General features: G+C 41.2%; 3 protein-coding genes and 2 long non-coding RNA genes across 7 annotated transcripts; 3 read left to right on the top strand and 2 right to left on the bottom strand.

The window, feature by feature from the left end:
• The first annotated feature begins 6065 nt into the window (after positions 1–6065).
• Positions 6066–14201, top strand: LOC128853514 (uncharacterized). The gene is made up of 3 exons (XR_008452093.1): positions 6066–6440; positions 8095–8176; positions 14030–14201. It is a non-coding gene; the product is annotated as an uncharacterized LOC128853514 (long non-coding RNA).
• A 1187-nt stretch (positions 14202–15388) lies between these two features.
• On the top strand, positions 15389–60959 carry LOC104059393 (hepatocyte nuclear factor 4-beta). 3 transcript variants are annotated; one of them, XM_054079034.1, is made up of 17 exons: positions 15389–15485; positions 20948–21041; positions 22390–22516; positions 28148–28586; positions 32224–32481; positions 33667–33833; positions 34734–34975; positions 35508–37709; positions 44031–44202; positions 46070–46164; positions 53429–53535; positions 54636–54791; positions 55317–55404; positions 56215–56367; positions 58102–58338; positions 58991–59104; positions 60081–60959. In XM_054079034.1, exons 8-17 carry the CDS (start codon positions 37595–37597, stop codon positions 60215–60217), a joined length of 1374 nt encoding a protein of 457 aa, XP_053935009.1. In that variant the 5' UTR covers positions 15389–15485; positions 20948–21041; positions 22390–22516; positions 28148–28586; positions 32224–32481; positions 33667–33833; positions 34734–34975; positions 35508–37594; the 3' UTR covers positions 60218–60959. The 3 variants fall into 3 exon arrangements, with proteins under 3 accessions (XP_053935009.1, XP_053935010.1, XP_053935008.1); XM_054079035.1 differs by lacking the exons at positions 15389–15485; positions 20948–21041; positions 22390–22516; positions 28148–28586 and having other exon boundaries at positions 30233–32481; positions 60293–60959; XM_054079033.1 differs by lacking the exons at positions 15389–15485; positions 20948–21041; positions 22390–22516; positions 28148–28586 and having other exon boundaries at positions 30238–32481.
• Positions 60960–64844: 3885 nt separating this feature from the next.
• On the bottom strand, positions 64845–85888 carry ZDHHC7 (zinc finger DHHC-type palmitoyltransferase 7). The gene is made up of 8 exons (XM_054078551.1): positions 85712–85888; positions 80125–80210; positions 77282–77604; positions 74422–74546; positions 69804–69900; positions 69268–69349; positions 67927–68057; positions 64845–67053 (listed from the first exon to the last, which is right to left on the bottom strand). The coding sequence occupies exons 3-8, from the start codon at positions 77585–77587 to the stop codon at positions 66877–66879; spliced, it is 918 nt and encodes a 305-aa protein (XP_053934526.1). The 5' UTR covers positions 77588–77604; positions 80125–80210; positions 85712–85888; the 3' UTR covers positions 64845–66876.
• Positions 85889–87167: 1279 nt separating this feature from the next.
• On the bottom strand, positions 87168–91789 carry LOC128853469 (uncharacterized). Its single transcript, XR_008452007.1, has 3 exons — positions 91652–91789; positions 89781–89864; positions 87168–88579 (listed from the first exon to the last, which is right to left on the bottom strand). It is a non-coding gene; the product is annotated as an uncharacterized LOC128853469 (long non-coding RNA).
• Positions 91018–101940, top strand: LOC104059409 (uncharacterized). Its single transcript, XM_054078550.1, has 11 exons — positions 91018–91895; positions 94094–94228; positions 95227–95351; positions 95669–95737; positions 96224–96337; positions 97144–97259; positions 97533–97588; positions 98867–98919; positions 99548–99675; positions 100201–100357; positions 101463–101940. The coding sequence occupies exons 1-11, from the start codon at positions 91680–91682 to the stop codon at positions 101533–101535; spliced, it is 1242 nt and encodes a 413-aa protein (XP_053934525.1). The 5' UTR covers positions 91018–91679; the 3' UTR covers positions 101536–101940.
• The last annotated feature ends 19956 nt before the right edge of the window (positions 101941–121896 follow it).

Here is a 121896-nt window from a genome sequence, read left to right as displayed (position 1 = left end):
TTAACTCAAACATGGGTATTTATTTTCGGCCACGGGGTTAGCTTGCTTACAAAGTTTTTATGCTCCTTGGAAGAGGCTTCTGTATTACTCGTTGGCTTGCAAACCTGACTTTGGTGTGATGATTAGATGACAGAGAGAGTTTTTGTTTGCTTGGAAGATGCTACCACGTGATCGTAATGGGACCTTAAACTCATGGCTAGCATAACATCAGGCAAGCTGCAAATTAGCTGTCGATGTAAAGAAATACTCATACTTGACCAAAACCAGACTTCACTCTTGGTCTTCTGGAGCAGAGGCAAACAGAAGGTAACCCCTGCAAAGAAATACACAGCGAGACTCTCCCAGGAAGAACAGATGAAGGAAGGTGTCAGCAGCCTGCTTTGGTGCACTAAAATCTAGGGCACATCAGCTCTTTCTAGCAGTGAATGCTGAGCCTTAGCAAAACCCTAAAATTGATTTTTAAGAGTGTGTTTGGTGCCTAGCCAAGGAACTTTTCCTTGCTAAAACTTTTCCACTATAACTGGCAGAAATATAACTACGCATGAAAGATTGCATAACGCTGTCTCCCAGTGAGCCAAACAACAGAGGAAAGGCAAAGAACATCTCAGATACGTTACATCTAGTGTTTAGATGAAAGGGTTTCATAACTATATGCATACCTGCTACGAACCTTTCAATGTATTGGGTGCAAGGACTGTGATTCATTTCTTAATCTGCCAAGAATTATCAGACAAATATGAAAAAGTCCAGCTACAAAAGATAGCAGCAGAAAAAGATGTGCCTTTGGTTTATTTTAGAAGTACTCTTATAATGTATTTCTTCTATGGGTGGAAGAATCTTTCCCTTATTGCTCTCTGTAGCCTTTTCTTGACAAATCATTGCAGACTAAAAAAGTTCCTGTATATTTGTGCTGGGCAATGTGTTGGCTGGCTTGTTGTGCAGAGAGTTTTAGACGATACAGAGCTCTGGTCCCATGTAATTTGGAGGGATCAAAACTCCCACTCCCTTGGCACAATATTGAAACGAAAAGAAAGATTTCTATTAGGTTTTAGAGAGTAATTTAATTTAGATAATGCTTACCCATACTCACCAGGCACAGCAAAATTCAGGTAGACAGCCCAAATCTCACCATCTCCTCGCTCTCCTCCCCATCTGGTTTTCATCTTTTCACAAAAAGACGATAGTAGTTTTTTGGGAGAGGAAGAGAGAGAGACTAACACCCACAAAATAATTGTAGTGGGGGTACAGAGTTCAGAAGAACATTTTAAAGCAATAAGAAAAACAGAGAGATGCATTAGTTGAGTCAACAAAATCTTTGCAGGAGAGGACAAATTCTCTTTTACATTATTGAATGACCTTTTCCTCCAAAGTTTAAATCAGTGGTGCTTTCTACAATAACTCACTTTCTGTGGCAGGTTTGTATTGTCTTTCAGATTTTATAGAATTTATAGAAAATAGCATGTTTTTTTTTGTAATGCTTAGACTTGTTTTAAGTAAAGGGAAATAAGAGAAAAGAGTTTTATACAAAAACTTCCAGGATATATACAGCTGAAGATCATTTGCTTCAAAGTTCAGATATGTAATGCTCTCAATAATTCACCTACCATAAATTTTAAACTGATGTTATAGCTTTGATTTCATACTTTTCATGATGCATTTCACGCCTCATATCCAGGTAGATTTATAGCACTGACACAATGATAGATGAGGGACTCCATGTGCTTCATGTCAACAAGTCCTTTTTCTTTTTTTTTCTTGAAACTTCTGCTGATTCAAATTAAGCTGTCTTGCAGTGGAAGTGCATTTGCCCTTATAATTTCTGTACTGTTTCTTGGTCATCCTGGAAAATGTGGTAAAAATGCCCAAGAGGGTTTTGGCTCTACAGATGGACAACAGTTAACAAGGACTGGTACTCCTAGATACTCCAAAACTGAAACTGGGTCTTTTGCATATGTGTTGTGCTGTCCACCTGAGTTTTGACTTGATTAAAGGTCAAGGTGAAGCCTATTTAACTTAGCAGGTGTCCTTTCCAAAACAATCTCACATACAGAAACAGAGAGGAGAGAACAATGTCGCTCTTTACAAGCTAACAGATGTGAAAATATCCACAAATACATAGTAGCCAACAATAACCTAGCACAAATCATGAGCTTTTGGAAAGAAAAATACCTCTGCACTGGGCTTTGAATAAATGCTGTGGCTTGGAAACAAGTACAGATCTTGCCCAAATGTTCTGGCTGATGCTTTGCCTTTGGGTCCCGTAGGATGCTCCCATTACCATCCATGCATTGTGCTGTACAACCCAAAGCCTTATACATGTCAAAGCCAGAAAAACTAAGTACAACACCATGTTCATTTGTATTTATTTCTGAAGAAAGGCAAGTTTATTTATATTCATTTCTAAAACCCCCAGCAGCTGACAAGGTCTGACTAAGGCTGCTGAGACAGGGTTACTCTTTGGCATATTCATAAACACAATACACGTAGAAGCAGAATGAATCTGCCCAGAGTATCACATCATAGCTTGATGTAACCACAAAGCCAATGTATGTTTTATGTGTACCGTTGCACCTAACACAGGATGTGGGTTTTTGCCAGCTTGCCCTTGAGTGTGGAAATGCAGGCTATTAATCCTTCAAAGGGAATAAGCGTCACCATGGGGTGTTGCAAGGATGGTGGCTGTACCCACAGCACGAGGAAATGTGTGGCTCAACCAGAGGGAGGAAGGGATGATGCCTTGATCATCCTGGCAAGGCATCCGGTGAGGATATATTACATCCAGGTAGCAGAATAATTCATGTCCCGAACTTCATGCAAGCAGGTAATGCTGGGGTAATCAAACCACTGATGGGGTCATCACCTCTACAGAAGATGGTGGCTGGAGGGAGATTGCTTAGATTCCAACAAAATTTTACCTGATATGGTCAGTGAGGCAAAAAAATGTTCCTGTCATGGGAAAGTGCCTAATTTGTCCTGAAGGCTGTTTTTGTTTTCCAAGCCAAGAGCATGCTTGGAGGTAGCAGCAGTGGTGCGACATTGTAAATGGGTTGGCAGATGCATCAAGTGCCCAACACACCTGAAGCCATCAGCCCTGCTCTGCAGTGGTGATGCTTACTGCTCCCATGGAGCCACTCAGCAGCTTGCCTTGCTCCACAGCACAACAGGCAGGGGTGGGAATGGCCAGTTTTCAAGGAGCTTTTGCAGGAGCGGAGATTTACGCCGTGTTTGACATGAAGGAAATGTGTTTCAGCAGCTCCTGTACGCAGCTGACTCTCCGCAGGGAGGCGGCAGCCATTCATTCGCTTGTTTTCCTGTTCCACACACTTCAGTTTGGCTCTGGGAATCAGGTGCCCATGGACACAGGGAATAGACCCTGTTCTAGGACAGAACACCTTGTTAAATTATTTTCTTTCTATAAAAATGACAGTGACTTCTTTAAGACTTCTGTTCGTGAAACAGAGCTAAGAACAAATTCCTCTTTTATTTCTTTAAACCTGCCCCTTCCAAAGCACTCTTTATAGCAGCCAAAATGCTGCTTTTTCTTCCTCTCACCACTTTGCATCAAACTGATGAATGAGAGTCACTGCAATTAGGACCAGTTATCGTCTCCTGTGACCCTCACATCGCTTTGGTGATGGGGTTGTCAGTGGCAAAGAGAAACCGTGTTGGCTTCTCCCAAAGCTGGGGTTTAGACCTTCACGTCTCCATGTCACTACAAACCAAGCACTTAGCTATGCTTTTTCTGATCCTTGTTTTCCTGTGGCATATTGGATTTTTGTGTGTGAGAGTTTGAAAAGTTGTATTGATTGCTTTATTTTCTATATAAGCTGTTGGAGTGGCTGGAAGGGATGCTGTGGGGACCCTCCTTCCACTCAGCTATTAAAATGCAAAAGAAGTAGAAAATTTCAGATGATTTCCACACTCCAAAGGAAAAAAAAATCTTTGGGAAAACCAGGCTATGGGTCACATATATCATTGACCTCATTGCTAACTCCTCCTGGTGTTGTTCCTTTACAATTTCTGGCTGTTGCCCACTGTCAATGGCTTTGTCATTCCCCAGCACCTCTGCTATCCTCTGCCCTCTCATCCCTCTTCATAAGATTGAACATGGGATTTGTCGAAACCTCTCCCTCCAAAGGTTGTCAAAACCAGTGAAAGTACTTTTGACACAGCTTGAAAACAAAAGGCTCTTTGTTTTCATTTCTGTGCTTTTCAACAAAGGTCCAACCTTTTCCACAGCAGGAAGAAATGTTTTCAGTTCATTTCCCTAACAGCTGTAATACCTTTTATGTTCTCCTTTCCTTCAAATCCTCTCTTAATTCCATCTCTAGAAATCCTCCTTCTTATGTTCTCCCCAGGAATTGTTGCATACCTTATCTGTCTTGTTAGTTTTCTTGTATTCATTGCCTAATCTAATTTAATGTAAATTCTTCAGGGTGACGCAGAGGGCCACATTTTGACAGTCTTTCTTTGGTGTCATTGACTTAATCTGGGTTAGATCGCCAAGAATGAAAGTAACAGACAATACTTTCTGTTGAACACAAGGTCACATTTAGAGAAACTGTGCTTTTTAATACTTCCTATTTTGAAGAACAGAATGGCTTAAGGATGGAAGAATCTGATGTTCCTCAGCCCTCTGCTATGAAGCTGTCCATTGCTGTCAGATGGTTTCTTGATATTAGTCCTTTGTAATAAATAATGGTCACCTCCCTAATCATCTAGATCCAAATATATGGCTGAATGTATTGAGACTCCTGTTGAATTAGTGGTGGTGTGCACTGGACAAGGATGACATCTTCATAACCTTCCTCTTTTCCAGCTGGTTTTACTGAGTCTGTCACAGCTTGCTAGCCGAAAGCAGAGGCTCTAGAGTGAGAGCTGTTATGACTGCAGCCTCTGAGGTATGCAGAATACATAGTAAAATATGTATGCAAAATGTATGCAAGTGGAAGCAAATCAAGAAGTATGGAAATCGGGAGGTATTTATAAAATAATGGTCTTTGCAATGTCTACTTCCCTGTAGAGATGGAGTTTTGGTCACTTTTTTGTCATAGCAATAGTGACTCTGTGCCGGTTTATTGAGGTCCAAGGTCTTACATGATCCAAAATGTTTAGAATTTGTTAAAATCTTTAAATTTTTTATCCTTCCTGTTAGCTATATTTTATAGAAAACCCTTTACTCGAGTACTGCAGTAGTGGATGCAAAGATGAAGTTGGCACCTGGTCTAGCTAAGATAAATATGGATTTGTTTCTTCTGAGGTGTTCCAGGAAAAGTGGCAGAAATGACAGATGTAAAGGTGATCTTGCCTATTATTATTATGTGATGAAAGTCCTATTTCTTTCTTAAATCATCACTAATATTTGAAGACTGCTTTTCCACAGAACGCTAGCGATATTTGATTATTTCCAACTGCAGGAATATATAAAATAACAAGGACAGTTGTTACACTTGATAGTGCTTCATGGCTGGTGGTCTGGCGTCTGTTCAGATGATACATACGAACACTCGGAGGAAAGCATCTTGGAGAGTTTTAAAAGCTGTTCATAGAAATGGATATATGTGTGATTCAGTTCACTTCTTTTCCCAAGCCATGACAAACAAATGTTACCAGTGTCAGGAAGAATAGTCCTGGTGAAGGGCAACAGCTTGTTCAAAGAGGGATTACAGCTGAAACCTGGAAGGAGAGAAACGTGTCAGCTCTGCCCTTGGAAAAGGGGAAATGTTCTCAGAGGGAGGGATGTGACATAAAAAAGAAAACCCAGAGTGTTTCCTGCCCTCCTCATGCCAAGTTTTTTTTTCTTCCCTGGTGTAACATTGCCTCCTTTCCTTGGGGAGAGCTGTTCAACCCCATGAAGAAACAATAGACCCCTCAGAAGTGTCAGACAAGATTCTGTAAACATTGCTTTGTATATGGGAATTTTGTCTAGGATCAGGGTAATTAATGACTGATAGAATTAATCTCATGTTTGAATTTTTCAAACCAGGCAGTGAAGGTTGTAAGTAATGATTGCATGAGTAACTGCAGAAGGAAAGATGTATATTGTGGTGTCTGCTGCAGGATCTATTTTTCTGGAAACAATGACTAATACAGCTTTTTCTGTGGAGGATTTGATGTACATCCAGGCTGCCTGCATGAATCAGTGCTGAGAATCAACGAACTGCGAGTATTTCCTTTTCACTCCTGGAGCTCTCTGTTTTAGCTTCTGGTCTGGAATAACCCAATTTGCTACCTCTTGTATCCTTTACATAACTGCAGCTGCTGAGAAACGATCAGGGGAGACGACACCATAGGTCTTCTGATGTTTGCACGGATTTCACCTTCACCTGTCACCACCGAAAGACCTCGCAGGTGTCACCTGAACTCAGTTTTCAGTCTGATTCAAGGGTTGCTTGTCTAGTGGGGTTGCACTGTGTAACATCGTGAGCACCAAATCAAAAGTGAGTATTGCTACCGTCACGTGTCGCACATATTGTCCTTCTCAGTCAACAAGACCTAATGCTAATCACACTCCGATTTCTGAACACAGAAAATTATGTTGCAATTCAAGGAAAATCACCTCTTATGTCTGTAATCCAAATAGTGGATTTAAAAAGAAGCATAAGGCTGTAGCAGCAGTGAGGCTCATGTAATAGCAATCCCGTCTTGTAAGGAGATATTTCTTGTAAGGAGCTGCTTTTGAAAGACACTTGCAAACAAAGCCAGAGATTTTCACCATTACTGATGTCAATTCAAGTTTCTTCCTGTTTGCCTAAATTCTATATTTCAGTGTGGTCCAAAAGTCTATCAAGGACTGTGGCTTAATTTTCCAGTGGTTTGTCAGTATAAAAAAACACTATTTCCACATGGTCTGTTGTTCCCAGTGTAAATATGTTTTTAGGCACAGAGTGACATAATCCTACAGATTTGTAGAGAAGCTGAAAACCCTTCTGGCAGTGTCTAAAGCAACATAAATGCTCTGTTTCCATCACATCTATTTATGGAAAACCAAAAGCTATCTCCTAGATTCCTATGAGATTTTCTATAGCTTAGTCAAGAACCGTGAATTACTGCTTGGTTGGAGTTATTTCAGGAAAACTGTGGACGATGGGAAGAGGCTGTGCCTCAGCAAACAGCCGTAGTGTCTCCAGTCTAGCTTCCAAAAGGGATCATAGTGATGCCCTGTCCTGTTCCCTAACAAATTTAAATTTATCCGGCTGCGGAAGTGAGATGTTCATTTAAAACTCCTTTGGATAAAAGTGATCTTAAACTTTGCGCTGCTGATCTCTGTCTCTGGAAGGAACGGGGTCCATACACCTCTAAACCTGCTGTCTCTGGACAGTGACAGTTGCCATAGGCAATTCCAGCTCGGGGGAAAGGAATTACATTTGTCCTGTTGGCAGTAGAAGGGAACGCAAATGGGACTATACAGAGCCATAGGAGACTGAGAAGACACAGAAATCCTCACAACCATGGTAGCTTGAGAACTGAGAATCCTGGCAGGGACAGGCACGACTTTTTTTGCCATAGACATTCTGTCATTGCAAAGTTTTTATTGAGAAATTCCAGACCAAAAATAAAAAAAAAAAAGGAACATTTGAGTTCTTGCTGGACCAAGAGAAATTCCTTGTGGTTTAAATGGGTAGACTTCAACTATGTGCTGGCAAAAGGCCCTGTTTGAGAAGTGTTGGGGGATGCATCGATTGCACTGAGAGCTTTCATAGCCTTCTGTAAGGGCTGCCTGGGTGTCCTTCAAAACGCTTGTGCTGCAACTCAAGGATGCACCATGCAATACGACACTGGTCATGACTTCAGGCCCTTATATTATGCCATGCTGAGTGCTATACATCAGAAGATCGATGGTGCTGCTGTCATGAGAATTGCCCATCACTAATGACACCTTGGCAACTACCGACTCGCTGTTTGATTTATGTTTATGATGTAATAAACACAGTTCTATTTATTTGTGCCATTAGCACCTCATCTGGGTTTGTAGGAAGCCTTAAATTTCTGAAGTACTTTGGCAAAAGTAGAGGGTAAAGTGGAGCTATTTCTGGTTTTGTTTAAAAATAACCCTGAAAAAGAGATTATTTATTTATTTTCTTGTCTTTCTAGAAGAAGGCGCGAAAGGACATGTGAACCACTCTCGTAATATCATCTCAAGATGACTAAAGGAAGTAAAGAAGCCAGAAATTAGGTATATAAAATTCTTCCCTTAATTTTTTTTAAGGTAATTATTTGGAGAACAATAGCCTTTTAGATAAAATGCTGTTGTTTTTTATGAGGATGTCACACTTTAAAAATTAAGAATAATAGGAAAATCAATTCCTTTGATTGTTCTAAAGAACAGGAAATAAAAGGAACTTCCTGATCTATTTCTTACGAAAGATTTTCCCCTACTCAGTATCCAAAAAGATGTTTTAAATTACATGATATAACTTTGGAAATCTGGTAATTTTTGCTGGGAGTTTGCTAATTCCTAGATTTTCTGTCAAGATGAGCTTGCTTGTTTCCTTGGAGTTCCTCTTATTGGGCTGTGATTTTACAAGGAAGTACTTTAGATACTCAAGTTTTTCTACTCTGTCAGATTATTTAATGTTACATCAGTGCAGCAGCGGCTGCATTGCGGAAGCCTGGGCTTTTTTTTTTGGGTTGTTGCTATGCAGGTTTGTCCCCACAGCAAGTTTAATTGGCATCCTAAAGAAATCATGGGGCCAGACTCATCTTTTTCTTATCTGATCTTTTCCCAACCCGGTAACTCAGTGAATTGTTTCAGTATAGGGAAATATGAAGTCTTTATTACAATTGCTTTATAAAACATGGTCTCAGTGAAGAAACAGTGAAATTATTTGGGCCAATTCACACTTCCCATGGCAGCATTAAGCTTGTAGGGGATTCACAGAGAGTAAAAGTGTGCTGATAACAGGCTAGCTGATATTTGGCTGGCCAGATACCACGTAATTTCTTATGGAAAGGCACAGATGTGGATGGTTCTCTGGGCAAATTGCATGAGTCAATAGGATGTCTGTTGCATCCTTGAAGTTCTTGCCATTTTAGAGATGTTTGTAACTGAAAGCAGATGAATTGCAGTCTACTTTTCGAGTCCATCATAACAAGAAGCAGAAATAATCTCCCTCCCTAAAATTACTCACGTAATTATGATAGTTATTAATGTCATTATGTCGCACTAGCTTGTTATTTTTTCACTAGATCAGAGCCTTTATCTTCTAGCTTTCCATTACATGGTATTTCTCAGATTCATTAAACTAATTCCACGTCTTACAGGAGAATAACTGAGATTTGAAAACTTATCTTGGGCAGTTGGTTTCTGCACAGACCTTCTTTGGTGTCTCTTGCTGTTACCGTCTGTCATTGCTGGGCTCGTGCCCTTGTGAGGTGAAGAGCACTGAGTGCCCGGTTAATCAGCTCTAACTGGAATGAAAACCAAAACCTGTTGATTTAAAAAGAAAAAGAGGATATAAGTTACTGGTCTGGTAAGGAAAGTACTGGAAGCGAGTTGTTTACTTGAATGTTGGCTCGAGAAAGATGAAGTAGAGAGAAAGAGATATGTGTCTGGGTTTAAATTCTCTGCACTGAGGCAGAAAAATAAGACTTCCATGCTGTGATAAAATCCCATACAAATCGTAAATGTGCACAATTCCATTCTAACATGAAACTCTGCCAGTTTTGGTCTAAAGAGCTGCAAGGAGGTTTTTGCTGTTGCTCTGAGCGGTGGTAACAGTCTGCTTTGGAGTCTCAACCCGAGACACCAGAAATCCTGGCAGTAAAAATGCTTCCTCCAATAACACCTTCAAACCTGGCATTGCTTAATGGGCTGTGAGATCACATGAAAGCAGCTGCTTCTCACCGTTACAGAGCACACATTACTCCTCTCAGTCAGTTTTAGCACATGGAAACCACAGAATAAGAAGAAAGCAAATCAGGACTAAAATACAACATTTCCACCTCCACATGCAGGAAACAATAATAGTTCAGTAGTGCTGGCATGAAAGGGACTGATCTCAGCTTTATCGTATTGGTAAAGTAATAAACATCCTTATTAGGAGAGCTGTGGGTTACTTTGTTCTTCCTGCACACCCACTGTAGTCCTCCTATTCCTGTCTCCTGCCATCCCACAAAGGAAGATAAATAATGTGAAGTAATGAATGCAACATCTTGCAAGCCCATAGTGACTAGAAGATTGCTGGGATTCATTTTGACCATGGCACAGTAAGAAGAGGTAGTCTATGCTCCAATAAGCTGCTTAACCTAAAGAAGCATCTCTACTAAGTTGTTATTTCTTGTGTAGAAATGCTCAGACCAGAAGATGTCCCTGCTGGTAACTCCATGCCTTGTCATGAGGTGGAGACCCACCAGACAGAGGACATGGATTAACCAAGGAGAGCACATCCACTATGCAGCATGCAAGGCATGAAACTGCGATGACACCAACTCCAACAGTCCTCTACATCACCCGAAGCAGAACAACCTTCAGACACGCCCTAGGAGATGCACAACAACTGCATAGCAGACAATTCCAGGATAAGGGAAGGGAGGTGATCCATTAGACAGTCTTCAAGCACAGTTAGGATAAGGGAAGCTTTTCAGGAAGACTTCTTTTTTTTCCTACACCTGAAAGAGGAAAGGCTACCTACAGAGCAAGGCCAGCATTTCGGTTCAAATTTCAAATTTTTGTATTTCATATACATATTTGAAAAAAAAAAAAATAAGCTGAGTTTTTATCCTGGCATTGAAGCTGACAGGGATGTGAGACCTCAGACTTGAGCCTTCAATTTCATTGCTTAAAGGAAATAGTCAGGCTATGCTACTAGGATAATACTGACTTGTGTTGTGCTGAACTTTTCAGAAGGCACCTCATCTACTGGAAATGCTCATTCCTTTCCAACTCTCCTTCTTCTTTTTGCCATCTCTGGAAGAAAATCTGGAATAAATCTGATTTTATGTTTGCATTCCTGGAAGACAGAAGTCTTGGAGAAAGATCTTCCTTTTAGGAAAAGGACTGTGGTAGAGGACAAGAATTAAGGCTTATCCGGTGGCTGGCGAGATAATGTCAGAAGTGGGCACCTCTCAGGAGTCAGAAATCACAGGTTTCCTTCTTCTTTCAGCTGAAGCCAGAAGTGTATGTCATGTGACCACGGTTTTGTTGTTCAAGGGTCTGCTAAATTCAGATTTCAGGAAAGGCAAGGCAAAAAATTCCTTCTCCTTATTGTTTGTTTTTCAGGATGGAAGTAAGGGAGTGTTATGCTGACCTTTATGGGTAACATATTTCCCTAGAAGAGTTGATGTTTCCCTAGAAGCATTGAAACAGATGATCTGGAATAGCCAGAGCTTGGCTTCTGCTTCCTGCAGCTGGGAGGGACAGGAATTTTGCTCTTCCATTGATATTTGTTGGAATTCACACTCCTCTTCTGAATCAGTGCCTCCAGGTCAGGAAGTCCAGGTCTAGGTTATTTTACTGGTCATGACTTAAGGAACAAAAATGCCTCTCAAATGCAGAAATCTGATTTTGAAATTGGGCAACTTCGGTGAGATTTATCCTGCCCTAAAGTTACCATTGGATGAGTACACGTTTTTCATATTTGTTCTTCAGCTGAAAATTGGTCATTTGTAATTTACGGGTCTTGGTTATGGTCATTTGTAATTTATGGGTCTTGGTTAATGCTGGAAAAGAATGAGTGGGATTAAAGATATTCAGATTTTTTTTTCGAAGTTTCAGTGAAAGAGGTCAAGAGGCAGATGCAGAAAATCCATCAACCATGTTCGTTGTCCACAACATGTTTGGAAATCCAACGTGAAAAAAAAGAAATTCCACAAGTTTATTTGGGTGGGTCATTTTTTTGTTGCTGTTTCTAAACACGGTGTTCTGGAATCTAACACTTCCAGCCAGTCTTTCTTGTTTATATCATTATAGTAAAAGTTAACACAAACAAAAGACTGCTGGTATCTTTGCGACTGAGAGCATGAAAATTGATTTTTTACTTAGAGCTTAGGGTGTCTGTTGCTTTTACATAGTGAAATGAATAGAATCTTGATCTTGCAAATAACAGTGGTGTTCTCACCCTGTTGCCACCCTGTCAAGCCCTGGTTACCTGAGTTTTGGATTGGCCAAAGACCTGATGGGACCTGCAGGAATACTCTTGTCTGATGTTCCTTCATTGAGAGGAGCAATGGTACCGTCAATCTCTGTTGGTCTCATCTAAGGGCAGTTTACTTCAGGTCTTATCTTCAGCGTGGCAGGTCTCATCCACATCATCTTCCTGCCCAACCCAGCCTCCGATCTTGCTGGAAAACCTCTTTGCTTCACAGCTTTTTGATGGCAGGCAGGATGCCTCTGTCAGTAGCGACCTTTCAGGAGTCGTGCCTGAATAATCCTAAAAGGTATCACTGAGTGGAGAGGTGTAGATTATATATTCCTCACTGGAATGAACTGGATGAACTGGGGGTGGGGTTTGGCTAGATGACTTACCCTCTTTTCCACCACTTCATCCATATCTGCCTATCTTGGACCATACCTGATGACATACGTACCATAAACAGTTAAAACCAGCATGTCACATGTCTTGATTATAGTTTGATGTGAGATTATTTTATGTCTATCCATCTGAAGACGGCTGCATAGAGACATCAAAAGCATAATATTGCTTAATGTTTATTGAATAATTTGGTCTTGGCTTCTTGCCCATAGTGCAGCAATTAAAAGTAAAAAATAGCATGCACTTAGCTTACACTTTCTCCTCATTCTAACTCTCCCTTCTGTCTTATTTCAGGTTCAGGGCCATCTCTAGAAAGGGTGAATAAAATATAATATGAAAGCTTATATGGTAGTCTAATTTTTCAGGGTCCAGCAATGGTGTAATTTATTTAGTTGTCAAGTAATTACCAATTTGAAACTACAGTTACACTCCCAAGTTTTAGGGCAGTCAAAAAGGAAAAATCATCCTCTCAAAGGGAGGCAAATCTGTACTTTTCTGAGAGACTTTAATGCTCTTTTTCATGACGTGGAGAGGGCACAGAATCAGTGAGGTCAGTGGGGAGTTTGTCTTTCCTTGCACCGAAGTCTGCAGCCAAGTGTGGGAGATAAGTCGAGCTCCCTGTTTTTTCTGTCTGTTGCCGAGGTGATGTCAGCTAAGTTACTGTAAGCTGGGGAAGAAGAATTATTCTTATCTCAGCACTCCTAAAATGGCTTAATTAAACTCTACAGCTTCAAAACTCATGCTCATCTGCCAAAGAAGTCTAATTTTTCATTAGAAGATATTCTTAAACAGCTACATACCTGTGCCTGGGACCTTAAAATTGCTTAAAATACTGCTGTGTTGAGGAGTTGGAAGTTTTAAACTAAGTAATGGGATCATAAGAGAAAGCTGTCTCACCTTCAGGGGTTACTTGATAGACAACCTCAGAGCAGCCCCAAAGGGTGACACAGAGAAAGTGGGAATACAGAGGTAAGGGCACTCATTTGGGAAGAGAACCCATCTGATTCTTTGCTCAAATGAGCACTCACATGCTTTGTATGAAGCCTTTATTGGCAGACAGACAAACCCTACACCTCTGTTTTTCCCATGGCTTTTACCATGGTGCAGTGAAGCCTGGCTGGTGGGAGACACAGGTTTCTTCAGGCAAAATGGCCTCAGTTTCCTGATACAGGAGAACACCTCGATTATCCAGAATATCTGCAGATAAAGTCATGAAAGATGTCAAGGATCAGAGATGTAAGAGTGCCAGAAATAGATTATGGCGATTAAGGGTGATCAGGCAAGAAATAATGATTTATGGTAGTTTTATGGCTAGCTGGTATCTTAGCATAGCAAACAGACACTCATTAATCAGAGGATTTCTATTCATTTTTTCTATGGCAATCTGTGCAAAAAGGCCCAGGGTAAGTGGTATTTTCTGAACCAGAACTGTTAGGAAGTACTGACTCTTCACAATAATGTGGATGTGCTCCATGTTTCAACCAGTCCACTAAAATCACAAAACTGTTACCATGTACATGTGTGGTTTCTTTCCTCTGTTTTGCTCTCCTTTGCAGGAGCTCCGTGCTGAGTTCTCATGGGCTTAAATGGTTTAGGATTGGAGCTGATATAAGAAGAGGATGCTAATTGCCAGGCTAAAGTCCTCCCTGATCCAAGGCTGTTCCATCAGCACTGTATTTTATCAGATTAGCGCAAGCAGGCAAAGTACAAGAAGTAACACCAAATGAAAAGCAGGTAAGACATCCCCATTGATTGTGCCTGAATATTGCAAGCAAACAAGAAAAGAGGAGCCATGTGATCCTTTTCAGAGAGAAGGAGGACATCAGGAAGTCTCTTAATCCTTGCTAGTTTGCCAAATGATGGAAACTTGAAAAACTGCCAGAGAGAGCTGAGATCAAAAGCGTTAGCATTCAATTTTTCTCGGAATAAACTACCTATCCTGTGAAAAAATGCCCTGTAGCTCAGTGATATATCTGTCTCTGAAAGATATTTGAGTTGAGTTCTTAAAATACTCCCTTAGTCAGATTATGATGATGGTTTCTGAGTTCTTTCAAGTGGTTTTTTTGAATCTCCGTTAGATAGTAAGAGACAATTCATACTGGTCTCCGAAACCACTAAGTGAGCCCAGACTGAGAAGTGAGAAGACAGAAAGGGCTTTTCTAACAACTCTGCAGATTTTATTTTTTAAAAAATAAATACACTCTTAATCAATCTGGAAAACGATACAAAAAGATCACAACAACACGTACTTACAAGAACGTGGTTCGAAGAACTTGTTGTACTTTCATAATAAAGTATTTTACTTTCTCTGCAAAATATTTTGAAATGGAGCTTTCCTGCAGGGTTATTTATCCAGCCTGTGTGGTTTAGGAACATTGCAGAAGGTTTCAGGTGTTACCTTCCTGTCTCACAGGGGCTTGCTGTGATGAGATGAATCTCATAATCTGACAATTTAGATCAAAAGTCACAAAAGGAAATGGTTGCTTGATTGTGGCTTAGCTCAGCATATCTCAGTCTGAGGTATGGATCCTCTGTCTCCCTTGTTTGACGGCTGCCCAGTCAGAAAGCACCTGAAAGTCCATTAGCACTGTCATTTCCACGATAATGGTACTGAGGCATCAGAATGTCTCATCGTGCCCACTGGTGTCCGAGTAAACCGACTATCACTGCCCTCAAGAAAAGTGGAAGCAGAAATACCGATATCGATCTGTCCTCATCCCCATCTTTGGACCTTGGGCACTCTTCCATGAAGAACTTGGGTCCTCCTCCATTTGGCCTCTTCTGCAGAGGTATCTGGCTACAAGGAGAGGATGTTCCCAAGGTTTTTGTATTCGTCAAACTCAGTTGTGGAAAATTTATTGTGTCCTGAGCCAGAAACTGACTGTCAGCATGACTGCACTGCCCATCCCCTGTGGAGAAAAGGACTGTCTTCCAGGATCCAACACACAGTCAGCGTTGGACACTGAAGTAATTCTTGGTCCAGAGATGAGAGAGACGTTTCTTGCCTCACAGGTGAGTCCTCTAACAATGTAGCTCACTGAATGGATAGGTGAGGGCTGTGATCCAGCTAAAAAGTGTGCCTTGGAGCCTTTATCCAGTCATGGAGATTGTCACAGTGAGGACTGGGAGCCAGCTACTGGAGCACCTAATTCCCTTTGAAAACAGTGGCTGAAGGCACACTTCTGTTGGCATTTTCCCTTGGCCAGCAGCTGTCCAAGTGTCTTGCTGTCTCCACAGAATGGAAAAGAAGCCTTGGCAGCCGTGGTCTGCTTTGCACCATAGGTTGTCCTGGCTGCCTCAGCTCATCAGGAGACTTAAGACTCTCTGATTTGCCTGAAGGTTAAGCGCAAGGCACCTCTGGTCTTAAGCTTGGTTCTCAGCTGACCAGAGGAGCTCAGCTCACCATGAATTCATGAGTAAATTATTCTTGTCAACCTTTTCATCATCAGAGAAATCCATAAAGAGAAGTCTTGCTGTTTTTCTCCCCATTCCTTTATCCTATTAGTTTTTCAAGTGCAGTAAAAAAGGTCATTACCTCTCTCTTGCTGATGAACTGTGAAGGAATAAACTTTGTTCAGCATAGTAAACTTGACAAGAAAAAAATCACCTCTGAGTCTAGGTGACAAGTTCGTAGCATCTAAGGAAACAACAACCCCAAGCAACTATGTAACTAATTTGCCTTTTGTCATTAATTGCATCTTATCTTGGTGAGAAGAATGGGATTCACGTTACTGCAGTATGTTTTCCTAATAGCTCACGCTAACGAAAAAGTGGCTCAGAAACAAAACAGCAAAGCAGAAAGGAAGGGCAGGAAGAGAGGTGTCACAAGGCATGCCTTGCGCAGTAGATCACGCTCAGTCAAGGCAATAAATCACGGTGGGGCGATCAAGGGGCATTGAGGAACATGACAATTAGCTAGGGCTCTCCACACCTCGTGGGGTCAGAGGCTGGGGCTACGTGTGCACGATAAGAAGGAAAAGCATGAACTAAATACCAGTGGGCAGACTTTACTGGTGCCATTAGTTACGTGTTATTTCTCTGTAAGATTCTTGGGGCTGGATATCCACAATCTGGCTTTTCTTGAACTTCTGCATTTCTTTTGAAGCTCTTATTAATCCATTCATTATTGGTTGTGTTGAACCATTTGCCCCTGTGGTGCCAAAGCAGAAGAGGTGGAAAGAGGGTGGCATTTAACCTTCTCCCCCTCATTTTCTCACAGGGGAGACAAAAAGGTCTGGAGGCCTCAGTGCAGAAGGTCTAAATCCTGTCCTCTGAGCCACAGGAAGTTTGTTGTCACTGGGTTTCTTAGTATCGCCAAAAGCTCTAAAGTCTGAGGGGAACCTGATGCTTTGAAAAGGTTGACATTAAGGGTGCTGGAGACTAAACTGTGAAGTGTGTCTATGCAGCAATACTTGAAGAACTAACCTTCCACAGAGAAAATAAAACGTAGATATTTCCTTTCCTTTTGTGAATCTTGACTAAGGAGCAAGATGAATCACAGTCTTAGGAGTGGTGCCTGAAATAAGGACACATCTCCTCAGCGAGTGCCTCTATTGATACCCTGCAGTCCTGCAATTAGCAAGAGTAATGCTCTTTTTCAGACCTAGAGAAGCTTGTTTTTTTCTTACAGAGTGTCACAAAGAAGAGCCTAGATCCCATAAAATGATGGGATTCTCCAACAAACAGAAAGAGATGCTTATTTCTTGGTTGTGGAGAGAGTTAAAAGGAGCTTCCTGAGTGAGTCAAGAAGGTTGTTGTGTGGGGCTTGCTGTTACCTCTGTTATGTGCGCTTTGAAAGTGACCTTAAGTCCTCTGCATCAGTGAAATGAGAGACTTGTACTGCCTGGCTTGAGCTTTTCTCCCAAAGCTTTCATGAGCGACATTATTCACTGCTGTGAAGTCCTCAGATGCTAGCAGGGTATGTGATCTCAGTGTGATTTGTTGACTTCATTATGCACGGAAGAGTTGTGGCAAGTCCCTAAACCACTGACCACTGGCCTCTGGGAGTGTGTACTGGGGAAAGACCTTGCACATCTACCCTCCCCTAACCCAGCGTTAGCTCTGACGCAGAAAGGCAGTCCCCATAAGCAGCAAAGCATCATCTGTCAGGCACTTCAACTGCAGCTCGTAGTATTTTAATTTTTCCCTTTGTTCTCTACCTTTTATCCTTTGATGACTTACCAGACCACCCAAACCAGGGGAGATCCCTGGGTCTTCAAAGCAGACACTTATTGACATTTTGGGCAGTAGCCCAACATCAAAGGAACAAAGTCCTCATCTGACTTCTAGGGAAAATAGCAGTAACGATTCTCAGAAGGTTTATTTAAACATGGCTGTTTTGGGTTTTTTTTCTGGAGATTAAGTTACCTTCCCTTATAGGACTAATAGTTTTGAAATCCTCCTCGGTTTGCCTATAATAAATCACAGTTGTCCGAAGAAAAGAAGCAGGGCTCTTTGTCATTATTCTTTGCTTTTCCTCCATTCGGGAGTGAAGGAAATGTCCCAAGAAGAAAAACTTATAACAAACTTGCTTTTGACATTGTTGGCAAGTCGTTGGCATGTTGGCTAGAGAAATTACTGCCCTATCTCTGGGCAGTCAGAGCACAAAGCCACAGCTCTCTTGTTTCTAACTGTAGGTTGGCAGGACCTCTCCTATCAGGCAACACAGAGAATAAAGAAAACAAGAAGAAAGGCTCACAGCTGGATCTTAGTGAGGGTGGCAGGGAAGGAGGGTGGACCGCAGGTTCTGTTATGACTTCAAGCCATGTTTTGTCCCAGCAGCTGCCAACAACTACACGGACAAAATTTTCTCTCTGGTATTGTGGCTTCTTGCGAATCATGGGCTCAGTTTCTCAGTGTGGACAAACAACAATGCAAAGTTGCACCCAGGGCTCTTTAATTCTCTGCGCGGGGATGGCATCTGGGCTGAAGCACAGCAAAGGGACCTCAGGGAAGAGCAGACTGATGGTGAAGACTAAGACTTCAAAGAAGTTCTAAAATGGTTCTGACTCTTCTCTTTCCCCTTTTTAGAGCAGCATTTCATTGAGATTTGCTGCTGTGGGCTAAATTGCTTGGAAGTGTTTGGCTGATAGAACAGCTGGAACTGGTAATCTCCAGCATCCAACAGGCTCTGTTACGACAATCTTGGTTTTTTTCTTTTTTTTTTTTTTTTAATCACTCCTTGCTTTTCCCCACAAAGCTCTGAAAGCTTTTACAAAGAATAACTTTTTTTTTTGCATAATTATTAATGCATACAGCTAGATGTAAGTAGACCAGAATCAGGAAGTGCATCGGCACTTGGGCAAAGGGGGAATGAAAAAAGAGGGTAAAAACCTGTCTGCAACAAAATCCATATAAATTCTATCATTTTAAGAGTAAGTTTGCTGGGAAATTAGTTTTACACCATCTCTTTAGCCCTCATCACTTCTTTTTCTTTAAAGATTGAGATAGAATGGTGCTGGGAAATGAGACATAGCTACAAATAACTATCTGCAAAGTGCCTGAAGAGGAGATTCTTTTAGAAAAAAAGGACATCTTCCCGGCACTGACCACCATTAATGTGGCAGAAATACTTTTATTTGGGAACCTGGCAGGCCTTTCTTTGATTTACTTAAGATGAAACGTGGTAAGTTTTGAGTTCTTTCTGCTGCATAGTTTTGTTTCAGCTGCCTCTGTTTGAGCTCTCAGCTTTATTAGATGTTTTTGAGTATTTTGGCACAAATTTGTTGTGTTTCAAGTGACATTTGTTCATGAGAGTAATGTATATTGCCCTTTCTCTGTTGTATCCAGGTAAACTTCAAATGCAGCCATACCACAGAGCTAACCAAATACTCAAGAAAATAAAAAAAAAGGTTATTTTAGAGAAGATTTTCCTTTTTCAATTTCTATCTCTCCTTAGTGGGGTTTAGGATTTACAAGAATTTGAAAGGTGTATAGTTCAGCAAATCGTTTCCCAAGATTAGATGATACTCATTCTTTAGTCTCCTTTACAAATATAAGAAATATCATCAGACCATGAAACTCAGAATGTTAAATTAGAGTCTTGTACAAATAATCCAGGTTTTGGGGACCTTGTCATACTAAGTGGATTCTTTGGCATAGACTAGTTTTATTATGGATGGAGCCATTGCAGAACCACATTAGAAAAGGATAGTGTTACAACACTTTCAGTATCAACAATGCTACTTGGAAAGGAATAATGTATTCCAGATGGCTATTAAGAGTGTCAGTTCTTTTCAGAAGGGATCTTTTTTTGTTTAGCTGGTTTATTCTGATGAAATTGGGGATAATTTAGATTTCTGTCAAATGGTCAGTAAACACGAAGATAAGGTTATTCACAGAACAGGCAGTCTGAAAGGCTCCTTTCATTTAATTCAATTAGATAGGATTTCATACTAGTTTTATTTCTTTTATGTTAAGTATTGTAGCTAGTTTTTCTTCATGGAAGAGAAGGTAGAGAATAGTTACTGCAGACATCAAAGCTGCTGGTTTATCAAAACTACAGCTCTTGTCCACACCTGTAATGAGGCTACAGTTACCTGCATAAATAAGTGGGAGTAAAAGCCACTGATATAAGAGAGGAGATTTTGAGGTGCTTGAATAAAAACCTCTCAGTTTGCGATATATATTTCTCAACATTCCTGTGTATGAGTTGGGCTCCAAATTGGAGCTAAGCTGTTTGAAATGAAACAAAAAGATACTCTAAATTTGGCTTTACTCTTCTGCTGAACATGACCAAGGGAATTCTAGACGCTGTTAGGTCAAGCCAAAGTTACTTCAAGGGGCTTGGTTTCTACAGGCTCTGAATCACCATGTCTCTCTATGCTCTTCCTTCACCCTGGTACTCTGGTAACACTGATGATCTGTATAACACTGATGATGGTACACTTAGTATCTCCTTTCCATCACTGATGTCCTTCTGCACCAAATTATCCTGCACACAAGGAACAGAAGGCAACCCAAGGCTGATACCATCCCTGGATAGTGTTGATAAGCAACAGTGCAGGTAAAACATTACCTGAGTAGTCTTGCAAGAGACATTTTTCTAATCCCCCTCTGATTTGGAAGGGATTCCTACTCACGGTTCCATGCCTATCCCTAAGTGAAACAGCATGAACAAAAGCTGTTTTGACGTGCCTCATCTTTTCACTGTCTGTTCTTCTTAAGACTTGCTGTATTTGGGCCCTCTCTTAGCTTCTCCTTAGACCACTGCTTTAGTCCTTTGAATCAGGTACCCACAGGCCCCCAAGGGCACTGGGAAACACGATGCATGGGGACAGCAGTGGGATTTGGGATGGCTGAATCTGGATGTAGCTTCTGCTGAGCAAATCATGGTGACCTTTGTTGGCAGAGTTCAACTCATGTCCCTGCTCTCTGCAGCTCCCTCACCACCGCTCCCAGCAGCATCCACCTATCTCTCCAGCCATTGGATTTTCTCTCTGAAGACTTGATTTTGCTTTTGTGTGTTTCTCCAGCCGCCATTAGTTAAGCTGCTCGCTGAAAGGCCTTTGAAGACATTCCCCAGAGCTGGAGGCTGCTAAGCATCAAGCAGTGGAAGAGCTTGAGAAGGTTTGTTAGTCCTGGATGACCAGATTCCTTTTTTGTGTTTGAAATGGATCTGCAGCCAGTTGGTTAACAAAATATTATGCTCAGGATAACTACCTGAGCGACCTCGCCAAGCCAAAGAGTCATAGTAGGGCTCCAGAAAAACCAATATTAAATCCAGAGACACCAGTGTTAGTGAAGTAGAACTAAATTATCTCCAGCTGGCTCTTGCCTGGGGCACAGAAATAAGCAGATCCCTTAAAAAGAAGGAAAGATGAAGGCTGTGTTAATGAGGACCATAACAAAGCCTTTACCTCGGGTCACATTCTTTTTCCAGTCCTATCAAGTGGAGTCAATGACCATTTCTCAGCTCCCAACACTTGCCTGCTAGCCGCTCCACCAAAGCCAGATTTCCTTGCCAGTGAGGAGGACAGCCAGTGCCACCATCAGAGTGTCGGAGATATGACCTGCTTCTGCTTCCAGGGGTGTCTTGGTGTGAGTGACAAGCAGAGATCCCTTGAAGCTTGTGTTGTTCTTCATTAATTTAGCTGGTTTTTCGTGCTTAATTACATATTACACACTGAGAACTCACTACCAAGTGCTTCTGTCCTCACTGACCAGCATCATTGATTATGAGTCTTGAAATGTATGAAGAAAATGATAGGTAAACATTGGCCATTGTTGTATGCCAAACGTGTTTTAGAATAGCAAGATACAAACAAATTAAAAATCAGCCTGGATATTCAGAAACATTCACTGTGTCTTTCTAATCAATCCTTACGACAAAAGTGGTGCTGGAAGAAACAGGATTTCAGGCATGAACTGTGCCCTGTTTAGCGCTATGGCATGAAAGCTCGGTTCTCACATATATTGTCCTGATGCTATTATTAGTTTCAATTAACATCTGTAGGATCTTTGGAAAACCCTACTTGCTATATGAGCTTCTGTATATAAAATGCCTGTATTTACTGATAATTCACTTATGATTAGAGACCTTTCCCTTTTTCTTTGAATGCTTTGTGAACCTGAAAGGTCCAATCAGGTGTCACACTTTGGGACAAGAGATGTAGGAAAGGGTTTATTTTTGAGTGATGACCTGAGGAAGGCTAGGAAAGGCTTTGTAACTCTCCACAGAAGTGTAGAAAGATGCAGCTGTTTATAAAAGTGTTGTGCAGCACTTCGGTGCATATTGTTGGGCAAAGTGGAGATGGGTGTAATGAGGCATAGAAAACATAAATTCAGTTGTCCAGGATCATTGGGTAACTTATTATCCCTATGGAAAGATAGCAGGTGGATTAGTAACTGGGCTGCATCTGCAATAAACAATTAAAGGAAAACATCTGTTTCACATCATCCATTTCTCCTTTTCCAGGATACTCCTCCAGTTTGCCTTTCTAATATTGCAACCTAGAGACAAGTCACTTCTCTAATGAGGCTGTGCAAACATCATGTGTTCCTCTGTGGAAAGAAGTGGAGCTGGCCAGGAGCAATAGGGCACAGTAAGTAACATCCGGAAACATCTCTGGACACTCTTGTTTTATTTTCTATTAGATTCTGCCTTCTTCCAGGCCAAAATGTGTCTGTTTCCAGTGACTCGAGAACAGTCCTATTAGAGGTGCAGAAAATAAATCCCGGAGCAAGCTGTGCTAAACGACTCATAATATCTCTGCTGCCATCTTGAGTAAAAGGAAAGTCTGAGCATCAGTTCAAACTTTTCCTGTTTGATCAAGTTGCCTAAAGTGGATTTGGTTAAATTAGCCAGGCCAAACTGCTATCTGGTGTGCAATGTATGGTAAAGTCTTTGTTTGCACCAGGGATGGTTACTACGTTCAGCAGTGCTTGAGGGTATCCACGGTTGACGCTGAGTGTCCTTTTGCTTCTGAAAACTAATAGCAAATGAAATGTAAATGTTGCACTTTGCATGCCTTTTTTTTGTGCCTGCCTCATGCATTATTACAGGCATGGCTTCTTTGTACTTTGTATGGATTTAATTGGATTGGATTCTATTCAAAATTGTGATAAATCCAGAATAACCCTGCTTCAGGCAGGCCGGTTTCAATAGTGCTTGTGTAAATCTACACGTATATAGTTAAGAGAATGGTCTTCTCTTCCCCCCCAGAGTTTTCGTAATTTGTCACTGGGGTAAGCTAGCCAGTTTTATATATTATCTGATTGTTTATACATTATCAGGATGTATAGGGATCTGACTGATAACAGAACATACATAGACATAAAAATGATTTTTGAAGGTGCAGACTTCATGATTTAATTTATCCAACTTGGCTGAGCAAGCATTGCTTTCTCTGAAAGCCCCTTCTGATTGTTCTTACCAGGGATTTATTTCTTAGGCAGGGATTACACTAAATTTCTGTAAAATGGTTAAATACACTTCAGCAGAACTGTGGGGTTTAGCAGTGCGTATCAGTGTGTCATCTACTGTGCATACAACAAATGTTGGTTGGCTTCTTAATATCTTGAACTGCCCTCATCTATTAGTTATGCTAGTATACAACCGGAATAACTCCATTTGGTAAAGAAATGTCTCTTGCCTCCCTTATGACAAAAAAAAGGAATCACACTCTTTCTTTAATTCAAAGTACAATGAAATTATTGCTTGGCATGAAGTGCTCAAACAATATGAGAATTCTTTTTGCCTAATCTCTGTTTTACAGATTGAAATACAAATATTTCCAGTGAAATAAGAGTTTATTAAAGCAGGCTGTTGCCTAGGGAAATATGCCTTTTGGATGTGTTTCTATCAACTCTGCTGGGAAAAAAAAATGAATACAATTAGTATCGTATATTCTCTTAAGGACCAAAGTGGGTCAAAAAACTGTGTGCATAAACAGAATATTGCATTTATGGAGTGTAAATTGCTTAGTGTTGTCAGGCTGGTTATTCATGGGAGCCGAGGTAAGGTAGAAAGTCATAACTAGAAGCGGTACTGCAGGTGTTCTGGAGAAAGATGAGATGACTTATTTTATAAAAATTGGGAAAACAGAGTCCTAGAGTGACAGTTGTCTTCTTTTATATGTACCATCTATAAGCATCAATGACATTCTAGCCAAAATGGACTGATTTCAGCTGATGGTGATGGTGTTTAAGTTCACAGACATTCTCTTGACTGATTTAGCAACTCAGGTGTCGCTAAATAAACCCGAGTAATTGCCACAGTCTCTCTTCTTTCACATAAAGGAACCAGTATTGTGGATCAGCTCCTTGATGCCTCTTTAAATTAAAACAATTAGATACATGATTAAGCTCTCTCTCACACCGTGAGATCCAGATTTAAGTGCACCTCACAATGCAGCAGCAGCATCCAGTGGGACAGACATGCATTGGGACTGAGCAGACCTGGCCTCTGTTTTCGCTCTTTGTTTTCCTTCTTACCACTTGTCTACCTCATTTTTTATAGGCAGGGACCGTTTCTTACTGCATTTCTGAACAGCACCTGGTCTAGAAGCATCCATACCCTAAGTGCTGCTGGAATATAAATAAAAGCAATAAAGTGCCTTTTCCTTGTGCTAATATTTCATTGGTGTTTTTATGCAGAAATTTGGCCTGGAGCAAAGTGTAGTTGGCAGGCAACTTTTAACCGGGCAGGCCACACTGACCTATTTCAGCAAGGGACCACAGAATAACAAACCCGTGTTATGCTCTAAAAGGAACTGAAATCAGAAATGAAGCCTCGGTTTGAGAGTTCCTCCAGGATTTGAGGCTCGTTTCCCCCTTCTCCCCTGAAATATCTGGAGGAAAAAAAAAACCAACCAAACAAGAGGACAGAGATGAGGTTATTCCACAAGGCAGTGGAAAAATAGTTGTAGTACTGGGAGTTTGAGTGCATCACCTGGTATTACACTTTAGCTGTGGACCTCCAGATCATCCCATTAGTGCAGACGCTGCACCTTCTTCTCACTATACATGGGCTCCTGGAACTAATTCTTATTAGAACTGGCAAAGACCTTCCATTTGTCTTTCAATACTTTTTCTTCTGTTGTATTTTTCCTCCACGTTTTCAAAATTTTCCGTAATGTGAGGAGGCAGTGCAGGTTAGATAGAAAATCAAACAACAGATGTGACAGCTTGTCGCTGAGCTCGGCAGCACAGGGTAAACGCCAATGGGGCAACGGAGGGCTTCCCCCTTTCTGCTCTGGGCCAGCAGAGAAGCCAGGAGGCAAAACAAGGATGGGAAAGTTGACTTTTCTATCCCATGTGCATATATATATATATTTATATATATATATATAAAATATATATTCTTATGGTATATATTATACACAATATATATACACATTATACATTATATATAGTATACAACACTTACACACACATTATAAGCTAGTAGCTAATTCCCAAAACATTGCAAAATCCTAATTCTGTAACAGGTTATACATTCCATCTTTTCCATCTTGAAATATGTTGTAAATACCACTGCCACCTGTCTACTCACCCCATTTACAGCGGGTAAACCTGTGACGTTGCCTCTGTGAGACTGGTGGGATTTTCCCCTCAGGATGACTGTTGCACAAGCAGAACTACCAAGAACTGCTTGTCAGGTTAAGAAAGCACCAAAACTTTCTAGGAAATTTTTGTTAAAGTGGGTGAGTGATTGCAGAACTAAAGCTGGGGAGGGGGAAAAGAGGAAAACAGAAAAATGGATATTTTTATTGTTGTTGATTCCTGCTATTTACTGTTTAGCAACATGAACTGCGGCATTGATGGGGATATTTTCTGAAATATTGGCTGTGTTTGAGACATCATTTTTTTGTCCACCTGTTACACTTGGGCAAAGGCAAATGATCGTGCAATGATTCCTGATGGCTTTGGCATCAGGAAGGTTGCAGTTGGTCATTTTTGAGCCAGAGAACTGGCTGGAGGGTGGTGCAGGCTGTTCCATATTTCATTCAGTCTAAATCACTGTGGTCATATTCATTGCGATAATTAAAAAAAATCCTTTTCCAGATAGGTCTGTGAAGAACAGAGATGAGCTTTCTCTTTTATCGCACTCTTCTCACACTGCCTTCCAAAGCTATCGGATAAGTTACAGTAAATACATACTTCTGAACAGGCTTAAATCTCCAGGAAAGATCTTGTTTGTCAGGGACTTAGAAGTACACATCTAGAAATCAGATCCATGAGGTAATTTTGATAAAAATGAAGATTTTTGTGCAACTTGCCAGCTAGCGTGTCCCTTCAGATTAGATTTAGGCTAGATCCTAATACTTCTTGAATCAATATAGTCCCAACAATTCTGCTCTGCAAAACTCTCCTGATTTCAGTGTGGTTCCATAATAAAAGGACAAGATCAGTGTTCTCACTGGTCATATAAATTCGTATATGGCATAAAAATGCATATCAGATCTGTCCCTGAGACTGTGGATTTTACTACTCATTTGGTTTCAGAAAACTTGCTAAAAATCCTGCTTTGAGGGAATTTTGAGACTGGCTACTCATGAATGAAAAAAAAAAAGAGGACTGTGCTGTTTGCTGCTTAATTCCAATTTCTAAATGATCCATTTGATGTCACATACTGTTTAAGATAAGAAATTGGTCTAATGAAAGACAGATGTGAAAAATACAGCCATTATGATGGATATTAGGGAAACATACTTTTCCATGTGAGTGGTAAAGCCCGCAGCCACAAATACCTCTCCAGTCTGGTAGCCTCAAAAATGCGCTCACAAATATTATTCATCTCAGTAGTCTGCAAAGATTTATCAGGGGTTACAGCTTCCTAAAAACATCTGTGAAAGTAGGAGGTTTGTATATGCGTGTATTTGTCACTCAGTAAACAGTTACTTTCTTTTACTATACCCATTGGTCTAAGAGATCTGCAATTATGAGAAAGACAGTCTGGAAGAGACCGAAGTGTTCAAAAATGGATATTATGGGGAAAATATAGCCTTGTGTTTACAATAATTTCTCCAATTGAATGCCATGAAAAGCATCTTTCCAACATGTCACTATGTCTACTTACCACATTTTTGTGGGAGAATCTTTAACAATGGAAAATCTGTCTGAATTTGCCCCAAATACTTTTAAAACAGCTTCTTATTCTGGATGAGAAAGGCAGAATATACATCCACCTATAGATGAACGCAGTAATATTGAAACTCCAGGAGCTGAATGAAATGCACCTGGTATTTATTGATTTTGATGAACAGCCACTTCTTGGTTTATGGACACTGTTGAATCACTGTGTTATATCAGATTTCTTCATGGTCACTAAGGCTTTTTTAAGAGATTTGCCTATCAGAAATTAAAAGCAAAAAGGAAAAGGTAATGCAGGACTGGTAGCTTGTTAGAGATGATAGGTACATTGATATGTGTTAAAGGATGCGTGCATAAATGCGCCCCCCAACAAATACCAGCATTTCTTTCCTGCATTCACAGAGCCTGGAGTTCCACGGATGTTACTCAGAGCTTTGGGTTGTGAAGGAACCCCCGTATAATCTACTGAATGACAGTGCTGGATTAAATATTTGCTGATGATACTAATTTTCTCTCTTTCGGTGTTTAGCCAAGTTGGAGGGTTTATGCTGACTACTGCTGGGTGGGTGGCTGTGGAGCAGGGAGAGGCAGTGATTCCTAGGAACTACTAGGTTTTCTCCTCTGCTCCTTTAAACACAGATAAAACAGGGGCTGCTCCTGTGCTTTGGTTCTGTAGACTAAACTGACTTTTCTTATTGATTTTCTCACTTTTCTTTTTAGCTTATCCCTTTGACACTATCCATTAAACTCAGAGATATTATCCCTAAAGCCTCGTTAATTTTAATATCGTGGCCATTCTCATAATCCATATTTTTTTTAAAAAAAATCAGTATTTCTTTAGGTTTGTGTCTGTTTAATCTTTCCTCCCTTGCATAAAAGGATTTTTCTCCAGAACGCTCTACACGTTTGAAGATCTTTCTTCTTACATTTATGCTGAGCTCCAACATGATCTTTGTGTGTGTGCAAGAGCTGCAAGATCAGATGTTCAAATAGATAAGGAATTATTGCAGTTAAAGTGGACTTGACCTGTTTTTCGTTTTTCCTGGGTTTTTTTTGTTTGTTTTGTTTTGTTTTTTAAATGGTATTACTTGTGTCCTTTTTTTTTTTGTTTTTTTTCTATTCTTTATATTTGTACTTAGTGTACGTAGAAGACAACACTGAAAGGAGTAATTTGGAGGAACTCCACATTTGTCCTGAACTATTAATTGATCTGAAGAATGACAAAGTTAGAAAATCTAAGTGAGAAGAACAGAAACCAAAACTACCTAAGGAAAAGCTGCATGATTTCCCGGGTAGCACCTTGCTTTCAGCTCCTTTGTTTACTGTAGTACAGATGACAACTCAGAAGATCGCTGCCAAAGGTCAAGTCATTCTTGATGCTCCTCTGGAACTGAGCCAAAAATATATTGATGTTTATCTCATGTACCAAAAATATAATGTGAAGATAGAGTGGAATGGAATCAAAACCTTACCACTGGAAAAGGTGGATTTTCATGAAATTTGAATGCTAATGGTAGAAAAGCTGGATCTAGATTCTATCACAGAAATTGTAAAATATGAAAGAAGATCATGAAAAAGGTAAGTGCTTTTAGACCCACAACTTATCAGAAATGAGCCAAAATCTAAGTCTCGGGTTAATTTTTGGAAATGTGGCAGATTACGTTTTAAGATACATGAGACTTTGATAGAAAAAAAGCTTCTAAAAGGGTGTTTTCTATGACAGAAAAGGGCTAATAAAATAATAAGGGCACCCCCTAAAATAGAAAGAACAACAGCTATATAAAACACTCATCATGCTTTCAGTGTGAAGTGAGATTTTGCACTCCTAACCTCCCACATCATTGAATCTGGGTCTTGAATAGTGTTTCTGTTTTCTCGTTAGCTGAGCTAATGACAGATCGGAAGAAGTGTCAACATTGCAACCGAAAAAGCTCAAAGAGGCAGGAATGTCGTTAGCAGGGAAGATGGGAGTCATAGCAAATACTCTTTTCAGGGTTGGTTACTCCTGACTAATGGCACATCATTTTCAGCAAGAAAAGCCCAAACCTTTGCCTACAGGCAGCAGAGGGCTCTGGATGAGTCCCATGCCCACTCCAAACAGCTACTGAGGTAACGCTGCTCCCCTCTCCCTGGCTCCTCTCTCCTGTCCTGCTGTCAACCCTGGTTCAGGCTGGTGCATTTGTTTTAGTCAGAGGTTGATGTCACTCATGGCCAAGGAATCCAGCCTGATTCTTGATGGCTCTGTGTGTCATTGTCTCTGTTGGCAGGGGGAGTTACTCTGTGTGACTTCACCTTCTAAAAAAATTGCAGTTTGAGTCCGTCACCTATGCTTCCCATGTGCTCGGTTTCAAGAGACTGGCATCACTACGTAATTCATCCCTCATCCCTTGGAGACCTGTCTTGGTCTGAGATGAATCATCCTCTGGACTTAAGATGAAAGGAAAAAGCCTCACATTGTGCCAGGGGAGGTTTAGATTAACTATTAGGAAAATTTTTTTCACTGAAATAGTTGTCAAATGTTGGACTGAGCTTCTCAGGGAATTGGTTGAGTCACCATCCCTGGAGGTAGTTAAAAGATGTGTAGGTGTGGTACTTAGGGACACGGTTTAGTGGTGGACATGGCAGCATTAAGTTTATGGTTGATGATCTTAAAGGTCTTTTCTAACTGAAATGATTCTATGGTTCTATGACATGCCAAATTTTCTTTAGTGGCTGCAGAGATAGTGACGTTCCCAATTGAGATACGATGCCTTAGTCTGGAATGGTGAAAATCAAAGAGAAACAAGTTGCTTATTGTGATAGATGGTGATCTGGACCAGGTGGTCTGCTGCAACCTCGTATTTATCTGACTGGCATAAATTTGTACTGATGAGTGGGGAGCATCTCATTCCAAGGACAAGGAAGCGAGTGAGTGAGTGAGTGAGTGAGTGAGTGAAAGTCTGGGAGGTTGGGTACATTTTCTTTGATTTTCTTCATATGTTTTATTTCTCCTGATAGCATGCTCCGATGTATGTTTCACTTTCTGTTCAGTGTTAAATATATTGACAGTTTGGAGGAGTTTGGGCTGGGTTTGTCTAAGACCAAGAAGAGCTCAGCCCAAACTCTTGCAATTATGTGAGTCTGGATTTTCCTACGTAAGCCCAGCCTAGGAAAGATTCACATGGAAAAAAAGTCGATATCATCTTTGCAGGAAATAAGTGGAAACAGCATTTCTCTGCCAGAGAGTGAAACATTGCAAAAAGTCCGGCCTGTGAGACATTAAAATGAGTTCACTGAAACAAGTTAAATGTTAATTTTGGTGAGTGAGCTGGAGTTCCACAAGCTTTCATATGCTGATGGTATCAGATGTGATCTATTCTGAAATTCTTCTCTTTACAGACAAAGTATGTTCACCCAAATTTTTTGGGTTTTCTACCTGGGACATAATTTTCCGCTTAGTTATAGAAGGTAAAATAAAGCTGATTAAGACTTTTGAAAACTCAGCCACATACGCTGAGCAGAAAGAAAATTGCCAAGGTTCTCAAATTAAGAGTCAGAAGCTGGTATCATAACTGATGTTTGCAAACAAAAATAGGAACCAAAATGTTTTGAGTTTGTCCTTTCAGAACTTTCAATTTTGTTCTTTACTAAATATTTTAATTTCACTCCCTTCTTCCTCGATGTTCAAAATTCAGTTACAAATGAGAAGTCATTTTGAAATCAACATGTATTCTTTTTTCCCAAAATAGTATTTAATGAAGTTTGTTCCTTCTTTTTTTTCATAAATATTTCAAGTTGATCAGCTGACCTCTTTCAAGAAACAAAAAGTCCTCTGAAATATCCCCAAGGAATATTCACTGACAGAGGTATTTGTTGATGTGAGGAAAAATATGCTGTTTTAAAAATATTGCAGGCATTTCTTCTCTCTGAGAACCTAACTCTTGTTTATGGAAAACAAAGAAGAGAAATTCAAATTGGTGCATGCAGGCACCAGGTATTCACTATAAAGCCATATTTGCCAGTGAGGAACAGGTTTGTAAAGGGCATCACACTCCAGGAGACCCCATGGAGATCGGGAAATGAAGTTTTATTCAGATTTTACTCAAGAGTCCAAAAGAGGGGATTTATTTCTAAAACACCAGTGACTAAAACACTAGTGGCTGTAGCCAAGAATGAAAGCTGCATGAACTCAGAAAAAACAAGCCATCAGGTTGAGCTTTTTTCATCAGAAGAATGTAAAACCTCTTTAGATTGATTCCCCAATTCCACTTCAGGTTTCATCTATGCTAAACAGTGACATCAGTGAAATAACTGAGAATTTAATGAATTAACCATTCTGAAGTCACTGCTGGCAAAAAGGTCTTTGTGTGATTGGTGTTGGACAATTTGTGAAGACCAGAATCTGTCATTCAAACCTGGTAGAAAAAGGTTTTTTGGTGTTTGGTTTTATTTTTTTTGGTTTTGTTTTATTGGTTTTTTTAAAAAAAAATCATTCTAAAGAGAATTTTCCAGAATAGAGATTGAAGCTTGCTTAGGTTCCTGTTTTCCCCCAAGGGTTATTATTGAAGACTGAATCTAAATGATCTAAAAGCAAAATGAGTAAATTTTAAAATAATATTTTTGGCAGAAGTAAAGTGAAATCAAGAAAGGAGAAAAGAGGTTAAAGTCCTGATCTTTTGCTTTTCTCCATCCTCTTGTGTGACAGGTGATGTTATTCTTGTCTATTAAGTGACTGTCCATCTTTTCATGTCCATCATGGGGGCTTGAAGAAGACTGTACAGTCAACACCACCCCTGCTGGAGACACTGTCAAGTCACTACAGAGAAAAGCCAATGTCCTTACTTGGATTTTGTTCCCCACCTCAGGGTGTGGCTCATGACTACTCCAGAAATCTGGAATGTCCTGAACAACCCCAGATTTGGTGGGTTTGGAATCTAAAGGGTCTCTGTCATACCTGGAATTCTTTGAGGCACAGCTACTGAAGGATGGGTTTTCAGCAGGGGGTGAAACAAACATTAATGCCAAACTACCACCAAGCCAAATCCAAGATGCATTGAGGGTGTCGGTTAACTGTTTTTGAGGGAAGCACATTGTTTCTTGGTCTGTAGACATTAGCTTTAACTGGAGTACTATTAGCTGGGAGTGGAGGAGCCTTCTGGAGACTGTAGAGAAAGAAGGGTGTAAAACTGGATCCAGATCTCATTTCTCCTTCCTTGTTCACATACCTCTGTCACAGCACTGGAAGAAATAAATTGTTCACCTTCGATGTCACCAATGTGGTGATTGCCTCCGTTGGCTTTCCACCTGTTCAGAGAGTGGATGAGGCTGGAACCGATGGTGGCTCCTATGGCTGGAGCCCAGCACCACAGGATGCCGAATGTTAGCCTTAAACGTCATCAGCATCATCCATGATGAATCCCATGACCTTCAGTATGGGCTGCTGTGCAATCGACACTCCTGACAGGGACCTGCACGACTGCTTTCTGCACATACAGTGAGTTTAAAACACTTTAATTAATTGGCCTGATGCTTTTTGAAAAAATAGAAAGATACTACCCAAGAAATGTCTTAAACTATTTTTTTTAAATGAATAATCACTAAACAGACAAAATATTTTTAGGAGATAACAGCTGGACCAACAAGCAGCCCATCGCCATACTGCGAAAGTCACAGCGCTGTGCGAATGTAACAGTCACTGTAATAAGAAATACTATGTAAAGAGAATTTTTCTGCTAACTGTGTCACAAATATAACTGAGTGTTATATACTACAAGAAACTGCATCCAAGAAAGAAGGAACATCTGGTCTAGAAAAATTTATTATGTCTTCTGTTGTAATTATATGTTAATTATATGATTCCACGCTGCTTATAATCTCAGAAGAATGCTGTTTCTAATTATACACTACTGGGAAAAAAAGTCTTGCTGGCTTCTGTCTTTCAGTTATTGCTTTTATCCAGGCATCTTCTTCTCAAGTACGTAATTTTATGTCTACTGTTTCTTCTGGTACCTGAGAACTACCTGAACTTTGGTGAATTTATGCTCACTAGTCCCTGCAAGTTCAGGAAAAGGTACAATTATTACTGAATTTCAGATGAAGAGAATCTTCAAAACGGGGGTAGGGTTTTTAAAAGTGCTTCTAAGAATAAAAGAAGAAAATTACTGTGCAAAAAATACAGTTAGTAGCTTAAGTCTGCCTCTTCATTTTGCATAGCAGTAAGTCTTTTGTTAAGCTTTCATGTCTTAGAGACCTTTCTCTATATTAGAGATTAGCATAGAATTAATTTCCTTTAAAAACCAGCCTCCAGAGATCGATGTGCAGTTGCCATAGCTTGCAAAAGTCTTCTCCCACCACTCACCTCACCAAAGCAATGTTGCTTCTGATGGCTTCCTTGCAGTATTTTGTGTTCTCTCTTAATTAATCAGAGAGTTCTTATCTTTTCTGCCCTTCAGCTTGTCTGACAGACATTCCTAAAAGCATCCAAGTTTCTAGGAATAAGTATACTGTCTTATTGGGACCATGTGTTCCTCAGAGCCTACCCTCTGTCCTCTCTGCAGTGCATGTTAGAAACCACATTGATTCATTCCCAAAGCCCTATCTCTGAACATCCATACTGTTTTTATTAACCATAACTCTGTTTTTCTTCCCTCTCTTCTCCCCTTTCTCCTGTACCCTCTAGCTATATCCAGCCTTGCTGAGTCAAAAAAAGGAATAAATGGAGAACATCTTAAAAAGAGGCTTGTGTCCATATGGAGGAGGATTGATGTCAATTTGCAAACTGAGAAGACTGTGTTATACCAGTCAGTTTTGTCTTTGGTTATGTGCACACCTCAGATGCCTGTGCAGGTGAGTCAATGCCCAAGCACCAAGGAAAGGACAGACACCCTCCTGTCCTGTCCCCTTTGCTGGGAAACCAGCAAGGTGTTCTGCACAAATCACAGTTCTCTCTGCACACAGTGCATTGTGGTCAACTCACCTACACAAGCATCAGTTCCGCAGCCCAGAGGGGATGCTCTTTAACAGAAGATTTTTCCTTCTTGCGAGACTGCTTGCTAAGACCTGGGGGCAGGGAGGGGGGGCACATAGCAACCCCAAGGTGAATATAGGATGCTGTTGTCAATGGGGTTTCTGATGTGACCCACAGCTGAGTGGCTGCTCCCTCCTCACGGCCAGAGCAGCGGTCTGGGTATCTGTGCTAAGCACACACTGCCCACACACGCTCGTCCTCCTCTGGGTAAGAAAAGGAAGCAATAGGCAACTGCATATGGTCTTCTGCTTTCCTCGTCCATTCTGGTGAAAGCTCTTTGAGTCCACAGATCTACCAAACCATATTGGCATTACCTTTACCTGTGGTCAGCGCTTGGTTTATGCAAGGAACTGAGCAGCTCCGTCTTTTCTCTGCACGAAGAAAAAGTTAAAAAAACAGGTGGTGGAGAAAGCTGAGAGCCTGTCTTGGGTCTCAGCAGGTCTTCTCTCGCCCCATAAGCTAGGAGTTTCTTCCAGAACCTCATGCATTCAGTGTAGTGGTCTTTGTTTGACTTGATTGGCTCTTCTCAGCACTGGCACTTTTCAGGGAGTGCCAGAGCTCTGGCACAAACCCCAGAGACACACTCAGGTTATAACTGAAATAGCCCCTCAAGAGCTGCTTTGTCTGTGCCCAGTGGGGAGCTCAAATCCTGGGAAGAATGTTTCAGTGGAGAGCTGTTGACCAACCCCACAAATCTGTACTTTCACATCTTTCCTTAGTGTTGCCTTGATCCGTGAAGGATTTGAGATTTCTCCTGTCCCCAAAGTGCCTCTTGCGTGCTCGTCATATATTTCACCAGAGACTGACTAAGGCTGATAGACATCCTGTGGACACCCTGGTTGATGCCAGTGAGAAGAGTAAAGAGGCTGCAGGCTTGCTGTTCTTCGAGGTGATGCCAAAGATCTGACAGCAAAATACAAGCACTCTTCTACCCGTCACTAGCCTGTTTCCCTCATCAAAGGTAGCTTTCCAAATGCAAGTTTATATGTCTAACACTTGTTTGAGGTAAACTGGAGAGATATCTCTCCCTACCTCCCCAACTAGTCTGCTCTGTCAGGTTAAATCGTTGTAAGGTAATGAAGAAACCAGCTAGAGATTTTTCTAGATCTCAGTAGGGACAAGTGTCAGGTTTGTTGTGGTAATGAACAGTGTTGAGTAGATGTGAGGGCACCTCAATGAGCTGCATTTCTCTTGATGTTCATAAAATTCAGTCCTAGCCTTGAATAATAGATCACAGTCAAATTGCAGCTCTGAGTCAGAAAGTGATTTAAGAAAGCAGGGAAAGGAAAAAGAAGAAACTATTCAGCCTGTAGCAAAGTTTTGGTACTCCTCAGGGCTACTTTTGTGCTGTGGTCGTTTAGACCACCGACACCACCTTCTATAACAAGTCATTTCTGATAATCAATGTGAATGTGATGTTGAAATCTGGTCTGGAACAATTAATTTGCTCTCTAATCTTTTCCTCATTCTCAATACCCTTTTCTCATTCCCAGGATGAAAAAAATGTCCAAGCACATCCTCACCGCAGAGCTGTCTTTGGAAATAAGCCTTAAGCCTCACTTTGGACTGAGAAATTGAGAATGTTGAGGGTTCTCTAAAGCCAATGCCTGTTGATATAAAGGCAAAGCGCCAACTGCCTTCTCTCCCAAAAGCATGGTGAATACCAATATGACTGTTTTAGCAGTGAGAAACCTGTACAACCCCTCTCTGGACCTACAGGAACCTGAGATAGTCTTAGCTGTGATAGTAGCAGAGTGCTGACAAACAGGCAGGATTGTGCCAATAGATCAGTTCAAAAAAAAATGTGCCAGATTAATAGGCATAATCAAAACTGACATTGAGTAAGAGGCAAGAACGACTAATCAGATGCTAACTTAGCTGATGCTGGCACTACTGAAAGCCTGGGGGCATAGTCCAAGGATGAAAACATAACATCTTATCTAACCAAGGCGTCACTAGTTACAACGTGTTCTTAAAAAAGGAAAGAAGGAAAAAAAAAATATCTATGGCACGTAAAATTATTTTATGTCCCAGAAATGATAAGAAAATAAAGGTAAGTCTTCTTGCAACCAGTCTTTATAGGGGAGAGGCTTATGTAGCGTTAACGCACTGTATTGTCCACTCTAAGCCTCTAGGATATGGAAAAATCAGTTTTAAAAGAAGGTAAATGGGGTTGGAATCAAAATGGGTATACTTGAGACAATTCAAAACTCAGTTTTGGTGTATTTCTTGCTATTTGGAGTTTGCTAGGATACATGGGACCGCCCTTCTCCTTGGATCAGTAAGAGTTCAGGCAGTCTGGCAATCAATCCTCTTTTGGCCAAGGCTCCTTTTCTGGCAAGATATCTCCCTGTTTCTCAAGACTCTTCTTTTACTCCAGATTCAACAGGATGTAGAACTGGATGTCACAGAACAGCTCGTGGAAAGGAAAGGCCCTCTCACACAAAACGTCACTGGAGGGGGAACTGTAATGTCAGGGAAGTCATCTGAAAGATGAAACCAGGAATAAACCAAGTGCTTTAAGTTGTATCGGTTTGGTGAAAGTCATGGGTGTGTTATATTTCCAGACTTTTGCAGTACAGCTCATGAGTGTTAACAGGGGAAAACTTCTGTGCAAAATTCGGTAAATTAAAAAACCACCACAGTCCTGTGGGGAATAACAGGAATTGTGTTTCCATAATATGGGCCTTTCCCAGAAAAGACAGGCATGGGTCAGCGTGAAATGCAACACCACAAATCTGCAAGAGAGACTGTCTGGTTCCTTCCAGTCTTTTCCATTTTCATCATTTGCTATCACTTAAAAACTTCTGCCCTTAAAACTTGCAACCACAATTGAGCTTTTCCACAATGACAGCTTTGAACATTGAGGCTGCCTGGATTCAGGAGAGAGAAGATGCAGGTGAAAGGGATGGTGGGTGGTTGATGGAAGAACTCCCCTCCCCTCTGTCTATGGACCAGGGTGGAACCATGTCTCATTTTCCCCCTCCAGTAGTAATTCAAGGTGTAATCCAGTATGCAACACTGTTAGTGTTTCATGGAAACATCTCAGATTCTAAATGCCGACCTGTCTTGACAGCCTTCAGCCCATGATGGCCCTGACTCATTGTCTTCACTAAATTTAAATGACATCATTTGGTCTTCTCCCAAGGGTTGGTAGCTGAGCTAGGTGACATTGGCCTGGTTGTTTTTTTGATGTGACAACCGCTTTGCCCTGGAAGAGCAGCGCATGTGTGCGAATGCCTCTCTGCAGCCCTTCTCAAAATGTTTGCACAGGAGCAGCCATAAACCGGGCTGTGTTGACCCGAAAATGTAATCCAAGTCGTTTGAATCTAGGCCTTATCTACATCATATCATCAGGACCCAGAGAGCACAGATGTACCCCGGGATGGGAGGGGACTGTGTGCATGAGAAGGAATGGTTCCGTCCCTTCTGTCCTGGCACTGGGAGGGGACTGTGGGCAGAGCTGGGTAATGATTTGTCATCGCAAGGGCTGGGGTGTCTCTCTCTGCAGAGGGAACCTTGGCCGTGATTGACAGCAGGGCTGGTTTTTTGCTGCTTCCTTTGCCGTTGACGAGTAATAATGAAGCTTTGTCAGTCCATCATGGACATGGATATGCCAGATTATGTTGACTCCTTGGACTCCTCTTACACCATGCTGGAATTTGACAACCTTCGGGTGCTCCCAAGTAACACCGGTGAGATTTCTGTTTGCTTTCTCTTCAATAGACTCCACTACCTTTGTTATAAAGCTGAACACCTAGGAAAGGCGGCTGGGAGGTGTGGGGCAAAGGGTGGAAGGGGTAATATTTAAGCAGCTGACCTGTCAACTTCTGTTGCATCTGCTGTTATATTTGGGATGAAATGGGACCCCTTCACTTGCGTGTCCCATTTTGAGTTATTCTTTTCCCTGGTGGGCTGAGCTTCACATCCTGAAGAACCCACAAGGTAGTGCAAAAATTGGTGGAGCTCTTGATGGCACAACATACTTTCGTCCCTCCGTGTGACTTATGATAAGAGTTATTACTACTATTTCTTCCTTAAAAACATGTTTTTCTTTTCCATATATGACTTTATATTTAATCCTTGGGGAAAAAATGCTGTTTGCTTCATTATTCAGACAATACATAAAGTGGCAAATTTAACTTGTTCCTATGTACTTAGATTGAGGAGCACTATCCAAATTCTTTCATGTCCTACATTTTTTGTTCTGGCTACTAAGGTAGTCTCAAAGTCTTTACAGCACACAAAGAACTTGGCTGCAAGGTGTAAGTTTTCATGCGCAAAGACTTCCGCTTTATTCACAGAAATAAACGTATTGCGTGATACGTAGGTTTTGAGCAGTCAAAAGTCCTCTAACGTAAAGTTAGTTTCTGTGAAAATAACTGTTCACTGCATGAAAAATAAAGCACATTTTAGTCATATAGCATAAACCAATCACATAACTGAATGAAAGCCCAATGTTAGCAATGCTCTGAGAGTTTTGGCAGCGTTTCATTTAATTTTGTCAGGGAGATTAGCGAAATTAAGATGGGATTTTTCAGTCTCTCATGTTTGCCTATTAGCTGCCTCACCAAAACAAATCAGAGTTTCAGTAGGGTTATCACCTACAATATAAAATGATTGGACTGATTATTGTGGGACATGAGGAGATGCCAGGAGACAAGGAAACTTAAAATACCCAAAGAAATTTGAATTTAAAGTTGACTTCAAAAAAGCTCTGGTTTTCGCTATATAAAAGATTTCCAATATATTTTTTTTTGCCAGCTCCAGATTGACTGGATCTTATTTCTTATTATTGTAGAAAGGTTTCCTCCTGCCATCTTGCTCCAGTTATGTTATTTGACACAGGTGTTTCTCTTTGTCACTTGCTGCTGAATGACAAGATATTTTTTACTTTTCAGAGTGGTACAAATTTGCTCAAAATTCAGTGTAATTTTGTAGATTAACTACCGAAACTCTTTGGGGTTCTTTGTTGTTTCATGCAGTGGAACTGACAGGTTGAGTTTTTTTCTGAAGTTTATCTAGATCGGTGTTGTGTTATTTGTTTAGCTGTTAATGAGTAACCGGTTCTCTTAGGAACTAGCTGTTTTGAAATTAGCTTGTTTATCTTGGGTAAGTGTCCTCTTCTACAGTTTGTAAAAATAACTTCAAAAAAGGCCTGAAATGTCCATGCATGGAAATACATTGCTAACCAGCAGAGTTCAGTTCCCATAGGTAACCCAAAATAACAGGTCACTCCTTTACTCTGGAGTTTCAGAAATATTGTTGAAGTTGTTAGAATCAAGTTAATCCTGTTTTAGGTATTTAAAAAATATACCGGGTTGTTTTAAGGTGTATCTTTCCCATTATGCAAGATTATTCTGTATTATTTCCCCTACTAAATGTAATAGGGTTTTTGCCCTCTATATAAACACAATCAGGAAGGAGTGCAATATTTATTTTAACGGATTCAGGACCGTATCTTACTCTCTGAAAAATTTTTAAAGTGAAAGTTGGGATATTTTCAAATAAGATCATACTTTCTTATGTGTCCTTTTTTTGAATATTATCTCATCAACCTGTTGGGTTGATTAATGATGTGGAGCACTTCTGGTGCTAAACCTTCTGCTCCAGGAAGCTGCAAACATTTTGAGATTTGCAGAGATATCTATTTTGGATTTTCTACCTTTAAGTAGCCCATAATTTGCCACGTATTTTGAGACTAATTCAAAATAAAGAATAGAACCCACTATGGGAGTGGAAGAGGAGTATTAAAATTTGTCTGGTTTTAGTAGAAAGAATGGCAAAAGGGAATGAACAGAAATGAATGCTCCTTTCCTTTATAAAATATGTGTTGTAACTGCAGAAACTTTCCCATTTGGTAGAAACTTTTTTCCTTTAGCTTGGCTGGCATTACAAGCCATATTCTCACTCGTTTTTTATGTGCTGTTAATACCCATTTCCTCATGCTCTTGTCAGAGTTGTCATTTTGCTTAAAATATGAAGCATTATTGAAATATTACGCTAATTCTTTAGTCTAGTGTCAGCAAACACTTTCTCCCACGGTGGTGCTCATTTTCCCATCTCAGCACTCAATGCTGATCCTTGGGACTTTGGCACAACATTGGTGAAACCCTGTTCCCAGCCTCGCTGGAGTGTGACGCATGGTCTGAAAACCATGAAAAAGCCACCAAAGGTATATTAACAGTGCCTGACTGTCCCTCAAGTTGCATGTATGCTTGCAAGAAGCTCTGGCCTTTCTGGCTGGCCTCTTTGTCACTGTTATTGCAAGATTTGAGAACACTAAATCCAAGCTATGTTTTATATCTCAAAAACTCCTCCTCTATTTGCTGAAAGCTGATGTAGAACTGCACATGGCCAGGGCTAACCCCCATCCAGCCCTATATTTGTATGCACAGGTTTTGCAGTGCTGGCTTTGGCCACCAAGTTTGACTGTGTGTACATGCCCTAAACTCCATTTACAATCTCTTTGCCTTCTAGCCCAACACATGTAATTTGGGAATTTGTTAGATGCTAATTATGTGCACCAGAGCTGTGAGCCAAGACTGGCTTTGATTTCTGAATAGACAGAAATAAAATACATTCTGGAAAGTATTGCAAGATAATTCTACACAATGTGAGTCTAGAAGTGATGTAGCCAGTAACATAACTGAAAGAAAAAGCAGCAAAGAGGTCTGCAGTAGCTAGGTATCATGCAGAGCTCCAGCTCTGAATGGAAGCCAGATACCATTCCCCAGCATCTTCCTCGCTGAGATCGTCCTCACTGTCATTTCTTATCACTGTAAAACTTGGCGTCTTCGTTGCTGCCATGGTTAGGTAATGACTTACATAAGAAGTTTACATGCATTTTGATTGTAAGCTTGATTGACCTAGAAGCTGGTGAAGCCCCTGGGAGACTCTCGTCAGCATTAGGGAGGCCGTAGTTTCCATTCTACGTGCTGCTTGCATGTAACTAACAAAAGATGTTTGAGACTTCAGATTTTTCTGTCAGTGAATGCCAGAAACAGTCATAGAGAGAAGTCTGGCCTCAACCACAGGTCTTCAGCTCGGCCTGGAACCCCCACACTGTCAAGATAAGTTACAGTCTCTGCTTCAAGAACATCATCAGTTGCATGTCTCCAGGAGAAATTTCAGAGGCACTGTGACAAAGATTAGGAACTGTTCTGTGCAATCATATTGATGAGTGTTTATGACTGATAAATCATAGAATGGTTTGAATTGGAAGGGACCTTAAGGATCATCCAGTTCTAACACATGCCACTGGATCAGGCCTGTCAAGGCCCATCCAACCTGGCCTTGAACACCTCCAGGGATGGGGCAGCCACAGCTTCCCTGGGCAGCCTGTGCCAGGGCCTCACCAACCTCATCGTGAAGAATTTCGTCCCAATATCTAGTCTAAATATTCCCCCCTCTAATTTATAGCCATTTCCCCTCATCCTGTCACTACACGTCTTTGTAAAAAGTCCTTCTCCAGCTTTCTTGTAGCCCCTTCAGGTACTGGAAAGCCATTATAAGGCCTCCCCAGAGCCTTCTCTTCTCCGGGCTGAACAACTCCAACTCTCTCAGCCTGTCCTCCAATGTGAGGTTCTCCGGCCCTCTGATCATCCTTGTAGCTCTCCTCTGGACCCATTCCAACAGGACACATGGCTACCTAAGAGGGGCTGAACTTTCAGCTACATATCTGTCCTAACAGAGCCATTCCTCTCAGCTGTAGCCCGTGGGCTTCTCTGTGTTTTCATAGGTACAACCAAAGGCAAAATTTGGTTTGCTAACTCCTATGGGCTCTCACATGCTCAGTGCTGATGGTCCTTCCTCCAGTAAGGCTTGGTTTAAGGCCAGATTATTAATTTCTTCCTTATATCAGCAAGCAGCTCCTCACATGTCCTACTCACATAAGAGAAATAAAGTCTTCTCTGCTAAGTAAAGATTTCCAGCATCAGGGAACAATTTGCAATCTGGACTCAGATGAAGGTTGAAGGGTCCATTGGACACCCAAACTGTATGACCTTAGCTTGATTCCTCTGGAGTCAGTAGGGAAATCATGAGTGAAGTAAAGACAATATTGGCCTTCTTGACTTTGTTTTTGTTGTGCAGGTTTTTTTTTAATGGAAACCAGCACACTCCACACATTTGTTTATGGTCATATGTTCTTTCTAAAAAATAGATGGAGCAACAGATGCATAAATGTTTAGCAATACAGCCATCCTTGGAGGAGTATTCTGGTACAGCTCATTTAATACTGTTATCAAGCAAAATAAAACCAATGTAAAAGTTAAAATTCATGTAAATTACCATTAAGCACTTCTGATACGGACAATGTTCTCAAGTGCTACTTATTGACAAATGTCAGAGCTGGGAACAACTTATATGGGTTTTGGGAACAGACAAACCTCAATTCCCGTCATTATAACCTAAGGATGATTTTGATGCTGTCATTCTTTCTTGTTGTTTCCCCATTTTGCTACAACCTACTTATTTATTCATCCATACATTAGAAGGTGAAATATAGACCAGAAGTGGGTTTTGAGGGTTTAAAAGGAAGTCTGACCTTTGCATTTGTGAGGTCTTAGCTAAAAATATCTTAGTCTTAGCCTTAGCTAAAAAACTTTCCATTTTTTAAGAAGCTAAAACTTTATTGCCTTTTTTTTGGCATTTGATTACAATTTTCATTGCCTAGCAAATATTTTCACTATGAATTTTTGATGTGTATTCGTATACAAAAATAGTTTTCTCCCTCTGTCTCTATATACACGTGTTGTGTGCGGATTCCCCAAAGCTATTTTTATGTACTATGCATTAGAAAACTTTCTCTGCGCTGTCTAAATCGGATGCCAATCCCTCCCCTTTGAGTAATTTTCGCTAAGATTTGTCATTGCTCAATACAAGAGCAGCTGAGATTTACTCATTGCACTCTGTCTCTTCTGTGAGGCAGGATGTGCCTTGTCCCAGAGACTCTGCCAAGGTCACTGTAGCATGAGTTCGGCTCCCCTGGAGTGAAGAATATGCTCCCAGAGGTGTGATAAATTCATAAAGCCGTCCTGTAGCGAGTGCCCAGGTCAGGGCAGACTCCACAAACATTCCTCCTCTCAGTGAGATGTAAACACTGTCATGTGCGCCTTCTCAAGTGTATCCATTTTTTTTCCTCCTTTTTTTTCTTCCCCAAGCTTTTTTTTTATCCTCAAATTAGGAGGATTAAGAGGGCAGTAAGTCTGGTGGTTAAGGCCAAGGGAGAAATTTAAAGGAGAGTTTTCAGCAGTGTATACACACAGGTCAGGCCAGGCAGGGGCAGAGCTATTCCTGCCCTAAATGAGCGGGTGCAAAGAGAGGACGTGACACAGGGCATTCATATGACCTAATGTTAGCTCCCTAATTTAGAAGGTCAATCTTCTTGCACCCCTCTATTGCTGCCCAGTGGAGAGTAAAGAGCATCAGTTCAGAGCAGGCACTTGACTTAGGAGAAATAAAGTGACCTTTGTGGGACCTACTGTCCTGTTTTCCAGCTGAAGGATCTTTCAAGGGCAGCCTTTTATCTCCAACACCTCTATCATGTGTATGAAGTACTTAATCCTTCCTGTATCTGCTGTCTCTGCTTTCTATTTATTCAAGTTATTACTGTTTTTCCATCGTCTTCTGTGGGCATCAGCTTTGAACAAAGTTCTCCAGGTGTCTAACTGAGGACGTGGCTCTCCACCCCTCAAAAGTATATATATCACACATCCAGGTAAGGTTTCTCACACACCTGTCAAGAAAAGTAGCAGTAATTGTTAAATTCTCTGGAGCATGTTGGATAATGCATCTTGAGACCTCTCTGTTCACTGAAGCAAAAGCAACAGAGCTATTGTCAGTTGAGGTTAAGAAGAACGTGACTATCAATCTGGAGGATTTAGTAGCAACACATGCGGCCTGTGCATGTGTGTATATGTCTGTGTGTTCTTTGCTTAAAAGAAGCAACCTGCTGTCGGCTGATTCTGGTTTCCATCACTAGGGGCCTAATGGTTCCTGTTCTTTACCCACAGAGGCCATCACAGCTGAATCAGCAAACCCCAACCTGCTCACCAATGGCATCAGCTCCCTCTGCTCCATCTGCGGGGACCGGGCAACCGGCAAACACTATGGAGCATCCAGCTGCGACGGCTGCAAAGGCTTCTTCAGGAGGAGCGTCCGCAAGAACCATGTCTATTCCTGCAGGTATCTGCCCTTTCTGCAATAAATAAATGCAATTTATTGATGCTGTAAATAATTTGGACTAGACATCAGGTCGTACAAATGGACCACTATCCCAGATGCTGAAATACCATGTCACGAATGCTAATAGTTTAGTTTCTGGCTGGAAGACAGGGAGCTAAGGAGTAAGTTAAGTCCTATCTCATCTAGGACCCTGACACCTTGTGTGACGCTGACCAATGCATTTTCACAAGTTTGCCGTTACTGCTTTTCTCATAGTATAAATCAAGGGAAACTTACAGACCTAAGGTCTGACTGGGGCGTATAACATGTAAGCACTGCTTCTGGGTGTGGAGTGACACCTCAAACTTATCACAGCCCAGCAAGCGAAAGCCAACATGGCAAAGGACCAAAGATCCAGAGGTTTCATCTCAAACACAGTGTTTCTTGATTTTCCAGTAAGAAACAACAAGCTTCCAAGAACCTGTCACTTCCAAAGCCTCCACCTCCCCCCCCAGTGTCTTCATTTTTGTTTTGAAGTCATTAAACTATGTACGCTGGCATATCAGTGATGATTTTACAATCGTTCTGAGAACCTAGTGTGGACCAGTGATGATTCATGTCCACTTTGGCACACAGGTATACATTTCAGAGATTTTTTTTTACCAGGAGGAGTCTATAAATTATACAGCAGCTATCTTCATGTTTATTTTAGCCCAGGAGGAAAGGGAAAAAATCCTGAATACATTTAAGCTTCTAATCTCTAATCAAAACCTGGAAATTTTCTTTCTGTTCCAGAGCTTTTCCTCCTTTAATGTTGTTGCAAATTTTTGCAATGCGAGTCACCTTGTTTGTTCAAAATGCTCCCAGGCTCCTTATCACTCCAGGACACACCAGCTATGAAAGATATCCAGAGTGACAGCGATGTCCACTCACATGGTGCTCATTCCAGGAACTATGGGATCCCTGAAGGAGGCGGCAACACCTACTACTGATTTCTTTGAAATTTCATCTCTCAGTCTCCTGGGAGCGGTGTTGTTGCCCCTCCTCAGCAATCCATGAATCTCTGCGATATTTGGCAGCTCAGAGAAGATCCGCAGCATTGAAGCCAAGTGAATAGCAAATGCTTGCTTCTCTGCAAATCCTTATTTGGTGAGCCAAGCTGTATTTAGCCCAGCTCAGAGCTCTGTTATTTATCGCAGACGCGAATTCCTTGGAAAGTCTTTAGGCCTTTGTACCTTTGGCTTTTAGCAGCCTGAGAAAGTGTCTCAGCTTTTACAACCTAACTATGGTCACAGAGCAACACACACCGTCTCCTCTCTGTGTAGCAGATTCACCTTCCATCACTCCACCACTGTGGCAAAAGCTGTCAAGTCTACGTGGGCCATTCCTTGAATAGCACATAGGTTCCTAAATCTTGAAATGAATAGGATTTAGAAGGTCGAGTGCCTCAAAACTAAACAAAAGGTCTTGTGGTCCATAGTGTAATTATTCTACAAGAGCATGGCAGTGTTAACAGGTGGGATCAAATAAGCTCCAACACCAAACACCCAATAACTGAATGTGGGAGATGGAGTTTCTACACTGCCTGCCAGTGGCAAAACTTGAATCACAGTCGTGCTTTCATAGCCAAAACCATCACGGTCCTTGCAGGGTGGGTGGTCTGAAATTGCTGCATTTCCAGCTGGCAGGAACGGTGATGGGGAAGATGAGGACTGGGCCAAGCCAACATTGATTCAACCCATTTCTTGCAAATTTTTGTCTCCTCTCTGAGTACAGGCAATGTGTAGCTCGGTGAGGAGGTTTGGGACTGTGTTTGGGGCTGCTCAGGGTGGGTGGGGTGCATATGCCAGGCTGATTGCTCCATCTTTTATTTCCGGTCTCCTCCCAGGTTCAGCCGACAGTGTGTGATAGACAAAGACAAGAGGAACCAGTGCAGGTACTGCAGGCTGAAGAAGTGTTTCAGAGCTGGCATGAAGAAAGAAGGTAGGTGCAAAGAGACATTTCAAAACTGCCTGCTGCTGTTTATAGCCCTACTCCTACAGCAGAGCAGGGTGGGGAGCAGTGGCAGCCTTGACTCAGGGAGATGATGATCATGCAGTGCAGTGAGAGATTTCTCGTTGTCAAAGCTGAAAGCCCCATTTCCTACCTTATCAAGTCAGAATTTAAATTAGAGTCTTACGGCAGTATTCACCAGTCCTGGGAGGCTGATCTGTTTAAGGTATTTTTATACTGTGAAAGGCATTGTTATTCTCGTGGTGGGTATAGTACGACTACAGAGCCACTACTAGTGCTAGTACTGAAGGGCCCATCCAGTGTTGGCTGCTGCCTTTTGTTGCACTTCACATCGGCTGCATTAAGAGGGAGGTGGAGTATTGTGAAGCATTTGGGTACCAGTGACCATCAGGAAGTGCCCTTCCAACACACTAAAGGAAATAGTGTTGTAGTGCCTAATGCTAAGCAAGACTTAAAACAATTCTGTTGACATAAGCCTTAATTTCCTACATCCAGCTTTCCTGGGAAAGTTTGGGACCTATCACAGCATTTCTGATCTCTGCTCATTCAGTGTTTTCATGGTGTGAGATCATGGATGGTATTATTTTATTTACTCCAAGGTTTCTGGGCAGAAACTATATGCTGAGCGCTTAGCAAAGAGGGGGCCCAACCTACAGTAGCTGCTGCATCCCCCTGATGTGCAGGTGGTAGGGTGATGGTTTCAGTATTCTTCAGCCTTCATTTGGGCTCTTTTCTAGCCCATCAAGAGCTACAGGCTGTGGGAGCTAGAAAGGAACTTGAGAGTTTCTTTTCATGCCACCAAGTTCAACACCCATTATCGAAGGGGTGAAATCATGGTCCCACAGAAACCAAAGGAAAATTCGTCACTGATTTCTGGTAATTTGTAAGATTTCACTGGTGATGAAAAAGATCTTTTCAACTTCCTGACCATATGTTTTGCTGGAGAACAAACGTGTCTTCTGAGCTGGCATAGGTCATGAATGTAGAAAAATGCCTGCTGGTTTAATTTAGGAGGCACAGGTCACATACAGGAGATGAAAATAAAAAATCCCTCAGAGTAATAAAAGACCAAACCAAAGAATATCTGGTAAATTCTAGATGAGGATGGAGCCAACTACCAATGTAGCAAGCTCCACAGCTTGGAAAGGCTGAAATCTGGTTATCAGCTCCATTCTTTGAGCTGAGGCATGATTTTTATTGGGTTTATGGTAAAAGTTATAAAATCTTGGGTCATGCCTTCTTTATTGATTGCAGCCCGATGGAAGATGACTCATTTCAAGTTCCACATACTCACATTCCTTCAAACTTATTTATGAGTGCACAGTCAGGTTGTGTGCTCACAAACTGCTCATGTGTTTGGTAAGGAAGATTTTTAAAGCACCTTGAGCAACTGCTTAGCAAAAACTAGCTTAGCTGACCAGAGCTATATCCAAAACATGTGTGCAGGACTGTGAAAGAAATAGTCTTGCACAATTGTGTGCTCAAAAAGAACACAGTTATTTGCTTTAAGGTGGTTCTAGATTAATATTAAACAGTATTGCAAAGCATTAGCGAAAAAGGGACCATGTCTTGGGATAAAGCTATGTGAGGATGAAACAAATGTTTGTGCTTAGTTTTTTTTGGTGGCATGTGCTGATTCATATTGGGAGACTGCAGACATCCACACTCAATGTGTCCCATTGTCCCAGCACTGGCACGCAAGACTTTGACACTCTCTTTCTCTGGCACATCACTTTTCAGTCAGCCCATATAAGAGCAATCAGACTTTCCAGGGTGTGGTAATAGCATTGTTTATTCACAGTAGTGGAGGAAGAAGCTGGAAACAATCCTTTTCCCAGCCTGTCTGTGACAATACACCTGGGGTGGGGTTAGCAGGGTTGTGCCACCCTTGCATGCTCCCCGCTGCTTGTGTCCTGCTGACCCACTGCTCGACGTGTGTGTGTGTGCAATATCGGAAAACTTTCTGTTGCCCAGCAAAACTAATTGATAAACTGGAATTTTGGATCCAGAGTGATTTTTTTTTTTTCCAGTCTTCCGGTGTTGTAAGATGTGACGTGAGGCATTTGGATCTTTCTTTTTCTCTTTTTTTTCCTCTGTTGGAAACAACTGTATTGCATAGGAGACCAAGAAGGGCTATATTATCCAGCCTGGTAGAAGGGAAATTTCTGACTAATAAAAAGCCATATGATGCAAATACCCGAGCTAGCATTAAACTGGCTGTTTATAGAGACAGAAGCGTAGGTGCAGAGCTGAGGGTCTCAGCACGGGCTGGTCCTGGGAGTCCAGTGCAGTTGGGCTATAGGTTCACTATGGGTTTGCAGCAGGTGGGCAGAGATAGTTGAGAAAAACCATCAGCAGGGTCTTGTTCGTACACTCTGAATCTGATACCACATCCAGAGAGGACCAGGAATGTTCCACACATGACCCCTGTGCCTCCAGGTTTGTGCATTGAGATGAGATCCAGATTCCATTGGCACCAACAAGAGCAACGAAGGGCCAAAACTTGAGCCTTGTGGAAAGCCCGGTCTCCAGATTTCCTAGAAATTAGTTCATTCAGAAACACTTCTATCGCGATTATATTTTTTTGTATCAATAATTCACTTTGACAACTACAAGCGAACAGTCATTAATACTGGCACAAGAGAAGAGGAAAAGGCTTACTTGAACACAATGTCCTTCTTGTCTACTGAAATGTTACTGTGATGAGGATTTAAGATTTTTATAGGAGATTTACTCCTTTATTCTTGTTTTGTTTGGTATTGTGGTACAGTGTGGTCTGTGTGCTCGGGGATTTTCTGGCTGTTCTCTCTGATTTTCTGTCTTTGCATAGGAGAAGATTCAATTTCTATTGTTTTGCACAATGCTACCAGACAGGTTTGTGATCGCTACAACATCAGCGAATGAGGAGTGTACCAGATACTTAAACACACAAAGAAAACAGCACAATGCTATTTTTAGAGTCTTACTGAGATCATTTTTAGCCTTGAATAAATTAGCAGGGTGTGATTTTTCAAGTGAGCCGGGTCATCTGCTCACATGGATTTGAGCATCTGAAAACCTGGAAGTCTTTCGAAATGCCAGCACTGCACTGTTAGAATTCACTTTGCTGATGAAAAAAAGAGGAGTTAATATTTAACCTCTAATCCTCTTCAAAAGTAATTTATGAATGTACATGAACTCCTTTAGTTTTACACAGAACTAAAGAGAATTATTGCGTCACTTATGGATACAGCACAAGGGGAAGATTTGAAGCTATTTATTTATTTATTTTAAATCGGGCCATTTTATAGGACGGTTCTGTTAGTGTTTCACAGGACATCTATCTTGTTTCATACCTTTTGTTTGCACATCTCTTCTGCCAGCTTTTAGAAGGCTGAGGCTGCCATTTATTACAAAGAAAGTCAAAGGATCTTCCCATAGTTGTGATGGTCATAAATCAGGCCAGAAGCCCATGAGATGATTAAGCATTCATGTACCATTGGGTTTTGTTTGCAAATAAAATACACCACACTTGCAAAATCAGACGTACCTTCAGGAAAGAAAAAAAAAAAGGTATTTGTGCACATATATTAATCAGGCAGCAAAAGGGCTAAATCCACTGGTGGAGACAAAAAACATTGTGAATGCTGGTGAATGGCAGCACTTCCCTCCTCTTGCTCTCTCTTTATGCCATTTATTAACACATTTTCAACTCCATTGGCATTAAATGAGAATGATCTTAGTGGAATAATAGTGGAAATAGTCGGTCCCATGTAAGCAAGACTTTAACCTCTGCATTTACCATGGGAAGTTACTGGTTTGCTGTTGTTCCCTTCCAATCAATGTCTGTGCCCTTATTTATTGGACTCCCTGGTGATTCCTCATCACAAGCTCTGTGCCTATGTGGCAACACAGCAAGGACAAAATGTTTGGGAAACATGGGTTTGTTGCAATCTCACAAACACACCACTGTTTGCTCAAGAGCAACCGTGTGTACTCCACAGCCTGTCCGGATGCCGGCATCCTTGATGCACGCATGGCAAAAGGACTCAGGCTTGCTCTGAATAACAAAATCCCTCCAAGGGCTCCTCTACGTCAGATGGAGAATATGTTTGCGTTCCCATCTGCTTCCCACAGCCAGGACATGCTGTAGGCAGGGACAATTCCCCAGAGGGAGATGCCGGCAGCATCTTGCCCTCTCTCCCCTTTCCCTGGGGGATAGTCCAAGTCAGGGCCACACTGTCCCTGGCCAGCAGCCTCCTAGGGGCTCGCTCCTGCTGACGTCCCCTTGTGCAGTGCTGCAGTGGCCCCTTCCCAGTGTTTATTGGCTTTGGGAACTGAAGTGCTGTGCAGAGGACAAGATTAGAGAGAAGAGAAAAAAAAAAAGAGTGAGCGAACATTTTGCCAGGCATACATTGGAAATGGTGGTTCCGAAGGGACAGTGGGGTCCAGCACTGGGATGTTAGTCTTTCCTGCAAGTTTGCTGGGTTTTACTGACTGCAAAGCCAAGATCACGCCTGAGCCTGAGCACCCTCAGCACCAGCGCACACCCTCTGAGCACTCCCGATGCCTCACCATGAATGACCTATCCCTTCCCTTTTACAAGCACAATAAATATAGCAATATAATTACCCCACAGTAATAGATTAATTTTGTGGCAGGTGAAATATTAACTCCCTTTTGTATCTAATTCCATCGCATCTTAGGTACTTTCAGCGATAACACCCAAATCACCTTGAGAAAGTCAGTCTGTACCATCCACTTATACATGAAGATTGAGCTTATCAGACCTTGAGAGAAGCACTGAAATATGTGCCATAAAAGGACCTGGGAGAAAAACAGGCTGTGGCTTCTTAAAGGAGTCTGTCATTGAGGACAGGGACCAGGTGTGCTTGTGTTTGCAGGACTTACATAAAAGTGTAACTTGATGGGAAAGGCAAAATTTGTACCTTTTCTTGTAAGTGGGCAAAAAGAGTCCCATCACCCCCAGAGAGCTGCGTGGGAGAGCATCTGATATGAAACCAGTCCTGGAAGGTTGGGTGGGGACTTTCCGAGGACAGTGGTGATTAAATGGATTCGGGCAGGTTTGTTTCTACTCAATGCTGGATGTTCCTACTTGTCTTTGTGGTGTATCAAAAAAGAAGTTGTGAGGAGTTTATCTATTCTGCAGTTCAGTCACAGATTATGTTTCCTATAACCACCTTCATCCCCAGCTGAACAGCCTTTTCCATCATTCTGCCACGCATAGGTTAATGTATACCTGCTCTCTGGGGTAGGTGAGCAGAGCCTCCCAAGAGCTGTACTCGTTTTTTCTCTAAGTTGATGTCTAATTCCTTCTACATAGTATCCATAGCCTCAAAAGGCTCCAGTAATATGTATACGTATTGCACCTTTTACCCATCCGTCCCTTTGCAGCCATTCAGGCGAGATTGGCTCTGAGGTCCAAAATAGCTTTGGTGGCTGTAGCCCAGCAGCTCTCCTCCTCAAGCACCCCCAACTCAGCAGCAAGCAGACCCTGACTGACAGCAAGGCTGAGCCTCAAAGCCTGGAAAACAAATACTATGCTTCTGCTGATAATGGGAGATACTGATTTTTGTCACTGTTGCTTGTTTTCCGCCCTTTCACTTTGTTGGCCTCTCATCAGAGGACAATTAGGAAAACAGAGCAACGTTCCGGCCTGAGCTGATGACAAAAAAAACCCCACCTTCCCGCCGTGTGTGTGAAATGTGTGCCCACGTTTCCTCCTTTACATGAATTCAGGGAAATGTGCTCCATGCAGAGTGATGCTTACGCTAAAGCCAGGCCCAGCAGCAAAGCAGTCTCAAAAGAGCAATGGCGAAATGATTTTTGCTGACCCTGCAAAGCATCTTTGCTGGAAAAATCATCTCCAGTGGCCACTTTTGAGACAAAATGCAGATTAATGTCCAAGGGGTTAAAGCACAGAATGAGTTGTGCTTTGACAGCTATGTCTGAGTCATTCTCCATAAATAAAACCAAAAGGAGCCTGGAATATGGAGGAGGAGGGATGTGCTACATTACCACCACATGCTAAATCTTCCTGTTCTCTCTGCTTTAAGGACCTGACAACTGCCTTTGAAAATAAGATCGGACTAAGCCTAAACTCTGCTTTTTTTCTCTGCTGCTGTTTTACGTGATAGATGCAGTGGCGGCGAGTCAGTTCTTGGAGCCTGTGTTGCAAAAATAAGCTGCAAAGTGCAATAGATGCTTTATGTTCAACATGTAGGGCTGATGGAGCACAGGGGTGGACGTGGCTTGTGCTTGAGGGAAAGGAATGGTTAAAAGAGTGGAATAGACCTCAAAATCAGTATGTTTTTGGTTTTTTTTTTTTCTAATTTACTATGGCATGGCCAGATCTTTCTACTCGCAAAAAGCCGAGGGCTGATCTTCACTCTGCAGTATCACTATAGTGTGTCTCAGGTGCATTGCATCACCACTGTTAACAGCTCAGCACACACTGAGCTGATCTGCAGCAGCGATTTGCACACCTGCCAGGAGAGCTGAGACAAACCCTGGCTTGGTTTGTTCCCTCAGCTGTATGTCAGCATTGTCATCAGGGTTAAGGGCTCATTGAAATCAGCCCTGCGATGGGCAAGGCTGAGGGAATGGTTTTAAAGGGGATTTAGGAAAGTTAAGCTTCCTTTCTTTGGAGCTTTAATGAGGTGACTCTTCCTGCTTTTTACGAGTGGACATCCTCTGGGGACCGCTACTTGCAGTGCCTCAGAGGTAGGAGACACTTCAAGGCTGCGCTTAAGTGGGATCAAAGGACATTTTTTCTAGTGCTGCTGTAAAATGAGATGCAACCTCCAGAGCATCCTGCTGTATGGGGGGGCTTAGGAGAGGAATCCTCAGTGCAGATATGACAAAAAGAGTATCAGAGGCCAGGATTCCAGCAGTGTGGGTGCATTGTCAAGTGAAAAGAGCCAACACCAATTCCTCAAATTCCCGCCGAGCTGCACGAAACTCAGTGGGACCAGCTAATGTTCCTCAGGGGTTGCACTGACTGTCAAAAGTCCTTATTTCCTTCTGTTGCACTTGTGCTTAGTCTTCTCCCTCTCTGGTGGCCTTCTTTCTTCCCCTGTGGCCTGTTTAATCTTATTCCATCACCCAACAAGAGTGGAAGGTCTATTGGGCACTAAAGCCACATCCATTCCTTTTAGGAGACCACAAGTACCAGCAGCCATCAGCTGCGTGGGAAGTTTCTTGCTGACAGGAGCACTGCTCCCTCTCGTTTCAGCTGTGCAGAACGAGCGCGACAGGATCAGCGTTCGGAGGAGCAGCTATGAGGACAACGGCTCCCTCTCCATCACTGTGCTCACTCAGGCCGAGGCCATGGCACAGCAGGTATGAAATGTGGGGACTGCACTCCAAATGCGTACATGGCTTTCAGCTATTCTATACGTGGTTATGAAATCGCTAAACCAACCAGGGCTCAATCTTTTTCTGCCCTTGGATGGTTCTTGCACAGAGCCATAGAGAAGAAAATGCATTAAGATATCCAAAAGCAGAGCGGTAACGTCCTCGATGCATTATCAAGACAACACGTCCTGCAAGAAACAGATGCAGCCTTTGGCATGTCAGATGCAAAGCTGAAATTCCAGGGGCTGAGGAATGTTAAAACCCCTCTATTCCTAACCCAAACTGTTGCTGCAATGCTAAAAACTCACTGCATGTCATGCAGTTTATCCCTGTTTGCTGCATACTCTGTCCTGCTCAGAACACAATGTTCCCATTGTGGTCAATAATATCTTTTCTTGTGACTTTTTTACCAGGGCAACAATTTTAGGGCAGAAAAATAAAGCTAATAAAATCACTGGGCTTCAGCTGATGCTGATTGCTTTCTTATTTCATGTTCCACAATGAATTTCACCCTGTGCATCTTTTAAATTCTTATGCAAATGCCCTTTCTGCACCAAAATATACAGTCCAGATGTTGCGTATTACATGCAGCAGTGCATCCACTTCCCTTTAAAAAAATTATTATGCTTTAACCCTCTCCCTCCCAATGCAGTTTGGTGTTTTGATTGAAATTGGTGTTTTGCGTCCAAGAGGGAAACTTGGGGCAGGGGAAAGACTGCATGAATTTCATGCATTTGGCTGGATGAAGTGATTGATGGGAGGCTGAGACCCAGTGCTGCTGGCTGCTGCTGGGAATGGGAATATGAATCAGATGTTGTCCTGAGGCAGCCAGGAGAGTGGGGAAGAGGCGGAGGAGGGAGGGGTGTCTGTTGGGACTGAGCACCACCTCGTGGAGGCTTCTCCCTGGCTTGGTCAGGGCACACCACTGATTTAATGTGCGCAACTACACCAGCAGACTTCTCCCCAGAGACATGAGGAGGTTAATGTCTGTGAAGGTTCCCTTTATTTTTGATGACTCATTGCTAGCGAGAATGACAAACCACCACAGAATCGGTCCCCACGCAACCAGGTTGTTTCTCTTTCAGTACTCATCGCTGAGTCCCGTGCACAGCGCAGACATTGCAATGAAGAAGGTTGCAACCATCAATGATGTGTGTGAATCCATGAAACAGCAGCTTCTAGTGCTGGTTGAATGGGCAAAATACATCCCAGCATTTTGTGAGCTCCCACTTGATGACCAGGTAAAAAGCAAAAGCCTCCTCCATGCCAACCCACTGCCTCTGATAGGAATTCCCAGTGATACCTTTCAACAGGAGAACCTGACATTACCATACAGACGCAGAGCAATAAACTAGCAGGAGAGAAAGACTAATAAAGGGCAAGGGATTGATTAAAACTAAGCCAAATAGCCGAAGTCTACTGAAATATAGTAGAGTTGGCGACTCTGATTTTCACCACGCAGTCAAAAAAGACTGGTTCTCGCTTCACCCCTGATATTGAATATAAAAGTCATTTATTTCCCAAGAACTCAAATTAATCAAGCCCCTCTTTGCTCTTTCAGTTGAAAACAACTTTTCATTTAGTTTGCCATGAATGCAGCGCTTCTGAAAAGCAAAGATGTACTAGTATTTTCTAGCTCTTAATAGCACTTCATCTGTAGATCTGACATACTTAAGCAAACACAAAATTAGGCTTAATCTAAACAGCAAAAGCTCACTGTTCTCTGCTTTTCAGATGTGATAGTATTTCTTCTGTGCTGTCTCCAGGTTGCCTTGCTCAGAGCCCACGCAGGGGAACACCTGCTCCTTGGGGTAGCCAAGCGGTCCATCCCATACACTGATTTTCTGCTATTAGGTAAAGTAGTGAATTACACTCCTTTCATAACTGGCATATCCAAGTCATTGCCAATTATCCTGCCTGCCTGAAATCATCTCTGCACTCCTGGGTATGATCAGCATATTTGGCTTGAGATTTAGTGCTTGAGATGGTCTCTGGGGAAGTGTTAAAAGGAGCAAGCAAATTCACTGGGACTTCTACAACTATTCCCTTACTGCTTTGAAATTGTGGATGAAAATCTCCAATACTTAAATAGCATCTTGAACTGCTTTGCCTTGTTTTTGTAATTGAAATTGCCAGAACTCAGGCAATGAGGTATTTGGGTATTGATGCTTTAAAACTTAGCAGAAAGGTCTATTAAAAATGTAATGCAAATAGGTATTTCTTTTCCATGTACCTCTGCCACCAAAATTACAGGTGAGGTTATTCTTGGAAAAACGAGAATACTGACCTTGAAAGCCACGCATTAAAGAAAGGAGGGAGGGACAACTTTGTTTTAAAAACAAAACACACCAAAAATAAAGATGCAACATCACTTGTGAACAGATGCTAAGTGTAATAGAGGGTAAACTAGAGAAGAACGTGGAGCAGAATTTGTGTAGAGTGTGTGTGCACCAACACGTGCAAATAAGATAATTAAGGACCAAAGAATGAAACTTAGAGTTTGGTTCTCAATAATGAACCTGACTACAAAGCTGCACACAGAAAATCTGCTGCGCGTGGGCATAGGGACTATCTGGCAACGTGCCTTGGGATAATTCGTGTGTCAAACAGTGTCCACAGAGCTAGAGCGGAAATCTGATGGTGAGTTTCTCTTGTCTCCCCCAGGGAATGACTTCATCATCCCAATGCACTGCCCAGAACTGGAAATTGCTCGTGTGGCCACCAGAATCTTGGACGAATTGGTGAAGCCCTTGAGGGACATCCAGATCGATGACAATGAGTATGCTTGCCTTAAAGCAATCATCTTCTTTGATCCGGGTAAGCTTCTTTGCTAACTGCCAAGCATGGGGCTTAAAAAGGAGTTGAGAGCTCTTTAATAATAAGGGAAACCCCTTGGTAGCAGCTCTACATTTCACCCTGCCTTTGCTGTAAGAAGCAATACTTAGCAGTGCAGCAAAGACATGCTAGAAGCGACCTATTTCCGAACATTTTACTATTTAGCAAGCACTAATTCCACCCAGGCCAACACGCAAGATTATGCAGACCCTAGAGGAATTTTGCAGCTTCTGTAGCTTGGCTTCAGGAAAGCCCATCCGTCTGAAATGAAGGAGATGGCTATTAAAGACATATACGCCTACAGTGAATTATGCATAAGCAAAGTGAGTCAAGGAGCAGCAGCGTTGGGCATCCATCAGAGTTCAGAAAGCAGCATTAAAAACCACAGAGAGCTGGACGGTTCAGAGTACCCAGGAACATCAAGGATCCCTCTTAATGGACCTTGCTGGCAGCCAGTACGGACCAAGGGCAGGGCTGATTTGTACAGGATGGAGAGCAAGGAAACACACAGAGGCAAACAAAAACTTGGTTTGAATCTCTGTTGTATTATCATTCCACAAACACAGAGGTTTGTGTCTCAGCCCAGGTTCTCCCAGAACTCCTGTTCTGCATGTCTAAAGCACAGACACAACCTCCTCTCAGTACAACACTAGAGTTCCTTTAGTGTGGTTGCCCTGTAGCTTGGAAAAGAGATGGGGAAACAATCCCAATTCCAGAACAACACCTTTTTGTCTTTGGCATCTATTAGCATGGAGAAATTAGACTGTCTTCCATTAGTTATTTTTTGCTGTATTTGCTGATTTGAAATTAAGATACAGGAGTTTTATAAACGTCATGAACTTTGGCTTTGCCAAAACCTGAGTAAGGGTGGTATTATCAAACTGAGTCTGACAAATTACCTTCTTGGCTGATCAGTATCTCAGTGAACCTTTAGATCATTGCGACAATGAGGCGCTGTGATTTCATCTAAAAGAAAAAAGTGTGAAGCTCTACAGAAGTGCGATTCATTCATGCTAACAAGTAGGTATGTCCATAGAATCACGCGCTGACATAAAACAATTCATTAACCACTCTTATCTAATCCCTGGGCATGATGATCTTTAAAATGTGGTGCTTGTGGATTCTTTGTAGACAGTGAAAGAAGTGGTCCAGTGAGCCAGAGATCTCAGTTTTAGATAGCAGGAGAGGCAGGAGTGGAAAGCTGTAAATCCTGGCACTTCATCCTGCCCAGTGCACATTTACTTGCTTACTCATGGTCTATGGGAAAAGGATCAGCCACAGGTCAAAGACAGGAAATCAAGACAAGAATCTGACACCGTAGTAGGTGTAATTACAACTTATAGGCATTAAACCTGCCTAAATTAATGGCAGTAATTGTTCCTCAGATTTTTCAGGGGAAAATTCCAGGCCATTTCCTTGGAAGGACGAATATAGTTCAACTTCTAAATCCTTCCTCTTCACTAATGGCAGTAGCTAGACATTTCCATCTGAAGCAAGGTCTTATTTTCTATTTCCCATCAAATTCCTCTCAAATTACCGTTTCCCTATTCCATGTGAAACATGAAATAGTGGCAGTTCCATGCTAATCTGTCAGATAAACTTGGAGACTGACAGATAATTGTCAGAGGATCACTGGCATCTTATCCTTTTCCCTCTACAGACACAGCTAACACTGTTTTGGTTACACAGACCAGAAATTAACTTTTTTTCTTCCAGACTGCAAAGGCCTGAGTGAGCCCGGGAAGGTGAAGAACATGCGCTTCCAGGTCCAAGTCAACCTAGAAGACTACATCAACGATCGCCAGTATGACTGCCGAGGCCGGTTCAGTGACATCCTCCTGCTGCTGCCCCCGCTGCAGAGCATCACCTGGCAGATGATAGAGCAAGTCCAGTTTGTGAGGCTCTTTGGTGTGGCCAGGATTGACAGCTTGCTGCAGGAGATGCTGCTGGGAGGTACGAAGCCTACTGAGAAAGGACAGTAAAGTTCTTTTATTTCAAAGCTATTACAGGGCTTTGTGTCTGGGTTTGTCCCCTCTGGAGGGTGCAACGTAGAGAGAGCTTGATCTTGGGAGGAGGGAAGCGAAGGCTCAGGTTTAATTGTAGCTTGAACATGGGTCCTTCTCACTCCAGTCCAATCCCCAAGCTATTTCTTTTCAGCCTGTGTCTGAAAATCTGACCCAGGATCAGTTTTATAGAAATGAGTATAGTCTGTCATGTTTCGCACCGGTGGGACACTTAACTTTTAAGCAACCTACCAAACTTGTGCACTTTGCAGGAAGACAACACATTTTTTGTTAGCAATAGGGAAAAGTTATAACTATATGGGAAACCCTGGTACGAGCAGTAAGTGGGGCACAAAATCAGATGAACAGTGTGGTCGGTTATCAGCCATAACCACAGCCATCCTGGGAGGCTGTCCCTAGACAGTGAGAAGGCAGAGAACAAAGAGGACAGACAGAGTAGGAAGGAAGAAAAGAAAAGCCCGGACATTAACCCCTACCCACAGGGGTCTTCCACATTCTCTGAAAAAAAGAGATTTGGCCCAAAGAATCTGGCTTCTCAGTAACTATGCAAAGAATGAACTCCTTTCCCACTTTCTCTGCAGGGGCTTCTGTTGATCTCCAGTACCAGTCAGGACCTCCCAACCTTAACCTGGAACAGCTGCCAGGACACGTTCTCCCAAGCAACATGAGCTCTGTGATACACACTGCTCCAAACCGTAAGTGTCTATTTTCACATCATTAGTGTTAGTATAATGAAGAGACTGACTAGAATAAATGGTTAAGAAAAATACTATTTATATGTTTAAGCTTTACTTTTGAATCAGTGTTCCCAAGCCCCTTGCTGAATTCTTTACAATGAAGTCTGAAACCATGCTTCCAAAAGACAGCCTGAGATTTTTCACGTAATACCATGATCCAGAGGGATTTTGAGATACTACTTGAGGAATTGAGATTGGTGACACCGTGTTTCAATGAACACAGGCAGCTCTGGGAAACACCACAAAGAAGTATACATAGCTATTAGTGGCAAGGGTTTCCCTGTGTAAAGGTTTTGGTTGCTGTCAACCAGAACACAACATGACCTGAATACAAGACCGTCTTCAACCACTCTGGGCGCTGCTGCTAGGGGATGGCTACTTGTTAAGGCGTTTACCCACTGCGGTAGCAAATGGACCATGCTATTAAACCAAAAAGTAGAATATGAGTTGCAATTTAACAGCCATTGTCATGTAATCACAATGTCTTGCACACACTGTCTGCTTCTGCCATTTATGATCCTATACTTCTTGTAGCATATTTTGCTATTTCTCAGCCACATAAATGTTGGTATCATCACCTTAGAGCAAGGGAGATTAGAGAGCTGCAGTGTTCCGTAAATGAAGTATAGTGGCCAGCAGGTTGAGGTCTCCTCTGACAAGCAGAGGAAAGTCTAAAAAGCAGCCAGGGAGGCATTTTGCAAGTGCAAAATACTGAGACGAGTTGGTAGTTGCCTATCAGTCCACCCTGTGCCTCGTCACAAACCAGGAAGGAAGAATATGCCAGCACATGCCTGAATTTGGGATGGATCCCCTTGCCTCATCCCTCAAGCTCCTGCTACTTGGTTCATAGGATGGTCTGCTGGTTTTATTTCAGCACTGCTCTACTGAACGACATCCAGGTCCTTGTTAATTCTATTTCTTTTCTCTCCTACAGCATCTCCTGAGCCATCCCTTCCATCTCCTTCTACAAGCACAGGCAGTGAAGACTATAAATTAGGCTCTAGCGCAGGACCCAACGTCGTAGCACAGCTCTTGCCTCAGACAGTGATACCCAAGCAGGAGATTTTATAGGGAGAGGTGTGGAGGAGAAGCTGGGAGCAATGCGGAAACCGTGCTGAAAGTGAAACAGGCCCTTTCTCTTTGCAGAGGAAAAGCACAGCAATCCCCTGGCTGTAGCCGGATCTGTCCATCACACTCTCTCCCGTCCGTGAATCGAGCACCAGGTACCAGACTGCAGCAGGAGCCTCACCACACGTCTTCCCACCATCATCACCCTCATTCCACACGATTGAGGTTAATGTCCTTTTTAGTGCAACTAAGACTGTAAGCTCTTTGGAGCAGGGATTCTGATTGCATTTGCTGTCACCCAGCCTGCTGTGACCAGGACCCTTTTAAAGCCTTTGGCTGCTATCTTCATAAAACCAAATGCCTTACACAGCTCCTGGTAATGAGTAAAGTGCGTCTTGAATTGTCAGTATGAAAAGGTCTATTCCCATTAAAAATTTAATTACACTCCCATTTCTCCTGCTGCATGATAAGCTCTAGGATGAGTATCTTCCTAACCCTTAGCAGGCCAACACTTTCTTATTCCACACAGATGTGTCTCATTCTATATAGACCAGCTAACATTTAATGCTGGTCAGTTATTATTTGTAGTCAGGAATGGCAACTGTTTGTTATTTTCCATAATTACCACTATATGTAGAGTCCAGTTGTGAGTCATTTGTGCACATTTCTTGTGCGCGCACCTAACAGCCCCAAGAAGACAGCAAAGATCTCTGCATCAGACCATGGCTGCAGGGTCTGGCAAAACTCACAAAAGTTTCTCTTCCACAAACTTTTACTGTAACCATATCTGGAAGACGAAACAATCCTAACAAAAATACCAAAAAAAATAAAAACCTCTTTTCCCAGTACACACATAGGATTTTGCTGCAGTTTTATATATCTTTGAGATGTCTGCAAACTAAACCCCAAAGCTCTGAATTAGCAAAAAAGGGAGAGGCAGGATGCGGCATGTATTTTAAAAAACTGTTTGTATTTAAAACATAAGGTACTTCTGCAGTTAGTGTAAAACTTAATTGAGTACTACCATGTTACAAGTATTTAAAATGATGCCAATACACGAGTACAACCTCAAACTTTCCTGAAGCACAGTCACTGTCGTATGGTGTTTATTTTACATAAATTGAACCTCATTAGAAAGCAGGTTGTTGGACTCCTGCAAAACCTACGCTCCTCTGCGTAAGAGCCCAACGATGTCTGTCAGACAGCTCTTAAGGGGCACAGGGAACAGTCCTGAGCAGTAGGACACGATGAAGAATTCTAAGTTCTGCCACATGGCACAAATACCTCAACCCAAGTGCATCCTGTTCATGGCAATGAGAAGGCAGTGCCCAGCTACAGCTTCGTGAAGCTCCATTTCACTAACACTCGTGAAGCACTTTGAGATCCTCCAGTGGAGGACACGACTGAAATGCAACCTTATTGACTGAAAGGGAAGTTGGGAAGAGCATCTCAACCTTCATCAAAAGGGGAATGCTTTGTACTCAGACTGCCTTTCATTCGTTGGGGAGATTAGAGTTGCCATTCTACAGCACAAGAGGGATTTTTAAATCCCTGAAGACTGGGTTGAATTTCACCGAGGATCACAATGTTTTATTTTTCTACTCTGTATGATGAATTTGATCTGACATAATATGCTGATAACTTTGATTTGAAATAGCTATATCTGGAAAACAGGTTCCACTGCCAGCATTCCTGCTACGTGACAGATGCAACTGTACTTACCTACCATTGCTTCCAGTTCCTCCATCATAAGATTACATTACTTTTCTAGAAATTAAATGTACATTTATATTCATTAATGGTAAGAAAATAAGTCCATGGGGCAAATAAATTCCATATTCTCATATTTCATAAAGAGAGTTTGCCTTTTTTTCTTTAATTCAAAACCAAGTTTTCAAGTTTCTCTGCTGATTTCTCCAATGCAAATACCTTGGGGATTTTGACCTTATGGATTTATTTTCCGTAAAAAACAGTATCACATACGGCTGTAAAGCCCAGCTTTCATTTGAGACTGATGCAATTAATCTAAGACATTATCTGATAGAAGAAAATAAAATTGTCCAGGAACAAGTAGATATCAACAGCCTCCAGTACCTCTGGGGAAGGTCTACAGAAAGAATAATTCACTAATTTAGAAGGGGCCTGTATTAATAAGGGTCACGACAGATCCAGAGCTAAAGTCTTTCTGGCTTCCCCATGTCAAACTCCACTCTAAATTAAACCAGTAATCTTATGTAAACATGCTTTGGAAGTGACTATTTTATTAGACTTCTGCTTTATTGGATTCATCATTTTGTTAAGAATAGGGGCTCAAAGCCATCATCTAAAAAATCACAGAATGGTACGGGTTGGAAAGGACCCCTGGAGTTCGTTCAGTCCAATCCCCCGCTAAAGCAGCTTCTCCTCTAACAGACTGCACAGGAAGATGTCCAGGTTGGTTTTGGATATCTCCAGAGAAGGAGACTCCACAACCTCCCTGGGCAACCTATTCCAGTGCTCCGTCACCCTCAGTGAAGTTTTTCTCATGTTAAGGTGGAACATACTGTGTTCCAGCGTGTGCCTGTGCCCCTTGTCCTGTTGCTGGGCAACCCTTGTCCTGTTGCTGGGCAACACTGAAAAGTCCATCCCCTTAACACTGATCCCTTAAATATTTATAAGCATTGATAAGGTCACTCCTCATTCTTCTCTTTCTCAGGCTCAACAGACCAAATTCTCTCTGCTTCTCCTCGTAAGAGATGCTCCAGTTCCCTAATCATCTTTCTGTCCCCCCAGTGGAGAAACTCCAGTAGTTCCCTGTCTTTCTGGAGCTGAGGAGTCTACAACTGGACACAATACTTCCGATGCGGCCTCACTAGGGCAGAGAACAGGGGGAGGACAACCTCCCTCAAACTGCTCGCCACACTCTGGTTAACACCCCCCAGGATACCACTGGCCTTCTTGGCCACAACGGCACACTTTAGTTGTCTTGGAAGATGACAGCTGCTTTATCTAAACAACATCAATCGTGCATCTTTGGTAACAAGGTCTTACCTATTTCTCTGTCCTTTATCGGTTTCCTTGCCAGTTAGAACATTTGGCTTCATTAGCATCTAATCTAGGTCTTATGATAACATCATCCTGTACTAGAGTACTAAGACAAACTGCAGAAATACTTTGGAACTGCAAAATTTCACTCATTTTGTTAAGAAACTGATTGTTTTGACGCATGTTGACTATTTTCCTGAGATCTGTTTGGGTAAAACAAGAGTAATATGCAGTATGCTACTGCAATACAGTCAGGAGGTATTGCAAAAAAATGAATGATAATATTACTCTGAAGGCATTCAGAACACAGAAAAAAATAAGTGACACGAGAAAAAAAAATATTACAATCTCATCAGGAAGCACCAATCCATATTCAACCACAAAGTACATCGCATGAGTTGTACTGTCACTCCATTCAAAGAAATAACACTTTAAAATAGACAGAACTATAATGCTGGTGCATTTCACTTCAGTGTTATTAACAGATTTAAGAACCATTTTACAGTCCAATTTCTGTATTTAAAAACCTATGCCACTTTCTTTCTCCAAAAGCATTGAATACATTCACGTATTAACACAGTGTCAACAGAAAGAAGTGAGAACAGTCCTAGAAACACAACACTTCTGCACAGGGTAGGTATAAAGCAGCCCATAAATGAACTCTGGCTTGCCGCTGCTGCAATCTAAGACTTCATTAAGGGTTAATGAAAGAATCTGACATAACTACTAGAAATTAAACAAGAAAATAAAATGGAGATAAATCAGTAGTATGCATCTGCAGAAACCCATTGCATTTGGAGCGTAAACAAGCTCTTATCTAAAAGATGTGTAAACACAGTACAGCCTAACTGTTGTGGCACACAAATATAACCAACTCATTAACCTGCTTAAAAATACAAGCAGCAATGGCACAAAGTTTATACAATTGCATCTCCAGCTATTTTCTCCATAGAAACAGCAGCGTACAGATGTGTGATATTATACCCAGGAAACAAATCTAAGTATTTTTCAGAATTGTTGCAAATGGGAAATAAACTGTTTCCAGTCTCTCCATCCTTTGCTGCCTTTTTAAACCCTGTTTCCTCATCACCCTTCTTGGGTTGCTTGTTCTGTTGGCAACTACCTGACCTGCTGCTTTCCAGGCTGCATAACTGACTGTCTCTGTATCTGAAGCTACAGAACTACTGGGAAAAGTCAACATTTGCACAGAAAAAACAGGGAGTCCAAACCTGTATTTTACACAAACACCTTGAAGGTGCAAAGCCTGAGATAGCCTGTTAAGACTTTTCAAATAGGAAGTATTCACCATATGTTTCCACACTTGCCTTAGACAAACAGGTACTAATAAGACAGACAGTGTAACACCAGAGCATGCAGAAAAGCAAACGCCTAAGAACGGAGCAGTCAGCATAGCTTAAGAACCTTAGTAAGCAGAGTAGCATCTTTAATTTGGAGCAGTATCACCTGTTATTTGATATACATGTACATATAAATAACAAGCCAAAGGATGCAAGGCCATTACCCAGTACTTGTTGTAATTTAAATATATGGGAATATGCACGTGTATGTGCAAAAAAAGCAACACACAGAGCAGAAGTTAATCAACTAAGACTTCAATTCATTACTTTATTATTTTTACATTAAAAAAAATTACAACATAACAAGGGTTTGAAAAGCCAAATAAACCTGATTTCACACACTCACACACTTGCTAAGTCACAAGGTTCAACCGCTTGAAGTGATATGTTCTGATTTTCATCAGGATTTTTTTATTAAACAATATACACATTAAGAGCCTCACGACAAAGCCAGACTCGTTTTTTTCCCAATCTTTAAGATGTGCAACTGAATATACAAAGACTCTTATGGAACTTCCAACTTTCCCCTCAGTTACACAAGATGTAGTTTTGTTCATTTGACTGCAATTTCATTGGCTGCATCCACCTAGAAATTGTCCAGTATTACACACCATCTCCCCCAAGCAAAGTGAAAATACTACATAGTATTGCACAATTTTGTTCGCAGGGCCACAGATAATAAATGTATATAGTAATTTCACCCACCCAATGGTATAAAACCTGATGAAGCTGGAATCAAGATGCCACATACACTTACGAAGAAATGCAGAAGCAGTTAACTGAAAAAAAGTATAGCTTCTGTAATACGTAAACTTTTTATAATGCAAGATTCTTCAGCACGCTGAACTGCTTGAGGTGGGACAGATCATCAGTGCTACTGGCAAAGCAAAAGCAAGAACAGGACAGTTTTAAGGCAAGTCCCAGAACAGGGAGCTATTTACTTTCTAGGCACGATTTCAAGCTATGCATCAAGGCTCCTGCTTTATCCTTTATATTGTCAGTGATTTATAGAACAGATTGATAATATAAAAAATAGTCTAAATATAATTTTTGAAGAATCCACTTTTAGCTGAACTTCATTACTCGCAGCTTGTATCTCGTTATTTGCGGATTTATAAACATTTCTTAGCACTGCTGTTGCTTGTCAGGCCCACATAAAGCAGTTCTAGATCTATATTGCTCTCATTTATTGAAACTAGTTTTGGCTGGAAGATGGCTAAATTAAAAATAATTCACTCTATTGCAGATCTTTCTACATTTAAGATCTGAGAAAAAGGCAACATCTCTCTTTCCTCTGATGTCTTTGTTCAAGGGAACTTTAACAGCTTTCCGTCTATGAAAAGTCTGTACAATAAAAAAAGGGGCAGAGCAAAGATATACAAAGATAACTGTTTTCAGTCAATTAACTCCAATCAGCAGTACATTCATTCTCACACCGGACGATAGTCACTGGTCCCACTTAGCCCTGCACAGAGGACTGGATACAATCCTCAAACACCTAAAGTTCCTCTAGAATCAACGCATTAAGAATTGGAGATGCATATCTGAGGGCAGAAACTGGCCCACAGCTGCTAGTTAAGTGTTGTTTACTGAAGCCTTAGAACTCACCTAAATGCCATGTGACTAACACAGTCAAATACAAGACATGCTTTTGTGAGCCTGGGAAGACATTTGGCAGGGGTGTAACAGTGCCTCCGACATGTTATGTTGTTGTGTGCACCAGTCCTTTGAACAACTTGCATATGAGGAATGTGTGCCTGAAGTGGGACATAAAAAGTACAGCTCTGTTTTATTAGGACCAGCTGAAATATAAATTAAAAGTGAACAAAACAATATTCCCTGAAAATTGGATTTAGAAGGCTAGTTCTCATTTGAGATCAACTTTCACCATACTGCTCTTCCTTACGATTGACAACTGCACCTAAGTATATACTTTTTATAAAAACACACAGGTAGTTCCCCAAACATTTATCAAATAAAAAGGGTTTAACAAAAATGGATAATTCCTCTCATAAAATAAATTACAGTAGCATGACATTTGGCTTCTTTAGTGTGACCACATGCTTTTCCTTTGTTATCCTGCTGTTAAGATCACTACAGATCCAGTTCACGTCTCTGAAAGTTAATGAGATGTCTGTGACGATAAACGTATAAAACTCTGCTTGCTACAAGCAAATGTCTGATATCAGTTTCACCTGGTCACAGAATATATGCAGACAACCTTCTCTGGCCCCAAATAAATATTGTATAGTATTCTTGCAAGTTCCAGCATAAGTAGACTCAAACAGAAAACTCAGGTCCTCCTTTCTTTCCTCTCAGTAGAAGTCGCCTGATTCGAAATCCTGCAAAAGGATTAATCCACAAGAGTGAAGGCTGACCCCCAAAAACAGATTTCATTCCTTCCCAACGTAGTCTCCTCTCCCATGTTGGCTTTTCACTCTTCAGTCTTTCAATCTCCTGTATATAAACAGATGGGTAGCGATGCACTGTTAAGTCCAAAGTTTAGTAAAGTCTAATAGCAGTTATCAAAACGGATGACTATTTTGCATTCTTTTAACATACAGCTAGTAAGCTGTATATCTACACTAATTTACTCAGTTAATTGAACCAGACAATAAGGCTTCCAAGAAGACTCATGTACTGCAATTACTGAAGCATGGCTTACTCTCCCAAATGTATTATTTTAATGATCAATTTTTTATGCTTTCCATTAATGGCAGCTGGATATTTACCAGGCATTTTTCACAGTTACCCTTCATACAGAAGTACACTTTTAAAGAATGTCAAATGAGAAAATTCTGAGCAGCCACAAGATTCACATTCCTTATGTTCCCAGTCAATTATTTGATACAAAAGATGCGCTTGAGGCATAACACTAGAGACCTAAGGGCAAGGCAGCCAAGGGTTCAAACTATGGCTACAGTCTAATATAGAGCCTATCAAGCAGCAGAAAGTGTGAGGGGTTGATACAAGATAGCTAATTTAAGTGTAAACTGGAAAGATGCAGACATTTCTCATGATGTATCTGGAGTTGGTGATAGTATAGAAGTGGAAGTCCAAACCAAAGTCAAAAGCTATGTAATTTTTGATATTGAAAATCTAATTACAGATTTTATGTTGGAAAAGCAAATAATGCAGTAACTTCCATTTGGAAGCAAACCCCACAAGAAAGTATTTAAATCCTTACAACTGCACAAAATAAAAATGAGGAGCTACATCAGATTCAGAGTTTTCTCCCAAAACAAGAGCCTCGCCTCATCCAAGTAAAACAACATCTCATCACATCTTCCTAGAACAATTGTCACAATATACAAAAGCAGAAGTCTTTACCGTTTCATCATTGCATATTGAATGGATTTGGGTGCCAAACATGACTGCAGTGAAAGTGAGAAACAGAAAACCCTCAAGGCACAAGAAGATCATCAGGATCACAGTTACAGGTGGGGAGAAGTCACTGCACTCTGTGAAAATGATATATGTAGTTATAAAAAAATATTTTTAAACAAATCTATGGAGCATGTTCATTCTGAGATATCCCCTCTTCAACAAACAGCAATAAAAGCTAAATACCTGACACATGAAATGACATCTCCCAGTTAAACACACTTCAAATTTCTAGCACTGCAGCACCTTTATTTACTACCCAAGGAAATAAAGAATTTTAAGGAAGTAGAAATTTTTGGCTTCCTATAAAGCACATAGTACCGCACAACTGCAATCTTGCCTTGGAATTTCAAGGATATCAAATAAATGTTTGCACATGAGACTGTTTAAATACTCAGAACTGCAGAATAAAGCAGCTTGAAGTTTCATGCATGACAAACACTGTAAAAGTCATCACCACTATCAGCTCTGACTTGCTGGTTAATCCAGATGTCCCACTTTCCTGTGATTGCTTTATTAGTTTTTTTTAACTCACCACACAAAGTAATCAGGTTCTGACTTACACTTACAGTCACATCTCTGGAGAGCCTCTGATCAACTGATTAACTCAATTACAGTTAAACAAGGAAGAAATAAGATAATTTACAGGAAACAACGTTTCAAGTAAAAAAAGGACTAATATCCCAACCATTTAATGAAATAGTCAGCAAAAATTAGTCACATGGATTCCCCTGTTGCTTCAGGTACCAGGAAAACATACCATCAACCACCTTCAGTCAAAAGCACAAGATGAGAATAAGCTCTGGCACATTGGAACATTAAGAAATGCAATTCAGAGGACTAAAACAACTGGGACAGTTTAAGATATTTTTTTTTCTACAGGAGCCCCACAGTGACAGAATGAGGGAGAAATGTGTTTAAGTTTCAGCTGTCATTCACAGAACTGTGGTGGGACACAAAGCCCAGCTGGCAGCTTCAGGTAATAAGAGTGCCAAGGCAGCAGAGGACCAGCTATCTGTTTCTGTCATATTACTGCAGCAGTAAATTATTACCATGTGGAAAGGGAGTGAGAAAGCCCCTGACAGCCACAGCTCTTAGAGTGAATGACTAAGGGAAAAATAAAACAAATGAGAGTTGGGTAAACAGGTATGAAACATTTCCAGGACCTCGCTTTAAAAAGATCAATGCTCTGTAATATTTCATACATGGGACTACAATAGGGGGAATGATACGATTTTCCCTTAATATCTGCTAGATTATGGTAGTGAAAGTTAAGTATTTGCTTACCAGTCCACTGCCCTCGGACACAGGAGAAAAACTGAAACCCACACAGTATGAGCGCATGAGCTGAAATTAGGGCTATATACATCTGGAAATAAGAGAGAGTGCTTACTTTTGACTGCTGCCACGTAGTAAACCAGCCATTCCTTTCAGCCAGCCTTCACCACTGCACAGTGAACATACTTTCCTATTTCAATTTTTAATTCAATACAATGATGTAAAAACAAATTCCAATTAAGCTTGACTTAAAAAAGTGAGCAACAATGTAAGTTTAAGGACTAGCTCCTTAAATCACAGCACCATTTCACTAATTGTTACTATATAAAACATAACAAAACAATAGCACTTTACAATTCAAATTAAAATGAGTTGGAGTAGAAATATCTTCCTCCTTAGAGAATATCTTGCATAAAATGGAAAGAAAAAACCCAACACAAAACATTTGTACCCTTAAAGCCATTAGTCATCAATAAGCAAAACCAAAATTGCTATAATCAAGGTAGATTCATACTGAGATCAAGCTGCTGTTGTTTTTCACTTACCGTAAACAGAACAAAAAATCTCTGATTTTTCTCCCCCACACAATTATTCACCCACGGACAGTGGTGATCCATCTTTCGAATACATCGTTTGCAAATACTAAAGGAAAGGGAAAAGACCTCTGTTGAGAAACAATACTTTGTATTCTAACATACAAACAAGGGTATCCAGTGGTCGTAAGATGATGTGCTGAAATCTTTCCTGACAAACCATTAACAGTGATTTTGTTTGTATTTATTTAAAGAAACTATTTGCTCCTTGACAACTCAGCTTTAGATTGTTACAAAACTGATGGTATAGGTGAGATCATCCTCAGATAAGAAAAATAGTATTAATATGAGAATAATTGTGCATCCAAACATACAATCAAGTTAATACAGTAACTTGTTTTAGATATCTGTGGCACTGAGTAAGACAAGTTTCAGTTCTTTTTAGATTGAGTATTAAAAAAAAAAAATTCCCTGCCTTCCAGAGCAGCTTTTTAGGACGCAGTAATTATTTCAAGTTTATAGACTTTGAAGTTGTAGAATTTTTCTGATTCACACATTAAATTTACATCTTCAAGAAAAATTCTCACTCTTGAGATTTCAACTGGCCATACAACTCTAATACATAATCAAAATCTCATCTAAAGAACAGCTCACAATGTCACATCTCACTGCCTGAACATAAAACAAAAATATTGAAATTATAAGCCATGCATATTCTTTGCCTACTTATGAATACTTAACCACTTCTGTCCTTCGCTAGTTGTGCAACTAATTGCTTAGTTTCTGCTCAACTATGAGTCAAGGTTATTTCTAGGAAGAAAAGTATTTCAGTAAGTCCATTTTACATCTTCTAGGCTGTATAGCACCAGAGGGCTCATTTCTCTTACATTCAGGTCTGCAGCCAAACATAAACAGTTATACAAGAGAAATACAACACCTGCAACATGTGTTAAGTTCTTCTGTAAATCATTACCTTAAGTAATGCTGATCCTTAGTTTTCCCAGCTTTTTGCTTAACACAGCCACACACTCAAAATGTTCCAGATTTGACTACATAACATCCAGAATATTAAGCATTTTCATTTCAGCAGTTACAAACCAAAATTAGCCTAAAAAATGCAGACACTATTACTCAATTCAAGTCTCTGATGCAAATTACTTTTTAAATACTGCCAGTTACACATGAAAATCCCAATACCGTGCTTAAGATACCCATACACTCAAAACACTGCAGTTATTCTCTAGTGCAGAAGAAACAGGTATCACTCAGAAGACTCTCCAAAAGATTTTCATTTCAGAGCCTGCTCACTCTAAGTTTAGCCTCCCATTAATTTCCAGATCTCTGTGGGAAGGTGGGCTAACTCCAGTACCACAACTATGCAATCCTCCTAACGTAACACAGAATATATACTGTCACTCTAAAAAGATCATTAATACGAAGTACTGAGTAAAATCATACCCACACTCAATCAACCCAAATACTGGAGGATGTGAGGTAGGCAAGACACACTTTCGCTCATTTGGTATTCCTCACAAGCCCACACAGTGCTCTCCAAGACATCATGTCTGGAACCCTGCCTTCATTTCTAACCTCACACTAGGATTCAATGAACACTTCCAGTCAACAAATTTGCAGCAACGCTGAAAACAGCGGTCCTGCTTTCTTCCTAACCCCATTCTATCCCTTCTCTTATCCAAGCACAGATGTTTATGCAGCAGGAGTTCATGGAAGTCACTCCATTACCTGCAACCCGAGTCATTACACTGTGCATGAACACTCACACCTACACAAGAAGAAGGAGCAATACAGTAGCGAGAGCAAACAGTAGTGGACAAGGGAAAGCCATCTCCAGCTTGGCATTGCTGTGTAATGCACTCAGGCAACTACAGCCGCAATTACAGTTTTGAATGCTAAAGATAACATTCAGAAGGATACAGCTAATGGCTTAGAAGAAATTGGTCTGGATAATATAAATTCACAGGAAACATCTCAGTGCCTGATTCTAAATAACCGTTCCCTACTCATAAATGGAGGCGCTCAGAATAGGCTAGAAATAGTAACAGCTGCGCTCCTTCAGTGAAAATGAAATAGCATTCACTCAGGATAAGCCTCTTCCTTATGCTGAAAATGTTAACTGCTTAGTAAAATCCCAGTTTAATGTATTTCACAAGGCTAGATACTTAGCTGTAAATAAAGGTTTCTTGTTCTTTTCCCCAACACTAATATGTATTATGAAACTATTTTTCTTCCTCAAAAGAACTTCTGCTGCAGTGTTGCACAACAATTTTCATAACTACATCATAAGAGCCTCTTCTGTTAATAATTTACTACTCAAAACACACACTGTGGCTTTGAGCATAACTATTTCCCAATGGGAACCAACTTCAACTTTCAAGTCTCTTCTATCAGCAAATTGCCACTTTGGCTACTTGGGACTACACTATCCTTTTAATGTCCTTGTAATATTTTTGTAAACCAATAAAATGTTGGCAGTATAATCAAACAAACATTTCTTTCTATCCAGTACACTTCTGCGATAGTAAATCTATGGAATAGAATCAGATCCCAGTAGCTGGTCTATGCAGTATGTATCCAACATTACAAAAAAATCCTTTGTTTTACTCAAGAAAAGTTAATAGCAACTACTGTAGATGTATTGTATGAAAAACGGAAACAAAGACAATTAAACAAGGTATCTAACTTCTCAGAAACACATGACAGTAGAATTCCAAAAGGTCAGTACATACGCTTTCAGGCTCTGGCTTTCTTTTTCAGAGGTACTGTGCAAGCATGAAAATGCATCCCTTGCCCTTATGTGTATTCTACTAAAGCACAGAAAAGTAAAAAAAATTCACAAGGTGTTTAAAACCAAGTCCCCTAACTAGTGGATAGGGAAAATAAACCCCTGGAAACTACCACAGATTTCCTTCACCATAGACACTATCCATTCTTGCTCTGCTTTAGCAATAAATGCAATCATCTTCCTGCTATAAACCATGTATTCAAAACCCCTACTTAGATCATTTTTATTCTTCTTTCACAAAGAAATAAGAATCTTTCAACCACCATTGCCTTATGTGGGAATCACATGCTAGTGTAGCATCCAAGATACACAATGGCCGCCGAGGATGACAGCCCAGACATAACCAAGGGACTCTGCGGGACACAGCTGCAACGACTCTAGGCTCCCTGGTACTTCAGCTCATATGAAGAGTTCAACACAAGGTGATTTCATTTAAGGCTAATTCCCAAATTAGTAATTCCTATCAGGACTGAAGATGTGGGAAACATTTCACAAAGACATCTGCAAAGTCTCTGTAAAAGCCAGCCTAAGCCTGAGATGAGAAAATTAGCAAGATCCAACCTACACTAAGCAGAGCCTCCTGGGTGTCCCTTGAACACAATGCCAGGACATCTGAAGAGACTGCACAATTCTATTTTGGATCCCCACAGGTTAATGGCTTATATTCTGCCACAACAAAGTGGCCGCACAGCTTCTACCCCCAGGCCCACCAAACAATTGGTACAGCTGTGTTCATGTGACGCCCTAGTAGGGCTAAAAAGCCAGCCAGTACCAAACTCACTGAACGTGAAGGCAGGCCTGGTATCCACATCCATGAAAAGCTAACCTACACCACAGATAAGTATAGAATATTATCTTCAGTTAGTTTCGCTATTTATACATATAACTTTCCCCTTCACACTCCAGACATGAAAACCCACTCAGATCTGAGAGCAGAATAATATTTCAGTGCCAAGGCAGAGTATCTAAAGCAGCAACAACTTCTCAGCCATAACTTTCACACAGATAAGTGACATACACCGACGCGCTTAATTTAGAAATCACAAATTTACAAAATCACTCGAGAGTCCCAACAAGACTTCACTCTGTTCTTTTGATGGGCACTAACTCACAATTCAATACACACCACTCTTCACACCCAAGAGAGCCACCAGTAACATTTACATATTTATGTAAGTCTTAATTATGTTGGTATATCTATTTGCAACTCTCACACAATAAACACTACACAGTGCCTGAAAATTCAAATGATTGAGAATTCATTAATTACTATCTCTTCCAGGTTCAAATTATCATCACTTCTGTCTTTATTAAAATGAATATTCCATAAGCTGAAGTGCATTTAACCAACTACACCAACAACTTTGCGAAAATAATCTGCCAATTCACATATAACTTCAAATTATGCACAATGAAGACAACACAAATTAAAGTAATAGCTTGAAATTACTCCATATTTTCTTAATTTAAGACCGCAGGAGTCATTTCTTAAATCAGTTTCTATCAGAAAGTCCCCTGAAATTCTTCCCTTTGCCCTGCATTATCAACAGTACAGCATTATAATATGAATGATGTACAGGAAAAAACATTCACAGATCAAGAAGTATTTAAGACATCATGGTATGATTATTTTAAAAAACTCGCAAGTCTCTTGACTTTACATTATTTTTTGGCCACAGAAAGTTATATTTATAAAATAATTTGCAACACAAGATTTTGAACATTTATTGGATACCAAAAGAGATTTGAAAAAAATTAACACAAATATCAGGAATGCTATTCCAAGACTCAATAAGCATAACTGCTTTAAAGAACACTATGGCATACCTGCAATGGTGCGCACGTTCAGGTTTGATACTACAGCACTTTGGACATTTGTAGATCACTTCTCCTGGTTTCAGTTGCAAGTTATCCATGTATTCTTTAGTGGCATTTCCTTTGGGTACAGCCCCCTGGAATAATTTCAATTAAAGGAGAGAAATCTTCTTAAATGGTATGACAACACTTAAAACCATATTTTACAGGCTTCATAGCAGTAAGTTCACAATAATCACTAAAGTAAGTTCATTTACTCAAAGCTAGTCTGTTGCAAGCCAGAATGATTTCCAAATGAATCAATTACCTCTGCTTGACCTCAAATTCAGTTTCATTTCGGCAAGACTCACCTATGGCCAACTAGTATGATAATTCTGATAGAATCTGCTGTCACAAATATACATAAAATGAAGAGGAAGACACATCTTTACATTCAGATACAAGCACTACAGGTACAGTATCTGCTGAGAAGTTGTTCTGAAAGAGCACTACTAAAAAAGACACTTTCTTACAGTAGCACGCATTCATTTTTATGATATTTGATTTTTAAGACAAGCCATCCACAAAAGTTTTATTACCAACAACTACTTGAAAGGTGTTCTTTCAACTCTCTGAAACCAAGATTCAGCCACTTGCCCCATGTACGCACCAACAGTTATCCTTTTTTTCCTTTATAATTACACCTTTAACTTGAATACTGTCAACCCAAGTCACCAGTCACTGCTTTAGTCTACATATACTATACCGTGCTGCCTTCTGCTACTGTGAAAGTTTGTGTAGCTACATTGCACACAAAGGAACCGATCCAAAAGAAAAATAACCCATCAAGAAAAGAAATTCCTTTTTTTGATTAGTTTTCCAAGCTGTTCACCAAAGCTGCATTAGCAGCTGTTTCTGCACAATGAGGTAGATGATGAACAGACAGGAATAGTAGGAAAGATTGCTTCTTTCAGTAACAGTATTAATCTAGAGCTTCACAAGATAGGAATCTAACTTTGGATGAGTAAGATGAAAATAATGGCAAGTACTACTGTCACCTTGCTTATTTATAGAGCTAAAGGCTCATCTGTGACAGGAAGTGATTGTGAAATAAACCGGGATGTGATATCAAAGTGCAATGGCCTTTCTGTACCAACTCCTCCAAGATAGCATTTACTTCACACAGGGATGGGCTTCTCCAGGTTCACTTAAATCATCTGCTACATTCTATAATTCTTTCCTAGTCAGAAAAAGCCCATTGGCAAATTCATCACTTTATAGAGAAACCTTAAAAAAGTTTGTGACAGAATTAACAAACCAGCAGGAACTGGAAATTCAATTGCAAAATAACCCTGTACTTAGGCAGAAAGGTTTTGATGCCTGTTGCCTGCAGTAACGATCTTGTGTTTGTATTGCTTGAAACACGGCCCAGGTTCTGCCCCAGATGAACACTTTGGTTAAGTGGTGCTTCAAACTGGAGCCAGCTGGCCCTTGAAGGGATATGAACGGAGAGAGAGCTCCTTCAACACTCATGTTATAACGCTGAAGTGTTTTTTGCAATATAAATGTTCTCATTTAAGTTAATACTTTTGTGTAGACATGGTGAATTATCTCAAAGAGAAAGATTTATCTTGTTTCATGTAAGTTTATGCTTAAAAAACACATCTCTCAAATTCACCTATTCACTCAAGATAACTTCAGGCCATGTTTTCAGCATTTTGCTGATAAAAATATGTTTATTGCAAAAACATTTTTCATGGCATCCAATTGTCAACAATTCCTTTCAATAGAGTCTACTTCTGCAGTTATAAAGGCATATTTAATCCACATGTTTTGAGGCAGTTTATTCCATTTTCCTTCAATCTTAGTTTCTATCCCAGCCTTGTCTTCCATTCTGAGAGTCAGTAGGAGAAGAGTGGAAAAAAAAAGGGAGTGATTCATCATGTTTTATCATGTTTTATCCATAAAGAACACCACCGGTCTAGAAAGACAGGTAGTTTTACCAGTACGTATCTTTAAGCAATCTATCACTGAACCATTAATTTTCTTAGCTGTTACAGTTTGTAGAAGTCATAATATTTCATCACTGGGCGTGGGCTCCAAAGTAAATTAAAGACCTAGCAAACCATTAACTACAACACCCTGCTTTTTGATCACTCCTGTAGCTTTCATACACACTGCTACTGTTTCAAAAAATCTAGAGAAAATGCTTTTCCCCTTATCTTCTCCCCAGATTTCTTCCCTAGAAAGATTTAAGTACAAAATAAACCATTTCATCTTTCGAACTCTTGAAAAGTCCTAAGAAATGAATACTTCTAAGAACTTTCCTATCTACATTGTTCCAACTGCGAGTTCAACTTAAATCTCTCTTCCCATAAACTCCAAACACCTAAATGCAGTAATGTATAAATGGCATAATAAAGTAGTTGTTACTTGATATCAATGTGACTGAGATTCTCCAGAATGTCTACCTACAGAAGTTATGTGCCATAAATGGAAGATATGCTTAAAATAATACAACTATATAATATAGCTACACCTTCATAAGAAGTTTTAAAAATACATCTGATGAAAAAAAGAAAAGATAATGCAGAAAAGACTAAAGTTTTATTAGCTTCTTCAGAACCTCAGTTAATATTTAACAAACAAACTATTTCTCATAAGCCTACCACTCCCTTTTAAACTGATTTTATACTGCCTGCTCCTTATGTAAAAAATCATTTATGTTTTTATTAACAGAATAAGAAGAAAAGTAGAGATATCTCTTCACCTTGAGGGTTTTCAAACTAACACTACTTCTCTTAACAGAAGACCGATACCACTTCTCCAAATTGCTCTGCAGATGAGCTACATGAGAGAAAAATCCAACGTCAAGGAACAATCGCATACTTACTGGATCAGTTAGCATAGTTCTCAGATGCGATGACAAAGCTAGTACTGCCAAGCAGTTAAAGAGAACACCGTTGATCACAGAGTACCAAAAGTCTTTGGAAGGCAGCAACATGACAAAAGTCACTACGAAGTCTGCATAGACAACGAGAAGCCATGTCATTATAGCACAGACCATACCACAGCCATCTCGGATGAACCAAACCCTCTCTGCCATGTCGGCCTCTGAGGAAGAGGAATCGTAGCTGTCATTTTCAGCAAGAAGTGGGTGGTGCTCAACATCACGGAATCTGTGCCCTGATGACTGCATGGTTTTCTGGCCTTGCCCTGCAGGAAGCAAAGATACCATTATCACGCATGAGGAAACTGGAAAGATGGGTGGCTCTCACTTTTGATTTCTGTAAGATAAAACGTATCCAATTTCAAAACAGATTATCAAGATTTTTTCCGATCAAAACCTGAACTGTATGACTACCTGAAGATGGACTATTTCTGTACTCAAAAGATACTAAAAGTTCCATCAACTATTTTGTAAGCCATTTAGTTTCATAATCCCATAACTTTATCTTGCAACTTCAATGCTTGACAAAGTGATTTTAGAATAGTTTTATTTCCATCTTGCTGTGTCCATAAATCATTCTTCCCCTTTTGTTAAAAATGCAACCTCCTTCTTCTATCTCAGACTAAAACAGTGAAGTCTTCATTAAATTAAGGCTCATGTCTCTCAGAAACCAGCAAATTATGGCACTGATGACTTTTCATACTGCTCCAGCAGCACAGAGAAGAGCAGAGAGAAAGAACAGGATGGAAATAAAGCTGGTCTAGTACATTGTTCACAACAAAAAAACAGAGCAAGTTAGCAGCTAAATTTGTCGACAAAAGTGCTATTGTGTTGAAAAAACCCACAAACTTGTTACGAAGATATATTGGATAATTCACAAAATTGTCTAAGATCAGACCAAACTTAAGGAAAACAAATGGCAGTAGTTAAATTAGCATGGCAACAGATTACATGAATCAGATTTTCAAAGACAACAATTAATTTAATTTCAAGGGAACTCTTTTAGGGCTTTGTTGCTGTTCCATTGTGGAACAAAACCAAGACTTAAAACCTTAAAGAGTTTTCATAAAAACAGAATTATTTACGAGATATCTGTAACAAAGATACAAAAGGGCAGAACTGAAATGCAATCAACAAACAGGAGACACGTTAAAGCTTAAACATTAAGCATTAAGGCTAGCCTGCTACCTTAAAGTATATCATGTTCCAAAAATTGTATTGATCCATGCTATTAAAGGCCATGTCTGAGATAAACTTGAAAGCCTTACATTGATTGATGGCAGTCACACAGAAGTCTCCGTTTTTTCCCTTTATCAATGACAGCCTACATAAGACTGGTAGGAATTATGGCACTTCAGTTTACATCACGAGATGTTGCACGTAGAATCACTTTGTTAGTCTAAAGTGGTGAAAGTGACCATTATGAGGTAAAGACTCACACTGACAGAGTTTGTAGATGAAGCTATGTGTTTTAAAGCCTTTAAAAAACTCTCAGTCCTATCCAGGAATCAATGCAGATAAACACATCCTTCAGTCTGAATGCTAGAAATAGGCTGGAATAATTCAAGAGACTAGAAATTAAATCAAATATATGCAGACTGCAGTCTAGAACTTCCAGAGTAAAAGTTAAACTAGCTAGCCAAGATACTCATAGCGGACAGCTAAATGTGGGCTACATTCTCTGGTTGTTACACAGAACAAACACACTGAAATACAGCTCTGGTGCTCAAATCTAGGTACTAACAATGCCGTGCACGAAGGCAGTCACACACAAGAAAAATATCTCAGAAAAGAATAAACTCTACCTCTCTTAAAAGCAATTCAAACTTCACCTAAATAAGTAAAGGCTACTTGAAATTATTCTAATAGTTCTAGTGGTGTCAAGTTTCATGGAAACCACATAGTTACCAGCCAGAACACAAAGATAAATGTGCAAACCAGCTATTATTTCATCAAAAACTTTTAAGAAATATTCTTGTCCGTTTTTCTTTCTCAAAAAAGAGCCACAAGAAAGTGTGTACAATAAACATTCAATTAAGCCTTGAAGTATATGACATACAAAAGGCCTAACAAATGCTCTAAAGAGCCAAACTTCTAATAATAGGCTAAGTGTTAGCACTGCAGAAACAAATACAGTGCAGTCACGTTAGTGTTTTGTCAGAACATTTTTCACTGGCAAATTCTTTTTTTGTTAAGTCAAATGTAGGGTAAACTCAACCAAATTTGCAATGACAAAATTAGTAACTTTTCCCATTTTTTTCATATATTCTTTTTTCGCCAATTATAATCTTTCTGTTTAAAAAAGTCACCACATAAGTAATTCAGAACATTTTTTCAAATAAAACATCTTTTTTTTTTCCCACCAAAGGACGGTTTAGAAACCCCACTCTCTCAAGACCTCCTGCTACGTAGATGTTTTGAAGTGTTTGAGGGGAATCAATGAATGAAAAGCAACCTCCCAATTCTGAAACCTACAACAGAAAACAAATTTGGAATTCCTTCCAGCTAAGATGCAACATCTTGGAAAAAGCAATCAAGCTAAGTTTTCAGCTGCTCAAATCAACAAGTTACATTAAACCAGAACAGACATCAAGAGTGTGACGAAAAGTATATTAGTATTTGTGTATTTCAAAATAAATATGAATTTTACATCAATTCTGCAAACAACTCCCTTGGCATACAAATTAAATAGCATAAATAATAAATAAAATTACTCTATTCATTTTGTTTAACTGTATTACAGACAACTAAGACATTTTTTAGCACAACAGAAAAAACCCACATACCTCACAAATGTTTTGTATGTTATTCTGACATCATGTCCTTCCTTTGGGCTATTCTAAGCTACTCACATAGTCATATCTGATGTAATCTGGAAAGACATCATCAACAAACTGATTAGTAAAATCACTTTTGCTTCATCAGGAAAACTGCATTAAGCACAAATAATACACAGAGATAGCAGTATCTTGAAGTACACTGCATGTACTTAGAGCAAACAAGTTTCTGATCAAGAGGAAGCTTTCAGATTAAACTATCTAAGAACAAACTAAAAAACTCTAAACAGTGTTTCAAGTCACATTGTATCTGTCTTGTTCATTGTTTTTTAAGATCAGTAGGATATCCAGATTCTAGCATTACAAACTAACGTATCCAGAGACTTACTACTTTTTCCGGTTTGCCACTCCTGTAAGACTATGAGAGAGTATGCATAAAATAATAATCTTACTTGATTGTCTTCAACAAGCATGAATGCCAACCACTACTGTCATAATTGTAAGGTATGACAGGAAAAAAAAATGTTTTAACTCTGATTATTAGACCAAACTACAGTCAATCTAAAATTAAGAAACTACTCATTCCACAACCTGTATATACAAGAAAATAGCCCACAACAATGCCAAGGGGAACATGTACTTAGAAAGTTCTCCTTGCTAGACTTACACCATACAGGCAAATAATTACCATGTGATTTATGATCTACAAACCAGTATAAGGACTGAAACTTTAGCGTCAGCCATTCTAACCATGCTTCATTTTGCAACACAAATGTTCCACGATCATTTGGAGCAGGACTGCAGCACCAAACCTTGAGTTAGACTCCATTTGGGGAAGAGAACAAAAAAGCTGTGGGCCTGAGTTTCTGACTGGAAAAGTCAGTGACCACATGCATCCTGCACAGCAAGCACTGCTGCACTGCTTACTACCAAATTAAGTTGGCGACCTGTCCTTTGCAACAATGTTGACTGCCACTGGCATTCTCTCACCCAGTTCTACTGCTGCAAACTATAAAAACAGCCTGGCAATTAAATCCCCAATATGTGATCAAGAAAGATTTTCTTGCTTTGTTTTACAGAGCACAGAATAAAATGCCTACCTTGGAATAAGAATTTCAAATTTGTGTCTGATAAAAGTTGGCTAAAGAAGTACCTATGTTTATTTCTTTAGTTGTTTTATTTTCTCGTGACATGGAAGCATCACTCTTATTTGGAAGGTTAATTTAGATTAATACATTTTGAGAGTAATGTAAGGATTCTCACATTTAACAGCTACAGAAAAGACTCAGCCACTCGCTTGTAAAGGAAAGCTTCTGAAACTACCTTGTTAGAAAAAAATATTCCAACTACAACATTGCTGATGGACTTCTTCACTATATATTTTCAAATTTTCCCAATTCAAGGGCAATTATACCAATGCAGACGTCCCCTGAAAATACGAAGCCTCTTGTCTTATTTAAACTCATATATTTTATTGCAAGACTAAAAGGTAATGCAAATGATTATTCTGTAAATATAACTGCATGAAGCTACTGATTGCTTTCTATTTTGCTTTATAAATAAGCTCTTATACTTTTGCTAAACAAGTTTTCACAATATTGTGAAATTCACAATCATTAAGTTGTCATTGACATGGCATTTGTAGAAGCTAAGTAGAAACATACAAAAAGAAGACAGGTTGAGTGTATCACATTAATTTGCAATGTCATCCACCATTCCCCGAGGTGAAGGTGACAAGCAATCTAAGATGACACTCTAATCCTCTGCAGGCGAAACATTACAGTCAGAGTAATCATTTGACACCGTTAACAGAGAATTTATTGACATGACAGGGACGTGATTCGTTCAGTCAGTTCCTTAATTCTAAATGCAATTCTGTGCAAAATTTCAGTGTTTACCATGGCCTCACCAGTTATTGGTTTATGTGGAAGTGCCACCAAAGGTCACTTTTTGCAAGAATAATAGAATTAGTCATTCCCATGTGATTTCCCCCCCTACCTCTTCCATCTCCCCTGCTCCTGTACATTACTCTCCTCTCCAGCTGCCTATCCTATTATCCCCACCCTAGTCCCCTTCAAGGGGAAGAGGATCAATGTTTGAAAAGCACTTAGACTTTATGAAGAGCTAAGCATCCCCACCAAGATGCTCACAGCTTTCCTCCAGACTATTAATTTATTTGCTTCAATGTCTGTCCTAACCAAATTGACATTGATTCTTTGTTGTATACTTAAAGTACAAATTTCCAGGACAAAGCATTACACTTTAACCTCTCATATGCCAAGCAACAGTTTTTTATCTGATCTTTTAAAAATTATCTAGCATTGGAAGATAACACTAAATAACTCAAAGTTTCATGCAAAACATCATCTGTTTGCACAGCTGATTATATTAAGCCTAAAACAAAGCAGTTCCATTCTTAGGTGTTATTTGAAATTCTCAGGTTGAGAATGCTTCCTCTGAGCTGCACCTCATTGTCAATGAAACCTAAGAACAAAATGCAGATATACTATTGGGATCAAAATAACTTCTGAAAAAGTTACATTACAAACTCACAATCACTGGAAAGATTTTCTTGTAAAATGACCATGCCTAAGATGTTTTTAGTTTTCCAGTGGGTCTACAGAAGGTCACTGCAGCTACTCTCTTACCTAAGTTTACTGAAAGAAAGTTACCAAGGGCATTGGGAAGACAGATGATACAACTATTAAATCATGAGGCTCCCACATGACAATTAAATTTAAAAAAGGGTACTTCAAGGTTAAGAACAATTCTTTTCCCTTTATTTTTTTGAGAAAGGAAAAACATTGTTGCAGGAAAAAAAGTCTAATTTGTCTTTCTTTTTTAACAGATACAAGTAAGAGCTTTCATATAGGCCAAAAATTTATCAGCTGTCAAGTGTAAATCTTTTTTGATCACTTTTCCTTTGAAGCTATATAACAGACAGTTCCTAAGATTCCTCATAATTCAGTTACAACCAATACAGACCATGCCTTTATTTTAACATTTCTGATAGCATACTGATAAGTCAATAGTGGTACAGATACTAACAGATATCACACACCGGAATAATAATAATCCTGCAGCATTTACACACAACAGATTTAAATCCTACCTAGAAAGCATATCACAGAACTGCAGTCTCATTAAAACGTTACAGTGTAATCATTGATTTAAATAACTGCCAATTTTTAAGTAAACAAAATTGGCACACCTACTACATGGCATCTAATTCCATGGACAATTTGGACTTGCTGACAGATAAATATCCATCAGATAACATCTAGACACAACCACGCCTTATTTACGTGAATAACCTAATTTTTATTACACATACATGCAATCCAAACTGCAAAGCCATTAAATAAGTAAACTGTGGCTTGTTTCAAACTCTTCTCAGTGACTGGTCCACCAAACAACCTCACAGCAAACAAAACTACTTCAATAACTACATCAACCAGTAACTTGTATTGAAAACTCCGCAGCTCAGTCCAGCAACACCTGAGCTCTGTACAAGCAGCCCTTTGCTAGGGCTCCAATAGTGTTCTTTCTCAAGAACCATAGTATGTAAGATGGTTAGAGTAGCAAGTATTCAGAAGAACGAGTCCATCAACTACAATCCAAGTTTAACCCTGACAGACTCCACTTTTGCTATCTGCAATTACTAAGAAACATGCCAAATTTCAAGAATCTGAGACATACATAACACAGCATGCTACAACACCAAGGACGGTAATCCTAGCCTGACGAACAACCTTCACTTGAGAGAAGGACACAAACACAATCTATGGCTTGGCTTTGTATCTTACCTCTTTTGGAACAGGGCCACAAACTCAAATCCAGGTTAGACTCCAGAAAACTAGATACTTAAACCTCTATCACTGTTACTATGTGGAAACTGAAAGCTTTACTCCTTTGACAACTGGATGAATGACATTCTGCTTTAGAACATAATTTTTAATCCTAATTTTTGCATCCATCAATATACGCTCTACCTCCTCACACTCAATTGAGGTCAGCTTAGGTATCACATCACATCTACTGATTGTACTGTGACATCAGGCTGCCAAGCACATTTTTCTGTCCGTTGTTATATCCATATCCACACGTGATTCTTCCGTTCAGGTTCCAAAAAGTAACGTCACATATCAAAGCTGAACTATTTTCACTAGTGGTTTTCAATCTCAATTAGAGGAGTGTTAGAGCCTTTGTTTCAGTGGTTTCCCATATCAGACATATCTAATAGTCTCAGGTTTCCTTTATAGTCACCTTCAGCCTGTCAACTACTGCAGAATTCTATCAATTTGCTCTCCTTGAGAGTTCTATGCCTTCATAAAAGGCATAAAAATAAAATCAGATATGAAACAAAATATACTACATTACAGCAAACCCAAGAAAATTTTAGAGAGGTTAGAAGTATTATCAATTTCTTTTAACCACAAACAGCTTTCAGCTAGTTAACTCTAATCTAAAGCAACTAAAATTTTACATCCATTTCATCTACTAACAACTCAGTACGGCTCTACTTCACTTGTAAATTTTCAAAGTCAGAGATCATCCACTTCAAAAAAATTCAATACATTTTAATGTGAACAGTCACAGTCCAGCCTCATTATGTCTTCAGCAAAGTGAACATCACTGTAATTCAGCATCCTGATACCATTATACAACTGTTTATGCAGCACAGAAAAAGCACAATGTATTTCCAATCCTCTTTTGATGGCACGGATCGCATACATGTCATGCTGTGCAAATCAGCCCTCTCAGTTTTCAGGCTGTGAACTATTTGCATTCCCACTTCCCGTTTCCTCCTAGAAACAAGGAAAGCCACCACCACCTCGATCCACAAACCTCCCCAGAGCAAGCTTGAGAAAGTTACTGTGTGCCAAACAGCTCCTGCTCCCTCGACCTCCCACGGCAGCAGCCACGCACGGGCTCCGGACCTCCACGGCTGCAGAAAGACAGGGTTTATCCATTTATTTTTCAAAAGCCCAAAAAGAGGCAGGACACAACTGAGACCCTGGAATAACCCGCCAGAGCCAGAGCACCCACTCAGCCCAGAATCATAGAATCATAGACTCACATGGTTTGGATCATCAAGTGAAACCATTCCAGTCTGCCACTAAACCATGACCCTGAGCACCTCGAGTACCCGTCTTTTAAATCCCTCCAGGGATGGGGACTCCACCACCTCCCTGTGCAGCCTCTGCCAGAGCCCGACGACCCTTTCTGTGAAAATTTTTTTCCTGATGTCCAGCCTGACCCTCCCCTGGCGCAGTCTGAGGCCATTCCCCATTGTCCTGTCCTCTGTCACTTGGGAGAAGAGCTCAGCTCCCTCCTCTCCACACCCTCCTTTCAAGCAGTTGTAGAGAGCAATAAGGTCTCCCCTCAGCCTCCTCTTCTCCAGGCTAAACAACCCAGGTCCCTCAGCTGCTCCTCGTAAGACTTTTCTCCAGCCCCTTCACCAGCTTCGTCGCTCAAATGAGCAACGATAGAGCCGCAAGGAGGGAGCCGCTCCCCGCCGGCGCGGTGGGAAGGGAACGAAGGACGGAGAGACGGCAGCAAGCGGCTCCGTGAGGGGAAAGCGTCGCGGATTTACCTAAGCGGCGGCGGCCCCGCTGCCCTCAGCGCTGCGGCTGGCGCCGTGCCGGCGGCGCGGTGGGGCGAGCCGGGGCCGAGCCCCCGCCGCTGGACCGCCGCCGCCGCCACCGTGCCCGCAGCCGGGCGCTCCGCCGAGCCCGCACTGCCGGAAGCGGGCAGGGCAGCGCCGCGGGAGGCGGAAGCCGCGCGCACCGCACCGCGCATGCGCCGAGCCCAACGGGGTTGGGCCCTGGGCCGTACTGCGCAGGTGCAAACGAGCGGCGGGGGCGTGGCCAATAGCGCATGCGCGCCCCAACACGGATGTCCTTGGCGCTGGGGGGGGGGGGGGACGGCCCGCTATGCGCGCCCCGAGCCGGACGTTCTTGGTGCATTGGGGGCGTGGCCATCGGCGCATGCGCACTGGGTAAATGAGTGGGTGCGCATGCGCGCGGTGTCCACGCGAGGCGCTGTGCCGCACCGCCCAGTCCGGTAGGCGGGGCTGCCTTCGTGCCGCCTCTGCGTCCCGCTGGGTTCTAGCCCTCCTGCCATGAGCAGGAACATCTCCCGCTACATCAGGGTGCCCAAGGGCCCCTCCAGCCTGGCCTTGAACACCTCCAGGGATGGGGCACCCACAGCCTCCCTGGGCAGCCTGTGCCAGGGCCTCACCACTCTCATGGTGAAAAAATTCCTCGTGTCCAATCTAAATCTGCCCCTCTCCAGTTCATACCCACTGCCCCTCGTCCTATCACTACAAGCATTTCTTAACAGTCCCTCCCCAGCTTTCTTGTAGCCCCTTCGGGTACTGGAATATCACTGTACGATCTCCTTGGAGCCTGCTCCAGGCTGAACAACCCCAACTCTCTCAGCCTGCCCTCGGAAGGAAGGTGCTCCAGCCCTCGGATCATCCTTGTAGCCTCCCCTGGACCCGTTCCAACAGCTCCATGTCTTTCTTATGTTGAGGATTCCAAAACACGACACAAGTTGAGGTCTCACAAGAGGAACAGAGGGGCAGAATCCCCTCCCTCGCCCTGCTGGCCATGTTTCCTTTGATGCAGCCCAGGACACAGTTGGCCTTCTGGGCTGTGAGTGCACATTGCCGGCTCATGCAGAGCTTCTGATCACTCAGCATCCCCAAATCCTTCTCTGCAGGACTGCCCTCAATCACATCATCCCCCATCCTGTACTGAAACTGTGGATTGCCCCGACCCAGGTGTAAGACCTTGCATTTGGCACGGTTTGAAGGTAAAATTGGATTCGTAGGCTTCTAAGGTGATGCCTTGATCACAGAGGAAAGATGCACCCAAGGCACAGCCCTGCCTCCATCCGTTGCAGCCTCCACCGCCAGCAGCAAATGCACCTGCACATGCGATACCAACTCGCTTTTCCATAAGCATTACAGTATCAAAATGTTCAGGTCCAGTGAATTGGACACAGATCCACTGGGGTTCACTTTGTTTCTTCCACAAAGGGTTTTTGCTTCACGTCTACACACACTTTCATGATGACATTTCATTACAGCCCCCTTCAGGGAGTCTCAGGAGGTGATTCAGCACTGAAATAATTCCATGGTCGTTAACTAAATTCATTCAACCCAGGCTTCAGCATCAGCAGCAAAATTAGATAAATTACTTTACATGGAAACACTACTACATGCCACTCATTCAGAATTTTTCACTGTGGTATTAGGGAAAATGTATGCCCAGTAGCTTTAAAAATGAGATGCAAAATAGCAAAGATTGCAGTATGCGAGCTGATGATACATTCAAAATGCATGAAGATAAAAAAGGTGAAAGATGACAAATTATGACAGCTCGGCACACTTCTGCATCCTGTTTTTTTTCCTGTAGCATGAACACCATCTAGTGGGACATGGACAGCAAGCGCGAGGGGTTGCAAGTGCTGGTAAGTACAATAAAACACATCTGTCCACATATCTCTGTGTGTTTCTACTTTTATGTTTGCATTTTCTTCTGCTTCTGTGCTGAAATATTAGTGACTTCAGAACAGCTTGGTTTTGTGTGTAGTTTCCTTATTCTCAACAGCTGGATTTCACACACTAAAAGAAATTAGTTAGTTGATGCCAATCTCTACCACTCAAATGAATGTACATAAACCTGTACAGATACAAAACATAGGAGGTGATCTTGTTCCAAAATCCTTCTCCCTCCATGTTTTATCTTAACATAATTAATACATCATTTACCTAGAAATAAAATTAAGAAAAGCATTGGGGAGTGTATGCGTGTGTGCAATGCTGATTATAGTGAGTGTAAGCCTTGAGAAAATTGAGACACATTGTTTTCCTTGTGCTTTTATCTCAGGATGGCTTATACATCAGTTACCCAGAAGTTATGAAAAAGTTAGGTATGGCATTGGGGTTTTTTCGCGGTATCAACTAGACAGGACTCTGCATGTTGTCATGCCCAGGAGGCTGTATACTTCAGCAGTTCCCACACATACTTTATCGCTGAGAGCTTCTAATTCAGTAGAAGTTTTGCAATTGATTTTGGGGGAATTGATGTTTAATAACTTGTCAGCATAGTGTAACTAATGAATTTGTCCACTGGATGGTGCATCACTTATTTCTGCAGACCAGGGGCATCCAGAATTGCATTAATCACACTGACCATAGGACACTGGCAAACAAATTCTCTCCAGATGCAAATACAGGGAGGCAAGGTGTACAGACAAAGCAGTTATTTGACAAGTTTTTAAAGAAACATCACATATTATTACAGGTAACTTAAATATAGGCTAAAATCAAGAAATTTTCTTCTAGATTTGAGGTTTCTTGCAGAGCAGGCATGTCTGGGTCTCACACTACAGATGTCAGTCTGGCCTCTACTTTTGGATATAGTCCTGAAAATCCAGTTTCATTTGCAGCACTCTGAGGAGGAGAGATCATGACGGTTTGGTTTTTTTCTTCTTGGCTTTGGTTTCTGCTCAAACACTCTTAGAGATACTGGGTTGCACAGCAAAAACAGCCAGTGCTCACTACAAAGTAAAGATCTTGAGAACCAGACCTCAGAGCTACTCTTAATCCGATTTTGCAGGCCTTTGATTTCTGAGGGTGCACGAGTACTTTTTTCTGATATAGTCCTAATATATCAATTTCCTTTGCCATGCAGCTGGATTTAAAGGAGGCAGCGCTGTATAAAATGTTCACCATGCAATGATAAGTTTGTTGGTCAATAGTGCAGATGCTTAAGAGCAAGTTAGCAAATCTATGCTAACCAGAAATTTTTTAATTCAGCTTGCTTTGTTCTCTGTATTTGTAGCACCACGCATCCGTCGTAGGTTTCACATTTCCTCATGAACTTAAAAACAAACGAGATGGATATTTTCCTCTCCACATTTTTGCTAAGCATGCGGAGAAGAACTTAGACTTGTTTTAATACGCACAGTGCTGTTTTTGCCATGCAAAAAACATTACCAGACATGTCAGGACCTTGGTTCTTCTGTGAGTCTTGCTGTTTCGGAACCCGTTTTCACAGCAAACAATATTGCCAAGATAAACAGTTTGCCAGAGATAACTTGAAGTCATCAAACAAATTACCTAAGGAATGTTGAAACATCATGCTGCACAAAGCAAATTGTTTCCATGCTTCCTATCCTCACGGAAAGGAACAGAGCTTATCTCTGTTACAGATTCCATAGAGACAACCACAATACCTTCACTGATGCATTTTTTAAGCTATTTGAGTTTTTGAGTACTTAGTGTATCAGAGGTACATACGAAATATCCATGCCACATTTATCCTGCCCTCAGAAATGCAAATACTGACATTCAAATGATTTCTATAAGGACTCCAACAGTTTGGCAAAGGGCAGTAAAGCTTCTCATGGATTGCATTAGGAAAAAAAAGGAAGAGTTTAGAAGAATATGTCATCTGCCACAGGATCGTACACCTCAAGCAGACTAGAGCTGCTGAGGGTTTAATTACACACATATTTGTAAAGTCCCAAAGGTTTGTCATTTGTGTGGATTTTTCCCCATTGAATATTGCTTTGTGTCAATACCGTGTTTAAATTTTAACTACAAATAAAAGCTGGTTTTCATAACCCATTCTCTCTGTACTGAACCATACCTGCTGTGCTGTGCAGTTGCAGGGCGATAGCATTGTGACACATCTCCCATTTTTAGACAGTTTTCAGTCCTTCCATGACACAACCTGAAGTAAGGAAATAACCTTATTATCTTGGTGGCTCTCTGCCTACTGTGCGTGCTTAATTTTAAGATGTGCCCCTTGAATATTAACTGAAGCAATGGCAGGTTACAGAAATAAATTCCTGAACCTCACTGTCTTCATTCTGGTGCCTTCTGCTTTTTACTTCCTTTCTACTTTGGATTTGATGTGGTCTATAGATAGCAATAAAGCAACACAAAACAGTTGTGCCCAGTCTCACAAAAGGGGAACTGTGTAAAAATAAGGAAGCTTTTCAAGAAGTAAGGAAAAGGAACATCTAAGACACTAAAGGCTTTAGAACTATAGATAGAAACCTGAGCACAGAGTCAGAGTGAGTGCACATTAGTATCCTAAAAGACTGGATAAAGGACAAAAAGCAGCAGTTGCAGTCAAGGAAAAAAAAAATAGAAAGAACCATAAGCACTGATTTGTTAAACACAAACTACAGCAGAGGGACAACTGAGACGAGGCATAAAAATGTATAATAAATGCTTGTTCAAGTAACAGAAAGCCCACGGAGAAGTCTGTAGACCTAACAGAGAGTCAAAACACTAAGAAAGCAAAAGGCAGCATGGGTTCTGAGAGCCTCCTCTTTCTCCAAAGGGAGATTGCTACACCTCAACCATTTCGGAGAGACTGAGTTTAATTCAGTGTAGCAAAACATGATGAAATGTTTGCTAATTACAAAAGGGAAAAAAAAACATGTACTGTGCAGACAGCCAAAAGCCATCAACCTCTAGAAACGGTACCTACAAAAGATGCTGAAGAGATGCTTGCTGCAATTTTTCTTTCAGTGTCTTGGGTGAAACGGGCTGCTAAGCCTTGTCCCTGCCTGCTGGCTTGGGCAGTAAGAACAAGCAAAGGACCCACTTACGCTGAGACCCCAAAAAAACAGTGTGAAATCTTAACTGGGAACTGTGATAAGAGATGGAAACAGCCACAACCTCAGCCTGGGGGAAGAGCTGCTGATACCGCCCTCGCACCCCGCGGTGTGAGACCCCAAACCCCACCTCTCCTGCACCACACCACTTATCCAGGAGGATATCCCAGAAACTTGGCTGTGCCTCTGCGGGGAAACTCCTCTTTGAGAGCTTCCACGGAGCCGGGCGGAACGGGGAAAAAAAAAAAATTAAACAATTAAGAAATAAATAAAAAAAGGGAGCAAATGTAACTTCCCGGAGTGACCTCAGCGCCGCCAGCCCGGACGAGCCCCTCGCGGAAATGACCGGCGCGGCCCCGGGACACCGCGCGGAGCGGCCCCGGGGCGGGGTTCGGCGGCGGCCGCAGCCAGCGCTTATCACCCGCTCCGCGCATCGCCCGCTCCGCCAGCGCACATCTCACTGCGCCCCTCTCCGCTCCGCCAGGGCGCAGATCCCCGCGCCCCTCTCCGCTAGCGCGTAACTCCCCGTGCCCCCCTGCGCTCCCATAGCATCTAACTCCCTGCGCCCTTCTCCGCTCCCATAGCGCGTAACTCCCTGCGCCCTTCTCCGCTCCCATAGCGCGTAACTCCCTGCGCCCTTCTCCGCTCCCATAGTGCGTAACTCCCCACGCCCCTCTCCGCTCCGCCAGTGCGCAGATCCCTGCGCCCCTCTCTGCTCCGCCACCGCGTAACTCCCCGCGCCCCCCTGCGCTCCCATAGCGTCTAACTCCCTGCGCCCCTCTCCACTCCCCCAGCACGCAACTCCCTGCGCCCTCTCCGCTCCGCCACTGCGCAAATCCCTGCGCCCCTCTCCGCTCCCCCAGCGCGCAACTCCTTGCGCCCCGCTGCGCACCGCGTTCGGCACTCCGCCCCGCGCAGCCATGCTGCCGCTGCTGCCGCTGTTGGCGCTGCCGGCGCTGCTGTTGCTGCCGGCGCTGCTCGGGGCTCGGCGGGCAGCTGCCCCCGGTGCGTGGGCGCCGCTGAAGCGCTGGGTGCTGGGCTGCCTCCTGCTCTGCCACGGCGCCTGGCGGCAGCGCGCAGCCAGCGCGGGTCCCGCGGAGCCACGGCGGCCGCGCCCGCTCCGCCCCGACTCCCACGTGAGTGACATCCATCATCTCCATCCCCAACATCCTCATCCCCATCATCTCCATCCCCATCATCCTCATCTCCATCATCCCCATCATCTCCATCCCCAACATCCTCATCCCCATCGTCTCCATCCCCAACATCCCCATCCCCAACATCCTCATCCCCATCATCTCCATCCCAATCATCTCCATGCCCATCATCCTCATCCCCAGCATCTCCATCCCCAGCATCCTCATCCCCAGCATCCCCATCTCCCAATCCCTGGAACACCCATCCCCTGACACCCACGTTTCTCCACAACACCCCTTCCCCTTGAACCCATACCCCCATGGACCCACACTGCTTCCATCTGCAGAGCTCACATCCCTCAGGGACCTCCATCCCTCCCTGCAACCCAGCACCTTGCATCCCTGGGACCTGCATCCCTCAGGAAACCCTCATCTCCTGCATCCTGATGCTTGGCACTCCCACTGCTTGACCCATAAAATCTCAGGACCTGCATTCCTTTTCCCTCCTTCTACATATCACAGGGAAGGCAGGGTGAAGGGGTGTCATCTTGACTGTCCCTTGCAGGAAAAAGGATTCCCTCAAATCAGACCAGCTGGTATCAGTGGGGGAAAAGCAGATGCACAATGGGACACAGAAACCTTTTGTTTTAGCACACACAGGGAACTGAATCTAGTCCGGGTGTGCTTATCTGCCTAATAAATAATAAACTTTCTGCCTGCCTTGTACCTTGGCTGTGCTAACGTACCATCCTGCCAAAATAATCACTGGGAGATTCGGATGGGCTTTGCTGTTGAGGGCAGGAAAGCAGAAAGGCTGATGAGACAGGACTTCCCTTGGTTTTCCTTGCCTCATCAAGATTCAGCTTGCAGATGCCAGCTGAGGTTTTGAATCCTAATTTTTGCTAAAAATCAACTTCTTGCTGACAATACCTGGAGCCTTCTGGGAATCCTGAGGTCACATTTGACAAATGCGTCGAGCTTTTTACAAAAGAAGTTGGTTTCTCCAGCTTTTCCTTCCTACTAATTAAGTAGCTGCTTGGAGCATTTTGAAGTCTTTTACCAAGCTTGATCAAATTTGACAGAGTAGGAGTAACACCGTCTTCCAAATCAACCTTATATCCAGATTGGTTTGAGATTTAGCCAAAGCACCTCTGATTTCCTCTCTGCTCCTCCACTCAGAGCACTGGAGCAACGCTTACAAAAGAGGTCTAAAGTTGAATCTGGAGAATACTTTGAGAAATGATGTCTCTGAATTTCTGCACTGGCATCCAGTAGGTTCACTGTGTGTAAATCGACTCTGTGCCCTCAAAATTGTGGACAAGGGCAATAATAATCTGATTTTAGTGTTTTTTTGTATTTTACTAATGATGGCTATTTTTTCAGAAGCAGAATTTCACCCATGCCCCAAAATGCATACAGAAATCTTGATTTCCACCTTCCAGCTTTTAAAACTTCCCTTTGAGTGAATTCTGCACAAGTATGTGATGCAGAAATAGCTGAATTTAAAGTTATGGATTTCTGTGCTTAACAGTAGTTGAGATGTGAGATATTAACTCACCATACCCAGCCCAGCTGCTACTCGTGCTGGTAAAGTGCTGAGTTTCCCACTACTTACTTTCTTATCCTTTTTAGGTCAATGTTTCCCCTAAGCTTAAGTTGTCCAAGATACAATTTGAAACTAGATGCGGAGACAGCATGTTTTTGGCTCAGTTTCATCTCCACAGACACTCTTTTGGGGGCACATTTCATAAGGATTTTGGTCAAGGGAACTTGTTATTACAAAATAATAACCCTAATTCAGGATATCAACCTTGTCCATGGCTATCATGCAATAATTATGTTCCCTCTCTAAAAATGTTTCTCATCTGCTCTCTTTCTGCTTTCTGTGTTTGCTACAATTAGGAAATGACCAGACAAGAAAGGAGAAATGTTTTTGTGTCAAAGAATGATGTAATTGTTGTGTGCCAGGCTGGCTAAATGTTTTCTGAGCGCATGGACTGTCCTGTCGTATGAATGAGGCTTCACTGCTGCTAGCAAAACTCTCTGGCTATTCACTGGGGTGCCTGCTGTTAAGTGTAAAAAGTGAAAGTAGAACTTGATTCCTGAGAAGAAATCCTTGGAAAACAAAAGAATTACTTGCCTTCTCCCAATTCCTTCCTGCCTTCAGCTGGAAATGATACCCATTTCCTTTTTCCTAGGCGCTTGATTCAGTTTACTTCACTGGCTTTGCAGAGACCAACAAGACCTTTGTGATTGCTCGTCTTGCCAAACGGCCAAATGGGGTCTGTGAGATGTGGCTTTTCCTGAGGGTGGATGGAATAGGAGAGTTTGAAGTAAGTAGTGTATGTGGGATAGTGTTCGGGTAATGCTTAACTCCTATCTTGAACCTGTGTTAGGATCCCAACACCAATCTTTTCTGCATCTTAGCTACGATAATATTCCAACTGTAAGGCATTAGTACTGTGACAAGACAGTGGTAGAACTGGCTGGATTACTGGTTATGTCTGATTTTTGAATAGGTATCTATCTGAAACTCATTCCCTTTTCCCCATCATGTGCACAAAACATAGCATATTTTCTAAAATATGTCTTGGTAAGTCTTCCAGGAAGAATTTGAGCATTCAGTGTTTCTGACAATGTGCAGCACATTGTTAATAAATTACATTGAATGTTTATGGTTGGGGTTTTTTTCCCCTTTTCTAATGACTGAATGCTTTAAAAGACATTGTATAATTGCCTCTTTTCAAAGAGAAATGAAAACTTTTAGGGAATAATATGTACATCTGCTTCATTCTTACTAAAAGGAAGACAGTATTAATCATACATTTTGCCTGTGGATTTTCTTTTTTTTGTTAACAGCTATGTAGTAAAGAAGGAGGGAAGATCTGAGACAAATCCCTTTTCACTCAGCTGTTTTTATGTTCACAAACATGTTTTGCTAAGTAATAATAACCAGAAGAAGCAAGAGATGTCCTATTTGCAGAAAACCAAACCAGAGAAGACTGATGTGCACTGTTTGGTGTTCTAGTAATATTTTGCATTCATTTGGCTATAAACTTGACAGAGTCACTAGTGTAAAGAGCTGAGCTACTGCTGTGACCTCCTTTCACACAAGTGATTAAGTTGTGTTATCTGACATAATACTGTATTACCTTTTAATGTATTAGATGCAAATTTGCTTCTCTAATAATCTGATTACCAGAAGCAGGTAGAACTGAAAAGCCAGTTCAACCACATTTTTCTCCTGCAAAGGACCATCACAGCAGGAATTCACCCATTTTGCATCCCCACAACTGAATTAAGCAGATGTTTTCCTTAAATGTCTTTTTAGCACCCACAACATCCAAACATGATGGTGAGTGATGAATCTGAAGAGATTTGGAGTGGAGGAGGGCTCACTATTGAATACATGGAGTCCCAAGCACACTGGAAAATAAACTTTGATGGATTACTCAGGTATTGCAGCACTTTGTAGTTTCATTTATCTACATTGAAACCCAAGACTTTTGGAATACTATCTGGAAATGTATTTAACTGACTCGAACCAAAAGCTATTTGGTAGCAATAGCATGCGTTGATTTTTATGGAATGAGAATACTGCTAGTAATATCTGTGTCTGATATAGGGTTGTAATACAGTATTACTATTCTCCCTTAGTACAAAACAGCATCCTTCTTCTGCAGTGTGTCCTATTGCATCCACTTCCAATCATATAAGAAGCATTTTGCTTTTTATTTAGGAGTGATACAAAATTGTAGTACTTTGCCTTACAGAAAAGGACCCTACCGACAGCAGTGGAGTGAAGAGGAAGGTGAACTTGTAGCAGTTAAATTCTCTTTACAGTAAGACCATTTCACTTTTGCTTTGGGATGTATAGCGAGTTCATGGTTAGCAAATTGTTTACTGTTTTCAAAGGGTCATTTGCACAAAGTAATACACGAAGCCCTTGCCTCTGCTTTCTCTTTCTGTTTCTGGACTCTATTTGTCTGATAAAAAAATATTTGCTGCCAAATTAACACACCATTTCTGGAGCAATGCTGCATTTGTACCTATGAATAGACTACATGAGAGAAAGCACCACGCCTTAGCTTGCAGCTGTGCCCTGCCAACTTCCCTTCCTAGATAATCTGTTTACCCTTGTTGCTTTTCTCAGTTTCCTTTTGCATGCTTCCTTGAAAAGTAGTAGCACATTTAAAGTTATGAAAATCAGAAATTTCCAATAATGATAAAACACAAAGATTGCCGTTGTCAGAGTACCAAGTGCAGAACTCAGCCTAGTATGACCTGAAAGCTAATCATGCCTTTTATTTTTTCCCCTCTTTTCTTAGCTGGGAAAACTTCACAGAAGTCTTTAACTTCAGTGTCGACAGTCACCCCAGCACATTCACACGTGCTTTTGCTCAGGAGCCATGGACCATCGAGTTCTTCCAAAGGATCAAACAGTGAGAGGCGAGATTAATTTCCTCTAGGGTTAATAGTAATTTTTCTACAAATCTCCTCAGATTCTATCATCTATTGTTACACATGATTGTAGAAGGTGGGTTTAATTTGCAGTAAGCTAATAAAGGATGTGGCTCCTGTTGGGTATCTATCTCTTGGTTTCATTACCCCACCAGACCGTGTAGTATCTAAGAAGGATCTTGCACACTAATAGGGTCATCCTGATGTGTGGATGGAGGGATCTGCTTACAGTTATGGTCTGTAAAACATTAAGCATTAGGTATATCTCTTATTCTGTCTTTTTTCATTGCTAACAGCCTGATTTAGCTGCTTCTGAGGTGTATCGAAGGATCAAATATAATCATGTGAAAGGAGGACTCAAGTTGGTCACTTAGTTACTACACAGGCTTCTAGGAATTGAAAATACGGGAAGAAAATATGTGTCAATTGTATTGTCTTAACTACAAGTGGGAAATATCTATATCAATAGTGTGTTGTCTTTGGTGATACCAGCCCACTTGTAAGCAGCAACTGTTTGGTAGTACAGCAGTTTTTCAAACAAAGGGCATTTTTATAATCTATCAGGGTGGGAATTGGTAGCTGTTTTATTCTTAGGTGTCTCGTAGACATTATGTAGCAATAACTGGGAAATACAAAAGTGATTGCTAATGTGTAAAATCTGGCATGATGCAGATGCTCTGAAATCTCACCTTCATTTTGGGATCTACGCCTCTGAGGTTGGCATTGGTGCCACCTTGATTTTGCCTTGTTGATTTTGCCTGTCAATTCTCTCTTTTCTTTCTCTCAGGCAAAGGGAACAACACTTCCGACACGAGCAATGGGGCCAGTCTGTTGGAGAAATTGAAATAAAAAACCATGAGAAAACTGAACTTTCCCTCAAAGGCGTTCGGAGCCACTCTTATGGTAACAGCACCAGAAACAATTCACTCACTTGGCTGCCGTCACTATAGCTTAGATATAAATTATCTTTAAAAATAAACAATTTCATGACTGGGCATGAAGTTAAGACATTGCGAGGGAAATACCATTATTGTTTTGGTGACATGAATGTGCTTACCGTGTTATCAATTACTGGATATTTCTTCATCCGAAGTTAATGTCAAGTCAGGTACTATTAGCTCACATTGTCCAGAAATGGTGGCCTTTAGATTAGGTGATTTTATTCTTTTTTTGCAGGTATCCGGAACTGGTCTGAGATTTACCGTTATGTCATGATTTTGGCACACTTTGAGGTAGGTATTAATGTGGTGATGTGCTACTTAACCATGAAATTGGAGTTGTTTATGACCTTGTCATTCATATTTAAGTATCCAGAAATAAAGCAATGGGAGCATCCTGGTGTGCAATCAAAAGTGCTAACTGCTGTCATCGTTAGGACTTATCCGTGTTGGGAGCAGCTCTCAAAGGCAGAGCCATGCACGTGAAAGCAGATTTTGCCAGACTGATTGAACCAAAAGTTGTTTTGGTAACTTGAAACTGTTTTGGCTTTTTTTTTTCAGGAAAAAAAAGTCAGTTTTACAGGCCAGATTCTCAGCTGCTGCAAGTACCCAGCTCTCAGTGGGGCTGATGCAGTGCTGATTCGCACTAGCGGAGAGCCTGAGGTGTTTGAAGGCATCTTAAACCTTCATGACAGCAGTCAGCAGATATTTCTGCCTGTGCTGAGTTCTGGTTCTCTGCTTGTGGCGGAGCTGGAGGAGTGTCAGGGCTGCGGCTGCTGGGAGCACACAGCCTGGGGAACTGCTGAATGCTGGCATTGCAAGCTGGCATGCAACCCAAACAGATGATCCTGAAAAGGCATTTCTTTTGCCAACACAAGCGTGAAGAAGTCTAAACTCTGTACTATAGGCAGCATTACAGGATTTAAGACTGAATCCAGAATAAAAGGGTATCTTTTATATATATATGCTGGCCAGTACAAAAATACATCTTGGAAAATCCCATATATGTACAGATACGGTAGTTGCTGTGATTTAACTTATACCCGTGCTCTTTTTCATAAGACCGTGCTTTTGCACATGTGTACAGAGGTAGTGACCTCTCCTTTTTCTTCCTAGTCATTTAGGACTCAAAATAACCATGGTTCTTCCTCTCCTAATTAAAAGTGACCTGACTGTTTGTTAAGAAGGAATTAAAGTTTGATTGAGGTTTGGAGTTCTCATACTCTGAATATCTGTACATATATAACATCACAGAATGGAAGATAAATTAATAAGGACATGAGATTCTAGTTCCTTCTTATTTAACATTTTTCCTGTGTGCTGCTTTCAGGCATAGAATAATAAAGGTTAGAAGAGATGTCTGGTCAAAGCAGAACCAACTTTGATAGGTTGCCCTCTCATTTGCAGCCAGATTTTTGGGGGAGATGTATTGAGAAGATTTAAAAGTATAAAATCATAGCACACTGCATAACCTGAGTTATACCCAGTGTTTTTTCAGTCAAGTCAGTCATCTGATCCACAGAAATGAGTCTACACAAATTAGACTGATTTTTCTCCGTTGCTGTCTTACAGGATGGAACTGCGACACATTTAACAGTTATTAATATGCCAGCTACCACAACTAAGTAAGTAACCAAGAAAGTTTACACTGCTAAAAACATATGTTTTAAAGGTGATAGAAGTTGCTCTGCAGAACACCCGTATGCACATTCTTGCTTTGAACTTGTATGGCCCAATCCCCATCCACACCCTGTTCCTCTCCATTCCTTCCACCCAATTTTCCATTTGCAGTTAATCACAAGGACAGCTTTTGCCTTTAATTACTTCTCTCCCATTCAATTACTGTTTGGCTGATGCAGCTGCCTGTCTTGCTGTCTAGATGATTTAGAGGTACAAATAGAGCACTTCCAGCTATTTAAGGTGTGTCTGTCTGCAGTGGGGCATTACACCAGCCCCAACTGGCACTTTCTGCATCCAGAAGCTTCAAGACCAGCGTTTGTGGCTCTGTGACCAAGTGAAACGCAATGATTCTCCTGTCTCACCTGCCCACCGCAATCCATCCTGCAAGCCTCGTCTTTCTTGCTTGCGTGGCTCCGCCTGTGCAATGTCTCACAATATGCACTTTTAATTTATTCCTGTGCCTACCAGGGATGAAGGCCATGTTCAGCATTGAGCTCCCCTAAAAAAACGACTTACTGGTGCATTTGAGCTTTAGTTGAACTTTAATTCTGCTCCATTTCTTCTTCTCTTCAGCCTCACTGTAGGTTATGTCTTTTTCCCTGATGGGAAGAAGGCCGGCATTGAGTGGTCCAACGCCTCGCTGGCTGAGATGGCTGATGATGGTGTTATCAAGGATGAATATGGAGTCAGTTTCACTGCTGGTGAGCTAAATGCAGCCCACCTTTATCTGCTTGCAGCTTTTTGGCACACAGTTAATTGGGTGGAGGAAAGACAACTCAGTTAAATTTCATGTGATGCTTGGAGCAAGTCTGAAAGCTAAATGCATCATCTTATACCCTGAGAAATTTACTTCTGTGCTTAAGTTAAATCATACGTGTGGATTGTCGCTGGTGGAATGGGGTGTGTGTCCGCTGCAGCATCAGGGCCACAGGCAGCTGTATCAGAGAGTTACAGTTACTATTTGTGGTGGCTGTTGCCTGTGCTCATCCGGATAAATGATGTGATTTTCACTTTTAGGGTGTCAAAACCTATGTTATGAGGTGGATTCAGCTGGAAATATCGCTTGATCAAATATTTTACTTAATTTACAAAACAGACAGGAAAACTATTCTTCTTTAGAAAAGAATAAGAAGAAACCAAAAGGGAAAATGATAGGTCTTGGGAATTTTTGAGATAAAATACTATTGAAGGTTAGAGACATCCTACCCTTTTTACTCTTCTCAAAGGTGGCAAGTACTTTGATGTTTCTGCAACGCTGGATAAGCAGGCTTGCCCGGTGGTGTACAATGGCCTGACTGGAAGTGGTGTTTTCCATGAGTGCATTGCGGATTTCCAGCTAAATGGGTTAACACAAGGCTGGGGCTTGGTTGAATTTTATTACAGGTAAATTAGTTACAGGAATAAAGAGGTAAAGTATTCCCATTCTTCTGTATTGACCTTTTTGGCTACAGCTCCATAGATATTTGAAGCATAAATGCACAGATTTTTTTACTTAATATAAAGAAATGTTCATTTAATGCTTAATGCATTTATTAAACTGACAAACATGATATACGTTATTTGAAAAAGAATGTGTGAACACTTCATACATGAAGACAAAGCATGGGCACTTGTTCAGTTGTTTGTGATACTTGTTTATATATGGTTTTTTAATAGGTCTCCATGTAGGTTTATGAGTTGGTAGATGATCCATTTTGGAGACTGTCTTATTTAGACAATCTGTCAGATTATAAAGCTAATGAGTCCTGTGTCCCAAACGGCAGGCAACTGTTGACAGAGTGAAATTTCCTCACACAAGTATTTGTCAGACTGGAGCACAGAACAGATAAATGATCAGAAAATCAATACAGGAATGACTCTTCCAGGGGAAAGGATTATATCAACAAAATATGTGCTTCTCAGTGAATTGCTGTTTCTCCTGTCATGATTATCACAGTCTTTTCCTGGTGCCTTTTCCCTATTGAGTCTTTTCTGTCATTAAAAAAAGGCAAGTTTGGTTGTTTACATTTAGTCTGCTTTTTAAAATAAACATTGATTCTCGTCTGTCAGAGGAAATGCCATAGATGACTTCCAGAAGACTGAGAGCTCAGCTTCTTCTGAAAACCAGACACATTTAAAGCACATAAAATAGGCCACTAAGCCCCTAAGTGCCTACTGATTGAACTTGAAAACCTTGGGCTGTAGCTGCTGCCCGGTCCCTGCTCCGTCCCCTTCACTGGCTGTGAAATCCGGCACGGTGGAGGGAATTACCCAGCACAGAAAGCCCCTGCTAAACCCCAAACACGGCACCTTCTGCAAATCCGGACAATCCTGGACATCTCTAGATTCACCCAAGCAAGGCGTAATTTGGCACTGTTGACAAAATTGCCATAGGCTCCCATCTCGTAGCTACTTCCAAATCAAAACTCTGTTTGAAATTAAAGGGTGGGTGTCTGGTTCTTCCCTCTCAATGCACAACACCAAATCGACATCACTGCTCTTCTTTCAGGGATGAAGCAGCCCAGGTGGTCCCAAATCTGCAGCTTGGTTCCAAAGCCGAAGGATCTAACTTTTCCTCCTGAAGCTCTGTGACCGGTGGCTCTCCCTCGTGACCATTTGCAGGCTTGTCCCAGCAGCGACAGCAAGCAGAAGCTTTCAAAAAAACCCCAAAACCTGTTATTCCTCGCAAAATGCAGAGCTTTGAGTGTGGAACTCATCTCCGCAGGGTGCTGTGGAGGTTGAGGGTGTAAAAAGATTTGGAGAGAAATGAGGTAGATATATGTTTAATTGTGCAGCTCTTGGTGTTTGCTAACCGCAGTGTTCTGGAGACAATAAAGAAACCCCTGAAGAGCTGATTGCAGGGGGAGTGCACTGGGAGGGATCACCCTATGCTGTCTTTTGGTATTTTTCCTAAACTCCCAATTGCTCCCCACAGTGAACACCAGGACGTCGAGCTGTGTGGTTCTCTGACACACTTTAGCAGTTGCTCTGTTCTTTCAGAATATTTTTTTTTCTTTTTAAATAAAAGCTCTGTTTTTCTGAACCCTAGTTGTTTTAGTCACTAAAACATGGGAAAAAGCTATTACAGGAAACTACAGTGTTTCTATAGTTTGGTCTATGGCTGTATGAGAACTGAACTGGAAGAAGAAAACACATCTAAATGAGGTATCCTCTAGGAATGGCATTAATGACCAATGAACTGAGCAATACAAACGGATTTTTCCCTTATCTGAAGGATAGCCAGGGTCTGGTAGTCCAGTTTAGAAGATGATCTGAGTTTCTCATTAGCCACTTAAATTTAAATGTCGTATTATCACAACATCCATATTAGACCCTGATAGTTGCTGGCCCAAGGTAGCCTACAGCATATTCCTACTTAGATGCACCTTCCCATTCATTACTGAAATTTAAGCATATTTAACAATATGTCAAGAAAAAAATAACTACGTGGAAGACCTGGACAGAAAGAATTCTGTCTCATTCTCTCTACCAGGCAGCAATGCTATGCAACTGCGAGGAGAACTGTAAGGATATGTAACATTAGTACCTCCACTACATTTAAGAAAGTCGTGAAATCTGGGTGCATAGATATATATGTTTATAATCTCTGCTTAAGTTGACACTGGAGGAGACTTTAACAGATTTTAAAGACAATTTTCTCCTTTCGGAGGTAGTTATAACAGCATTATATGCAGAATAGGTGCAAGAATGTACAGTTATTTAGCCTATATATCATGCATGTTCTGGTTAGGGATGCATTACTGAACAAGGCTGAGGTGATGCCAGAAACAGCCTGATAATATGTAACAGGCTGATTTTATCAGCCATCTGTTCTGCAGCGCTGCAGTAGGGCAGAGGGATTCCCACTCCCTAATTTGGAACATTGTCCCTTCTGCGTTTGTGAGCTGTCAGCCACTGAGCACGCAGATTTGTAGTGCAAGTGCCATGCCCTCACCTGCACCCCAAAACATCAACTGAATGTGCAAAGCAGATTTATGATTGCATTTCTTTTGGGACATTAATTGATTCAGAGCTTTGGATTTTAGCTAGACTTCTATAAATACTTCTCTAATTACAGCAGTATTGAGAAGCTTCATCACTCTCTTCTTGTCCTCTTATTTCTTTTGGTACCAGTGGATGGAGAATTAGAGCGTTGTGGAGTTCAGTTTGGGAGTTCAGTTTGGAAAAGTTCAAGCAGCGTACAGAAAATGGTTTAATAAAGTTTGGAACTGGCAGGTTTATTTGCCAGGTGATGAACTACTGGGACGGTATTTCAGCTCGAAGGACTGGAAAATTGACTGTTGGAGGTTTTCTCTCAGGGTTTCAAATTAGTTTATAGTAAGCTTGTGTCCAGGACACATGGAATAACTTATTTAATTTAAAATAAATCTACCAAGCCCCACGCTTTGACCATATGAAGTGGTCCTTCTCTTGGGGCTCCTTTCTTGGTGGAAAGATCCACCTTGGGAAATGCTTCTGCAGCCCAAAAGCATTAATTTTGAGCAAAAAGCAGTAAATGGAGGTAAGACCTGGCCAGAAGTGAAATGTAGCATATGATCTGCTCTCGTCCTGCATGAAGGGAGGCAGCTGGAGCCTTGTCAGGATGAGCTGCTTTGCAGCATCTGCATTTTGCACGTCTGGGAGGAATGAAACACCTGTAATTCCTGCTCCTGTCAATGGGCCAGTGCCTGACATGGCAAAATACTTTAACAAAATATTTGCACATCCCACTGGAGCTCACATGCATGCTGAATTTCAAGATTCAGGCACTCGTAAAGAGGTCATTTAAAGGCTGTCAGCCCCAAACTAAGCATTTCCCATCAATCTGGCCTTAATGCTGATGTCTAGAGTGGTAAATATTTTACCAGGCTTATTTATTCTCCTTCCTTTTTGCCATCTTTCATGTATTCATAGTATAGATATCAAGGCCATTTTCAGTGACATTGTACTTCACTGGAAGAGAGAAATAAAGTGAGAGAGAAAGAGAGAAAGAGAAGGAAGGAAGGAAGGAAGGAAGGAAGGAAGGAAGGAAGGAAGGAAGGAAGGAAGAAAGAAAGAAAGAAAGAAAGAAAGAAAGAAAGAAAGAAAGAAAGAAAGAAAGAAAGAAAGAAAGAAATGGATTTATGTCCTAGCTTTACAGTCGGTGAAGCAAAGTGTAGCCCAGGGAGTTCTGTAATTTATCAAAAAAATGCATTATATGGCTGAATTATCTTTGCAAAGCAACCAGTTATTTCAAAAGTAGACTTTTCCCTTCATAGGAACAAGCTCAGCAACCAAGTGAGTAAAAGACATTCCAGACTAAATGACTGATAACCACCCACTCCCTTCTCCCATTTACTGGAACCCTGGTTGCTTCTCACTCCCTCTTGTTTACCATAAAAAGCCACATCAGTCTTTCTCCATCCAAAATTGCTCTTCCCTAAACTGTAGCTTTTTATTGTTGCTGCTCTCCTAACATTCATAGACCTCAGGTGGCTGAAATAGGGCCTCCAAAAGGATCAGCTCAGGGGGGCTTTTTGGGTCCTCCCCTCCCATTTGAGATATTTTCCTTTCCTGGTTGACACTGTAATTAGTTACAAAATTGATTTTTGCTTTTATTCACCACAAGGAAAAAACCTTCCTAAAAACACAGTGCAAGTGAAGTTCATGTTAATCTGGCCATAAAATTTTACGAGGGATGTAAATCAAAGGGAGAAGTGGCGGCTAATGCTCTGGAACAGTTGAGCCCTGTTCGAGCTTTCTCAATAGAGTTAAATCCCTCCAGGAGCAATTAGCCTAACAAGCTGTTTGGTCCCCTTATAAATAATGTCACTGACGGAGACGTCTGGAGGTGTCTGCTCTGTGCACAAGAGACTTTCCAAATACGCTGAATGGTGAATGACTTTTTTATCTTAATCCACAGCAGGTGGGTGGAGATGCAGATCTGACATGTCCCAACAGCTTTGCTCACATACTTATGATGTTTTCTAGAAAAGATATAGAAGGGAGAATAGGAGTGCCACGCTCTTCTGAAGCGTCCTTCTGCATTGCTTGGTAGCTGTGTGTGGGACACTAAGTGCTGACCTCAAATGCTTTGGTCAAATTAACTCAGAAATGGCCCTGTGAATAATAAACCTGGGAGTGGTTCATGGCTGAAGTCCTTGTCACAGCCCATGAGAAGCGTGAGACTGGTGAGGGACTTCTGGTTGCTATAGGTGATAGAAATGGGATTTGTGAAAGCAGGTCCATCAGATGGCGAGGAGGCAATGATGATTTTTAATTCCATCACGCATTTCTTTTGGAAATTGCAATTTTTTTCCTTCTGCAAAATGATCCAAATTTTGCACGACACATTTTTATTAACTTTTAAACCTTTCTTTGGGATGAAGCACTGGAAATTCCTCTGTTTATTGCTTTTGTTGTCAATCTGAAATGTCCTTCAAGTAAGAGCTGGATAATAGGCTGATAAGGAATTTGAAAATATAATTACAGGCCCCCAAAGTTTAAGAATACTTAATAGTGTTTTGCGGCGATGAGGAGTGGCAAAAGCTCTGAGGCTGCACAATGTGCTGTGCCGGTGGTTGTCTTTACTAAAGCATCCAGAGCCCAATATTTCCTTTCCCAGTCTTGTTTCTCCTGTTATTCTAAGACATGTAGGCTTCTACCACATGTTTATAAGCTGATAAAACCATAATGCCAGGAATGTTTTCCTTCCTTTATTAGATTAACAAAATAAGCGACTATTTAATATAGCCCTCTTTAACACTCTACACCAAAACAATAGTTCTTAAGTGTCATAACTCACGGAGAGGTGAGAAAATAAGAGTCATTGGACATAAATGCAGATGTAAGATGTACCTGTGTGAATCACTGCTGATGAAAATGTTCTGCTCTCCTGACAGTGCTCTGCTTGCAGGAGCTGCGGTGTCACACCACTGCTTTGCTACGCTGGCAACCCTCAGCTATGAGAGAAGGTATGAGAGAATGTTTAGTCCAAAGATCTAAAAATAAGTCCCATTAAACATGACTGTGTTCTTCTGCAGCTGCTATGGAGCAATTCGTAATTGTACATGTGAGGCAGCTTTCCGATGACATGGGGTTTGACTCCCGTTAGGACAAAACAGCCACACGGAATGCTTTTTGTAATGAAGAAGGAGTATTTTAAATTATCTGTAATGACCTTTTCCCAAAGCCATAAATATACTCCTCTTGATCTGTAGTGCACTTAGAACAGCCTTGTGCTGTGTGAGGCTTTCAGAACAAGCACTGACGCACAGAAGTTCTGGGGATGGGGAAGAGCTTTGAGCCATCAGAGCCCGTTACATGAAACTCCCAAAATACATGAAGCATTTCATCAAGAGAGATCAAAGTGCCTTTTGTGGGAAGGAAGAGCTATAGTCTGTCTTTTACCCATGGGAAAACTCTGGGGAAGATACTGTCTGGCCAATTCTATAGCGGCATTCTTTAAATGTTAACCCGAGAGTTTACTTTATGTCGGCTTCATTGATGAGCTGTGATTCTGCACTGTCTTTTATAGGGCCTCGACTGACTCTGTCTCAAATCAAATCATTACATGGAGATTCTTTTCTGCATTTATTTTATTTAAATCCTTCCTCACTCACACCAGACTTTTGATTTAAATGCTATTTGGTACCTTATTGAGCGATATTTCATAAAAAAATATATAGTTTGTGGCACTTTATTAGTTCACTGAGTGAGGAGCAAGAATCCGGGGCAATTTTGTGCAAGTGCAGGGACGAACGTGCCAGGAATAGGAAAGCACCCAGAGGTGTCCGTTGCCTTCCACATTAGATGGAGCTGTATTGACACCGCACTGTCGCGCCTGGTGGAAAGCTAATCTGCATCTATCAACGATGGAGTCCCAGAGGAAAGCACCACCCTGGCAATCTCTGCTCACTTCACATTGCTGCTTTCTCCTTTCATGAGTTCGGGATGGTTTTGCTGTCTCTCCCCATTCAGTCTGCTGGGACTTGCACTTTCAATTTGTCTTCTTGAACGACTCTGGAGGGCGTTTCCGGGAGGACCTCCTCTCTTGAATTTGTTTCCCCTGTCTGATTCACAGAGCCTGAGCTTGTTTGATCTCCCAGGGCTGGCGCTTCCAGCAGCTCCCTGGGGCTCCATGAAAGGGGAGTAAGGAAGAAGAGTTCACATATGCTACACAGAAATCTCCATATTTTAAAGGGTATCCTGTATCCCCACTGGAACATTTCTAATGGTCCACAAATCAGAAAAAGAAAAAAAGTTGAAAACCGCAGTTAAGGCATCCATTGTTCAAAGCCCAGTTCTTCTGGGGGCCGCTGTCTTCGTGAAGGCTCCACGGGGCTGTGATCTGAGGAAGTCTGAGCTGAGATCCAACTCGCAGACCCCACTCGCCTGGACCCGGGTGGGCGTGCCGAGTGTGCGGTCTCAGGCACACAGTGTTTATCTTTCAGGGAAATGCTTCCTTTTTTGGTAAAGGAAGCAAGAGAAAAGATTTCCAAAAGAATATACAAAGGTATTAGCTATGGAGATTTATGCCCTGCTTATGACAGCCAACAGGGATTTGGTGAAATGTATGTTGGAAGGGGTAAAAGCTTATTTTATTCCTCCTTAAAACTCCTAGACCAGTATTCTGCTCTCTCCATGACATCCTCCAATTAGGCTTCATGGTTACCAAGGCTGCCCAAGCCAAAGCAGGTTGCTGGGATTTTCAGAAGTGCTTGGTCAAATGAGCACTAATTCAGCATGGTGCAGCTTCTGTCTTCCCTTCATGATCTCCATTTCTTCCCTTCATGATCTCCATTTCTTCCCTTCATGATCCAGTTTCTGCAATTCCCACTTACTATGACTAACAGAGAACAATGAAGATCTCCAAGATGATGTCTACTGTCTTTCAGTGAGCTGTTTCGTAGGTGTCTCCAAAGGTGCATCAGTGTACAGAGCTAAATCCATCTCAAGCATCTGTCTCATTTCAAAGCAGGAAAGGACTAGATAGAAATATCCTGTGATTATATAGGTCTCTAGAGACCTCTCGTGGACAAACATATTTGTTTCCTTCATGTTACGTGTTTGCATTAGGAATTGGTTGCATTTACTTCCCAAGCCTTAACCTCGTCTGCTATTATTAGCGATCCGTGGTGATGCAAAGGCTGATTCTGGTCCTATCTTGATGATCAAACAAACAACATATGGAATATCTGCTTTCTCACTTTGCCTTGTTCTGCAGTTTGGTTTTATGTTAGGATCTTTGTATTCTGAAGTAGCATATGACAGCGATTGTTGTTCAGATTCACATAGATGCCTTATTGCTCTTGACCAAAAAGTGTTCATTTTTTCTTAATATTTTAACTTGTTTGACAATATAGATGCTAGAGGAGTAAGAATTAAAACAGCAACATTAAATTTTATTCCTATGTATTTATTGTTGACCATAAATTATTTGGAATATAGTATTTCTTTTCCTCATCCTAAAAACCTATCAGGTTTCCTCAATTTTGTTGACTCCTCCTCCCCTCGATTTTTTATAGAGAATTTTTTCCCCTTCAGAAAGCAGAAAATTTCCATCAACCAGTGAGAAATATAGGAGTTACTGAACATTTCCTGGGCTGGCACGAGGTGTTCAATAGTTGAAAACCACTACTTTTAAACAAAAAATTAATCAGAGTTTGACTTTTTATTTATTTATTTTATTTTATTTATTTATTTATGATGAAAAGAACTCAATTTTTTTCCTGAGAAATGTGTTAACTAGGTTGGATCCAGGTCCCAGGAAGTGCTTGCTATGAGATGAATGTTATCCCAAAACCCACGTGTCTGTACCCATTTGGCAATGCAGGGATTAACTGCTTTTTCTCCAGAGATTATTTGGTTTTTTCCACAGTCTGCCTCATTTTCCAGTTCCATCCTTTCCTCACTTAGGTGAATTCTTGGTGACCCTTGGTATTTTCACTTAACGCAAAGAATAAGGAGAAATATCTGTTTTCCTCACTGCCTTGGCTTTGCATGAAAGCGCTGTAAAATTAAAGGCAGACAAAAAAATTTATATTAAGGAGATATAATTAAAGAGTGTACTCATTTCTCAGGGCTTATCTCCAGCCTCTGTGGGCAGCCCACTGTGTGGAAGTCAAAGGCAAGGTAATTTTTCTTTTTAATATTGCAATAACTCTAAGCTATTTTAAGAGAAAATCTACACACAACTCAGGACACAAAAGTTATATTTCAAAAATAAATTAGAAACTTGGCAGAAAGCACCAAATTTTGCAGGAAAAATTTCAGTGTACCAGAGAGCTGAAAACCAAATTACAGGATATATTTCAACTGAATACGCTTTGATTTTTACTGGTGGAAAAACACAGATCAGATGCTTTCCTTTTTAATACTTTCTGTCATTTTTCTCTAGGGCAAAGGACATCAATACTTTTTCATTGTCCTTTGTGACTTTAGTTGTAGGTACAAAGCGCTAATGGGAGAAGAATGGGATACAGTTAACGAGGTTCGGAGATAGCTCTCCTTTTCCCAGACCTGCTAGGAATGCTTTATATACTACGCTCTAAACAGACTCGAAGTGTATTTTTAAATGTATTTTTGAGGAAATTTCTCTTTTCACTGGATTGCTCTACTTAGCTCCTACACCTGTGCAATTTTAGCTCACCTTTTTAAACTGTTCTTGACTCTGTGCTGACTGTAAACCTGCATATTCTTGCAACAAAAATGTAAGATATCAGGGAAAGATTGCAGCAATGTGGTAGAGGAGGTTTTTTTGGTTGTTTTGGTTTTTTTTCTGGGTTTTTTTGTTTGTTTGTTTGCTTTCTCACTTTTATTGTAATCCTGGATATTAACTCTATCCAAGCCAAACATTGCTCTGGAATCCCAAATTCTTGCCTCATTTTGCTCTCTATCTTTGCCTAAAGCTTTCTCATTTCAATTTGACAAACGACCAAGAGTCTGGATATTGTTTTTCATGGTACCTCTTATCAGCCAATTAGTGGTTTAATTTAAATGTACAAGTGCCTATCTCTCCATTCACAGTTATTCTGCCTGATATAAAGCAATTGTTTGGTTACAGAATTCATGAATCGATGTTATCGCAACTCATGAAGTATCTTATTTGCTTTGTGATATGAATGTTTAGCGTATTTTTAAATTCTGTTTTCTTGGGTTTTACTTTTATGTGCCATGAAAACCAGAGTGATCTCAGCAGGCTATTTTCCTGTTGTTAAGCCCTGAACCCTAATCTGAAGGAAACAAACCCAGCTCCTCTTATTTTCAAACAGATAAGATTTGCGAGGTTATTAATCACAGGTTCAAATGGCTACACTGGGAATTGAAAATGATATAGAGTTTTATATAAAACTTGTCAACATTTATTACAGAGACGGACCATCCGTCCAGTGGGAGCCTTAGAAAGTCATTATGTGTCTGGTGTATGATAAAGAGCGATTTAACTGCATAAACAGCCATGACATAATGCTGAACTTATATGTTCTTTCATCTGCCCCTGAATGATACCATTTCTTTTTGGCTATTGCCCTGAGCTTTGATTTCAGATGGGGGAGTTCTATCTCCTTCCATGTATCGTGTAATTATTTATCCTTTTTTAAAAAAATAAATATAGAGCAAATCGCTGTTGTTGGTTTTATTTTCCTCAAAGATCTGAGAAAGTTTTCTGGCTGGATTTAGAAGATTAGCTCCTGGGCAGGTGTAAATCAGCATTATCCCACAGAAACTGGCTTCTGTCAGACAAGGGTTCAGCTTGTGATGTTTAATCTTGGTGAATATGTACGCTGGAAAACATGAAATCATGTCCCCCTTTATGTAAACAGATCCTGCACTGAACACGTTGAAAGAAGACAATTTTCAGGTTGTTTTATTACCTTTCTGACTGTTGCTCCTTAGACATTAAACCTATTTCATGGGTGACTGATAAGTTAGGGCTACCCAAGCCACTGACTTTGCCGACAGTAATGACACAGATAACTTAGAAAGGAGTTTAATTTCTTTTTGTCGCAACTGCCTTAAGCACTACCAGTGCCCAACAGCCTTTGGGTGGAAGGGCTTTCAGCATGTGGTGTAACATCACTATTACTACGACAAAGTACTTTAAAGCCCTCATAAATATCCTATCCAAATCTTCCAGTGACCATCTGGTGCTGAAATACACTGCCAATATTTCTTGAAAAGGATGATATCATGTTGAGTAAGGGCTCCTTGCGTGGATGCCATGGTGCAATCACAACAGCCATGGGACTCCCTGGAAGCTCTTCCCATTTACTGCCAAGGACATGCTGGAGTAACTGGTGATAAGATCACAGTATGCAATAAACCTTCCAAGTCTGTTCCAAGGGATAAAAGATGGGGAAGCGAAGTGTTTTAAGTGTAGCCAGATTGCTGTCCTAGGCTGAGGAGAAAAAAGTAAAAAGCAATGAAATTGGTATTTGGAAAAGTGGTCTCTGAACTTTGTAAAATTGTGTTTGGCATTGAGAAATTTGAGTTCTATGAGAAGTAATAAATACAGGGGTTTTATATCTAGTGATGCTGCAGCCTTGTACTGGCATCCCTGGGGCTGCGAGTACTGAAGGGCAAAGATGTGCCAGAAACGGCATGGAGAAACCAAGAGTTTTGCAGAATAACAAAGATTTCTCTTGTTCTTTCTGTGATCCCTCACTCCAAAAGGACAGTGTGCAGGAAGATTGCACCTTGCACTGAGAACTGATGGATTTTCCCTCATGCATACAAAGATTGTTGTTAGAGCAGAGAGGAAGAGCAGTGCGTCTTACAACAGAGATGTCAGGGTGTTTTTTTGCAGATTCACAAAGGAAAAATAATAACAGCTCGTTTTTTTAAATCCCCTATTTAAAAAAAAATAGCTTCCTATAACCACTGGCTATTCTTCCTTCATTTGTATCCATATTAAACACCAATTAAATTGCTCTTTGGAGCTCCTGTACTCCACTCTCACCCCTGATAATGTTTGTGTCACTTCTAAGTAGAAACTTCATTAGAAATCATCCCTGATCATCGTTTGGAGTAAAGGATAGTCTCCATTTTCCATTTTTTCTGGAGAAAACAAGGAGAGGAAGGAAGATTTTATTGGAAATGGGATTTCCACAGGGCATTGCTCTGTCTTCCAACAGATGGGTGCTAAATTCTTCTGAGATGACAGTGACAGAAGTTGTCCTTGGGATGTGACCATGGTGTAGCCAGCTCTAACTGTCTCAGCTTTGAACTGGTCACTAGCTAAACAACAAAATATATATCTGACATCTCAGAGTTTTCAAGGCTATCCTGAGATTTACTTTGCTGTAGCCAAGTATGGCTGAATTCCAGGTGTAAAACACTACTGTGAAACACAGACAGCAGAGTAGTTCTTCTCTGCAGCGTGGATATTCAGTGTAAATAATCCTCCTTGCAGCCATCAACAAGTTGTTCCTGTTGCCACTATTGTTGAAAAATCATACTTGCTGTTATTTGGAAGAAGGCATTTTCATGAGCACTCTGCTTGTGAAGTCCCTGGTGGCCATAAGTAGCTGAAACAGCTGTATCTGAGGATAATATTTCTTGGGAACAGGAGTGATTTGCACGAGTAAAACATCTACAAATGCTTTTATTCAAAATCCACACACTGTGTTTAAAGGGAAAAGAATGTATGTAGGGAGAAGATATTTGGCTGAGTCTTTCTCTGCTAGTGCTTTAGTCTTACTATAGGCATTTTTTCCCTGAAGTGTGCTTATAATTTTGAATTTCAGGATTTTTTGATTATAAAATACAACTTGATTATTGGCAAAAGCTGTAAAATGCTTTTTTTGGTAGAAAAAGGTTCACTGTTTATGCAATTCTAAATTCTTCCTTTTAAAATAAAATTTATGGCCTCCTGAAATGACTTGCACAGACCTCCCAGGCTTTGATTTCTTGCAGAGTTTTTGAAATGCATATTAACCCTGAGACTGGTAACAGACTGAAATAATTACACTCGATGGTAGGTGTTAATGCCTTTGACATTGCCTGCCAGTTGTCTTCATGCTTGTAAGAAATTTATGTACCAACTGCCTAGTATTTTACTGCCAAACTATATTCTTCCCTTTCCTCTTAGGGACTACTCTCAATGCCATGAATCTACTTGTTCATTTATCACAGCAATTCTTCAAGTCAGATTTATTTCAAAGAAAAAAAAAACCAGGGCGTGGGCTTCAAATTGCTCAAATTGTGGTGAGGTTTTGGAGGTGGTTAATGTACAGTGCCAGGTGCCCTACACAGATGTGGCATCGCCTTATGCATTCGCTGCGCGTTGAGTGCAGGACAGAGTCAAATCTGGGGAAGATAGTGAGAATGTGCTGAAAAGCACCCTCCAAATCTGATGACACGTGGATCTGGGAGGTTGTCTGACAACAGAAGCTTGGTAAACCTCCACCTCTCAGTCTTTGTCTTGGCTACAGAAGCTGATGTGGTTGGTTTTCCAATCCCCTGGGATAAGCAGTAGCAATCCCATTGCAAAGCCATAATTGAGATGAGAAAAATATAGTGTTTCTGCAGAATAAATTCAGCTGTGGTGGCACTCGGTCCGTCTCTCAGAGAGAGCTCACAGTCAGCACACCTGGAGCCTCACCTCACCTCGCTTGGTCTTATGAAATCCATTTCTTCTCTCCTCGAACCCTACATCCTCCTCCTCCATTCTAGACTTCACAGCTTGATAATGCATGTGTTATCTAAGTATTTAAAAGCAGAAACATCTAAGAGGACGCTGAAGTCCCTGTGCTACTACACAATGGTCTAGATGTGTCTCTGCCTCGTGGGATCCTCTGCCCCTAGATGCCCTGGTAAGAACTGGTGCAGCTGAAGACAGCTCAGAAATCACTTTTTGCCAGCTTTGCAAATGCTGGAGCTAAAACCTGCCTCTTGCAGGTCTTCTGTGGCCTTTGGGGAGGAATTGAGGAAGGTCAGCCTGGAGGGAGGTAGGGGCAGGACAGGTAATGGAGAACTGAAACTTTGGCCCAGCCACGCTATGCATTTGTAGGTAGCGTTGACTTTCCCTCCTCTCATCTCAGCGCTAGGTCTGTGGTAGCTCTGTAATGACAAAACAATGAGGATGTAGTTGCTAAAGTGCAGATTGTGCCCATTGCCTGTGCTGTGTTGGGCTTTCATCTGGGCTTTAGGTAAGAGATGGATCCACAGTGCCACTACTGTGTGTCCTCCACCCGCCACTCCCAGGGCTGCCTGGTGGCAGGGTGCGCTACCAATCACAGCACCTCCCACGTACAGGTACTGCTGCAGTTTTATAGCAGACTGGGATCACATGTCCCCTCCGAAGTCTAGGAGTGCTGAGCCAAAACATCATGACATGAAATGGTATGATTTCACTGCCCTTTTGTCTCCTTGCACACAAGTGTGTGCATGATAGTGCAGAGGCACATTTAACTTGTACACATTGGGTGATTGAATTCTCTTCTTGGTGGTCTTGCAGTAGCTTTGCTTTCAAAAGCAAATATACAGTAATTTCCAGTTTGATCATCTAAGCAGGGGGAGGGAAGTGGTGTGTTCATTTCCAAAAAATGACTTGGAAGGCGGTGTGGTTCATGCAGGTAACCAATCTTCAACATAGACAGCCTCCTCACTTGGAGAAATCAGAGCCTGATGAGGTTTTGGATTGCATCCTGATTCCGGAAGAGCTGAAGCAGCAGCTTTTTAATCCATGAAAACCAGCATTAAGGTGTGGCAGCAGCTGCCATCCCATGTGCCAGAGGGAGAGTGCGACGTGAGACACTGATATCTCTGCAGGAAACAGTGATTTGTGCTGGGCAGTTTGGATCTGGGCTTTATTTTTCCAGGTGGTTGTGGAAGAGGCTGGTTCTGTATGTTTTGTGGTGATTAACGCGGCAATTTTCCTATCAGGTTCTGACATGTTAAACTGCTGTGGGTCATGCAGAGGAGACTATGAGAAGATTTGAGCGCCGAAACAATTATAATTATCTGCAGCCAACACACTGGTCTGTCAATACTGATGCTCAAAGTGAAAGCTCTGAGTGAGAACTGAGTGACAAGTAGTAAAAAAAGAAGCATGGAGGTGGGGCAACTTCTCCACACTTTCTGTAGTAAAGCAGCATCTGCAGCCCTGGCATGTTTGAGGCCACACTCTCCAGGAGCCTCGGAACGCCTATGTGAGGCATACACAAAGTAGTTGCAGAGCTGGAAAATAAATACAGCAAGACAAAACATTTTCACCTTCCACAAGTATTTCATCAACTGTATTACACGTTGGTGACATCTCGGTTTGACCATTAGCTTAAAGAAACTTGATGTTTTCTGAACCCCTCAAATGGTGTATTCTGCTTTCCAGGAATACACTGGTTCTCTTTTCTCTTTTTTACTCTATAGGGTTTTTTTCTAATCACCCCAGAATGTAATTATTTCAGTGTCTACTGTTCATATACTGCAGGTAACTGAAACAATCTTTTTGTAGACTATTTCCAGAACTCTAGACTAATTTTGAAGTAAAAAAAAAATTTGATAAGTGGTATTTCTTAGGTCCTGCATTGAAATTCATCAGAATTGAAGAAGGGGAAGACTGGTGGAAAGGTATTTTCCTCTTGGTCCAGGGAACTTTAAAGAGTTTTGCTTAAACAGTAGAGTACTTTAGTAATGTTTTCAGTTACACTCCATCAAATAGTGTGGCTAAATGGGGAAATGGCCAGACCTTTGAACTATTTTCGTGGCTCCTCATCACTCACTTCTGCTCAGAACTCTCTCATAACAATGACCCCAAATAGAAAGACAGGAGACATATTTAATACATGAGCACAGTTTCCTGCCAGACCTCAGCTGATCTCAAAGAAACTGTAAATGATCCTACATCTTGACAGAACCATGGGTTTCATTGCAGTAATTTTATTTTCATTAGTAGCTGGGTGTAAACCCTGAGAAGGTCCTTTGGCTTAGACCTCTGCAGAGGATGCAATACAGATGAAACCTCCCTATGGGTTGAAAGGGACCCTGTGAAGCAAAAGCTACAGCTTTACATTAAAAAAAAATAGAATTGTGCTCAGATTCATTTATCTCTCGCTGCAGTGAAAGTGCCACAGGGATTTGGGTCCTTTGAAGTCTGAATAGGTTGATATCTCAGGGAAGACATTGCTCCAAAGAGCAGGCTCTCCTGGGATAAGAACGAAATATCAATCAGTAAACTGGGAAGAAGCAGCTCTTTTTGAACATGGGGTCCACAAGGTGGTCATGCAGATCTGAGAAGTCTCCAGACCTCTCATTTTACTGTAGAGGAAGCTCCTGTAGAAAACCACAGCATCTCAGTGTCCACCTTCCACTTCCTCTGCCAACTTAGCAGCGAACTACCTGTACTTCCTGGATGAAGGACACCCAAAATATTAGAAAATTAGTGAGCCGTTAGCCAAGTTCACAATCCTCACTGTGAGACTGCGAGACGTGAGGCCCAATTTGGGCACACGGTTTGTCAGGAAACACTGCTCATGCATTAAATATCTCCTGTCTTTCTATTTGGGGTTATTGTTATGAGAGAGTTCTGGCACACTGATGCCACCCTGGGCACAGCTCTGGGTGTTTTGGGTCCAGTTGTTGGCCGGGGAGTGGGAGAATGTGTCTCTGTGTTTAGTATGAGATAATCAGCTCTAGTGGGATGTGGGCTAGCAGGGCTGAGCTGGGAGCAGCGGTCAGCACTGCTGTAGCATATTTCCTCTTGCAGATTAAAAGCCCTTTCTATAACCTCAGCAACACCCGCTGCCAAAAGCATTGTTTTACAGAGTGCTGTAGATGCTGCCCATTAAACAGCAATTAGTCTGTGTTGGATGCATAGTGCTCTCTCTCTCCCAGCTGGCTAGTTATTAAGATATTTATGGTTAATATGAATTTCCCCTACCATAAATCACCGGCTTTTATACCTGCGGGGAAGTCACAGCAATCAGCGACCTTGTTCAGTCAACCCAGCCAGTGAGCGCTGTCTTGTAAAATAAAGATTGTAACAACTTATCGTCATCATAAAAACAACAGGAGAGGGAAAAATCCCAGTGCTGGTATCTGATAACGTGCTGTAATCAAGTGCTTGCATATCCTCTTCGAGGAGGCTGGTAAATGGAAAGTTACCCAGATTCATTTGTCACTCGGGGACTTCTGGACAAGGAGCCAAAGCCTGTTGCGATTAGAAGGGTGGGAAGATGAAGGAGCAGTAATGTGGACAGCTTGCAGGAGGACTGCATGGCAGCAGGCATGGTGTGCACCTCACTCAGCACTAAGAGAGGCAGGAAGAGTCAGATTTAAGGAAATCTCCTGGGAGCTGGGACACCACCTTCTGGGACACACTACTGCTGGTGCTGCATGCTAAAGTTACACCCAAACCGACGTTGTCCTGAGATGTGGCCAAGTTTTCTATGCAGTATACATGCCTTCAAGACCTGAGTTAAATGTATACCTCAAAACAAATCCTTCCTAGTAGTAGTAGGTGTGCATATGGCACATTGTTTTTCTTTCATGACTGGCACTTGTGTAGAGAGGGGTTATGAGCAATGTGAAAGTATGAAAAGTATTTCTACCCTTGGAGTTGGTCTCGTTTTTACCCCATGACTTTGTTGTTAGCAGAAACTAAAGTTCATATGCTAATATGCATTCCTATCTGGGAAACATGAACTCTGTGAAGTAACTTTCTCTAAAGTGCCTTAACTGACAGCGAACAGCAGGAGATGACACATCCTGCTTTGCAGGTGTGCAGCTTTCACACAGGCTTTCTTCCCCGTGTTAGAGACACCGGCAGCTCCGCTCACGTTACTACTGCAAGCCACATCTCCTTGCCTCTGGTCCTTCCTTTCAGGTGTTTCCTTTTGCTTAGATAACATGTCAAGGGATTTCATGTGCCCCTCACACAACATTCCTTTTGAGCATTGCTGAAGACAACTGTCAATGCATTCCCCATTACTTTTTCCTTCACCTTTCTGCATTTTGCAGGAGGAAATCCAGACCTGACCACTATCTTTGCCCGGTTACTAGGTTGTCTGGGTGGACACCAGAAGGTTTAATCCTTTGCAACAGCTCTACTAGCACTAGTATGTTTTCTTGTATCACTTTACAGCTGTCTTAGTACCATCTGAGCAACACGCCCCAGTTAGAGAGCTAAATACAATGATGAAGGTCTAGAAAATACAGCTTTCACTGCATTCACTCACACTAAGTACACAGGAGTTGTTTCAACCATGTAGGGAGAGTGTTAAAATGCAAGTCAGTAGATGGCACTATTTTATACTTTATGAGGACATAGTACAGGCTGGGATGGAGCTGTAAAGCTCAGGAGATGTTGTAAACACAGTTTTCCTCTTTCTCACTCCATGCAAAAATGCTCCACCAAGGTGTGTGCAAAAGAGGTGAGGGGTTTGCTCCGCATCAGTTCTACTGTTCCCTTTGCTAGCACTGAGTCTTTTTTGGAGGGTTAAACTTCAAGGACAATATCTGTAATTTTATGGTACTTGGGATGATAAATTCCCATTGCAACATAAAGGCAGAGATGCATTTGGGTGCTCATTAAGCATCTCTGTCTAAATCTGCTCAGAAAATACTCAGATCGCTGCAGACCACTGTGGATGGTCTCATTTGCTTCCAGAAACTTTAAAAAATTGGGATAAAAGGGGTGATTTTTTAATCTCTCTGAGGCCTACATTTGCTTATGGAGTGATTTAAAATAGCTTTTTATTTTGGCTGGGCCAGATTTAAATGTCTTGCTATTGCAAAATAATTCTAGTGCTTTATACTTTGGCATAAACTATACCATAATTAATATTGTATTGAAACCTCAATTGGGCAAACTGCAAGAGGGAGTAAATGTGAAAAATGCAGCAAAATGTGACTTTTCTGGTATCCATTGTAGAGCAGAGATAATAATAGTCTGTCTGTCTGTGTCTCCCCAGCCTAATTCTTTTACCTGCTGCCACAGTGCTGGGATAATCCTGGAAAAGTCCCCTGGGTGACTCTGTTTGGAGGCTGGGGTGCAGGAGCAGGGTTTGGCAGCTGTCTGTCCATGGGAGCTGCTGCCACCGTGGTGGCGCTGGGCACAGGCAACTGATGCCACAGGTGTGCTGCTGAAGCCACCCAAGGAACAGACTCTGCTGTTCTTGGCTATTTCTTCAGAGTCAGCCAGGGTTTATTTTGGCGGCTTTAAAGGTCAGAGAGTTCAAAGTTCAAAAATGCTCATCAGAGTTAACATATATTTTGCCTTTAAGTTAAAGAAAAAAAAAGGTACCTGTCCTTCACTGCTAAATCCCTTATATTAGGAATTCCTGTCATCCTTTGACAGTGACATTTTTATTCCCTTTAATTGATTTTTTTTCTTTTCCCCAGAGCCTCCCTTGTTTTGATTCTTGCAATTTATTGCTTTTCTTTCTTCTTGGCATCTCGGGATACTGTTGCCATTCCTCTAGTGTGCTGTTCCCTCCATTCGTACATACGTTGTCTTTTTTGCTGTACTGAAAACAAATAAAAGACATGCCTGAAGAGCAGTAAAACCTCCTGTTCTTCACCAGTGCTGGTGGGTAGAAAGGCTAAATCGTGTCCATTTACACCCAAGTCATTTCCTTCTCCCTACCCTCCCGCCTGGTCCCTTTCCGTTGCTGATGCAATGCTAGATTTGTACAAAATCCTGACTACTATACTGTTTTTATCTTGAGGAACATCTAAATCACTTAGAAGTCTGTTGGCTGAACTCAATAAATAAATAGCAGAAAGCTCACTAGTAGCAGTGAGTTATGGCTTTTCTGTCGCTGCTATGTAGGGTTGTATACAGCAGCTGCACTAACAGCAACCCCCCTATTAGCATATGTTTCTTTTAATCCAGTTCCGAAGAATTAAAGTAGTGTTCCCCGCACCGGGGAGGTGGCGTTTTATAAACTATCCGCATTAAGGTCTGCCCAGGTGGCGTTTAGCGGCTGGTAAAGAATCACAAGGGTTTGTGCGCAGTCCCCTCTGGCTGCGTGCGGAGGAGATGCTCACACCTAATAACATGTGCGGCCACGCTTTGATTTGATGGAGAAAATCACCTATTATCATGAAAATCTCCAAGAAGTTGGCAAAGCCTAAACCGAATCACAAATTAAGGCCTCTCCCGTCAAGGAATTAAGCCCAGCTTTGTGAAAAAAGGAAAGTAAAAGCATGTTGTTGCTTTGTATTTCTTTCCATGTCTCTGTACATGTGTATAAGCCATATAGATGGAAACGTCGGGACAGATGTCATTAGATCTGTAACATAAATTGAGCACGACTTATATTTATTCACATTATGCCAGTACATCCAATTGGACTATATAAAAATAGGTACGATCTCTATCCTAGCACATCCACCACAGACATTAACTATATTATACCTTCTCAAGTCATTCTGTGTGTGATCTACTGCCATGTATGTTTGCATTATATATTGCATCAAAAGTACACATGACACCTGTGGTTTAAGGAAACAAACCCTTCTCATTATTTTCTCTATCCTAGAAACTTCTTTTCTCTATCCTAGTTACAAAAAAAAAAGAGTTTTTAGTTGTCTATAATTTTAATATCCTTTGTGCGCCACTGAACAGTAATGACTTGTGGGTTTTTATTTAAAATATTCTGAATTTTTGGAATGCAAAAAGCATACTAAAATAATTTTTTTCTTTAATCTAGTATATCAGCCTGACTTGGTCCTGTTCTCAGCTTTTGACAAAGTTTACAGTTTTAGGTTCATTTACAGGTTTTTTTTTTTTGTTATGGCCTCATAAAAGTATTTACAATATTTCATTATATTTTAAACCAAGAGCACTGAGAAAAAATGCTTTAAATAAAAATGCCCATAATTTTCCTGATCCCCTGTCACTGTCTGAAAACCTTATCAGAGTTCCTCATTACTTTAATGGTATGGGATTAAGGGTAGTGAAGAAACATTTAGGGTTCTGCAAATCACTTTGATTTCATTGTATAATGTAACAGCACTTCTCTTTGATTTACTACTCAGTTGTTTGAAATAGCTTATGGTATTTATCAGTCTTGGAGGAAACTCCGTTTCCTTGAACAATTAACTATTCAGACTAAAGTTGCATAAGTCTTCTATTTTACTGTATTTTTTTCTCAGCGCGTTCATGGATGAGCAATAACAAACCCTCCACTCGGTCCTACCTTGATGTTCAGTGAAGTAGAGATGAGTACTTTTATTGCAAATTTGCTTGCAAACATCTTGATTATCTAGGTGTTGTTCTCTTTTTTAAAGGTTAAAATAGAGGTCACTGTTCATTACTAAATTGAGTTTACTTCTATATTTTCTGTAATTTTCACTTGCTTATTTTGATTCTTGTTTGTCATTTGGTTTTCGGTTCAGATCTATTTTCCTTGTTACCCACAAGGATCTCTCAGTTTCCTCAGAAGGGGGGTGTTTCTCAAGTGAAAAAAAAAATATTTTGAAATAAAACACTCACGTTAAAACAGGACAATAACATTTCTGACTACTACAATGCTCATACAATAAAATAAAAATATCCAAAGAACTCCAAAATCACACATATATTAAAAAAAATTCTAAGAGTGTTGTGATTTTCATGGCAATTAATTCTGATCTTTCAGTTTTTCCTATTCATTTGCTACTGAAGGAAGAGTCCTGTCTCCATAGAATTCAACAGCTTGTGTGGGAAGATGCCTACCCTTGAGATGACTACGTTGCTGTCAACCCAAAAAGCGTTGGCTTCCTGGCTTGTATTTCTGTTAGCTCAACGCCGGGCACACGGTGTCAGAGCTGTACCTGCTCCTGCACTTCTTGCAAAGCGATTTCTTCCACTTGGGATCCAGGCTCCTCGGTGGATTGAACTGATACTGTTGCATGACCTGATTATTAGAAATGCTGAAGCCACTCCAAGTTCACGGGTAGTTCAGTGCATGCGGCGGCACGCAGGGCTTCAAACAAATTGCTGGCGTTGTGTCTAAAATGTTTCAGAGTTCCCCAGTGCA

Source organism: Cuculus canorus, chromosome 13 (genome assembly GCF_017976375.1).
Source record: "Cuculus canorus isolate bCucCan1 chromosome 13, bCucCan1.pri, whole genome shotgun sequence".
Taxonomy (NCBI): domain Eukaryota; kingdom Metazoa; phylum Chordata; class Aves; order Cuculiformes; family Cuculidae; genus Cuculus; species Cuculus canorus.
Note: the sequence above shows the minus strand (reverse complement) of the source record. Positions and strands in the feature narration are given on the sequence as shown.

Coding starts and splice junctions, on each gene's coding strand:
- LOC104059393 (XM_054079034.1), top strand. CDS start 37,595: ATGAAGCTTTGTCAGTCCATCATGGACATGGATATGCCAGATTATGTT. Junction 44,203..46,069: donor AACCATGTCTATTCCTGCAG/GTATCTGCCCTT, acceptor GTCTCCTCCCAG/GTTCAGCCGACAGTGTGTGA. Junction 56,368..58,101: donor AATCATCTTCTTTGATCCGG/GTAAGCTTCTTT, acceptor TTTTTCTTCCAG/ACTGCAAAGGCCTGAGTGAG.
- ZDHHC7 (XM_054078551.1), bottom strand. CDS start 77,587: ATGCAGTCATCAGGGCACAGATTCCGTGATGTTGAGCACCACCCACTT. Junction 74,547..77,281: donor GAACTATGCTAACTGATCCA/GTAAGTATGCGA, acceptor AAATTATTCCAG/GGGGCTGTACCCAAAGGAAA. Junction 67,054..67,926: donor CAATATGCAATGATGAAACG/GTAAAGACTTCT, acceptor GTTTATATACAG/GAGATTGAAAGACTGAAGAG.
- LOC104059409 (XM_054078550.1), top strand. CDS start 91,680: ATGCTGCCGCTGCTGCCGCTGTTGGCGCTGCCGGCGCTGCTGTTGCTG. Junction 91,896..94,093: donor CGCTCCGCCCCGACTCCCAC/GTGAGTGACATC, acceptor CCTTTTTCCTAG/GCGCTTGATTCAGTTTACTT. Junction 94,229..95,226: donor ATGGAATAGGAGAGTTTGAA/GTAAGTAGTGTA, acceptor ATGTCTTTTTAG/CACCCACAACATCCAAACAT.